Source organism: Scomber scombrus, chromosome 15 (genome assembly GCF_963691925.1).
Source record: "Scomber scombrus chromosome 15, fScoSco1.1, whole genome shotgun sequence".
NCBI lineage: Eukaryota > Metazoa > Chordata > Actinopteri > Scombriformes > Scombridae > Scomber > Scomber scombrus.
This window is the reverse complement of record NC_084984.1, coordinates 28,886,518-29,030,696: the sequence shown is the minus strand read 5'-3', so window position 1 is coordinate 29,030,696 and position 144,179 is coordinate 28,886,518. Positions and strand designations below refer to the sequence as shown.

At 39.7% G+C, this 144,179-nt stretch overlaps 5 protein-coding genes across 7 annotated transcripts in view; 1 reads left to right on the top strand and 4 right to left on the bottom strand.

Annotated features, from left to right (window-relative positions):
• Positions 1-57,150, bottom strand: part of tln1 (talin 1) — a 75,968-nt gene extending 18,818 nt beyond the window's left edge. The window contains exons 1-47 of one of the 2 annotated variants that reach the window (XM_062434058.1): positions 56,955-57,150; positions 40,242-40,304; positions 31,440-31,602; positions 29,488-29,585; positions 28,809-28,938; positions 28,545-28,697; positions 27,841-27,983; positions 27,110-27,237; positions 26,920-26,980; positions 26,686-26,790; positions 25,351-25,506; positions 24,175-24,276; positions 22,308-22,384; positions 22,006-22,186; positions 20,868-20,981; positions 20,652-20,760; positions 19,829-20,037; positions 19,646-19,744; positions 19,018-19,080; positions 17,665-17,832; positions 15,536-15,830; positions 14,531-14,697; positions 14,278-14,406; positions 13,822-13,935; positions 13,291-13,404; positions 12,714-12,848; positions 12,315-12,443; positions 11,239-11,341; positions 10,572-10,780; positions 10,306-10,425; positions 9,810-10,007; positions 8,710-8,849; positions 8,528-8,621; positions 8,102-8,191; positions 7,193-7,315; positions 6,906-7,049; positions 6,634-6,795; positions 5,747-5,887; positions 5,163-5,344; positions 4,135-4,267; positions 3,368-3,469; positions 3,059-3,229; positions 1,764-2,012; positions 1,397-1,516; positions 1,122-1,268; positions 475-641; positions 174-357 (exon numbers count right to left, since the gene is read on the bottom strand). In XM_062434058.1, coding sequence (XP_062290042.1) covers positions 174-357; positions 475-641; positions 1,122-1,268; positions 1,397-1,516; positions 1,764-2,012; positions 3,059-3,229; positions 3,368-3,469; positions 4,135-4,267; positions 5,163-5,344; positions 5,747-5,887; positions 6,634-6,795; positions 6,906-7,049; positions 7,193-7,315; positions 8,102-8,191; positions 8,528-8,621; positions 8,710-8,849; positions 9,810-10,007; positions 10,306-10,425; positions 10,572-10,780; positions 11,239-11,341; positions 12,315-12,443; positions 12,714-12,848; positions 13,291-13,404; positions 13,822-13,935; positions 14,278-14,406; positions 14,531-14,697; positions 15,536-15,830; positions 17,665-17,832; positions 19,018-19,080; positions 19,646-19,744; positions 19,829-20,037; positions 20,652-20,760; positions 20,868-20,981; positions 22,006-22,186; positions 22,308-22,384; positions 24,175-24,276; positions 25,351-25,506; positions 26,686-26,790; positions 26,920-26,980; positions 27,110-27,237; positions 27,841-27,983; positions 28,545-28,697; positions 28,809-28,938; positions 29,488-29,585; positions 31,440-31,569 — 6,288 coding nt within the window. In that variant the 5' untranslated portion in view covers positions 31,570-31,602; positions 40,242-40,304; positions 56,955-57,150. The remainder of the gene's footprint in view (positions 1-173; positions 358-474; positions 642-1,121; positions 1,269-1,396; positions 1,517-1,763; positions 2,013-3,058; positions 3,230-3,367; positions 3,470-4,134; positions 4,268-5,162; positions 5,345-5,746; positions 5,888-6,633; positions 6,796-6,905; positions 7,050-7,192; positions 7,316-8,101; positions 8,192-8,527; positions 8,622-8,709; positions 8,850-9,809; positions 10,008-10,305; positions 10,426-10,571; positions 10,781-11,238; positions 11,342-12,314; positions 12,444-12,713; positions 12,849-13,290; positions 13,405-13,821; positions 13,936-14,277; positions 14,407-14,530; positions 14,698-15,535; positions 15,831-17,664; positions 17,833-19,017; positions 19,081-19,645; positions 19,745-19,828; positions 20,038-20,651; positions 20,761-20,867; positions 20,982-22,005; positions 22,187-22,307; positions 22,385-24,174; positions 24,277-25,350; positions 25,507-26,685; positions 26,791-26,919; positions 26,981-27,109; positions 27,238-27,840; positions 27,984-28,544; positions 28,698-28,808; positions 28,939-29,487; positions 29,586-31,439; positions 31,603-40,241; positions 40,305-56,954) is intronic. The other variant, XM_062434059.1, reaches the window with a different exon arrangement.
• Positions 57,151-60,021: 2,871 nt separating this feature from the next.
• Positions 60,022-71,970, bottom strand: hmgcs1 (3-hydroxy-3-methylglutaryl-CoA synthase 1 (soluble)). The gene is made up of 10 exons (XM_062434571.1): positions 71,882-71,970; positions 69,738-70,186; positions 69,112-69,237; positions 67,928-68,092; positions 66,938-67,106; positions 65,809-65,979; positions 64,671-64,777; positions 64,452-64,577; positions 63,459-63,616; positions 60,022-62,680 (listed from the first exon to the last, which is right to left on the bottom strand). Exons 2-10 carry the CDS (start codon positions 70,183-70,185, stop codon positions 62,603-62,605), a joined length of 1,548 nt encoding a protein of 515 aa, XP_062290555.1. The 5' UTR covers position 70,186; positions 71,882-71,970; the 3' UTR covers positions 60,022-62,602.
• Positions 71,971-73,658: 1,688 nt separating this feature from the next.
• On the bottom strand, positions 73,659-111,550 carry ythdc2 (YTH domain containing 2). Of its 2 annotated transcripts, none has more exons than XM_062434411.1 (32): positions 111,456-111,550; positions 110,734-110,794; positions 108,844-109,003; positions 108,637-108,727; positions 108,145-108,341; positions 105,449-105,651; positions 105,006-105,172; positions 103,686-103,788; positions 103,444-103,600; positions 102,441-102,548; positions 102,181-102,329; positions 101,784-101,919; positions 100,607-100,733; positions 100,290-100,355; positions 98,741-98,919; positions 97,808-97,904; positions 95,573-95,660; positions 95,041-95,121; positions 94,868-94,950; positions 94,058-94,163; positions 93,165-93,284; positions 90,937-91,209; positions 90,022-90,148; positions 89,675-89,880; positions 88,170-88,353; positions 87,074-87,165; positions 85,851-85,970; positions 83,464-83,615; positions 82,809-82,983; positions 79,988-80,191; positions 79,593-79,775; positions 73,659-74,590 (listed from the first exon to the last, which is right to left on the bottom strand). In XM_062434411.1, the coding sequence occupies exons 3-32, from the start codon at positions 108,995-108,997 to the stop codon at positions 74,528-74,530; spliced, it is 4,191 nt and encodes a 1,396-aa protein (XP_062290395.1). In that variant the 5' UTR covers positions 108,998-109,003; positions 110,734-110,794; positions 111,456-111,550; the 3' UTR covers positions 73,659-74,527. The 2 variants fall into 2 exon arrangements, with proteins under 2 accessions (XP_062290395.1, XP_062290393.1); XM_062434409.1 differs by having other exon boundaries at positions 110,734-110,797; positions 111,456-111,536.
• A 1,775-nt stretch (positions 111,551-113,325) lies between these two features.
• Positions 113,326-125,038, bottom strand: dcp2 (decapping mRNA 2). Its single transcript, XM_062434412.1, has 11 exons — positions 124,819-125,038; positions 121,701-121,852; positions 121,388-121,515; positions 119,593-119,691; positions 119,335-119,487; positions 119,124-119,236; positions 118,526-118,630; positions 117,860-117,959; positions 116,370-116,459; positions 116,126-116,177; positions 113,326-115,061 (listed from the first exon to the last, which is right to left on the bottom strand). Exons 1-11 carry the CDS (start codon positions 124,884-124,886, stop codon positions 114,931-114,933), a joined length of 1,191 nt encoding a protein of 396 aa, XP_062290396.1. The 5' UTR covers positions 124,887-125,038; the 3' UTR covers positions 113,326-114,930.
• Positions 125,039-128,716: 3,678 nt separating this feature from the next.
• Positions 128,717-141,455, top strand: reep5 (receptor accessory protein 5). The gene is made up of 5 exons (XM_062434618.1): positions 128,717-128,922; positions 129,183-129,276; positions 136,049-136,187; positions 139,186-139,354; positions 141,152-141,455. The coding sequence occupies exons 1-5, from the start codon at positions 128,805-128,807 to the stop codon at positions 141,199-141,201; spliced, it is 570 nt and encodes a 189-aa protein (XP_062290602.1). The 5' UTR covers positions 128,717-128,804; the 3' UTR covers positions 141,202-141,455.
• Positions 141,456-144,179: the final 2,724 nt, after the last annotated feature.

Sequence of the window (144,179 nt, the reverse complement as noted above, 5' to 3'; positions counted from 1 at the left end):
GGACACAGAGCTTTACGGTGTAACTTGAGGTCTTCACACAGGAAGTTTCCCAGTTTGGGGTCTGGATATGTTTATGAAGCTAGATGTCTGTGTCCCTGCAGATGGGATAGTTTACAGAACTCTCCAGAGAAGACACACAAAGCTGAAAAAGATGCAAGTTCTGCTGTCCATACCTGGGTCTCTGGGTCTTCAGATCCCAGACTGGCGGCTCCCAGTTTGACCACATCAGCCAGTTTGGTGATGGTGAACACAGAGGACTGGGCAGCCTGGGCCAGCTTCTCCTGACTGGCTCCAGCACCAGATACCAGCAGCTTGGTGTCCTCCACCAGAGCCTTGGCTGTCTTCAGGATGTATTCTCTGCACACAGGAAGATTACATTCACCAACTATATGTGAGGAGTTTTAATAAAACCAAACTCTGCTTTATTGAATATGATACTACTATCTCTTTACTACTATCTGCAGTTAAGAGTACCTGTGGTCAGCAAAGGTCTCTGAGTTCTCTCTGTTCAGAGTACCAGCAGTGGCAAACATGATGGTGGTGTCAAGGTCTGCAATGATTCCAGACACAGCGCTGGCTGCTGTGATGCAGGCCTGGGTACCACGGTTACCGGCCTGCAGGGACGCCAGCACATGGGAGACCTGCAAGAAGACCAATCTCTCATCACCACTGTCAAATACAATATTCAAATACAAAATGTATATTTTAACAAACCTGGTGCTGAAAACTATTTTAAATATATTTTTGAATTGCTCATCTTGCCAACCCTTATTTGTCACTAACCCATATATATATTACATAATATTCAAGGGTAGGACACCATAGCTTTTTCTTTAATGAGATGATTCATGAGATAAAACAACCTTTCTTCAATATTAAATTGAGGAGGTGATTGATCTCTACAGAGGTCAATAACTTGTTTAGAGGAGTTGAGTTAGCTTTCCCTTAGCATTCCCTGTTGCCATATGTTTTCTATACTTTTCCACTATTTCTATACAAATATCTTTATTATTTTAATTGTATTACCATTTAAACTTTTCCTTATTTAATGCTTTAATATTTATTTCCCTTCCTTTGTTACATCTCTCTCTTACTTAATAGGTGATAGGTAGTGGTCTGACCTTCTCAGAGACTTTGCGGGCGCTTTCAATCAGCTCTTTCTTGGTGAACGAGTCGTTGGGGCTGCACTGCAGGGCTCCAGCTTTGGTCACCAGACCTGTGCAGCTGAAACCCAACTCACCCACTTGCTTCTTAATGTGAGAACCAATCTGTGGCAAAACAAAAAGACAAATCTGAGTAACAGCATGAATAAGATGAAAAATGAGACAAGAGCTGAAGGGGCCTGTGAAGTAACTCTCAAACGACAACATGCTGAAGTGTGGCTGGTTTTATTTACTTCATCATTCTCTGCTGTCACGGCTGCATATTTGGCCTCATCTGCTAGATTTCCAAACTCGTTTGTCAGCTGGTTGGCCAATCCTCCGAGGTCATCAGGGTTGGTGTTAGATTTGGTCACCTGAAGAAAGATGAGAAACCTTAACTGGTAGTCATCTATGGTATAAGCAACATAGGGTGCATAGACAAGGACAACAAAATAGGCTATAATTCATCACATATTAGAATCCTGCCACCCACACACATACACCTCTTCAAAATCGCATTCACTTGCTCTGCAAATTCTACCCTATTACAGACTAAAATGTCCATCACATCATGATTGTGATAGTACTTAAGCCTACTAGGGAATTATGAAAATGCCTTACCATTTCCTGCACAGTGACAGCAATAGCCTTTGCTGTCTTAACCATGGTAGTCTGGTAGTCAACAAAGGTGCCTTCAGGTTCCAATGCAGGCGAGTCTTCCATTTTATTGATAGCATCATTGATGGAGTCCACCATGCCACCCACAGCACCAGCAGCACCAGCAGCTTCAGCCAGAGTGGCACCCAGGTCATCTACTGCCTCTTTCATCATCTGCACTGACTCCTCCAGGGCCTCCTGCATATGTGCTGCCTGGAGAAATGAGCACATGTCACTCAGTAACGCAGGAATATTGTTTGTTAGATACATCATCAATGAAATCACTTGTTAAAACTGTTTTTACTGACATGCTTTAACATAACTTTCACAGTTCTTAGCTTGCTTTTACAATTTTACTTCAGCTTTTTCTGTGAGTCTGGAGCTGAGTTTAGATGTAGCAGCTATAGTGTCAAGTTGTCAACAGTATCATTTATACAGTACGTCGGCAGTCAGATACATGATTGGATATCATCAAGCTCACTTTAACATTGTCAGATGTAATTTACCAGCAGTTTGTGTTTACCACATACTGCTCAAACAATGGAACTGTCATGCTCAACTCAAATGTCTTCAGAGTATAATGGATGACAAACCAAAAGCACAAAAATAGCAAATGAAGTCAAGGCACTCCAAAAAAGCAACACTTAAAATAGTGCTCAGCTGCTGTGCATTAATGGACATATATGTAGCTGGTAACAATAAGCATCATTCCATATCATTTATTACCAAAGATTTTATAAGTAAGACGGGTTAAATCTATTTAGAAGAGAATCAGTCTCAACCTGAAGAAGCCAGTGTTTGACTCTTTTGATGTAGAAACAAGATACGTTTGTATTATGCTTGATACATTTTTGATGCAGTGTGGTCCCTAAATAAATGGACTTGGTTCTGATTCACCAATTTTGCAACATGAGATCATTATATCTTGCATTAATTGCTATAGATTTAACAAATGAAAGGACACATCATACTTGTGATCCATGCATGAGCATGCAAGAGGATGTTAAGATGTATACATTTATCCCAATTTCTGAGTGACAGCCATTTGTGAAATGGGCATCTGCAGTGTAATTTTTAATTTAAACCACAAATCAATATACATAGGTCAGAACAATTACAATCACATATTTTAGCAAGAGGATTGTTTTGAAGGTCAGTAAAAACACAATACATTTGATAATTACTAGACTGCATTTGAGACTTCATTATATTATTAAGTTGTCCTGAGGACTGTGTATGATGAGTGGCAGTGTTAGTACCTTGGGGTTTCCTCCAGCCTCTTTGGCAGTGTAGAGCATCTGCAGGGCTGACTCTGTCAGGGTCTTGGTCTGGTCTAAGACAGCCATCTGCTGTTGACTGCTGACAATCTTGGACGCTGTGCCAATGGCTGCCATGATCAGAGGTTCAAAGTAACGGGCCATCTGAGATACCTGTTCAAATGTATAGGGAACAATTATATGAATTAACACTGAGATTCTGGAATAAAAGAAACATGTCAGGTTTGAAGAGTTAGAGCTAGTTCCCCTTCAGAAGGACCACCAGCAGAGCAACAGAATCCAGAATGTTACCTTGTGACCCAGCTGGGAAGCCTCAGAGCGAGCAGCAACAGCTACTGGCTCAATCAGATTACTGATCTCATGGACTGAGACAGCCATCTGCTCATGGAGAGCCTGCAAAACACACAAAGGTGAATTAATACACTCGCGCACAAATGTACCTTTCCTCTCTTTGGTTGCAAGTACAGTTCTCAGATTTCAGGAACAGTGTTCTCTGACATGAGTTTTGCTCCATCATTTCTTTGCCTGAATACACTTGAAGGCTAAGTGAATTCCCACACATCGTCTTTTACATGGGAAAAGTGAGTGATAGACATTAGAAACGCCTCTAAAAACACTTTCTATCTAGATTGGCATAATGACACACAATGATAGGAGCACTTATACAACATACAACATTCAAGCACAATACATAATAACCTAAACACAATAAATAATACCTTTATGAAGATTTCATTTTTTATTTTGGGTACAATTGCATCAGAAAGGTGTTGATTTCTTTAAGCTTTGCAAATGCATTTCACATTTTCTTCAGTCAGTGGAACTTTGAGCTAATATGCTACATCATAATATTTTAGATATTTACAAAGGAGGAAAAGAAAAAGTATCATTTTAAATGAAGAAAATTTAAGATGAAAAACTGAAAATAAATAAAATAGATGTTCAACCTCACACAGAGAACATCACTTTCAACTTCTGACAGTTTACTGGACAGAGCTGTATGACTGGGTCCTCACAATGCTGTGTATGTGTGTGTATGTGTGCGTGTGTGTGTTTACCTCCATGGAGATGTCCTCTCGGGGTGTTAGCTGCTGGCTGATGGCAGCCAAAGAGGCCTGGTCGACGTCACGGATGCAGCCGTTCAGCACCTCAATAGCATCATCACATTCTCTCTGGCCAGGAGCCTTTTCTCTGCACAAGTACACAAGGCAGAAGGAGATATTATTCATAAGCAATCTGGGTTCTCTACTCTTTTTCACTTTGATTCAATTTTATTTATAAAGTGCTAAATCACAACAGGAGTGATCTCAGGGCACTTTTCACGTAGAGCAGGTTGAGACAATATTCTTTAATTTAATTTAATTTAATTTAAAGAGATCCAACATTCTCTCATGATAGACAGCAGCAAGGAAAAACTCCTTTATTAGGATGAAACCTCGAGCAGAAGTAGGTTCTTCAATCATTATTTTAATTCATTAATATTAGTTTAATAAAATGCTGACCTTAGTTTGAACTGTCATTGTGCATTTTATTTGTCCATTAATCATTAAAATGTCTATTGCTCTATCATTATATTGGTTGATGAGTTGTTTTCCATCCATATAAAGCTGTTACAGACGAGTGTCAAAATAACCAAAGACAACTGACACTTAGATAGTTTCCACCAGCATGATTCTATCCCTGACCATCCTGTCAGCTGACAACAGAGAACTAATTTTAACTTAAATAGCTTGAGTGGATGTCTACCTTTGGAGTACTATAGTTCACACAACGTTAACATCAATTCTGAATTACTACAGCTGTCCAGTGGGCCATTTTAGTGTGTATTTTATTGCTCTTTGTTTTAAAAATACATCCATTGGTAGAAATGGTAAGGCTTGGCCAGGCAGGGTAGTGCCTCATTAAGCTGAATTTTTATTTAAAGTGTGTCTCTCCTTTCTGTTTACAAAACCACTAAAGATGCAATAAATGTAGAGTTGGAACCAACTCTGCTAAATCCACAAGTACCAATCTAACATGACTGAAAAGGAGGGGGTTATGACTGTATCAATAGGAGATAACAGGAGTAGTGGTAGCAGCAGTGTACCTCATGTTGGTGATGAGTTTCTTGATGGAGTCAGACACAGTCCTGGAGTGTCCGGCCAGCACTGACCACTTGGGAGGGTCTTTGGGATTGACAGCCAGAGAGCGGGCAGTCTGGATCAGGCCGGTTGAGCTCTCCAACATTGTCTTTGCTGCCGCCACGATGGGCTCCATGGCTGCATGACCCTGAGGAAGGTGAGTCGATGAGAGTGATTTGCTTAAGTGTGAAAAACTGAATGCCACTGTCTCCAGAAGTAGAGATTAGAGACATAGGACCTACAGGTACACACTCTTACTAGTGCTTTCCTTGTACTTACAGACTTAACTGCATACAGTGAACACACAGCTGAGAAACAAGTCAGCACAAATGAACAAACTGATCCAGACAGTGAACTATGATTGTCAGATCATGCTCTCATTTAATTTCTGATTAAACCTATAATACCTACATGACTGAATGTTTGGAGCAGAGGTTGGGGCCGGGGACTACAAATGTAAACTAGCCTCTTGGATAACTCTGTCACATTTACATTGTGGTGTGAACTAAACTGTTGATTGATGTGTACTGTCCCTGCCAAATACACGTACCTCAGGGCTGATCTGTGCAGGAATGCTGGCAAACTCTGGGTTGGAGGCGAAGGCTGTCAGGTTGTCCACAGCTTCTATCAGAGGTCCAGTAGCAGCCTTACACTTCTCTCTGTTCTCCTGGTTAAAGGCTCCATCCAAAGCCTGCACAGGGGACATAGTCCTGAACCACAACTTCCCAATAGACCATGCTACTAGAGCAGTTAGTGACATACGTCCTTGAGCTGTGATATATGTGAAAGACAAAGCTGAGCCCCTGTTTACCCCTCTTGCAAAGTGTAAAGTCTCTTTAGGCTGTAACTGAACAATGGTATTTGGATTAAACACAAACACATTTAGCTAAATGAAACATATAGGCACAAAACTGTGTGTCATGTGAATCAGCACAAAATAAACCTGGAACCTGCTTGGTTGCCCAGTTTAGTTCTGGATTAGGCCTAGAACCAAATAGGCTAGGAGTGACAGCAGTAAAAATACAGCAACATTTTAACACCAAAAACCTGGGTATGGTGGTCTGTGATCTTTCAGGGTTATTGCCAAAATCACAATATCAGTGAATAAGTGCAGGGAAAAAACTATCTTGGCTGTTCACTAACTGTAAGGGGTCAGTTTGCTATCCCTCTCTCTCTCCACACCATTCCAATGATTGTTCAGGTGTGTGGGGGTATTATTTTTCTCTCTTTCTCTGTTATCTCTGTTTGTATGTTTCGACATGTCAGTAGCAGAATTGTCACCACTTAGAACAGCCATAAAGACATGCATAACTGCATAAACTACTGTAGTGTATTTTGAGAATGACTCAGCCTTGATGGTAAGCATGGTTAAGATAGATTATTTGTTTGAAATTAATTTGCTGTTGATGATGAATTAGAAAGGACTCTAGTACAAACCTTAATGGACTTGACCAGGTTGGCAGTAGTGTTGGCCACCTCTTTGGCTGACTGGACAAACTGCCTCTTTGCAACAGGGTTGGGAGTTTTGGAGGAGGCCAGACGGCAGGCGTTACACAGTGCTGAGGTGTGTTTGGCAACAATGGTGGCTGCAGAGAGTACCTGGGCAGTGAAACAGTGCACTGGGATAAATCAATCAGTCTCACTAAGACAAAGACTACTGATGATAGAGTAGGTCATTAGTGTGATGTTGCAGTGAGGGCGGCATGTACTTGTGACTGGGTGCAGGCTGGGTCCACCAGGTTCTGACAAGCCATCTGTATAGACTGGTTAGCCCGGGCAAACTGAGCAGGGTCCACCAGGCCTTTTTGACCTGCTGAACTGTTGGGGTCCGATACTCCTACCAAATAGGCAGCCTAGGAACATCAGCGGATCATTGGTCAGTTTACACTCACTTTCAGAGGTGAAGAGCACATATTATAAACACAACTAAAACACACACCTTGCCGACATTCTCCTTATTATCTCTGATATACAATAATAATAATGATGATTTTACCTGAGCAGCTGCTTCAGTCAGACCACAAAGGGCTTTAGAGCCACCACTGACTGAATCACCAAACTCTGGCAGGTTTGAGTTCTTGGCATTGTGGGAAATACCAGCCATGGACTCACCAAGGACCTGTCAACAGGAAGCATATGCTTTATGCAAACTGGGATATACACAAAGTCAAACCACTGAAATGTGTCTGGAGCTCAGGGTCCAAAAAACGATCAAGCACCATGCACCAAATGTGTGGTCAGGTTCATTATGGTCTTGATTACAAAACAAAAAGAAACACACATTTATTTGAAGAAGTTCTTGTTCAGCTGTTTGTGTTGGGGACTAATGTAGGAACTAGTATTAATATCATACATTCAATTGTCCTCTTATAGTAGTGAAAAACCACACAGTACAAGTTTGCTTTACAGCACAGTGACTGGAGAGGCAAAGAAACATGGACAGAATGGGTTTGAAGTTTAAAAGATCGGCAAAGAAAATGCAATTTCTATTCATTTTACAGGTCCAGAAATTCTTTGTCTCCTGGAAACCGCTGTGTAATTTATCACTAATAATGGCTGAATAGTGTGTTTAATTGGTACACTGCCAGTTCATTAAGTCCTATTGAATGCCAAGTTAGTACAACTTTTAGTTAGTGCACAGCTGTCAGGCAAACATACAAAGCTGTGAAGAATTTAACATATGTAAAGAATAAAGTTTCCAATAAAAATGGAAAACGGATGAATATTTACTTGGGTTGAATTGGTGCCCTTTTTTCAAGAAAGTCTCTCTGGAAATTGACAATTACTGATAAACTCAACATAACTGAACACTGACCTAAAACCACAGTCTCAAAATGTCATTGCTATGTTCCCTTTAATTAATACCACATGAAATAGTTACTTCCAGAAGACATGTGTGTCCTACCTTGGAGTTTTCCATGACACTGTCAATGCAGTCAAAGTAGGACAGGTCAGTAACAGCTTCTGTCGGGTTCTCCAGCATCCCCCTTACAGACTACACACACACACACACACACACACACACAGTGACAACATACACAACAATACACACACTGTATCTGCATATCTCTCACACATAACCTCTGCACTGTCTAAATGCTCTATTCAATTCTTGTTTCTAATTTTCTTTTTACATTTTTTTCAAACGGTATCCATGACCTGAGGAAAACGTTGTGCAAGTAAGGATCAATCATTGCAAGTCAAGTGACATTAAAATGGACACACATGTGGTTATCAAAGAAACCACAATAAACAGCGAATCAGTTGCCTGCTCACTGACACAGGATTGGTGGATTAATAGATGGATGGATAGTGTTAATATTGTAGTTACCTCAAGCTCTCTGAGAGCATTGTCACACTCCTTCTGACCTGGAGCCTGCTGAGTGCACATGGTGATGAGCTGGTTGATACTGTCTGTAACTGCCCTGTGGACACAAGCTCAGAGATGTAAGAGACACATAAGCAGTAAATAAAAGACTCGCAAACAAAGACAAAAAGAGAAATGTTAGTTACCGAGCAGCGGCTGCCAGCTGGTTCTTGAGGTTGGGGGAGCTGGGGTCAGTGGACAGGGCTTTGGCTGCCAGCAGCAGCTTGCTGGATGACATGGAGATTGTCTTCAGGTTTGACACCACCTGTGTCTGGTCCTCTTTAGACTGGATGAGAGGAGGAAGAAGGTGTGCAGAATATTTCAGAAACTTTACAACTGCTGTTTACAAAAATTAGCTGAGATGAAATGATGTCTGAAGACCTTATGACTCATGACTCCTTATCCTGATAGATAGAATCCAAGGACAAAGAATTACAATATGCTGGCAGCAAAGGTGCCAAGTCACTAATTCTATTTGTTAACTGAATGCTAACGTTACATTGTTTGTGATTGAATAAGGAAACAGAGTCTGTAGAACTGTACTGTAGTTACTGAAATAGAATTAGGGATGATCACATTTAGATGAATCACTGAAACACAATGCCTGGTTGTGCACTTCTGCTTATGATGCATACAGAGCTGCAACAGTTAGTCAATTCATTCATTTGTCAATCCACAGAGATTTAATTGCTCACTAAATATTTTTTTTAAAGTGATAATTAATTAATAATTTTGAGTTATTGAGTCTTATGAAAACAATGGTAACATAAAGGACTCTTTATTCAGGACTCATCTCCAATTATATGGCAATGTACGAAATAGTTTTGTAAATGTATCATGAGGTAGTGAGTATATACGCTCATTGCTAGAATTCTCATTTATGCTGTTACATTTTGAAGCTGGCTCCAATTCACTGTAAGAATCAATAAGTTTTCATTTTATCCAATCAAATGATTCAGTTGCCTCCCTCGCTGAGTGGAGCACATTTCACTGCAATTAAATAGTAACTTTACACCAGGTTGAAATGTAGTGTTTCTCTATCATCCCTAGTTAAATGTTTCAAGCGTGTTTCACTTCTGATGTAAAAACACCCAACAAGTCATATTGTAGTATTCTGGAGTACACCGGTGTGTTACTACAGCAGAGTGAAAAGAAAACCACTGGAGGTCAGCAAAAATACAATAGTGAGCAGGTGTTAAGTTACTCTTTAAACCATCATGTGTAAGTATTCTTTCATCTTACTGACCTGGGATGTTCCAGCCATGTCCACACCAGCCTCCAGGAAGTTGCTGAAGTCTTGTCCAAATTTGCTGGTGGACCTGGCCAGGTCCTGAGTGGTTCCTCTGGATGCCTGGACCACCTCATTGGCTGACTGATTCAGACCGGCTGCCACCTCGTTGAGGTGAGCCTGAACCTCTGGGAAGCTCCTTCCACTGGATGGGAACTACAGAGGGAAGAACAATGAGAGCTGCTAATAGCAACACAGCAGACACAGTCCAGTGCAGCAGAGGAAAAAACTAAATTGAAAAGAAAATGCTGATGGTTTCTACTGCACCAACATCTGGGAAATGGTTAACAGAATTGTGAATGCATCAGTTGGGATGACATTTGTTCATTCTCTAAAGTTTGATTCAATGTCATTCATGGATGATAAGGGTGTTTGACAAAAGAATATAATACATTAAAAAATAAAGATATTTATCATAAAATCACAAGTGCAGGTACAGGTAACCAGTACTAACAGAGTCAGCCAGGAGAGTCTTGCTGGCTTCGCCCACAGTGCGGATGGCATTGTCCACATCCCTCTGACCAGGAAGGCAGTTCACACATCTGTTCAGGGCCTGGGACACTGCCTTAGCCACCTACACACACACACAGATATGAATGTAACTATCAGAGCTGTAATGATCAGTCAGGAGTCTGTTCTGGCTTTATGTCACCTGACAGCCTCTGCATTACTGACACTTCAATGCTTATATCTGCCCCTCTGTGTCCCTATATGCCTGACCTGGGCCAGCCTCTGCTGACTCTCTGGATCTCCTGGCTTTGCGATGGCTCTCTTGGTTTCTTCAATCAAGTTGGCCGACTTATCCATGACGGCACCGGCACAGTCCAACATGGCATTGCGTGCTGCTGGGTCATCTGTGGTGGCAGCGACTCCTCTGGCAGCTGAGGCCAGGGACTTCAGAGCCTGGGCCACGTCTCTGGCTGCCATACCTGGATCCACCAGAGAGAGGAGGGGAACTCATGAGTGTGTGACATGAAGCAATAACGATTTGTTACAATGAAGACCCAAATTGTTCAAAATGAAGTAAGTAAGAGGTTAAGAAATAAACAAACAAAAAAACCTTCATGTAAAATGAAGCAGGATGATTATTTATTTATATGATAATCTGTTTCATAATGTCGTAGTTATGTATTGTGTTTTGAATCTGGTCACACACTTGAGTATTCTTGGTTCTCTGTGTGGGCCATTTCATGTTAAATGGACAAATAAGTTCAAATGTATTTCATTGTTTTTGAAAAAACAATGTATATTGTTTAATTTGTAGGTTTCTGTCATACTAATATTTGCAGTACTTTTACAGCACAGCACATTCTAAAGTGTTCTGATATAATGGGATAGTTAAAGCAAAGGACTGATATAGAATTAAGTGAATTAAAGTTAAACCCACCTGTGTAGTTCTCATTTCCTTGAGTTGCCTCACTCAGCAGCTGGGCTATGGCTGAGCTCACAGCCTTGGTGCTGGTACCCAGATCCTGGGAACATTTCTCAAGCTGAACAACAGCAAAGACACAAGAGAGGAGAGACACTGTTATTCATACTGTTCTCAATACATTGATCCCATGTGGCAACCAGGCAAATGAAGCTTCTTCTGTTGGTGACATCTAGTTAATGTCATCGCACAACCCGATTGTTGCAGGTTGCAGGTTCAGTAAATCCAGATTTCTTCAGTTCTGCCTTTCTCTGTCTGAAATCAGTGCAGTTCACATCCATCTAGCTGCTAGAAAAAACTATGAAGCAGTACGTAAAGCAGTAGGACTGATTGATATGTTTGCAAATGTATAAATGTATTTTATATATGTTATATGTTTTCTTGGTATAAGCTGAGTCACAAACAGCAGGATGAAGTAACTGCAGCTGGAGCTACAGAAACAGCAGGTACCTGCTCAGCCCTCTCATTATCACCTCTGACCCTCAGCAGTGGCCTTCACTCAGGCCTCTAATCCTGCAGGTTTGATGGCTCCAGGATGAGGAGAGCACACTGGGTGAGTACATAGTTTCAGTTCAACATCATACCTTCCCGAGGTTCTGCCTGAGGTTTCTTCCTGTTAAAAGGGAGTTTTTTCTTGCCATTGTCGCTAAGTGTTTGCTCATGTGGGAATGTTGGGTCTCTTTAAAATTAAAACCTGAAGAGTTCGGTTTAGAACCTGCTCTATGTGTAAAGTGCCTTGAGATAACTTTGTTGTGATTTGGCGCTTTATAAATAAAGATTGATTGATTGATTGATTCCCCACTTTGGGAGTTGAAGGGAGTCACATTTCATCTTTAACCCCTGTTGTGTGTGTGTGTGTGTGTGTGTGTGTGTGTGTGTGTGTGTGTGTGTGTGTGTGTGTGATTGTGAGTGTATGTGTGTGCGTGTGTGTGTGATTGTGTGTGTATGTGTGTGCGTGTGTGTGTGACTGTGAGTGTATGTGTGTGCGTGTGTGTGTGTGTGTCTGTGTGTGTGTGTGTGTTGCTGTGTCTTACAGTCTCTCCTGGCAGTGGTTTGAGTTTGCCCGCCTCAGCTGAAGCCTTGGCCTCCTGGATGTCCTTCTCTAGACCTCTCACCATTGACAGAGCATTGTCTATCTCCAACGGACCACACGCTTCCTGAGCCTAGAATATAATCATTATATGACAATATTTAATGATCACCAAACCTTTATTCCCTCTACACAATTTATATTAGCAATGCAACAGAAAACGTTAAAGTTAAAACAACCTATTGGAGCTCTATCATTCAAATCTTGATGCCTTATGATCTAACTAGACTTCATGGTATCACTGTCATTATGGCATTTGAAAAACATTTTTGTTGTAAAATTGTGACAGATACAATTCTGGAGCTTCAGCTGTGTAATTAAAAGGAGAGTAGAATAGCAGTACCTTCTGTGAGGCAGTGCGAAGCTCAGCCAAAGCACTGGCCAGGTTCTTAGCACACTGGCTGAGCTGCATAGCTGAGGCCTGGTCACTGATGGTGGGAACTGTGGCCTTGGATGCTGTAACCATCTTGGCCCCAGGCTGGATGAGACAAACTGTTAGTACTGACTTTCATTTAAAAAACTTGAACTCATTATATTACAATGCTGGATGGACAAAGAACTTATTGAGCTATTCTTAGAGTCTACGTTTGTCTTGAAGGTAGAATTAGAGATAACATGTAAGGATCATTCAAATCAAATGGGTTTAAAAAGGTACCACATGTAAGAACTGGCCACATGTCAAACCAAAACAACCCTCCAAACCAGTTGGGGTAGCATATCACCAGAAACTTGGGGTGTCTGTTCCATAACGCACTACTGAACTGTACTGTTGTGTCAAATGTACTGTATGTTCTGTTCTACTAGAAGTCTGTTATTGTACTCATTCCCAATATAGACCAATATAGTTTGGCAGTACTGGAAAGTTTTACATGTGTTGCCCCTGTTCACTGAGTGGAGCTTGCTGTGTGAGCCTGTGTTACCTGCAGAAAGTTCTGGCTGGCACTGATGAGGGCCAGCTGAGCACTGGGACTGTCAGGCTGAGACTGGCTGCCTCTGACTCCCTGAACCAGCTGAGGGATCTGCTCTGCCACCACCTGATGTCACACACACACACACACACACACACACACACACACACACACACACACACACAGACACACAATTAAATTGCATGCTTTGCTGGTACAACATACAGGTCTGTTAAGTACTGTGCTATATTTAAAAAAGGGAAAACATTGTAATCAAAGGGGAGATTTTTAATTCTATGTACCAGTAAGAATGCAATTTTCTGTCTGTTCAGTAGTTATTTGACAATTAGTTTGACTTCGAAATGCATGATGTTTTAAATTTCAGTTGGACTTAGAAGGATGCAAACAATGATACGATACAAAAGGATAATACAGAGAGTGAAGTGAGCAAGGAAACAGACAAAAGAGTGGCAATGAGAAAAGAGAGAGCCACTCTGTCTATAAGCACCATGTGTGCAGTGCATGCAGGCAGGTCGTGTTCACCTTGCAGCTCTGGACGAGCTGCTGCTGGGCAGCCTGGTTCTTGTTGGATGAGGCAGCGTGCTGAGCTGCAGCTATTGTCTGAGTGGCTGCTGCTGCTGCCTGTTTGGCTGCATTCTGACAGGAAAAAGGAAACAGACATCTGTTAGCTTATATATGACTATGAAACTAGCAATAAATACAATTTAGAGTTGTATAACTGACTGAAATGTTACTGTGCATGGGATCTGTTGACAATCTGTTCAAGAACTATAGATATAACTTTCATTCATGGTTGGATATAGAATGGTTATATCCACTGGGACCAAGATACTCTCACTTAAAAAGCTTTGTTTGTCTTTTATTACCTGATGAGGACGAAGCTAGTTTGCACTAGTCAGGCAGATAATTCTGTGTAGGCAACATAAAATACAGTCAGGGTTTTTTTGTAGCTCTTTGTTCCACCTCCCTCCATTTTACCTCCAGCTTGTTGACCAGACGTTTCTTGATAGCATTCTGGGCAGCAGCATTTGTGGCCATGCGTAGACCTTCAGCAGCCTCTCGCAACTTCTGCTGCTGCTCCTCACTGTCAGGGTTTGCTGCTGCACCCTGGAGTGACATGCACATGGACCATTATAACATTATATGGATTTTTACACAGACTAATTGAAATAAAGCAATCTATTCTATGCGTTAAGCATGGACATATTGAAAAAGAAAAACAAAGGCAGACCTTTGCTGCCTCCACCATCTTGGCAGTGGCGTCAGCCAGCAGCTTGGCAGCTGACAAAAGCTTGCGGGAGTTCTCGAGGTCTGACTCTCCCTCTGCATCCATCTTGATGGCGTTGACCAGATCAGATGTGGCCTGGGCAAGAATTCGAGCCTGACGGACCATCTCACCTGGTGGATTAAACGAGGGGGATAGGAAGAAAAAAGGAGCGGTTGAGGAAAAGTTCCATCCTTGGGACTGCTATCACTGTAATCAGTCTGTAACATTCAATGTGATTGTATTATGATCAAGTGTATATAGTTACATGGGACTATATAGCCTATCCAATAGCAGTCTGAGAATGATGGGATGATGATTCAGTTTTCAGTATAGAGAGGGTTTAATAGTGTACAGTATATCTAAGCTGTGATGACTCTCTCTTGACAGGATACCTTGACCTCTCTCTGCAGAAGCCTGATGGACAGAGATGGGTCATCAGCCCACCTGGACTGACTGAGTGGATGCTTCAGTTTATGTAGCAGGATGAAATAACCCCTCCGTCTGCCCTGGATTCCACACTGTTTGGTTGGTTTTTAGTTTAATTTGTCTGTTTGTTATCTAAAATAAAACTTTTTATAGTCATAACTCATTAGTGGTCTTCTCTCATTTGTCTGGCCTGTGTTACAACCTGGTAGCAGTCCACAATACACAAGCTTTAGAAAGAGCCAATAACATACTGACCACTTTGCTATATTTTTAGCCTTGCCTCTAGAGGAGGCAAGAGATCAGTTCATTGAATCACAAAATATTCAGCCATTATATTATGCAATATCCTGCCAAAGTCTCCATCTTTACTTAAGAGTCTAATATCCAACACACACAGATCATGAATATCTACAACACATTTTCATTTCATTCAAGCCTAGATCTACTTATCTACTGACCAGTCTGATGCCCAGCTGTTGATATGAAAAAACCCATGTGGTCAATGTGAGCCCTGTGGTCATGATTTCAGCTCTCTGCACCTACCAGCATCTCCCATTGAGCTGAAGATGTTTTCAGTGACATCCAGAATGCGGTCGGTGGCCTCTCCATGGCGTCCAATAGGATGGCCTCCACTGGCATACTGTTTGATGTGTTGAAGCAGCTCATTGAGGGCCTGAGTGACACCAGTGGCAGCCGCGCCCACCTGTTTCAGGAGGACCTCGTCATTGGTGGCCCCCTGCGATGCCTCTACACAGCCTTCCACTGACTTGGCCACCAGCTTGCCTGCTTCAATCAGCTGCTCCTGGCACACTGGGGAGCTGATGGTTGGAGCTACCACCTAGACAAGCAAAGGAAGACCTCAGGCTATTTTCACATACAATAGGAAAATCAAAGCTCTAAAATTCCTTCAAAAAAGCTATTCTCTTCAGCTGTCAGATGGTAAATACTGCAGTCATACAGTAGATATACAGTCATGTGAAAAAATTAGGACACCCTATGAAAGCCTGTGTGTTTTTTTTAACATATTTGGACATATGGATATTTAATATCAATTTTAACAATACTGACACATTCAAGTAATATAACTAAACAATTAAAACTGAAGAAAATACTTTTTAAAACTTTCTGTAAAATGTAATTTAAAAAAAATGCAATTTCTGGTGAGGAATAAATTAGGACACCCCCATATTTATTCCCACTTAAAATAGCTAAAATCACACAGAGGTGTATCACATCAGGTGAAAATGATCAGAACATTGTTATTCAGTATTTCGAAAGAGGCTTGCCCTATTTAAACCTCAGACATTTAGTTTTGTGTGCCCCTGACTGTTGAAATGAGAGTGAGCCCCATGGTGAGATCGAAAAAACTGTCTGAGGCCTTCAGAAAGAAGATTGTAGCAGCTTATGAGTCTGGTAAGGGATTTAAAAAGATCTAAAAAGAATTTGAAATCAGCCATTCCACTGTCCGGAAAATAGTCTACAAGTGGAGGACATTCAAAACAACGTCCAACATGCCCATGTCTGGCCGTCCAAGCAAGTTCACCCTGAGAGCAGACCGCAAGATGCTAAAAGAAATCACCAAAAACCCTAAAATGTCATCAAGGGAGCTACAGCAGACTCTTGCTACTGTTGATGTGAAAGTGCATGCCTTTACAATCAGAAAGAGACCACACAAGTTTCATTTTCATGGGAGGTGTGCAAGGAGGGGAAACCTTTGCTCTCTAAGAAAAACGTGAAGGCCAGACTGAAGTTTGCCAGAGAGAACATAGACAAAGACCAGGACTCCTGGAATAATGTTCTTTGGACAGATGAGTTTAAAATTGAATTATTTGGACACCAGAACAGAGGACATGTTTGGCGTAAACCAAATACAGCATTCCAGGAAAATAACCTCATACCAACTGTGAAGCACGGAGGTGGAAGTGTCATGGTTTGGGGATGCTTTGCTGCAGCAGGACCTGGCCAGCTCACCATCATAGAATCCACCATGAATTCTACTGTGTATCAGAGATGGCTTGAGGAACATGTGAGACCATCTGTAAAAAAATTAAAGCTGAAGCGGAACTGGTCCCTGAAACATGACAATGTTGGCGAGTCGAGGCGAGTCGTGCTGGAACTGTGTAGTGGAAAAGCGCCAAATGACCCAAAACATACCAGTAAATCCACCAAGGAATGGCTGAAAACTAAGAAATGGAGAGTCCTGGAATGGCCGAGTCAAAGCCCAGATCTTAATCCCATTGAGATGCTGTGGGGTGTGGGGAACGGGCTGTACATGCAAGAAACCCCTCAAACATCTCACAGCTGAAAGAATTCTGCGTTGAGCGGGACAAAACTTCCTCAGATCGATGTCAGAGACTGGTAGATGGCTACAAGAAGCGTCTAACTGAAGTTATTTCAGCCAAAGGGGGTAACACTAGCTATTAGGGGGTAGGGTGTCCTAACTTTTTCCTCAATTAAAATATACATTTTTGTTGATATCTTTTGTTTAATAAGTAAAACAAAGGTTCATTTTTGTTGTTTACCTGCAATTGAATCACTTTCTTTTCCAGAGATAAATAACAATGAGATTAGACGTTGATATGTGAACATTTTTTAATAAAGAACTGAATATTTAATGGGGTGTCCTAATTTTTTCACATGACTGTATGTCAGGTTACTGACAGGTTACTCACCCTGGTGCAGGCCACCAGCTGAGATGTGGACAGAGCACACTGAGTGGCTGCAGCGATGACCCGGTTCTGCTGGGCTGAGTCCTCTGTCTTCTGGGCCACGTTCTTAGCTTTGAGCACCAGAGCTGCTGCAGCATTAGCCACAGCCTTAGCCAGCTGCATCAGCATGTCCTGTCAATGGCAAACACACAGCAGCATTATTTAACAATGACCAACACATTAGTCATGGGTGAAGATGGGGAAGTGAAAATAGAAGTGAAAATTTGAATGTTTGAAATTGTATTTATGAAATTATTCACAGTACATAATTAAATCCAGAATTGAATAATAGGAAAAGATAGCCTGATGACTTCAAATCAAACGTGATTGGGCTTTATTTCTTCAAAGCAGATTTGTTTAAGTCATTTTAATCCCCTACTAATGTGGTCATGCTATGCACATGCACATACTACACTGAATGAGTTACTGATGGCTGTAATCTTTCCTCCTGTCCATACTGGTCGGTAAGAGATGCAACAACTATATATACTGAACAAAAATATAAACGCAACACTTTTTTCCCCCCCCCATTTTTCATGAGCTCAACTCAAAGATGTAAAACATTGTCTATATACACTAAAGATCTATTTCTCTCAAATATTGTTCACAAATCTGTCTAAATGTGTGTTAGTGAGCACGAGATAATCCATCCCACCTCACAGGTGTGCCTTAGGCTGGCCACAATAAAAGCTCCACCTGTGTGGTGGGATGGATTATCTCGTGCTCACTAACACACATTTAGACAGATTTGTGAACAATATTTGAGAGAAATAGATCTTTAGTGTATATGTTTTACATCTTTGAGTTCAGCTCATGAAAAATGGAGCAAAAAAAAAAAAGTGTTGCGTTTATATTTTTGTTCAGTATATACTATATTCAATGCAAGAACTTTTTTGCTGAGCAGCAGTGGAGAGACAGTAGCAGGGCAATGTCCAAATACAGACTGTAACTTTGAGAAATACCCACTGGACTGATTTCACTCAGACTGCTTCATATTAGCTGCTGTTGAACTTACATTTTTAAACAGAAGGAGTTGGATTTTAATTCACAACTCAAACTGGGCCATGTTAGGAAGGGTCACTTCAGGGCCAGTATATAGCGGAGGAAGGATTAAATAATTCATATACATCATACACATTAGATAGAATATCCTAAATATCCTCTCTGGAGTCACCTGATAGCGATTTGATTTATGATTGGCAGAATGAATTATGATTACGTCACACACTAAATTACTTACTATTACCTTGTGGACTGAGAGATTGTTTTGATTGACCTTTTAGAATGAGGCGTTTGTCTTAAAGACATGTTTGTTACCAGCGTTTGACAATAAGTGGAGACTCTCCATCTGGCAACCCTTAAAGATCCTTTAGCTCGAAACTGTTAAATATAGACATGAAACAGATGAACACAGGATACACTTTTATAACACAGCCAAAGGCAACAGTCCTAATGTGTCTTCTTATATCAACTTTCTAATTCTTTTGGGGTTAAGAACTGACTGAGAAGCTTCTGCAGAAACAAAACCACTCAGGCATTAGTGTATTTGTTCATTCAGGAAGGTTCATTTTACTTGACCTGCTCTTGTGGAGCCAAATGTGGTTACTCAAAGGCCATTTTAAATCAAAGGCCTAATCATTTAGAATTAGCCATGAACTCGAATAGCAAGTGTAACATTTGACAGAATTATATATAATGAAGTTTCTTAATTTATTTGTTGTTGTTGTTATTGATGTGTTGTTTTCACAAAACTCTTCTCACACACAGATGTTTGTACGATTGGTTCTTGAATGAGACGGTCACAGCCAATAGACACAACTCATACACTACAGTATTTTCCATAAAGGTGCTTCTCTGTAATATAACACAGAAAGAATGATGTACCACCAAAAATACTTTAAAACCAGAAGTAAAACTGCTTTCATTAAAGTTAAGATGGACACACCTGGAACTGTGGATCAGTGTCTGACTCTCCGATGTGAGACAGCAGCTCTCCGCTGGCCTGGCCCACGTTTCCTGCAGCCTGCAGCAGAATCTGACGAGGCTGAAACCAAATGTTTAGTTAGACAGCTCACTGGACACAAATTAGGGACACAAGCTAAAACACACATCAGCATCTATGGTGTACCTCTGTGTTTGCAGGCTGGGCAGTCTTCAACATGTCAGAGACAGCACTGGCCAGGTTCTTAGCAGCACACAGTAGCTGCTGCCCATTTCCTCCTTCATCATCCATGAGTGCTGCCAGCAGTTTAACACCCTTCGACATCTCAGTCAGGTTGGAGGAGATCGTGGTAACAGCACAGCCCACCGCTGTGTAGTCTGTCTCTGCTGGGTCACCTGAGTGCAGTTACAAAGACAGATGACTATATTCTTTTTTTGAGAAGAAACTAGTTTGGTCACACAGGCCAAACACGAGTGACAAACATATGATCAGCTACATATATACATATATATAAATACATATATATAAATACATATATATATACATATATATAAATACATATATATATACATATATATAAATACATATATATATACATATATATATACATATATATATATACATATATATATACATATATATACATATATATAAATAGACGTGTGTATTACTGTTATTATACATGCTGGAAGACATAAGGAGAAGCGATAGATGGCCCCTATCAGGACCAACTTTCTTGTTTGTTCACCTTGCTGAAGGTAAACTTCATCAATAGTGACAGTAATGGCATGTATTATCAGGGTTTCTCTGTCACTCTCAGCAAAAAAGTCAGGCTCATTAAAACTGGTAAAACAAATGAACAAATGTAAAGGATATGTTGGCCTCATTAGGAGCCCCTAGATGTAATTTGGTAATTAACTGTCAAAATGCATGTTCAATTTCAAATTGGCCCAGAGAGGGTTCTATATGTTTGAACAAATATTATGAATATATGTTGCTGTGTTTCTACCTGCAGTGAGGTTGACCATGGAGGCAGTGCCTGCTGTGATGGCATCCACCTGGGAATGGATCTCATGTTTGGACTCATCCATCTTGTTTTTGCGCCAGGCTTGGGATGCCTTAAACAAAGACGAAAAAACTATATTCCTCTGGTCGCGTATACACTGCTCAGCACTTATATCGGTAATTAAATCAATTCAAAGAATAAAGGAGAATTTTATCTCACAGCATCTGTTCCCAGAGGAGGCAGGGCATCAAATTCATCCAGAGAGGCCTGGGCAGCCTGGACAGCTTGCATACTGGAGTTGATGGTTCCAGTCAGGGCTTGCTGGGCTGAAGTCTGTAGACACACAAAAGAACTGTCAATACTATTAACTACTGTAAAGTTATATTTAACACCGTTCTTTAAATATGTCTTGATGTCAACTTTACCAATATATTTTATATTTTGTATATTCTAGTTGAGAGAGTTATTACTATAGTTATATGTAGTGTATTTTTCTTGTCAACAAATCCCATGAAAAGACCCAAACCAACATGATAAGACTTTCTGACTTCTCCAATCTGTCTGTGACTCTCAGCTCCAAATCCATTGGTTCATCATTTGTTCTTGAGTTCAATGTCATAATTCAGAGAAAATTCAGAACTCTTTAAAGCTGGAGTGTGAGACTTGTATCTCCCCCTTCTGGCAGTGAGAGTAAAGAAGTGCACTGAGCTGTGAATGCTTGACACTGACATGTATCACTCTCTCATGAGTACCCCAAACATCAGGCACACCAGGCCAGTGGTGCACTGTTCATCAGGCATACTGGGATAACACTATGCCTGATGAACAGTGCACCACTGGCCATAACCTACTATTGCAGCTGTAAAACAGTGGATACATTGTTTGGGGCACCAGCGTGGCAAATATATATGTAAAAGATCCACACTCCAGGTTTAACATTCTAATTTTATTGTCAGAATTAATTTACAGTGCAGAATGTAGACTGTCATACCCTCAGAAATGTGACTTAAGTCTAAAATGTATAAGCCCTTTCTAAATCATCAGTATATTTACATGCCATCATTACTAATATAAAATATATATACATATATCAACTGTCAACTGATTGGAGTGATTCTGTTTATGATTACATTTTGTTCAGCCATCCTTGAAAAACAACAACAACAAAAAACTAATTAGGGTTTGTAAAGAAAATGTTCCTGATAAATCAAAGCAAGTTAGGTATTTGGCACATTGTATTGTGTTATATTTGTTTCAAACTACAGATCAGAAGCAGAAAGCCAAGATGGCAGTTTATATTATCAGTATCAATCACATCCTGCCTGTCAGTTGAACCTGTCAGTGTTATTGGTTTTACCAGTGGAGGCATGTGTCCTCGGTGCATCTGTCCACTGGTGATGTGCTGCTTAGCCTGAGGCATGGAGCCCATCTGGTAGTTCTCTGGACCTCCGGCTCCTGAGCGCATGATTGCTGGCAGGGCCACTGAGCCTGTCTCCACTCTGCCCACTTTATTGAATTGCTGCTGAAGCACTGTGGACCTAGAGTGATGGTGGTTTGGAATGAATATGTCTTACTGGAAACTACTAAATGCACAATGTCTGTAAATTACTACAATCATAGTACTTTCTATCAGTGAAACACACACACAGACACACTTACTTTTTGGGTGACACAGAGTCTTCCAGCATGGTTGATTCTTCATCTCCCTCTAGGCCAAAGTGGTCTTTGCTCTTTTTCTGTTGAAAGGCATTAATGACAGCTGTGGTGACCACGCTGGACCATACCAAATGTCATTTTAAAGGTGTTCCTAGTTTAAGGAAGGCTGGCCAACAAGCACACAAGAAACCCTGTATGGCTTATCTGAGACACTATGCAGGTTTCATCTCTTCAAATAAAAAGCATCTTTTTAAAGACAGTTGAAAATAAATAAATAAATATGACATTTTTATCTAGGTAAATAATAGGTAAAATACATAGAAAAGAACTGTATGCAGTTCTTACTAGTGCCATTTTCAGCCTCAAGACATCATTGCAATATAATGAGCAGAACATTCATGAGACAAGAGCTGGTGTCATCCTCATTTACAGCCACAACCCAGGAGTCTACATTAATTACATTTAGAAGCAAAACTCATGTCCATTGGTTGGAGTCAGTCCAGCAGACTTATCTAGACATGTGACAGTGGTACTGGACATCAAGAACACTGTGAGAGGAAGTGGGAATGGCGAGGTTGTGTGAACATTAACTAAGTAAGTTCCACTGTGTAGAAATATTTATAAAAACAGAGAACAGAGAGTGAGAAAACAGCTAAGGGCGTACTCACACTAGTCAAACGTACCGTGCCAAAGCACGTTTGTCCTCTAAAATCTGGATTATTTGGCTAGTGTGAGTGCAAGTGTACCATGCTTGAGTACGGTACACTTCCCTGGTACAGTACGGTTGAGGTGGAAGAGGTGTGCTTAGCACGGTACACTTGGTCACGCATGCGCACTAGGGATTCATATTTTTACCGAAAATAAAACATTTTAAATCCCGGGAAAAGAAGCTAATTTTCCAGGAATCCCGGGAAATCTACGGTTTTTAAAAGGCAACACTAGCTGAGCCCTGGTCATTTAACAAGCAACACTCAATGCAACGTGGAGACATTATGTATGTATGGGTTCCCAATACAACCATTTTTTGTGTATTATTTTATCATTATTAAGGCAAAAGAACTCAGTTTATGTCCATGGACATTATAATGAAAAGGCTAAAGGCTTAATATTAGTTTGCATCCAGCGTGCTGCGTGGACTTCATTACATCTGCTGCACCGCTGCTACCACAATTATGAAATGCTAAGTTTATTGTCTGTGACTGTGACCTTCATAAAAGTCATATTTTACAAATCTGCATTATATAAACTAACGAAATTCATTAAAGTCATTTGGTGACTTCTAAGTCATTAAACTAAGTCTTACTTTTACTGGAGTAAAGAGTTGAATCAGGACGTCTGCTTTTACACAAGTATGTACTACTGCATACTACACAGGCATGACTCAGAAGAACAAGCTTGTACTTTTTAATCATAGTGCGTTGTGTTAACTGATCGGCTGTGTTGTGTTTTACCGGCACACAGCACACAAACACACACCTGTGCATGTTTTATGAGAGTAAACTGTCTATATGTTTTTGCGAAATGTGTCGGAGGCAACCGTGCTTGAGTACACTTGGGTTTGAGGTAATGTGAGTGCGGGCCAGCGGGGGACAGGGGAGGGGAGACATCCTTCAGCATGGTACGGAACAACTGGCCCTAGTGTGAGTGCGCCCTTATATTCACAACTCACAAAGCTTCTACATAGACTTGGACCAACTATTTTTCTACAATAAAGAATCCACCTCATGCCACCTGCAGCAGAGAATGGATATTTTAATATCTGTGACAGGGGACTGAAGATGAGGAAACTGAAGAAAAACAGTTTACCTTAAACTAAAACATTTTACTATTGGAATGTATAATGTTAGTGTCATATTAATGTTGGCTGTACCTTCTTGAGGATGATGTCGATGTAACCGGCAATGAGCTGAGCTATCTGCTCTCCTTCAGTGGTCTGCACGGAGTAATAACCATCCTGGTAGTCTCCAAAGTCCTGACAGCAGAAAAAATAACCTTTGATTAAAAGATGAATACATGAAGGGGATGCACATAAAATGTAAGGGGTTAAAACTCTGGCCTCTGGAGCGCCCTGGTGGACGAGTGGTTAGAGAGCATGCCACATTATCGCAGGGTCCCTGGTTAGAATCCGGCCAGGGATCTATGCTGCAGGTCTTTCCCCTCTCTCTCTCTCCCTGTTTCCTGTTGGCCTCTCTGCCAGTTACCGTTAAAAACTCTGACCACAAACCACAAGATCCTGCTGGGGACTATTTTTTGTGTCTTTCCCCCTGAATTCAGAGGGTTAATCGTGCAATCAAATGAATTATTAACTCTGTTTGGCTACAAGAAGCCAATATGTTCATGCATTTAAAATATGTATATTTTGGATACTGTCAAAAAAACTGTGGTAAAATAATACCAAACCATCCTTCTGTTCTCCTACGCTGTTTGTTCTTTTGAGGGTAGTGAGATGAGAGGCAGGTTACAACCTGAACACATTTTTTTACATCTCATTTAAACACAAAGCCTTTAATACTTCAGAAATTTTAATCTGTTTTGAAATTGTCTGAGTTACAATTTCTATATTAGTGAAAGGATGTGAGCACCAACTTACATATAATCTATTTAGGAGCATGCCAGAAAGTCTGAGCCACTTTCAAGAATATGGTTCAGTGCACGTTGAATGCACCAAAACTGATATTCAACGGCTACAAAAATATGAGCGCTGAACACAACACAGACTTTAAAAACGGTACTTCCTCTCTAGGCAGATGCATGATTGCACATGTTGAGCTATTTAAAAGTTACGACAGTGATCACATGCAACCACAGCATATCACGCCTCAACACAGCTAAAGGGTGCTGCACTGGGACAATGGAAAGCAGCATAAGACTGAGTCCAGACAACGCTGCAAAGGAAATTCATTTCATCAATTCACTCGATATAAATGTTGTTACATTGTGTGAGGGTTGGAGAGTAATCTGAGTAATGAATCAACAGCTAACCTCCCTTTGGGGCAGCAGCTCAGGGTTAATGACATGTTCTGCCTTCCCATGATGAAGAACTCACCAGGGTGAAGCTCTTTGGTGAGGCAGCCCAGCGTTTGATGTTGGTCAGGTTCCACTCCTGGATCACCTCCTTCGTCTTCTCATCCACCCTCATCACACTCTCCTTGGTGATACCCAGCAGGCGAGGCACCAGTTTGTTCTTGCCTTTCATCTTCTCCTGCAGGAGGTGTAAGGGAACGGTTAGAATTGTTCTTACTGGAATTAAAAAATCAAGAGTGTCAAGTCATAAAAGAGGAAAAGTGAAGAAACCGAGGTCTGGCAGAAGAGAATTACATTCTCATCCCTGAAAATCAACCTTAAATAAAAAGGCTGTGTTTCATCTCTAGTCTGAGCCATAAAGATGGCAATTGTGATGTTTTTGCCCAAGTTTAAAAGCAGAAAAGCATCCTTGTGTTTAATATTTCAGAGTACGTCCACATTATGCCAGCTAAAGCTATGTCACTCCTCCATACAGAGAGAGACAGAGAGAGCAGTGGTGGTTGAGATCTAGAGAGTGAAAGAAGAGAGGGAACAGTGCTAGGGAGAACAAACCCCTGAATCACTGAAATAATATCAAATAATAAGTATTTTCTGATAGTTAAGAGCAGTTACGTTCTAAAGCACAAATAAACAACCCGCACTTATGCACAACTTTGTAGGTGAATTTTTGTGTGAATGCAGACAATGCGCACACTTCATCAGGTCTGCTGTGGCCTGTGCTGTGTATGTATGTGTGTGTGTGTGTGTGTGTGTGTGTGTGTGTCAAGCAGACAAAGTCTTAGAACAGAAAAAACATAGACAGCGATGTAACCCGGTCTCTATGCTACAAGTCCTAACCTCACACTCTGCATGCTGTGATTGGCTGGAGGCTACACACACTGGCCAAAGCCTGATGCCTAGAAACATCCCAAAAAGTGGATCTAGTCTAGTTGGTCACAAGTGATGATTGAGAGGGATTATTTTTGTATGATGCAAAACATTTTTTCGTTTTTTTCGTTTTTTTCATATAATGTCTTTCATTTACTATTCATTATTTCATTTCCCATTGAATGTACTGAAGCACAGAACCTGAAGAACAAAAAATGAGCAGCTGTCTACTGTCTGGACTGTATGTAAACATACAGTTCAAAACTTATTACATTTAACCAAGGCAACAATTTTTGTAACAGCTAATATTTAATCTAAGTAGTTAACAAACCAAGCAGAGTTCAGTTCATACATCTAGTTTACTATAATCAGTTCCACAAAGCCATGGGTTTTCACATTTGTACTAACAGAGTCTTCATTTGTCCACCACATGAAGCCACAGTTTAACAATCCATCAAACAGAAATGTTGAGTGATGTCCTTCTTCTCACCTTGACCAGGAAAAATGACACTCCATAGGTCTTCAGGGACCTGGCCAGCTTTACATAGCTCACTTTGGCCTCGATCTCTGTCATGTTCTGGCAGTTTTTGTGTGCCTGTAGAGAAAAAAGAAACATCCAGTGCAGTATAGCAACTCATCAAATAATCTGTAGGTACTCTTCTTCACCTCGCAGATTGATAAATAATCAGATGAGTAATGAGGACAGGCTGAGTTCAGCTCTTACCAGGAAGATCTTTCTCTCTCCTTTGTTTTTGATGTATTCTTTGGGCAGGAACTCCTTTAAACTGAGGAGAACACAGATGTTACTACAATTAAACAAAGCTCAGGAATATTTCATTGAATAATAAATGACATAAACACAAGTCAAACTAACTGATGGACAGTTGATAAGTTAATATGAAGGCAGCACTCACTCTAAGAATCCAGGCTTGTGTTTGGCCTCGTTGTGGTCACCAAACTGGATCTGACACTGATAGCCTGCAAACTCACAGGCCTTATCAAAGGAGACTGGATGAGATCCATTCAGAATGTCATCACGGGCCTGTCCACACACACACATATGTACGAACGCACACACGCACACACACATACACATCAATGCTTGGACTATAATTCAACATCATGAAAAACAATTCAAAAGCACGTTTAATGTCCAGTAAGATCTTACTAAGGACAGTGACAGTGACTATACCACAGCCAGAGTGTATAGCTTCCTCATCAGTGTTCTGATTTAATACTCAGAGAACAGGCTGTTGGTTTCAGCTGTAATGGACCTCTGGCTTCTTCAATTAAAGTCAATTAAAAAATATGAATAAAATTCTGCTTTTCTGCACTTTTGCAGCGATTACTCTCAAGATTTTCATATTGAGACTTTTTGTGAGGTTTCCTGACACAAGTTCTGAAACTGGAGTGGTGGTAAGGTTATTTATTTATTTTAATTGTTAAAAAATTGACGAAAATTGATAGTCACACACGTAATGAGTTTGATTCTTTATTTAGTTAGTTTAGGTTTTAAATGATTAAAATCTGTTATACACAGACTGATTGATTGATAAAGGTTGATTTGAATTCCTTTGAGAACTGGAGAAACTAAAGAACCTTCTCAGGAGAAACAGGGAAACCAGGAGAGCTGCGGTTTGTGTACCTGTACATAGAGCAGGTTGAGCTGGACGGGGTCTCTGGAGTCCACATTCTGGTCTGAGTAGAAGAACTTCCTCCTCAGCAGCAACATCTCTGTCTCCTCCACACCCTGTTCTCTCAGTGTCCGGCCATGGTCCAACCAGTTCACTGAGGAACAAAAACAACTTCAGCCAAACAAACTAACACTGTGTTTATCACACACCACTGGCTTCAGTTAGTTCAACATATGTTCTATTTGAGCCTAAAGAAGGAGTTTCACTTGTCCTCTGAGAACATGAAGTGAGCATGGTTCTGAGTCACTCTCAAACAGAGATGTATGTCTAGTAAAACATTATGTCACATACAACTTTCATTCATATTGTAACTATAAATTAAGATTATTAACTGGACCTTTAATGTTTGGACCAAGAAGCTTGTGAATGACAAGCTTAGTTAACACCCATCATCTCATTGTGCTAGATGGCTTACATATCTGATCAACATTTAGGTGAATGTAAGTATCAGATCATACTCAATATCAGCAGATAGTCAATCATCCTGTCCAGAGGCCTAATAGAAGGAAATAGATGAGCCAGTTGGCTGTCACAGTTGGTGATGCACAACCCAACTGGGAGACTCATGACTTTGCACATTTCAGTTTAACCAGTGTGAAACTGCAGGCCATGAAGTGAGTGTGTTCAAGACAGTGAAAGAGCGTTTGTGTCATACATTCATCATCTGTGTGGAGCTTCTGTTTCAGCTTCTCCATCTTCTTGTCATCCCTCAGCAGAGTCTTATCTCTTTTCAGAGTGCCTGTGGTCTCCTCCTTCTTCTCCTCGCCAATGTCCCGAACCAATGAGTACTCATCATAGTTTGTAATGCCTAACAAACAGATTGAGGTTAATACATTTACTTTAAAATTCATTATCCATAAGTATTAATATATTGTGGAGGTGATGTATTGATAGACAGACAAGCTGTGACAGAGCTAACCTATTCTAGCACAGATGGTCATGAGCATGTCACTGACAATCTTGGAGTCATCCACCATTACGGTCTTCACTGTGCCATCCAACATGCGGATCTTCAGAGGTCTCTGTTTCTTCTTGTACTCCAGAGTGTCCTGAGAGACAGATGAGGCAGGTCAGGAGGTCTGTATTATTAAACTGGATATCAGAAAGCCAAACATATCTACCCTGAACAAAGCAGAGCTGATTCATTCTACTGTCCTTAAAGGTGACATTTTTAAAGCTGCTAGAAAAAAAGTCTTAAAGAGTGTAGGGGAAGAAAACTGTCAACAGATGACTGGGGATGGATTTCTTCTTTAATAACTGAACTTAAATTGAATGTTCTTTAGTTAGAAATGATATATACCCAGACAAATGTCAAAATGCCAAATGTCTTCATAGGTCCTCAGTGTTTGTTTGTTTTTTTTTAGATCCCAACACAATAGAAAAAGACTTCAAGTAAGGCTGAATTGCCAACTGGGCAACATGGGAAACTTCATCAGGGCCTTGGAGCCCCTCATATGTTTGCCATTTGAGTTGACTGTAATGTGGACCCAGGAAGACTAGCTGTGTTTTAGGGCATAGCTAATGCACATCCTAGCAAATAAACAAATAAAAGTGATTTGTATCATGAATTGTTGCTTCAGTATCAGACTGTGACTCACCCCATTCCTCAGCATGTAGTAGTCCAAGGCCTTTCCTGCCTCCAGCCAGATACCTTTTTTTGGGTCTTCATCAGACAGAAAGAGCCCATAGTCATTGGCTACAGAGGGGAACAGAAATAGTGAGTGAATCACTGTAAGTGTGTTTCTTGGCATGCATGCACATCTGGATATGCAGCCACTGTGAAGCAATTGTCTGAAGTGCTTGTGCTGGATGTAACTTTTAAAATGTGTGACCCGCTTCTCGGTCCATGTTAACTAGGCCAGTGGGTGTGTGGATGATCGATACCCATTTCAACAGAAACATATGCTCCAAACATATCAGGTTACACATTGCAATTGGTGGACCAAGACAATTGAACTATGTAATACACTGGAGAGTAAAAACAAGCTATTGATTTAGACAAAGTCAGAGACACTGGCTTCTTACTCTGCCTTTCCCAGAGTAAAATGACTTACAGGTTGGGACAAGTAACACAGAGAAATGTTGAAAGAGCATGGGGGGAAAAGCCATAACTCTGCAATCACGCCAGCTGATACATATGTGGAGGTTTTCTCAGCTAACGTTTTCAACTGAAACTCTACAGAGCCTGTAATAAACTAGACAAAGGTAGCAAGGCCATAGTGCATCTGCTTCTGTAAAATGCAAAACATTTATTTAATTCATTTCTCACATCAGTATTGTACATGTATTTAATGGTAAAATCGTCACGATTGATCTGGACGTGACTTTTAACAAACCCAGCATGCTCATTTATTTCAATAGGATGTGCCAGTGCCGAGGGCACTGTCAAAAAAAAGTGCTTCACATTTTGCCCACAATGCAACGTTATCAGGCAAAATATTCACATTAAATGTACCGGACTGTACCAGCCTCCTTTAATCTGGGTATTTCAGTACAAAAACAACCAAAAACTAAATGTATACAAAAAGCACTGAAATAACACAGCATATCTGCCTAATCTGAGTGTGCCAACAATTCTAAACAACACCATTACCACCATTACACTGTAAAAAACATTTAAGTGGCCAAGCTCTGGGGTGTGGTTTCCCATAGATTGTGATCTGGTGAATGAAAGCAGGAGTACATTACAACCAACATCAAATGGGGAAACACTATTATATTGTTATATAGAAGAGGTGGTCAGAAAAGTGTCTTTAAGAAAAGCGAAAAACTGATGGACAGACCAACAGAAATATTGTCATTGCTTCCGGTTTATTCATCCAGCTTGTTCTCTATCTGTGTGATACACATACATACATACATACATACTGTACATACATACATACATACATACATACATACATACATACATACATACATACATACATACATACATACATACATACATACATACATACATACATACATACATACATACATACATACATACATACATACATTCCTGTTACATTATGCCATCTTGTGATTTGAATTAAAAGTAAGTTGCCATGACCACTGTTCTGCTCATCTGACAGAGATCATAAAATTCAGCCACAGGTTAGAACTAAACAATGGACAGATGCTGCAGTTGTGCCACGAATCATATTTAATTGATGTTGCTGTGAAATGACAACTTCAAAGCAAGAATGTCATTTCATTAAATGCCTGATGCCTCGACTCTTCCCAATGATGTTCAAACTGAGAAATAAGAAGAGGGACAGCACTGACACTTTCAACCAGAGGGCAACAAATACCGCTTTTCAGCCTGGCACTGAGTTACTCATTCAGGTATACAGTCAATGTGCCCATCCTATCCAACATTTAATGTCATAGAGGACTAAAGAAACCAGAATTGTGAGAAGCTTCTTCTTCATCATCTGACCTCTACTACAACTGACCTCTACCATCAACTGTGTCTGAGTGTGTGTGTGTGTGTGTGTGTGTGTGTGTGTGTGTGTGTGTGTGTGTGTGTGTGTGTGTGTGTGTGTGTGTGTGTGTGTGTAAAACTCACGCTGGCCAAGCTGTGCCTCAGGAACTCTCTCCCTGATCATACGGCAGGCGTCGTATACCATTGTGGAGGGCTCAAACTGCATGGTCTTCACCACGTTCCCCACACCAATCTTTAGAGACAGGGCCACCATGATTGCTGCTCTGCACCTCCACCCAATTCACACCTGCAGGATGACAAATAAAGTAGTTAAGATAATATTATATATATACACACACACACACACACACACAGACATATATATATATAAATATATGTTGAGAGAGAGAGAGAGAGAGAGAGAGAGAGAGACAGAGAGAGAGAGAGAGACCAGTATCACACAGAATGTGTCAGCAACATCAACAGTTGTGACTGAACCTTTTTTAAAGCAAGAAACCACTCTGAAATCAACCCTCTGAATAAATGAATGGGAGTATGATTACTGTGTTTTCAGATGTTGTTTGACAAAATAATCTCTAGCTTTGAACTGAATATGTCTGAGTTGGATCGATCTCACCCGGCACTGTGTCCTGTGATATACTGACTCCATACCACTGAAATATGACAAGGATATTATCAAAGACTTTTTCTGATTTCTTAAATTATGCCAAGTTGTGACAGGGTTCTAATCATCTGAGATGTCATATCCATGTCTTCTATCTTGATAAACTGTTGGCCCTATATACATTCAGCAGCGCGAATTCTCAGCGCCGCTGCAAAAATGACTGTGCTTGAAGTACCGTGACGTTAACTAAGTTGATTACTTGCTCGTTTTCATTAGAAGTTGCTAGCAGCTAGTTAACCATATAACTTTGCTTTTGGCTTCGGTGTAGGCTAGGCTTCATAACACAACCTGCCCCCTCCCTTCATAAGCTACTGGAGTAGGGGGAGGACAAAAGCAGACAACCCAACTCTCCTGAACGTTCCGGAAGTCTCCTGCATATTAATAGCGGCTCCTTGATGCCCGCAAATGAGACACAATGGCTGTGTTCGAAACCGCATACTGTCCTACTACTCGTACTAACTCTGACGTCATTTGAAGTATGTAGTTTATTTCAACTGCGTAGTATGTGATTTAGAGTATGCGAGAAGTTGCCGGATGGTTTACTAGATTCGCCAGAAATGCGGAGTATGCATCAAAAGCTGACTACTCATACTCAAATTACCCAAGATGCAACGTAACTTCTGAAAAACCCCAAAATACAAATGTCACAGATCACCACCTCAATGGTTTCAAGTTTCAAACTAAAAGCACCAATTCTATCGTTATGGTTTTCTTAATAATAAAAGGCAACGGGTGTTTTATTTTGTGAAAATGACCGGAAGTGCGTTACTTGCTACGGCTAACTCTGAATTCGCAAGAACAAAACTTTAAACAGGTGTTATTTGGACAAATTAGCGTCACATTGTGGATCTAAAGAGCTACTTTCTCTCCTAAAAAGGTTAGAAATGTGGATAAAGTGGTATATTTACAGAGTTAAAGCTAAAATGAAAATCAGCTTCAGCCTGCTGATTTCAGCTCGGGTAGGGACGAAATGCATTATGGGTTATCGTGTAGTTTACTACAGTGTAAACGGTCTGCTTACTATCTGGTCGTTTAGTGTGTAGTGTGTAGTATAGAAGTATGTAGTATAGAAGTATGTAGTATGTAGTAAGCGGTTTTGAACACAGCCAATCTCCCGGAATCTGGAGAAAGCAAGCAAGAGTGCGCACTAGAGAGTGTCTGAGCGCGTGCACAAAAAACGATGGGTTTTCTATCGCTTTTGCGTCATATCAATGATATAATGTCACTGTGTGGATCATTAACCTTGTTGCAGTGTGCTCCCTGGTTATAGTTAGTGAACTATCAGCTTCTACCTGCTCAGATCTCACAGTCAGCAGCAGTAGGAGAGGAAGAGAGCAGCAGGGGAAGCTAGCGCACATAGTATGTATGGAAGCCTAATATGGAAAAAGTAAAACTGGTTACTACAAAAATAAACCATTATTATTATTTATCTTTTATTTGTGTAGCATACATTTGTATGTTATTTTGTTAAAGCTATCAGACATTAACATTTAGTTGTTTTGTTTAAATTATTATTTATAATTTAATATTACTTTAACAGCTCAGGGACGTCCAAGCAGCAACTTTTTTGCATTGTCAATTAGAAATAATGTTTTTGTTTTTGAATGAAGGGGTTGAAATTTAAAAAATATTTTTTTATCCGATTTATCAAAATAATCGACAGATTAATCGATTATCAAAATAATCGTTAGTTGCAGCCTTATTATTTTGAAAAATGTTCTTCCGGGGGAGCATACTCTGAGACAACATTGAGCTGCCCCCCCCCCCCCCCCCCGCCCCCCCCCCCCACACACACACACACACACGGACATGTAGACTGGAGGAGCCGGGAATCGAACTGCCAATCTTGGTGAACAACCACTCTACCTCCTGAGCCACAGCCGCCCTTTGTCTTTTTGTGCTCTGCTTTGCACCATTAATACAGTTCTTAACACTTCCCAATCTGGTGGTGTTGATGTTTCCTCAGAATCATGTGAAAAATTCCTCCACTTTTTTGTTAACAAGATTGTGACTATAAAGCATACATAATAATCCCTTCTTATGACCAGGCCATCATCGTCACTATCGCTGCTCCTTTTAGACCAGTTTGTCTTTTTCTCTTCTAAAGGAAATTATTGGTCATATGAAAACTTCAACTTTTTAAATAGATTTGTGAGACTATTGGCCCAAACATCCAAACAATTATGAAAAGTAGTCAACAAGGTTGAAGCATGCAGTAGTGCAACTACTGATCAAATCCAATCTGGACATTTCAGCGCTCTCAAATCTTAAACCATTTTCCAAACTCTTGTTTCTTACAAAAGTCTTGGAGAAAATTGTAACTCGTACAACCGGAATCTTTTGTAGGCATTTCTGAGGTGTTCCATTCTGCTTTTAAAGCCCTTCGCAGCACTGATGCTGCACAATCTCAACCTTGCTGGACCAGCAATGGCTTTAATTTAGAGAGAACCTGGCAGAGAGGCCGACAGGAACCAGAGAGAGAGGGAGAGAGAGAGAGAGAGAGACAGAGAGAGAAATGACCTGCAGTATAGGTCCCTGGCCGGATTCGAACCAGGGACACCGCGACCATGTGGGATGTGCTCCAACCACTCGACCACCAGGGCACTCAAGCAAACGCTTTCTTTGTTTTCAACTGAGCACATTACTGGATCTGAAGGAGGAGACCACTGTGCAACATAGAGCTCCTCCATCTTTACTGCAGAGGAAAGAAGGATAACCCCTATGCCCTGCTTGTCTTAAACTAAGATTGACTTCACCGTTTCCCCCACAACACCATCGAGGATCAACTGCTGTGAAATCTGCTTACAGAGCACAAGGATGGCCCTCTCATCATCCGAGCCGGGGAACTGACTCGGACCCAAAAGACAGCCTGAAAACACACCCTACTGGCTTCCTTAAGTAAGAGGCGAAAACCCCACTGACAGGAACTCTCATGTGACGTACCCCCCCACGTTTCACTTCCGCATTCTTGTTCCTCCTCCTTCCTCCCTGACTTTGAGGAACTAGAGCCCTGTGTGATAATAGCTGTGCCGTACTGTCTGGCTGATGGGTATGCATTGTGCTGGTCTGGGCGCTAGCTTGCATGTGCCATCCATGGACATCATTTTATTATTATCCTATTCCAGGTTGCCTTTTTAAGAACTTACTAGTGAAGCAGATGAAAATTAGGACACACAGCTAACTCATTGTCCTTATCAAATAAACAAATAAAAAAATGTATTGTCAACTGCTTCACATTTACTCTATAGACATGAGAAAGGTATCACTCTTTTTTGTCTAACTGCCTGCTTAAATGCAAATAAAACTTTTCATTAACATTTAAGCATGATGGGTGGACTGATGATACAGTAAAAGCCGGTGTATAAGATGCACCTTAAACGTGTTTTTTTTTTAATTGAAAAGTGGGGTGCGTCTTATACACCAGTGTGTCCTATTCACCGTAAAATACAGAGAGAGGTTGGATCTGGATATGATAGGTATGTAAAAGGCTTTCCACACTAAGAACGATAATGTGAGCATCCACAAGTATGACCTATAAACAGCGGTGTCAAGCACGCCAGCTGTGTTTGCAGCTGATAAAAATAGACAGGCTATTGATGACCCGTTAATGCTGTATGCTGTACATAAAAATAAAAAATAAAACCAGGTGGGTTCTCTGGCGGGTGCTGATTCAGTGTGTTGATCAGAAGTATTTCAGACGCTAGTTCAGGACAGCAGCAGATGTTGAATTGCAATATGCAAAAGCGCACAGACGATCAGCTATTGCGCTGTGGCAATGACACATAGTATGAGCACAGATCTGAAGAATAAGAGATTCACTAACTTTGGTGTTTTTCCACTGGATGGAACAGAGGATGATGCTTTGTTCTACTCTGGGACTGACACAGAGTCTGAGGACAGTGAGCTTGGTGAGGTTTACTGCGACTCAGGTGCAATATTTGCGCACAGTGACAGCTCTGATGAAGAGATTTTGGGACTCGAGTAAGCACACAGGTACACACTGTATTAAATATGTAAAGTTACTGTGTAACAGTACAGCTTTTAAAAGCTTTAATTGAAACTCGTAGCCTAACCCGAACCCGGTCAGAGTTAATATACCGGTAATTTTTCTTAACATAAACATGTATCTATAAATGAATAACTACTGGCGCATTCAAATAAACCAGTCTTTAATGGAAAAGCATGAACATGAAGGTGAGGTTAGTTTCTCTTTTTTTAAAAATCAACAAAAATAAACCTTATCTTTTTGCTTAGATTCACTGTTAGTCTGGCACTCTGTTAACTGAACTTAAAGGGAAGTAGATCACAACATTTCATCTTTTCATAGGGGATTTCTGACTATACTATTAAATGTTCTCAATATAGAGTATAAAGCTGAGTGGAGGAGGAACTATAAGGATATATTCATGCACACAAGAAACCAAAAGACTGTGAGAAAGTCCGTTCACACAGGAAGTTGAGTTACTGTATGTCTATAAATCCTGCAACCATTTACTATTAAAACCAGTAAACACATTCTCCCATACCTTATGTCATATTTTAAGAGGGTAGTAGTTTATACATTAGAGACTACAGCTAACCCCTAAACATCCATGATCTGTGAAGGAGTTCCTCGTTTTGAACTTGATGTTTTCTGCTGACGCATCATGCTTCTTTATCTTACAGAGAGCAGCAAGACAACAGCATGACAACAGCTAAAACACTTTTATAGGTTGAGGAAGTTTGAAGTTCATCTCAAAATGTCCAAATTAGAAATAGAAATGGTGATAGAAAAGGAAGGCAGCCCCAGTTAGTGCTTTTTATGTATCAGCATACATTCTACTCAGAGAGGTAACCTCAGGTTTCTCTCAAAGATTATTCATCTGCAGTGTCGGAAAAACCAGGTCATTTAAAAACACTTACTGCTGTTCTGTGCAATAAAAATGATTTTTAACCACTCTGCTAAATTTCCTTTCAGGTAGCCAGTGGGCTTCCATCTTTGTTTTGATTCAGAAACAGAGGTGAGGCTTAGGAAACAGCTCAAAAATCTTTTTCATAGTATAGAAGACAGAACCTTTTTGCACAACAGCTGACCAAAAATCCACACATAGTGGGGAAAAGTAACTAAATATATTTATGCAAGTAGACTGTACTTAAATACAATTACAGAAACGTGTTATTTTCCTCTGTTTCATGCTACTTTATTCTTCTACTTCATTTACAAGAGGGAAACATTAGGCCTCATGCAGCAACATTCTCTAAAATGTCTTATATTTTCTCCTAAATCATTTCTGTCTCCAGGTGCAGCAAATGTTCTTAACTGCCCTGCTCTTACCCAGACGTGCTGAATGATGAATCCCACAGATCTTAAACTGGAGGCATGTGGCTGATTGTTATTAGCACAGGTGACACCACATACACACTTAATAAGGGCAGATGTTGTGCTGTGTGCAAATACTCTGCAAATGTCCTAGAATCACAGAGATGCCATCACAGAAAAAAAGAGCAAGAAAAAGATCAACTTTAGCAGTACTGTTAATTAAACTTAAACTTATTATAGTCCTAATTGAGATAAGTTGACCAATAGTATTTCTTTAGCCCACTGATTTAATAATCCAGTTACTATAATTATTCTGAAAAATGACATTTATGTGTTTTTTGTGTTCCTCATTTACAACTATGTGTCTCTGCGTTGGACAAACAATTTGTGAACTGTGAGAGCTTATCTTGGTATGACTGCTTGGTACGAGTGCCATTCATAAAGGTTTCTCTTACATAAGAGAACAGCAAAACTAAGGAAACACTGGTGAATCCCAGGAATCAGTAGGTACTATCAAAACAAGAACACATTGTAGATACCAAAAAAAAGACAGGGAATAGTTTGTATGACTTATTGCATGAGGCCTGTTGTACTTATTGCAACTTTTACTAAAACCAGCTCTTTTTAAACCACTATCTAAACCTGAACCTGACCAAACTGAACTACTTTCTGTTGACATGCAGTGTCACTTCTTCTGTCAGTCATCAAATTTAAAAGTCTGCTAAAAACTTCTCAGCTCTGATGACTTCCGGTGGTGAGATGTGTGGGTAAGGCTGAACATTTTGGAGCTCCCTGCCAATTGTCCAATCATTCGACAAATAATGGTGCTTTTGTTTTTTACATCGACAATTTTTGTTAACTAAGTACAGGCAATCGTTCTGGCAATGGCTCAATGTTCATGGCTCTTTCTTTCCTTTTAAAAAAAAAAATCCACTTTACGAATTTTGTTATGGGTTCATTTGATGTCTTGAATAACTTGCCGAATAGGGTGGGAATAGAAAGGGGGGTGAGTTTTGGAACGATTTGGGTGGTGGGTGGGTTGGAATCTATAGTCCAGTGCCTACTTCAGAAATTGTACTGATTATTTGGAAAATGGAAAATAAAAATAAACCTTGTTTAAAAACTTCTCAGCTCTGTAACCACTGACTCAACGTTGTATGTGATGTGTTATTGTGTGTAGCTTTGTATTTTGTATGTGTCTTGTGTTTGACATTGTGTAGTTACATGTTTTAATACTGACCTACTGAAGGGACTGCAGATGAAAATTAGCTATAAGCTAACTATATCAATTCATTCTATACCCATCATGTGAATAGAAGCATTAAATTGCACTAAAAATGCACAGACAGGTTGTAGCTGCTGTGTCAGTGGACCAATCACATGTCGAATTAAATCAAAGAACTTTAGTGTTGATTGGCTGTGAGCAAGGTCATATATTCTAGCTCAGGGTGCAAAAAGGATGGATAGCTGGTATCATTTAACGGGAGACCAAACTACTTGGTATCAATTTATTTTGGTTGATACAGTAAAAGGTACAGAGTACCGATACCCAGCCCTAATTACTGCACACATTTAGTCTTTAGTTTCATTATTACTTATTAGAAAAGCAACTGCAAGTGGAAATATTTAGTGCTGCAGTAAGACTGATAGTAAGGTAATGAGTTGTAGGGATATTTTGAGGAGAAGGAGGCAGAGAGTAAGCAGCTTTCTTTTTAAAGCAAAGTGACAGCATGGATAGAGACAGCAGCGTGGCATGTGTTGACATCAGAGCTGAGCAGGATTGAAAGTCACAACACACTCTGACACCCTCAGACTCACATCCTGCTCTCACTGTATCACTATCAGTTCCTCCTGCTTTTTCTGGCTGCCTCCTTGATGACAGGAGGGTTTAGCTGGGCTTGTAGCAGAGAGGGGATCACAACTCAGGGACGACATCTGTGACCCAGTTTCTTATTGGACTTTATTTTTTTAAATCATTTTCCACATTGCTGTGAAAGATGATTTGTAATATGTGACTCACAGTTGATCATACTTTGTAATTTCATTCAGAGAATTCAAAGATAATGCTTAGAGTAAATTAGAGCAAGCAGCAACTGTCACAATGTGAGGCTGAAGCCAGTGTAGCTGATGGACCTTAAAGGCTCCATGAAATAAAAAAGACTTTTTCCCAGTTTGAATCCTGTGTCTTTGTGTTCATTGTTCATTTCTGTCAAATACATGTTAAACCTAACCCTGTACCAGAGTATTTTTACATCAAAATTCCTGTTTTTCCTCTTCTTGTAAAACAGTTTCGAATGCTTGATGACTCATCCTGCACTCAGGGGTGTTTACAAATTCATCCAATCAAACGTAATTTTGGGCGAGTAGCTGGCCACACCCATCATATAAAACCACACTTAACTATTTGTGGGTTGTAGTAGCTAACAGAGCAGTATGGACAGAGACAGGAACAGATGTGTGTATAGATATCAGAGGGAAAAAACTCTGTTTTCATTTCCAAAACAATGTGACTGAAGTTTAATTCATCATGTCTTTTTTTTATTTCAGTCATTTTGGTCTGTTGGTGATCATTTTAGGAAATGATTGCTTCATTAATAGGATTAGAAGACTTATAGTGGCTTTGAAAGCTACTTGATTATATTAACTGCCTGATTAGCATAATTTAGCTAAAGTAGCTAATCTTAGTGTGCAGCACCTGGTGTTCCCAGTAAGCTAGCGTTAGCTTGGGTCTGAGGCAGCAGTAACACTCTACATTACTTATTGGTATGATTCTGGTTTCAAGCAGAAAAGATAAAAAATGCAGTTCTGGGCTCCAATGCAAACAAATGACATCAGACTGTGCTATGTACAACTTTATATACAGTCTCTGGTTTGGGATCATCTCAGATCAACTGCTCATTTAAATTCATTAATATCCATGGTAGTGTATGTAATGTAGAGAGAAGGTGAGTAAAGTACATACCTGAACTGTAAACTGTGACAGCCGGCCCAGTCAGATGATCAACTCTGAGTTTCTTCTGTCTGGCTGCAGAAAAGAAAAGACACATACCAGGATACAAATGACTGTATTCATCCAATAGTTTCTACTTATAAGACATTTAAACCTACACTTATACTTTCTTTATTTTCTTTATTCATTCACACTTTAATCATCATCACTATACATATGCCAGTGTTGGCCAAATGGCTCATCTTTAATTATTTTGGCCAGACATTAGATTAGCCTTTAAATGTCTCTATGACCCAGAGAAAGACAATGATCAGACCACTCCAGCAGTTTGTGATCTTGCTCTGGATCTCTCAATCCCCACAGTCAAGAGTTCGCAACTGTGATACACAGTATCACTGCAACAAAAATGACCACTAATCTTATTAAAACACTGTAGGAGACCATCATAGATTCTAGAACTGCAATTCAAAAATCTCTATCATCACTCAAAGGAATAGTCAAACATTATTAACTTTCTTTGCAAGACTTCGATGAGAAGATCTATACCACTCTACCATCTCTCACATCTCTGTGTTAAATATGAAGCTACAACCAGAGGATACTTGGCCTAGCTCAACAGAACAACAGATGGAAACAGCTAGCCTGTCTAAAAATATCACAATCCAACTACCAGCTCAATAACTACACATTATACACAGATAAAACAAAGTGTAAAAACAACAAGTTGTGGCTCTGACATGTAACTTAAGCAGCGGCAGACATTCATGCCAGGATTCCACCAAGCAGTCAAGCCATCCACCTTTTTAGTTCAGCTGGACTGCTACTACAGGAATTATTGCAGCATGGGCTAAGCTCTATGAGTGTCTTTACAATACCATAATTACTAGAGTAGGAGTGCACACTAAACTGTGTGTATGTAGGCTACCAAGTTAAATGGTTTCGTTTGAAATCAAAATCTATAATGCAACGCATAATCAATGCAAAGTGACACTTCTTTCTCTCATCTGTTCTGTTGCACTGAAGCTTGTGATGCCTTTAATTCTCTATTTGAAAATATAATTAATAAAGTCGCTCAACCAAGACAAATTGAATGATATTCACTAACTTGTCCAAAGACCATCTTCCACTGCAGACAATGCTCCGGTTCAGAACCTCTACTACAAACCAAAGTAATTAGCAGTCAGTTATTTGAAATATGTGCAGCAACATGTTACAGCAACATGTTGCAGCAACTTGAGGACCTCTGGCTGTATCTTACACATCTCTCAGGCTGCTGTCATTCAGCTCAACATGCTGATACTCAGTTGTGCTACTAGCTTCTCTCTGCTGGTGATTTTGTTTAATGGCTCTCATCAGTCTGTCACACACCAAATAACATCATTATTCAGTCTGCTATTTTAGTTGGGGGTGGGGGTCCAGTGTCAGTGGCTTCATTTCCAGACAAACTTGGATCATCCTCTACTCTGGAATGACAGGGTTCTTGCAAGATCCTACTCAGATGTCCTGATGTCATTTCCTGTTTTAAAAGCCCTGCACTGCCATAAAAGGGCATTTCAGCCATCTGCATGCTTCCAGCTATGATTCAGCTGGGAGCAGTGTATCCTGTCTGCACTGAATGTAAGGACAGTTTGTTTGGCTCGAGGAATGATAAGAAATGACTCATCATCCAGCTCTCTACATTACAGGTGCCTCAAAAGCGTCCCACTCGATGTTCTTCAACAGTTGTCCACAATTTTATTATTAAAAACTATTAGAAGTATTAAAGCACAAAGGCCAGAAAGGTTACTGAGACCTTCCACTCTTCCAGTTTGATTAGTATCAAGTCAAAGACTGAGAGAAAACACAAAGTGTGCATATATCAGAAAAAGTATTGTGAATGCCTCCCACTCCACCCCGACTGAAAGAGGAAGTGCTGAGTCACAACAGTAATTACTGCATTTACTGAGAAATGAGGAAGAGTGCACAGGAGTCCATCACAGACAGGAATACACTCAACAACAATACAGAATGGCAATACAGGCTGACTAAACATGAAGAACATTGTGATGTTATTTGATATTCTGTTGATCAGAAGAATTAAATAAGCATGTTGTATAACAGGTTTATGACTTTGGGACATACTGTGTTCCATATACTGCAGCCTGACTGAGGCCAACACTTACAATATTTGAAAGTGTAATCAGAACATTACAAATCAACCTATATTACGTTGTTGTTGTTTTTTACATACATAATTCAATTCACTCAAATGGCAACAAAGCCAAGCTGGTAACAGTGTAACAGGCCACTTCAGCTCTGAGAGCACAGAGGGAGCTCCCAAAGGTTTATGTGAAAATGACCAAATACAAACAGTACGTTCCATTTATTTTTATCAAACATATCCTATCATAACAAATATCTATAACATTATCACTCAGTGAAAAGCTTTCATCATGGGGTCATGGAGCTGCAAGTCATTCAGGTGTTCCACTGCTGCTGACACACAGGGACACCTGAATGAACCCAGTAGAGCATGACTGATACCAGATTGTGGTCTCTAATAAATGTGCTTGTGATCATTTAGGAAATGATTGCTTTATTAATAAGGTTTGAAAACTTACAGTAGCGTTGGTGTCTGCTGTGTGGGCATTGTACATCATATTCTATGAAAGTATTCCTTTAGTTTGGATATTTGTATATCTGCAGTCAGAAACTACTGTAGCAATATTTCATGAAGTTTAATGTCAGGACACTGTTATGTAAGAGTTACAAAGTCAGATAATATGTCAGTAAATATTCATTGGTGAACATTTGGATCCTTCACATAATAATTAATGAACTAAACATGCTATGGCTCCTTTTACACATGCACTGCAACCCTGAAGTTATTGAAACATTAGCTGGAGGAGCTGTATGTATGTATGTGTGAATGCAAATGTCCAAATCAGTTGGACTGGACATTAAACAGAGTTTACCCTGCCAGCTCACGGGTACAGTCTGTGTTTAGTTTATTTGGATCCACAATTCCACTAAAACCAGCTAACATCATTGGTATCCACACACACACACACACACAGATGACTGTACACAATAACCTACACTATAGAAACAACAAACAAACAAAAAAAAACAATGATACATATTAAATCATTTGCCGGCCTCTACCCAAGAATAACCTTTTTAGATGCTTTTTACAACTTTCTTTACGTGCAGCTTGAATAATAAAGTATGGCAACTTATTCCGCTGAAAAATGACTCTATACATAACAGTTTTTTTCAAGGCATTTGTTCTAGGTTTAGGAATTGTGACATGACCCCTCATCACCTGTCTTGTTTCATGATCATGTCTGTTCCCAGAAAACATCATTCTTGAGTACAGGCAGGTTGGTTGTTTAAAAAACACATATATTCTAGAATAATGTTAAAAGACTGCGTCTTAATCTATCTTCACCTTCAACCAGGCAAGATCAGCATGCATTTGGTCTGTACTCTTTCTTATTGAACACCGGCTGCTCTATTTTGTACTAACTGAAGCTTATACAGCTCTTTATTAGCTGCACTAGACCAGATAGCTGAGCAATAATCTAGATGAGACTGTATTAAAGCTTGAATAACCTGCAATGTGGTACTTGGCGTAAGAAAAAGCATCTTCTCATGACAGATATTCCTCTCCCCATTTTCCCAACAATTTTATCTATGTGATTCTGCCATGATAGTTTACTATCAAGGGTGACCCCTAGAAGTTTAGCCTCATTGACCTGTTCTTTACAGCTGCCCTTGATAGAGATGAATAACTGCTTCTTCTCCCTTAGTGCATACATTGATCCAAAAACAATACATTAGGTCTTAGACACATTCAAAACTAAATTGTTATTATCTACCCAATCTGAAATAAGTTTCATTTCATTTTGAAGGAGAACATTTAACTCTTCCACACTGCTTGATGACATATAGACTGTAGAATCATCAGCAAACATAGCTAAACTGGCTTTACTCAGAACAAGAGGCATGTCATTGGTAAAAATAGAATAGAGCAAAGGACCCAAGCAACTCCCCTGGGGAACTCCACACTGTGTAATGTCCAGTTAAGATCATGAGTGAATTTTACCAGAGCAGGTAGGCGTGTTGATGATGTGTCTATCATGTTGATGGTGCTGGATAAAAGCAGCAGACCAGCTAAGCTGCACTGTCGGACAGGGCCTAAATGCTGCACTGTGAAGCTAGCGAAGCAGGACTTCCTGTGGTTTCTCGCAAAAAATAAGCTGTTTTATTTGTTAAAAACACCAAAAGACAACTGCAGCATACTTTTTGCAGACACCATCCCTTGTTTAAGGCAAACAGAATATTTCCAGTCGGTGAGAACGCATCTGACATGTGCTACATGTGTGACAGGGCAATGAATCAGGTCTGAACATTGTCTGGAGTTCACATGTGAAAACAGCTTATGCAGTGTTTCTAATGACCTTAATATCTTCGACACTTCTGTTTCTTGTTACTTATCACATGACACAGTGCAATAATACAGGGATTAAAGCAAAAAAAAATCTTTTGACTGAAATGTATTTTCCAGCCAAGTCATAAGCTGTTCACCATCTACCTTTTCATAGACACCCTTTTATGGTCCCTTCCTAGGATTGAAGGTAAAACAAGGTGGAAACAGCTGAGAAAACTTGCTGCTGTTTTCTAAATGAAATGGAAAAGCTTACAGGCAATAATAAGGCATACTGCGGTCTGTTTTAATTTAGCACCTTATGGGCTTCAGAAAATAGTTATTAACATTATAAAAACTCAAACGGTCCATCATAGTTGCAGTGACAGGGAGAGGATTTTTTTATTTATTTATATTTATTGAGCTCTTGCCTTGATGACAACCTCTAGTCTCAGAATATGGTAAAACTGGTCATTTTTTGTTTCTGTTTGCCAGTGATTTTATCTTTTATTATTCTAAATATGAAAAGAAAATCAAACCATTTTAAAATTTCTGCTCATCACCATTTGACCAGGAAAATGAAAAACGGCTTGAATTTCAATTTAAAATCTTGTATTTTAAATAGAAAATCAAATAACCACTTGTTTTTTGGGTGGATTTAATTAACTTACTCTCTAATACAGAGATCATCATCATAGCCATAAAGAAGATCTCTCATTAAGACTTTGCTTTCTTACATTGATTGAACCAACCAAAACCAGAATAATGTCACTGCCATGTACATTTAAATAGCACATACTCATTGGATCTGCATTGATCTCATATCTGGCCTTTTTGCAGTCCAATTGACGGAAATCTGTCGTAGCGATGGAGAACTTTAATCCCTGTTAATATAGGATATATCAAAATATCAATACCCACATCAACCCATATGACAGGGCTCCAACTTCAGTCTCTCAGAAATCATCTTCCACGCTGTCTGCATATTAGACAAGAACACGGGGGGTCAGAACCTGGAGGCTGACACAGTCTGGCCTCTGTGTCCATTTGTGTGACTTTCCGAAACTGACACTCGCTTCACACAATGATATTAGTGTTGCACTCAGCTCACACTATGATTGCCTTCCAGTAGACACTTTTTAAAAATATGCGCCATTATCCCCATATTTAAACAATATCACATCTCTTTATGTAACCTTAGTGAGTGCAATGTACTGACAAAGAGACAAAAAGAAAATCTTAGTTGTAATAAATTGGAGCATTCCTTTAAATGGACCAGCATCATCATGAAAGTGTTCCTGAGCTGTTCCTGCTATATGGCAAGTCAGAACATCCTAACGTACATATATACGTTAGGCATCAAATACTGGCTTCTAGCAGCTTTCTTAACTGACTTCCTGTGTAAAATTTCCATTCCACTTTCATGTCAGTCATGTCAACTGTCGCCCTAGAGCCAGACATTCTATCTTCAGCAGTCAGATACATCTCAGCCTTTATCTCATGTCCTTAAGGCCTGAGCAGATTCTGTTTTTCTAGTGTCAGCTGAACTGTCCAACAACCAGAGGAATAGAACAATAACTTATCTTAATGTGCCAGAACAACACATTTTACTTCCAGAGTGGCTCTCCAGCACTGATAAGTACTGCATGTCATACTCTAGACCCATAACAGTGTATATGTTGAGTACACTGCCATCTGGTCACCATGAAAAATATTATTTATTTATTTTGCTCAAGGAAATAACATATGATGAAACTCTGAAATACTGCATAGAAGACATTATGAGCTGGTAGAGATGTTCAGCTCATGTCAGGTACAGTAGGTCTACATGCAGCATGGAGCAAACAGGAATTACAGAAAAGTCAGAACATTTGAACTGTGCTTTGTGCCAAAACACAATATTTCATACAAAATAAATGATATATTGATTAGAAAAATGTATTAACTTGTAGTTTAAACTGCAATACAACCTACAGCCACTGCATGCACCAACTGACTCCCATTAAACAAAATTCTCTCTAGAAATACTAAGTCCATGTCTTGATGACAGCTGTGATTGGCAGTTGCTGCTCTCCCTTGCTCCAGGACTCTTACTGTTTTAGCTTGGTACCAAGGCATAGACTGTAAAAAATAATGGATGCAACCACTGTGACATCACCCACTGGTTTGTGGACTCCCATTCTGAAGCCTCAAGTATGCATTTTGTCTGTTGCCATCTTGGATTTTTGGAGCCAGAAGTGACCATATTTGGACGAGAGGGTGGAGCTGATCCAAATGCTAGCAGCAGCTACTCAACAGTGAAATAGGTAGCAAATCAAAGCAGTATTTATCATGCCAGCATTTATTCAGTGTGTGTCATGAACTTCATCCACAATCTGAATCAGTTTGTTGACACAGTTTAACTGCATGTTTTCAATATAAAACATAGCAAGTTACTAGAAGAAATCCTTGGCTCAAGTATTAAAACCACTAAACCATAAAATGTTGCATCCAGCATTACTCTAAAAGAGTAATAACCTTTATTCTGCATCATGGAGAAATATGACTAAAGATGACAGCTGCTGGAGGGATACATTTATTTTCGGTTTAGTATGATCAGATGATGAGTAAAAGAAGAGCTCTCTGATCGGTAGTAGAAGTATTGAGGTGTTGACAGTGAAGCAGAGTGGCACAACTAAAATAAGCAGTGGCAAAGAATAGTTCACCACAAGTTCACAGTGTTGCAGAATAACAGACAGCTCTGAATCATATGTGACCAACCCTCACTCACATCCTGTGTGACAGTTCACAGACAGCCCTACTGCAGCAGCAGGCTGCAGCCTCACTGCCTGCACACCCTGCACCATGTTCACCTCAGATAAACCAGACGGTATCAGCTCCATTGTCATATCTGCTGTCATGTAGAGAAGGATCTCTACATGACAGCAGATTCACTAAAACACTACAGCTGTCATTTTTTACTTTCCTAGTTGAGCATGTTCATGGAAAAAGGAAGCATGCTTTGCTCAGCCTTATCATGAAATGTTGCTGATGTAATACATGTAGTTATAACACGTCTTACATACTGTATGAAAGTAACATTTGGTGACCTGCCGCCAGAGTCTTTTCACACATGTGAGTATTCCCACAGCAGAGTAGACACAGCTGCAGCTCGTCAGAATAAATACAGACTCCCTGATGAAGGTGGGACAATGACAACATACTGATGGTACTTCATTATTACACTGCTCACTACCTGTCATGTTTGTTAATGTTATTAGATGCAGCTGTGTTTACCTTGCTATGACACTGTGAAAAGGACCTGATGGGGTCGTCACACTGACATCATAATCTGACAGATGGAAGTGTCCAAAGGGAGTTAAACTACATACCCAGATGGAACAAAAACATGAAAAATAAAGGTTTATTCTGTAGGGATGGTTTGCTTATCTCCCAATTCAATACCATCACAATCCCTGAGTGTTGATTTGATTCAGAATCAATTCAAAACTGAATGTCAATGAAATGAATAGAAAAGGAGGCTCTATTTTCAGTCTCTTACTTCAGTTCACTGTGTGCCAAACCATTCACTGGTGTCCTTAGTACACTGAGAACAATATGAAACATAAGGCAATTAAGATAAATAGTCTGCAGTCATTTTACTTTAAAAAGTTAACTGCATTATTTAATAAATTGATTTGACAGCATTTTACAGCCTCCGTCGCAAAATTCAGCCAGAGTAGGTGGTGTTGTCACTAACATCATGGAGAGGAGAGGATCCTCTCCGCTGCAAAATCCATCTAATAAGCGGCAAACAGAGCTTTGCTCTCGCACGCGCTGCATTTATAGTCACACAAACACACACGCACTGTCACTCTAGTGCGCGCTCTTGCTCGTTCACTCCAGATTCCGGGAGAATACGTCTAATTTGCGAGCGTCATAGAGACGCTATCAATATGCGGGAGACTGCCGCGCAGGCTGGGGGGGGGCGGCGGCACATCGCCAGCACATCGGCGATGGACACCACATCGGCGATGGACACCACATCGGCGATGTGCCGGCGATGTGTCGCCGATGGACGATGGCATCGTCCATCGGACCAACCCTACTTTGCACAGCTCCTCTACATCACTGCTAACAAACAGCAGCAGTGTGTGATCTGGATAGAAAGTTAAAGTCTAATGGCTGAAGTCTAATGTTAGCATACAAAGTCCTGGTTCATAATGTCCTCTGAAAAGCACAATAATCACAGTAATGACTGTAATAGAAATGGTTGGTGGTATTGATACAATCTAGATGTTTAATTACAGTATGCAGCAAAAACAGTGCTGGCAAATCTCTACAACATAACCACAACTTTTCAACCACATCTCTTCTTTGCATGTAATCCATCCCATATATCCTGTTTATTGTCTACTGTAAGATCAATCGAATAAAGAGGTGAAGTGATGTCACTGTGAGTGTGCATAGTTCATTTTGGTATTACTACTTATACTACCTTGAGTGAAGAAGATGAACACTTCATCCACCATGGATGACACACGCTACTACACACATATTCACAGCTGGGTCCAGGTCTGTATACTTTAAATGAGGTAGTGGTCTGTATTTAGCAGGGCAACACGAGCCCCACACTGTATAGCTGCTGTGTTGCCTCCAGCCCTGCAGAGGAATTCAACTCTGCATTCCTTCTGGAATACCAGCATCAGAGCAGAGAGACAGAGGGAGAGAAAAAAAAGAAGAGAGGCTTTATTCAGCCTTATGTCACTGGCAGCCAGTGCAAGAACTAAATGCAGCCAGTCCCAGCAGAGTACAGGAATGTGGAGACATAGAAATTCTGTGGCAGAGGGAAGATAACATCTCATCTACAATTTGAGACTTTTTTGAACTACAAGGAAGTGAACCAAAAACAAGGCAGGTGAGAACACACTATATAGATTTCACATATGTGAAATCAACAGAGGCCTCCAGACAGACCCTAACCCTAACCCTAACCCATCCTCCATCTGCTTCATACTTGATGTAAATAATGTCACTGTAGTCTGTACACTAGTGTGCTAAACTTAAGCTGGATCTTATCTTCTTTACTTTCTGAGATATGGAGGCATGTCCTGCCAAAAAATAGTGTTGCTAAAATATCACAAAGTTGCATAAGTCATTACTTTTGTACTGTTTTTACTGAATGCTTGAAATTTTCAGGGACAGTTTTACACTATTAAATGTCTTTAACTTATAAAATAGTTGGTCCACAGTCGCATATTTGCCAAGTAATGGTTATAGTACTTTTTTTGCCGACTAGGTGCATGCCTGAAAGAAATCTACATTTCTCTTTTCTCATTTTTTTTAAATAAGGAAATCTGAACTGATAAGCATTACATAGACCATACATACACTGTATTTGTAAATCTCATGCAATGTTTACCTTTTCATCAGACTGAGGGTATACAGATCAGAGGTCTGTCAGTCATTATATCATTAATAATTTGCTGTTCTTCTTAGTCTTCTCCATGGAAAACCAGACTCTGAAACACTTATTATTTATTCATTAATTCATTATTTTCTCAGTTAATGGATAAATCACCTGTACTATACCACATACCACATCAGAACTTTTAAACATGCCCAATACAAATGTCTAGTAGTGTTATGTTAATAGATAAACCGTCAGTCAAAACATGAAGATATTCAATTGACTGTAAAGACAACTAGGTGTCAAATTTGAGGAGCGGAAACCATCATGTTTGGTATTTTCACTTGAAAGCTGAGACGACTAATGGATGAAAATAGTTGCCAAAATCAGACTAATGGTTGCAGCTCCTGATTACACACTGCTGGTACAGAAGCTTGGCTAGAGGGCAAGTCCCCCCATTCCCACTAAATTACACCCTTGTTTGACACGTCTCTACACATTCTTTGCTCAGCCCACATGTTATTACGTTGTCAAAATGCCTGTCCTTGTCCTTTCCAAGTTTAGTAATATTAGAGTTAAAACAGCCCAGAGTTTGATAAATGAACATTGGAGTATGACATGCTATGTTGTATATGCAGTGTGGACTAAAACAGTTGAAGAACATTCTTGGTGATCGGTTGATAAGAGAGACTTAAAAGAATGGTGGAGCAACTCTATCCCCTCCTCAGACCTTCTGAAGCACATACTGTACTGCATGTCTCTGCTGACTGTCTGAAAGTGACTACTCAGCAGTTCCATTTTACTATCAAGTGGTGCTATTCTCTTAGCTTTGTGTCCTACAAAAGACAGGGAGGAAATCACTGCTGTAGCACTGTGGCCCTGCTTGTGTGCAGACAAACAGCTGCTGTCTACAAGTCATCAAAGAAATCCCACTTGGTACTTAAAGACAATGCACTGCAGTGTGTTTTCAAAAGGAAATACACCACAAGTCTTTTCTGTGTGAACAAATAAACCCAGAACACTGAGAACAAGTCCAGAACAGCTGAGCTGCAGCTCTTCACATCATACATCAGACACATCCATATTATATTCTCATGCACAAAGTCAGGTATTCTGGAGGAGACAAGAATAAAAGTGTAAAACCCTGCAGGCCCTGACAGCCTCATAATATGACAAAATGGGATATCAACACTGATGATGAACCTATTCTTACAGCCTTGCTGCCATAGGAGTGAAAGTGTAATTTTTGACTTTGGTTGGTTTTCCTGTGGTAAGCATGTGTGCCCAACATGTCAGACCTGGGCTGGGCAATATGGCCTATAAACAATACTGACACATTTTTAGGCTATATTGTGATACACGATATATATCTCAATATTTCAAAGTCTCCTCTACGCTAATGTAAAGTATTAAAATACTAAACTACACAGACCAGGCACCCGCAGCAATACAACACGACCCGTGTGATGTCACCCACAGTTTGAAGCCCTGTTTGAGTGTAGCATGGATGCATTATATGAAATGGATACTGGACTCAAAGATGGTGCCTATTCAATCATATGAGAATTGCTCGTTTGGCACATGAACCAAAAAAGTGTATTGCTTTTTGGTGGTTTGGAATGTCCACTGGGCAAACCTGGCAGCAAGTCTGTGCAGTGGCACCATATTCAGTTATAATTTACATCCACGATTTGAAGCCCAGAGTTGCAGGTGATGGTTGGCACCATCTTTTTCATTTGGAGCCAGGACCTTCCAAATAAGGAGTACAGGGTGAAGTCTTTCACACTTTATATACACATCCCGCTACCTCAGACCCAACGCTAGCTTACCGGGAATACCGAGCACTTTGCTAATAGGATAGGTATCATACTCATAATTCAGTTGAGGCATAGTTACTGAGTGAAATGCAATTAAAAATTAATGTTTTTTTTTCCTTTTGATCTAATTCATTATTATTTATACATTTTATATGTGCATTGTTTTTGGAAAATTGTTAATAAGGATCAAAATAAATCACTACCACTACTACTACTACTACTAATTTTTTGCAGTGCAGTAAAATTCAATTCTTCTGGGTGCTCTGGGCTTAACCCTAGATCTTGTCATTTCCGTTGATTGCAATCTGCAACCTCCTGCTAGATACCACCAAAATCTCACACACTGGTCATTTAAAGTACTTCCACATTGTCTTCAGCATCAAGCTGTTGGTAGTTGGTACTTGACCTGGACCCAGTGGGGTGATTGACCTAAGAAGTATTTGGCCTAAGACAGCTCACATATTGAACACCATAGATACAGATGGTCTGGAGAGTGTGTGATCATGAGTTCATAAACATTTTGAGAGAAGATCTTGGTCCTCTCACATGAGAGGAAAGGAAAGCGGGTCACCAAAGTCAGTAGCAATGTTCCTCTGGGGACCATAAATATAAACAGCACATTTCTGAGATAATGTAGATAATGTGTGTGCAAAACCAACACCGTCCTGAGAATGGCACTACTACAAGGTTCACACAGAGTCCAAAATGAAAAAGCAAGAATGTGACTATTAGATTCTACTATTAGGTTTCAAAGAGCACATATTCTCTAACAGCTTCAGCTAGTCTCAGTTCAAACTTTACTTTGGAAATGAATAACACTTTAAATCTACCAATGAGTAAAATAATCAGTGCAAACATCAAAACCTATTTAATCTCTACAAACTGTCCTCACAGCTCAGTATGATGTTTAAAATGAACCAGCAACTGCTTTTATCTGTGGAGGGCCCTCACTGGCCTGACTGAACTCCCCAGGCATTTGACACAGGCTAGGGAATTGGCTCGAGTCTAAAACAAATGATTTCTTGTGCTGGAGGAGTGGCAGCACATGTTGCCTTGACCAAATATGGCTGAGTGAAAACACTACAGTCCAATCTGTGCAGCACACTGGAATGAGAAGCAGGTCTCCTTAACTGGTGTGAGCGTGGGCCATGATACAACGCACTGACACCTATCCAATAGAGCCTTTACTCCATACGCTGCTAGTTCAGGTTACTGTCCAAGTCCAGCTGTATGACAGAGCTGTCTCCTGTTGATGACTCAAAATCCAAACTTAAGATTGTGACTGTGGAAAAGTCCACATTAGGGTATAATGACACAGCTCTACTATTCTATGACTGACTACATAATTATCCCACAAAGTCAAATGTGTTTGTTGATGAGACAATGTGCGATTAGTGAGGTTTCAATGATTTTGAGGTCATTCACATCCCCTCATGAATGTGCTCTGCAAACCTCACCTACATAACCAAACTAATGTGGTGGGTATATGGTATAATAAAGTACAAATATTCATCATAATCTTATAATTATATTATAATATAATTATACTCGGGCTGGGTGATATGGGCAGAATCAAATACCTTGATATGGATATTTGACAATATTGTAAGGATGACTACGGTGCGTTCACAAAATATTAACGCAATGAATTTTTTGATAAATAATCACCAGTAATGTTGATATAATGACTAAGTGGATAAAGGCAGATGACAGAACAGTCTGTTAAGCTCAGAAAGTACATTTTACTGTAATACAGCCTTTAAAAACAAGAAAGGACACTTATTCCATATCACTATATTATCATATTCAAAATCCAAGACATTAACTATAAAATATCGATATAATATTGATTTATTGCTGAGCCTTATTATATACTTTATTTGGTGCCAGTATTCTCAGCCAGTTTAAACTCATTTCATGCTGTTTATATTTGAACCACTAGAGGGCACAAAGCCTTATCTTTGACAACTAACACCATTAACTTTTATTTTATTTTTAGATTTATTTTTGGACTTTTTAAAATGTTTTTGCCTTTATTCGTAAGTACATGGGGAACAACCATAGAATGTATATAAGAAATGGACGTAACATCCGTGACGTCACCCATTGGTTTGTGGACTGCTGCTCGGAGGCCAATAGTTTCAGATCTGAGCAGCGGCATTTTGAACATTTCAAGTGCATGCCGGGAAAAATAAAAACACGGATTCTACTTATGTGAGCATCAGGAGTAACAAGATGACGGAGCGGGGAAGGTTGCGAGGGCTGGATCTACCACAGTCTACACCGGCAACCTGGTGATGCTAACCAAGTTAGCTGTTACGACTATAACCACAAAACTCCAGAGAAAACTGTCAGTGTGAAACAAGTTCACAGCTATTTCCTGCAGTCTATCTGTCCGCGCTCCTGAACCTGTGAACCAATCAACCTGTCAATCACCACGTAGCCACGCCCTAATGCATACCCTGCTTTATCGTCACATATAAAATCAGGGAGGCCAAAATTTCACAAATGAACATCATACTGCATTGAAGAAGGCTTTAAACTAGCGATTGAGACCATAAACACATTTCGAAAACGTTTACTGAGGTTAGAAATCAAGTGAGAAGTTGGTGAATTCTCCATTGACTTGTATAGAGACGGAAGTCCTTTTGACACCAAAACGGTCGCCCCCTGGTGGCCTTTTGATAGAATGCAGTTTTAAGTTAATTCCGCGTTGGCCTCATTTCAGAGGACCGGAACTCCCCGCCTGGGAACAACGCGCAGCAAAGGTCCTCAAACACCCTTAACTTTTTAAAGTGGAAGCCCATATAAACAGATTTGATATGGATCTCTTAAATGTCATTATTTAAGAACTGTGAGCAAGATCAGTAGTGAGCAGGACATGACAAAGTGTAAAATTAACTTGTCAGCACCCTCTGGTGGAGAAACTATGTAATTGGAGTTGGAGACACTAGCCAGCACTCGCACACATTTTAACTGAATTTCTAAACAATTTTGCAAAAGAAAACACAAATGAAAACATGATGGAAATATGACGTTTGTTTACTGTTGTCAAAGTTTTTGTCTGCTGCCGTATTTAATCTCTTCATTGTAGTGAGGTTACATGCTTCATGTATTTATGCAGGAAGTCTGTTTCCAGACGTTTATGCGATCTTTCAACCTTTTTCCTTCAAAGTTTCTGCATTTACCCTCTAGTTTTTGTTTATGTGCAACTTGATGTTCATAAAAAAAGGTGGATGGAAACACGATAATCAACATATTTGGGCATTTCTGTAATGACATGTCCTGGAACTTTCTCTGTATACTCTGCTTACATCATTTCTGATATATCTGCTATAAGCTAATATCAGCCAGACTTAGACTCAGCCTTTAAAAGGTTCCCTGAGAAACACCAAATATAATTACAACTGTTAACATCACATACTGACATACCCTGGAGAATGAGTCTAATATACTGCTGTAACATGAGGAGGTAAATCTGTACAGGTCAGCATAAACTACATTTTCAAGCTGCGTTAAGATGTTCTTTATGTTTCAGTCAGGTTCAGGTGTTCAGCTTCAATTGCTTTGACTTTTTTCCCCATATCATCTTATTTACAACACCAGACCAGCATGCAGAATGTTTACTCCATGAGTTAAACATTCATTTTAAATTGCGATATTTTAGATTTACTGTACAAAACAGTGGGTGTAGAAAGAGTTTAACCTCAGGGACGCATGAATGTGCTCTACCTATGACTTGATTTGATCTGAAAATCTTGTTTTTGCTGACCACCTGTGGTTGAACCTTTTTGAATGACTCAAATTCCTCAGAAAAGTGATGAATATAGTGTGGGTGTAGATGGTTAATGCCATACACAGGTCCTTGTATAGTACATTCTAATCATTTACGATACATATGTGCTGCTTTACTGTACATAATGACTGCAGGAGATGCAAAGCTGCCTACAACCTCCACAGGGCAGACTTACCTCTGTGCATCTGACCAGGAGAGAATTCAGTAAACCCATCAGTCCACACTTAAGCTCACTGTACTGAAACTTAATTACTATTAGCATATTAGGCCTGCTGTGATCTATACTTAACATTCTCCAAGAACTGTATCAACATATCATTTTCCCATCATTCATGTGTGGCTGCAGAACCAGAGGACATGGAAACTATAGGGACGAGCTCTAGATCGTCTCCATCTTCCATTGTGACTACAGCGTTATAGCAGGATGGATGAGCTGTAGTCACAACAATGTGCAGACAAAATGTAACACTAAGGACTAAACCATCATTTGCCAGTAGTACCCTGCCCTGCTGTGCTGACTGCAGACTGCTATTAGGCCTCACAGAATCCTTCCATACGAGCTTTACTGTAGTTGTTGGCATGTTTTCAAATACAAACCTTCTGACAACAGTTTACTGCACAAAGTAAACATGTCTCCAAGCAAATTCCTCCACTGTGTCGCACGCCACATCACAGTGGTGTGAGAAATGACACCCGGAGGCTATAGTTTCTACTGGCCTGTCTGCTCAACACGCCCAACGTTCAGCTTTGTTAAAGTAGAACTAACACTGATAGAAAGTCATGAGCCAGTGTGGGCAGATTACTCAAGATGTACAATTAAAGCGAAGCTGACTAAAGGTAACTGCTCTCAATAAAATACGGAACAATCAATCAAAAGCTCGCGCACACGCACACACACGCGCGCGCGCGCACACACACACACTCACACACACACACGGACACACACACACACACACACACACACCCGTCATCTCATCAAAATGCCAGACGGCCTAACTTCTCCTGCGGAGGTCTTGATGACTCTCAGGATCAGTGAGCATGTAGCTACAGTTGGTTGGGTATGAGGGGAAAAGGGAAATGCAGGTTTAGCTGTCCGCTTGTTACTTAACAGCAAGTCACTTCCAATCTATACTAAACATCAGACAAATGACTTGATCACATACACGCTAGTATGAAGTGTTTCCCTCTATCATCAGTCCTGAGTCTCAGTCCTTTTACTAACTTTTCTTGTTTCCACATCGAGTCTGTGGTGACGTCAAGGACGTCTTGCTACTACGGTGGAAACTTCTCAAAGTTAGAAAACCTTCAATCTGACCTGAGTGCGTGAATCCACTTCCGCCGGCGGCCTCTCGGACTTTGATCACCAAAAATGTTGTGGGTATTTCAATTATTCCCCGATAGAGAGCAAAGTTTGAACTAGGGGAAAAGGCCAAATAGCGACTTTTTTCTAGTTCCCCTCCCTATCCGCTCTCAGCAGTGCTTCTGCTTTAACTCCACCCTGGCAGGCTGCGTTGCCGTGCAGCGGGGCGGTGTCGTGCTGTGTGGAGGTGCACTGCTCAATGTTCATATGGCCCAGACTCCTAGTGCTACATGGATGATTGCACCAGGAAGACAAACTGCAAGTTAGAGAACAAAAGATAGAAAGGATTATTATGAAGAAATTCAAAGTAAGAATTATGCACACAGCACACTCTATGTTATGATATTGGTTACTTTGACTAGTGGGGGGTGGACATATGTATACTATAGCTTAGAAATATCAATAGCCTATCATAATCTAAAAGAAAAAACATTAGTAGATGTATTAAATTAAATCTTTAGTATCAAAACTAAATCAATGACTATCAAGCTAAATATGGGTAGGATTTAAAAGTGAATCACTTTTGCGCCATCTGGTGGTAAAGTCGGGTAAGAGTTTACAGCAGCACAGCCACAGCTCTCATTAACGCTGCGTGCTCTGCGTTGGTCGGTGACGTATTTACGTCCTCTAATGGTCACTGAATTGAAGCGCAACTTTTACCTCCACTCTAACTCCCACTTTAACTGTATGCCTGAATGACCTACTAGATGTATAGAAAGTAACGTCATGTTTTAGCCATTTAATATTTATCTCAACACTCTTTCCTTGTGTGTGCTATTTGTATCCTGTTTACAGTTAATATAAACTGTTTCATCTGTAGATAATCATTCCTTGAGGATCTTTTTGAAATGTTTTGAGAACTTTGAGAGTCACTAAACCTAAGTGAAATTCGTTGTATTGGTAAACATAGTTTGGCCAATAAAGATGATTCTGATTCTGAGAACTGGTGGTATAAACAGCAGCACTCATAATCCCATAGGGGGCTCCTGGATCACTTCAACCATCAAATCTGAAGGTTACTGATTCTGTAAAAGTAAGGTCCATCTTTGACAAACAGAGCAACTTGGAAAAACACTTCAGCCATTGCAAGTTAGAAAGGAAAGCACACTAAAGCTGGACACAAATGTTAGCATTAATCTTTAATTTTCTAATTCAATCACATTTTTAAAGAATATTGATATAAGTATGAATGTGTATTCATAATTCTGAAATAAATAAGGATAGATATACCTAGACATTTTTTATTAGGATTGTTAAATGCTTTGCCTTTTTGCTGTTGTTAAGTTAAAGGACAGGTTCACAATTTTCATGTCAGTCTTAAAGCAGCAGTCATGTGTCCATATGAACAGTAAAGAGGTTTTCCTCTCTGTAATCATTCCTCCTGTTCATACTGACTATTAAAAGATCTCCTTCAAATGTGCTTTCAATGGAAGTGATGGAGGACTAAATCCACAGTGTGTCCACACAGTCATTTAAAAGTAGATGATCAGCTTCTATTGAGCTTCATCAGTGTGAGTTAGTCATATCAAGTGATATCTGACACATTTACAGTCTGTTTAGCATCAAATTCCCTCTTAGTGTTTCCCTGTTGAGCTGTGGTGGAAGTATAGTAACAAAAAGAGGAACTTTGGTACTAAAAACACTGTAACGTTGAAACATAGAAGATGAAGATTTGACTCATTTTGACGGCTGAAGCTTCATATTAGCTTCACATCAACTTTTAAATACATTTTTACGCAGGAGGAGGACTGGATTTTGTGTTAAGAGTGATTTACTTGGTTCATGGAAGATCCTGAATGTGGATCCATCAGTCTTTTAGTGGTTACATTACAGTATCAGGACTGGAACAGTATTTTGTTATACCATGGGGCTCATATTCCATATGAGCTTCAATAAAAGTGGAGTTGATAAATTGAAATCTCTTCTGCAAAATATCTCAAGTAATACTACTACTACTACTACTACTACAACTACTACTATCTTACCTGTTTGTGTTTGGCATGATGGAGAGACCAGCGTTAGAAGATCTCAGGCCTTTTTGTGGTTGATGGGATATTATGAATGTCCTATACCATTAATAGCTTTGTAGGTAAATAAAGTGATAAAAGCATGAATGAATTTCTCAAAATCCTGTTGTGTTAAAAATGGACATACTTTGGCAACATTTCTCAGGGGGAAGAAAGCTCTCTGTCTCACTTTACTAATATGGGTATAAAACTGACGCCTAGACTTTTAACTTGACCTGGTCTAGTAAGCCAAGCTCCCGAGCTCACTAAAAAGGGTCTCTCTTTGATTTTGGACCAAGAAAAGTAAATCTGTTATATTCTTATTCAACTTGAAAAAGTTGTCACTCATCCACTGATTAATGGAGGCCAAACAGGCTTTCATGAAACAAAGGCTGGCTAGGTTAGCTGGCTCAACAGAAATGTATAGTTAGGTATCATCTGGGTAACTGTGGAAATTAACATTATGTTGACTGATGATACCTAATGGAAGCATATACACCAAAAGGTAATATCCCAGTAATATAGGTTTGAAAACAATTATAAACACTTTCAGAGAGCCCAACCAACTTCTCATGGCAGTGAATTAAAATGTTAGGATCAATGGTGTCAAATGCTGCATTCAAATCTAAAAGAATAAGAATGAACACTTGGTTTAAGTCAGTAGCAACCTAACCTCACTAACCTTAGACATAATGTCTGTTTATTTTCAGTAAGTCTATGTACCTGCTATACAGTGAGAGGATTCAGAGCTATATATGGTTGTTAATTGAATATACTGTATAACCATGTAGCTATATGACTATGCTGCAGCTGTATTATGTATGTTTACAGGTTGTGGAAAAAACAATCAATATCTAATCACAAAAAACACGATCTGGTGGCCTCCTGCTGGGGCTGAGGCTCTTATTGTTCATATTTAGAAGCTGAATTTCTTTGAATGTTTGGAAACATGACGTGGCAAAAACATGGATCATTTTTGAATAATTATGATTAATGATGACAAAGTGATGACAGCACATTTTGAATGTCCATTTATTCTTGATCACTACATGTTTATACAAACTGTCTGGATACATCCATTCGCTCATATCTACAAAGCATAAATAATCTTACAGTTGTACTGTACATTACCATCAAAATTGGTAAAGATCATGTGACCTCTGAGACAGGCCCTACAATCACACAGCACAGATATTACTGTATAATGTGATGCTAATGTGAGAAGGGCTTGGTTGCAGAGGAACCAACTCTGACTGTACAATTAAAAAGAATATCTGTACATTATTAGGAGAAAAGCTTTGTCTGTTTACAGTTTATACATGCTTATTGTAAGGCTGGTCAAGAACGTCGTCACCTGACATCAACTGTCCTGACTCCTCTGAACCCTGCGTACAAGTCTACCAGTCTGTCCATCAACAGGAACACACCAACACTGTGAAGTTTAAGGCTGATGTTCGCCACGTTTTCTGCCTGAGCTCCATCTCTTTCAACATCTGGTTTTGTGTTGCTGACTGCAGCAGTTGTCAGATCAGTGTCAGTGTTAAACAGGAGAAACAATCATTTCACACAAAACACACAGAGGACAAACATTAACTCACAGAATAAGACATGAAGCTGTTTCAGTTCTGTATGTTGCAACTCATTCTCCTGACGTGTACCTGCATTAAGCCCTTTGACATTAAGGCTTCAGTATGAGAAAATGGTACCAGTGAGAGACTGTGAGACACTGGTTGTTATGAATGTGTAGCTCTTCTTATGTTGGCTGTTTCCTGTAATGAAGAGCTACACTGAATCTGTTGCAATCGTTGTCTGATAAGGTGTTTCCACTACTTATCTGATATTGCATATACCTTAAAAAGGTGCAATAACTAATATATTTTTTGACTTTTTCTGCAAAATAAACACCACCACCAACATTGGACTGGGTATGGCTACAGTCTGTGGCCACTGTCTGTACTGCAGAGTGAAGCAGGGTGAACACAAGTGCAAAGCTGGCATTCCATCTGTAGGACAGGTAAGGAACCTTATACAGATACATCATATTTACACTCAATTCTCTAAAACTTTACACTCATGTTGTATTATACTATCTGTATACTTACAAAATGTATTCTACTTGTTAATTATGTGAGAGTCAAATCACAACATAATCATTTTAAAGAAAGCTGACAATGTTGCGCTGTCTGTATTAACCAGTCATATTCTGCTGACTGCACCTTTTAAAAAGAAGAATACTGGTGTAATGTTTTTCAACTCTGCATTGGTTTACTAAAGCCTAACCCACTGATGTCTGCCACTCTGTTTAACCTGACAATAAGAGGAGCTCACAGACACACTGGAGAATGACTGCTGCAGGAGATTATGTCAACGACAATTCTTTTACTTTATGGGTTTGTTCTCTCTTCTCATTATGATGAGCTGTTATTTGCTGTGTATGTGGTGGCAGTAAAAAGGCAAAGACACAACTAGTACTTTGACTGTGGCATTGCAAAGTGCTTTGGAAGAAAATGAGGGCTTGCCACTGATAATTATATCAATCATATCAAACACAGAGTGAAAATGTTCCCAGAGTGTGAAGTGGCATCTGGTTTCACTGTGGCAGATCCATCAATGGGTCTAAACATTTCATGAGATAAAAGGCAGAAAAACTGAAAAACTAAAATGACACAGATGTTTAACAAAATACTTTTAGTTCTACATAGATCTACGTAACAGAAGTGTTGGAGGGTAACCACCAAGCACCAGTTCTTCTTTTCTGTGGTTGAATGTTTGTTGCCAGGCTGACATGTTGACTACATTAGCTCATCTACAGCAGTGTGAAGTGAGACTGTCTGCAGGCTTCTGGGTGGAGCTACATTTTGAGTCTGGAGTCCCACTGTTCCTGATGTTTGGTTACATGTCCTGTATAAAACTGACCATGGCTCTTCATAGAAAACTGAGGTATTGAACAGTTCAAGCTCCATCTCATGGTGAGGGTCATCATGACAGGTTGCCAAGGCGGCAGCAGCAGCAGCAGCGCTAGTTTGATGAATAAACACATTTTGAGGCCCACTTCCCTTTGTTCTTTTAAATCAGCAGGTGGCCTGAGGCGACATTAATTATCTCCATTTCCTCTTCCTGTCACTGGCTGCCAGCTGCCAGGAAGAAGTCTGCTTGTTTAAACCGATATCAGCAACACTCTCACAAATGTCTGCCTGTGCTCCTCCCAAATATAGAGATGTCCATTTAGCACAAATGCAAAAGGAAAATATGTAAAAATGTAAACTTTGAAATAAAGAATTAATAAAACAAATAATTATCACATTCAATATGGAATCTATCATCAGACATTAAGTTTACTGTCCAACCGTAATGGACGTGGACACCAGGTGGATGATGGGATGGGTACAGGCAGGTCCGGAGTGTCTACAGCTGTCCACAGGCCTCCACTGGCACACTTAAATGACACACAACTCCAACCTAATTAAGTTTATGTATGATGATTTTAGAGGTGTTCTGTCCTCTCTTGCTAGCCTTCTGACCTCTAGTGTTGTCTAGTTATAGTACAGTTTCCAAATTCTTGGACATTGATACCTCTCAGAGGTAAACTGAGCACTCTCAGTTGCTGACAGCAGCCTCTGGGCCAGAGGTGGCTGCAGGGATGCGAGGCATCTTCTTGGCTGGACTGGGGATATGCTGGAGGAGGAAAACAGACCCCAAACATTATCAACACACATGAGGAAACACTGTCAGTCAGAGGCATTTAGACATACAGCACTGAGAATTGTGGAGGGCAGACATGCTCACTTCAGCTGCCAACAAGGGCTGGATATGCTTTGAAATGTAACAGTAATTGTGCAAATGTATATTCTAAAAATGTCCTTTGTTTTCTCAAGTGTAAAGAGAAAGAGTCTGTATTTGCCTTACATTAAATACATTTTATCATATTGTACTAAGAAGCCTCCCTGACTCCACAGCATTATTCCATCAGCACAACAGCCGTGTCACACTCATCACTCTGCTGTTAGTGGTGCATAAAAACTACATTTCTCTCAGAGTAGAGAAACTAGTAAATAAGTATTTCCCGTCACTTAAACATTGCTGTTTTTTGATTGCTGATAATGACATATTTCCTGCACACGTTTCACATTAAAAGCCTTCCAGCACCTCAAAGGGCATAACTCTTCGATGGGAAGTGGGACCTATCTTCACTGTTTATGAGTAATTTAAACACTGGCCTTCATTTGAAAACATGCAGTATTTAAATGTCATTACTTATACTAAAACCATATTTTCATTTCATACAAGATGAAGCAGAATATGCATAATTTCTTTTAGTAATTTACCTCTTTATTATTGTTAATTATTGTTCATTTTTATGCCTTTAAATCTCCTTTTATGCCTTATATAAAGGACCATGAGTTGCTGCAATAATAATGTACTGAGAACATGTCTAGAGAAGGAAGTGTAGTACCTCGGTGCCAGTGCTGGAGCGAACAAGCTCCGGCTCTGCAGGCAAGTCATCATCCAGAGGTGTCCTGGCGTATTCTCTGCGGTGTTTCTCATCCACACGTGTCAGGTACCATGTTCCTGGGAACAGATCCTCCACTGGGCTTCGAGGGATATAACTGGCTGTATGGACAGATTAGAAATGTGTTACCACAGTGTTAAGGCAAGCAATGAGACACATAGGACTAATAATCAAATCAAGTCCTGTTTGTGGGATTAGCTCAGGAAGTGCAAACACTTTCTCAAAGCTTCAGTTGACAGAGGTTTGGCTCGTACTCAGTGTAGTTTATGTGTTATTATGCTTCCCACTGCTTTTCTTAGCAAGACACGCCCTGTGTAGCATTCAAGTGCTATAATTGGCCAGCTGTCCTGTGGGATCCATAATTTACAGAGGTGGGACTCTGTAGGAAGTTTGATTGAACAAAGCTTTTATCATTTTATGTTTTCTTTTTGTCAAAAAAAACATACTATCAATCAATAATAATACCTGAGATCAGCAGGAGTGGCCTCTGTTATGTCTACATAAACTAAACTCCTTTGGAGTAGATTGTAGAATTTGTTCTAAAATGATTAGCAACACAGAGATCTATTTTATAACATGAGGCTGAACAAGTTCTCAAAAAAAAGATGAATGACCCCACACATACACCCTTTGACCTTCAGGCCAAACAACTGCACTCAACAACGTGTTTAGACTGCCTGTGTGATCAATAAATATAATGTTGATTCCAGAGGCCATGAGAGAGGTGGTCTGTTTGATCAATTCATTACTTAACATAATGCCACTGCTAGTGTTATGATGAGGATTAGTATAAGTAAGCTTTGTGTCTTTGAACTGAATACCAACTATAAAAAACAGATTATTGGGCTTGTGAGTCGCAAATGTTTAAATGTCCAATTAGAGTCTGATAGCTGTGAAAAGTGAACACACAGTTGAGCAGTGACAGCAGGGTCGTACCAAGGTGGTGTGTCTCCTCTCTGAGCTTCATGCTCTCAGAGAAGACAGCAGGAGAAACCTTTTGCCTCGAGTCCAGTCTTGCCTTCAGGTCACTCATACTGGACACAAGTTTGTCCAGAGCAGAGCCTGCAATAAACAAGTCCACATATCACATGATAGAACAGAACTACTGTCTGATGGCTGTGCATTGTGATCTGAAGTGAAGTGTGGTTGACTCACCAGGTGTGTGATCCTGTGTGACTCTCAGAGAATACAAAGTGGCAGCAAACCCTGATCCATAGGAGAACACTCCAACCCTCTGACCTGCTATCTCTGCAGCTGTGTGTCTGCAGCACAGACAAAACAAACACTGACAGTCAGTTAAGTTGCAATAAACTGCAGTAATGTAGTTACAGGACATAAATGGTTGCTGAGCATTCTTGTATCAGATGGTAGTTTGTAGGAAGTCAGCCAGCATGTTCATGTACTTCAGTGACTTGTGTTGCTGTATGAAGCCCTTCACTTGTGAAGATAAGATAGTGATCATCATGTGAACATGTGACGCTGTTGTGGTTCGGATCTGCCAGAAACAAACAGACTTTCATTCAGTTTTAAGCTACGTTATTATTATAAACTTTTCTTGGTTGTTTCTAAGTATATCTTCAAACCCGATAAAATATGTTAGTCATCAGGCATCTGGATCTTAAATTGTCAGAGAAACAGGCTGAGAAAACATTAGTGGCAGCATGGCTTGTAGTCCCCCCCCCCCCCGAGACATCCTGTGTCCTCTGAACAAACACTGAATTATGTAGTTTCACATTAAATCTCCATATATGTTGGTTTCTGAGAGGAGGAGACATATGTGGTTAATTCAGCTGCCAGTAAAAACCTCCTGAACGTCTGGATCTTAAGTTTTTAGCCACAGCTTGGCTCCAAGCCCCACTGGACATCCTGTGTCCACTTTTGTTTGTACCTGTTTGAATGAATGGGTCTGTTTGTTTTGGTTAAGAGGAGACCTCTGCTGATAATGTAGCTTCCGTATACACCTCCTGAATGATGAACACTGAGGGAATTCTAACTGGGAGAAGCTGACTACAGTGATGTTGTATAACATTGAAGACAACTCCCATAATCACACACTACTTTACCACGTCACTGAACTGACATAGTGTGTGTTTAACCATGCGGCTGCCAGGATGCCTCATTTAGGATTACTTGCAACACAAACATGTTTTAGGTGAATTGCAAGTTCATAAAAAATGAATTGAGTGTTCATTCAGAAACTGATGGAGGGACTGTTATTAACTTCCTGTCTCTTGCCCACGTGGTTGTAACAGCCACTTGAACAGAGCAGATGACCATGAAAAGTCAGACATACTGTGCAATGAGTGATGCCAGGCAGCCGTAGACAGAGGGGGTGTACATATTCCCGTTCTGGTTGGAGATGAGCAGGGAAGGCTTGGTCTTCCTCTCAAACAGGTCTGCACTGGCCTTCATGAAGGCCTTCTCAACATCCCGGTCAAAGTAGGTATCTTCTGGCTTCACGTCTCTGCCGAGCAAACACACAAACATCATCAGTCAAACTAATCATCACAAAGTGGTTATTGCAATGGTGCATGTTAACACTTTACAGGCTATCTGCACATTCTTTAAGAACACACTTAATGACTTCACTAATTAGTATTATTATAGTTCCAACTACTGATTATTTTTTACTTGAATTAATAAGTTAATAAAAAAATAATCAGAAAAAATGATAATAATAATAAATAACATAAAGTGAATTAATATAATTACACTCATTCATTTTGCCCCATCTCAAATCTAATTTATTGCCTTAACTCCTACAATTCCACACATTTAAAGACATTTTTAGACCTTGAATATCTAAATTTAAGACTTTAAGGATCTGCAGGATGCTTTAGAAATGAGATCAGATAGTTAGTGGGGGGTGTAGTGCTGGATTGAAGTCATGTATTTATAATAAGTATAAAGCTACAGAGGCTTCTGAACTTCAAAATGAAGTCTTAGGATTTGGAAGATGAAGAAGAACCGGGCTGGGTATAGATTCCAATTTCACATATTGATTCTTTTCAAGTTCCCAATTCGATTGATTCAATTAGGAATATTTCAGTTTCAATACCAAATTCACTTGGATTCATCTGGGTGTCATCCTGCTCCAATTTACAGCATGTCAAGCCATGGTGAGAGAGGAGCAAAGCTGCATTAAAATAAATAATCAGTCATAGGAAGGATTTTGATTGGCTGTCAGCGTTTTTATCGTTCATCAAATCACTCTGAAAGTGAACCATCGTTTTCCTCTATCGTTATTATTATAGTTGTGGTGTGGAATCAGAGAAGTGATTTTTTAAACCCAGCCCCAAAGGACACACTGTCAGGATTTTGGTCATTTTCTAAGTTTAGTCACTGGGTATTATAGAATTTGGTCCAATGTTGGTTAAGATTTATATAAAATGAACTTCCTCCTGTCTGTGGTCCAGCTGTACCTGAAGGCGTCAAGGCCTGTGAAGGGTCCCGTCTCCGTGTTGGGGTTGGGTTGGTTCAAAAAGTCATTGAGCATCAGTCTAGCCAGCGACTTCTGCACCAGCTTGCAATATGGAGAGTGGAAGACTAGATAACCAAAGTCCTCCAGGCTGAAGCACTTCTCGGAACCCTCTGTCAAAAAAACCAAAACAAACAAACATGTATGACCAGGAAACACACTTGTAGAATTTCTAACACACTGACAGTGAAGTATACAGCAGTGAAACCAGTTTGACCAAGACCTGGCCTTGCACTACTTTATCTGCATCTGTACCCTCCCACCTTTACCAGTGTGCTGTGTGCACTGAGCTGGGTATAAAAATGTGAAAAGTGACAACACTCATTTTAAAGTCAGGAACACACCAACATGTCAAATAGCTGATGTGCTGTGTCTTTGTGCTGCCATGGAAACAGAGCTTACTATGTAAAACCTAGAAGGCAGTGCAGTAATGGCTGTATTGTGAATGGATAATAATGCATCTTAGACATCCTCACTTCCACAGATGTGTACATGCTGACACATCAGGTTAAAGGCTAATTTCATAACACCTACTTTATGGTCAATGAACTTGAGTAAACTTCTTAGCACAGCAAGCCACATAAATCCTAGTGCAGCTAACATCCTTAGTCCTCTTAACTAATCAAGCTGCTGTGCATCCAGGTCCTCTGCTCCACATGCTGGACAGCCACAGCAGCTATCTCACACAAAGCTGCTGTGGCTGCAAATATAACGAATGCATTACACTTGTATTGCTCTTATTATGTAATATGGACATTTTTAGTGGAACCCGTAGTTTAATAGATGTAAAAAGGTCTTCAGATATATAGCAGCTGAGATAACAAATATTTTCACTTTTTAACACAATGAACCCCATTTTTAATATGACAAATAACCAAATAATGTGAAACCATCAGACTGTAACTGAGCTTACATTAAACATTGTGATATGTACCTCTTTGCCACTGTGCGTGGATCTTGTTGCGGTACACAGAGTAGCAGCGGTCCAAGGCACTCAGGTAGCACTCTATAGACAGCTTGCCGTCCACCACAGGGTACTCTGACACCAGGTCAGGCTTGTAGAAGTCATATGCATGCTGCATGTGGGTTCCTCGCAGACCTGCATCGAAGCCACAGCAGTTGTGTTAGCACTGAATACACACAGCACAAGTGAGCACCTGTAAATGTACCACTGCACTGTCCACACTTATCTACATCTGCATCTGAGAAGACAGCTTGTTCTCCCTCTTCATGTTAAACTGGAGTTTTTGACCCATGAACATGAAGCCTTTCAATTAAAAAAATGCAAACATTTTGAACCTGTTTGGAATTGTATCAAAGTACATCTGACGTTTGTTAAACTAAAGCTTCTCGACACTTCATCTGTCATTTCAGTACACAATTCTTTGTGTCTTCCCTACATGAATCTGATGATGGACTATTTAGATTTTGTAGAATGTTTCACCATCTTTATCAAAAAGCCTTGATAATGCTTGTTTAAATGTTTTAAATTAGGCAACTTAGTGTAGAAATAAGGCAAACCTGACTTTTAAAACCCTGAACTGATAAACAGCTGTGTAATATCAGGAGTATTTCATGAAATAAAAATACTGGGAATTAAAACAAATCTAAGACACAATGTAAGTCAGTCAGATTTTCATCTGTCTGACTATCAAAACCACCAAATGAGGATTTAGCTCACTGATTAAATTTGGGTTTTATGCTCACCTTCAAGTATTGGTGTTAATAAACTTTCACTGAGATACTTCATGGTATTTAGAACACATATTGTCTCGTATGTTGTTTTATGTTTATTGTCTGTTGCTGTTGTTATGTGTATAAGCCACAGGGGGCACACAATTTCATTGTACTGCTGTGCAATGACAATAAAGGCATTGAATTGAATTAAATTGAATGTACTATAACTTACTGAATCAACGCACAGTCTTTCAAAAAATAGATGGTCAAAAATCGTGAATGAACAGAAGAAAACAAAGAGCCCGGTTCTTCCCAATCAAAAAATATTAAACTCAGTGCTGAATAGTTGAGATGGTTCAATCAAAACTTGTGTGACTGATAAATCATTGAAGAGCACTGCCGAACAAACTGAGCACATCAAACAGTTATCAGTGGACTGACCTCGTTCAAAGGCCAGAGGAGCATTAGGTCCAACCAGCATGGCCACTGCACCAGCACCACCTGTAGGCCTGGCATTCCCTGAGGCGTAGACAGCAATGTCCCCTGCTACCACCAGAGCATAACGTCCTGCCCACAGAAAACATGAGGAGGAGGGAAACAGAGAGACACACACACACAGGTCTCAGTGACATTTAACACAGTGACATTTAATCTATTAAACACTGTTGCAGCAACACACTGTGTAGAGCGGAACTAGTCATTCATTGCATGAATCAATGCATCTATCAGCTGTGATTTAATCTAATCAGTCAGAATATAGACGTAATCAACATGAAACACAATGGGTCTCCCTACACTGATACTGTTACTACTACTACTGCAGCTCCAACAGGCTGCATGTCTGTTACTGTTTTCATTCAGTATGGAACATTTCACTTTTAAATGTCTAAAGGGTCATTACTACTGACTGACAGAAAGGCAGATCATTTAATTTCAGATTACTGCATGTTCATTAAATACACATTTTGAAAGTGTTCACCACTTTGTGATATTTTACAGACTAAGCAATTATGCAACTGAGTGGAAATCTCCAACTTATTATGAAATACATATAAGTGATCACTCACCATCCCAAGAGCTGGACTCCACCCAGTTGACAGCATTGAACAGTGCAGCGGTACCACCATAGCAGGCGTTTGTGGTGTCAATGCCCTCCACATCTGTATTGCCAGAATCCTCAAACAGCTGCATAAGAACTGTCTTCACAGACTTGGACTTGTCAATAATGCTCTCAGTGCCAACCTCTAGTCGACCTATGCTGTCATAGGACAGGCCATTCTTCACCATCAGCCTCTGCACCACTGTCAGGCACAGGGAGTTGATGTCCTCACGATCTGAGCAGAAGCCCATACGAGCTTGCCCCAGGCCCACAGTATATTTACCAGCTGCTACACCATCAAACTGCTCTAGCTCTGTCTGGTCCACATACTGAGACGGGAAGTACAGTTCCATGGCAACAACACCCACATCTTTGGGCCATGGTCCCAAGCAATTAATTGGAGCTGATCCAGGCATCCTGTACAAATTGAGAGGGTTTCACATTCAGCATTATATTATTTGACAAGTGTGTTGTGTGTTGTGAGTGTTGGAGTACAACAAATGATTGAATGAATATTAACCTGGTGCCTGCAATGTCCTGACTGCTAATGTTGGAATGGATGCAATGAGTTAAAAGGGTGAAGGACGGACACACCAACACTGACAGCTACACATGCACAGCCAACTATTCCCAAAACCTGATTAACTAGTCCATAAACAATTCAATAACTAAGCGATGTGTAGTCACACAGCACCAGCTATATGACAGGAACAAACAAACAAACTAGATTTATCTTTCATTGTACAGGTTTACAGCCCTGCAGCTTGTTTGTTTTTTTAATAAACATAGAAACAAACTATTAACACTGGATATTCAAAGTAATGTCAGACGTTAGGCAACATTAGACATGATACAGTTTTGCCACTGTTCCAGTGTCAGGCTTGTTACAGCTACGGTAAGGTTAGGTTTACGTTAGCTGAGTTAAATGACAAGGTGACCAGCTAACATGTTAGCTAACATCGTTTGTTAGCAATGTGACGCTTATTGCGGTAGCATTCTACATATGAACACATAAAACACCTGCATCCATTCACATGCTACTCACGTTTAGCTAACACGGCTAACAAACCACATACACATCTATTAACTACTACTTACTAACGCTTGTTGCGCTCAACGTTTAAAGGATGAGAAGTTGAAAACTAACGCTTACGTTAGCTCGATTCATGCGCAACTTGTTTCGTGTCGTTTAGTGTCAGCCAGCTGTTAGCGCTTCTGATGGTTATAACACGGACCTAACAGCTACAAACAGCTTGTGTTCAGCACTCAGACGCCAGATAAGGATTGAGGAGAGAAAAAGTAGGTGAAAGGGTAACGGGATTTCCTGGAATTTAACGTAAGTCGTTTATAACCACTGGTACCGACATCTGTAACCCGTTATGTTCTGACACTAAATGGTCTATTGGGTAAAAAAAGTTGATTTTTTAACTTAAAGAGCATGTGGCTGTGATTAAACAAAACCCCATAGTTGGATAAAATACATATTTGGAACCCCAAATTTGATGGGCCACAGAGAACAGAGTTACTGCAAGATTTCAGCCTGTCAGGAAACAACCCGGACTGAATAGCTGACGGACCGGCTTCCCATAAGGCTGTATATATATATAGATATGTACATATATAGAGATAGATAGATAGATAGATAGATAGATAGATAGATAGATAGATAGATAGATAGATAGATAGATAGATAGATAGATAGATAGATAGATAGATAGATAGATAGATAGATAGATAGATAGAAGAGGTGTAATTATTTAAACCGTAACGTATCATATAAGACCATGTCAGATTATTCTGCAATATTATATACAGGTAGGTAGTAAACTTTATTGATCCCCCTCGCTATATGTATATGCTATATATATATATATAAATATGAATTTGCGCAGAGCAGCAGCTTAATTTAACGTTACTTTGCTCATTTGTATCTTGTGGCTTTATATGTAAACAATTATGATGCAATGTCAAACATTCCACACTAACAACACTCGAGATAACAGGCTTATGTTGTGTTATTTTCTATTAAAAACTAAGACGAATAGGTTTTAAGTTCTGTGCTTTCGTCAGAGTTACAAATATCAAGCTACTATGTTACAGAAAGCTCCTCACCTGTGTGCGAAGTTAACTCCACTGATGGGAAAAGTCAGCACGCCGTTGTTGTGCGTCCAGCAGCAGCACAGTATTTATGTCTGATGATGACAGGGAAGTGGACACCCTACACTCAGCACCTGGCTTCCTGACCAATCACAGCTCACCGATACATTTGTCAACATGCGGCGCTACCAAGCCCCGCAGATTTCTGACCAATCAGAGATTAAGAATCACAACCACGCGCCAGAGCTCTATCAGCGGCCCAATGGTTTGACGTGCACGATGTATGGTGAGAGAGAATGAACCAATCAGAGGGCTCAAGCAATTCCTGGCGCGGTACACACGGCAGTGGCCAGCGCTTCAAATACATAGGGTATCCATGGTAACCGGGATCCATTCATACAATTGTCACAAGGTTTCCGGTAATGACAGTTCTGAACTCTATTATAAAGAGATGTACCTTCACATTTCAAGTAAGGCCTTCCCAAATTATTCTGCAGGTACTTTGTGGATAACATATGGAAGTCCTGACTTTCAACAGTTTTACTCCTAATGAAATGATATTAGCGTAATTTAAACCTGTTTATACATTTAACACGTCACATACAGGTCGAACTTTGTAGTAGTCCCACTGTTATCTCAGTTCTGTCCCACCAGTGGTGGAAGAAGAAAACTTTAAAAAATACCTTAAGTTAGACATTTGAAATTTTACACAACTACATTTAATCTATAAAATAGAATTTCATGACCATGGAGAATGACCTCTTCAAGAGTGTTGTAGGCTATTATATAGTTAAACACAGAATTATATTATTGGGTTCTAATTTGTGATGCATGTTTGTGAGCAGCATTAATGTTGTAGCTGGATAGTTTGATCAATTAATGTGTTCAGTATGCATCATATGTAAAATGTAAACTTGTTCTCACGTTCACTGTCAATGCAGCAGCAGGAGAGGATATTCAAAATTGACATAACAGTATTTGTAAGTCTTAATTTAATTAAATAAACAATAAAACCATCTCAAAGTACAATATGCAATAAATATATGGTGGATGAGCCTGTGGCTGCATTATAAATTCTAAAACACAGCAAAATATTTTATATATATATATATATATATATATATATATATAACACACACAACGACACAAACAACGCAAAGACGCATACAAACAGAATTTAGTTAAGTTACAACTAGTGTGAAGCTAATTGCGGTCCAGTATTCAATTTACACAAGTATAATAAAAGTTGAAGCCTTCAGTACACATACATTGACAATGGACCTTACACTGTAGAGGAGATATCTTGTACCCTGCAACTTTTGTCATAAAAAATGCAACAACAAAAAAGTGACCTTTGCACTACAGTAAATCAACATGTCATTGGGGATGAAACAATGGTGAATAGAGCATTTCTACATACATGAAGTTTTGGAACTTAACAGATATCCAAGATCATAACAGTATATAAAAAACAAAACAAGAAAAAGCAAATATCTCCTTTTTAAAAAGGTATATTCACAGACTGGATTTTTCAGTGAGGAAGAAGGAGTTGATGTCTCTTTAAGAACTTAATTGAACGTAAAAAGTAATTGAAAAACCACATGCAGAGGTGGTGCAGTAGTTTTTATTCAGGCCCAAGTGGTGTCTGCTAAACTTTCTATCTGACAAGCTTCACAACCATGACAACCATGACAACCATGACAACCATGACAACCATGACAACCCCCCCCCCCCCCCCCCCCAAAAAAAAAAGAAGGAGATCAGCAAAGAGCTCAATCAGTTTATTGCAAAGTAAAAAAGTAAAAAGTAAACATTCCTTTGCTCTTACAGCTGAAAAATATGTGATGATTTTAACACTTTAAGGTTCACATGTTAACTACATATATTAAATTCTTTTCTGTCTTCATTGCAGAATTTTTTGCAGCGTTCACAATGTGAGTCACATACTTTATACAGTATACACTCTGATTCTGTAGTCATGCTCCAAAGGCACCATCATCAGAATGTAGCTTTAACATATATAACATAACATAACACAAACAATTGTGACAAATGTTCACTTTTGCTTTCTGCTGAACTACTGGTGAGTAGCGTGTGCAGAGAAACATTGTTTATGTCAATAATGCACCCGTAACAACAGTAACTATTATTTAAAACATTTCCTCTGCCAAAACATTACCATAAAAAATAACTGTACAAAATGATAATAATCTTAACTGTAATATGCTGCAACAATGTGAATGAACTGTAAGAGCTTCTGAAGCTATGAACAGTGACACAATTATGATAAAAACCTACAGACATTTTTCATCATTCTAATTCATGTTAAGTGTCAGAACATTTCAGCTTTTCAGGATCCAATTTTATGGTCAACATATTGATAAGAATAAGAACATATGACTTTGTGCATATAAAGAATACAAAACGAATGAAAAGTTGCTTATTAAATAGACAAAACAGAGATGAGAAGACGTTGAAAATTCATCATTGTCTCTTACATTGTTCTGCTGACTTGCTAAAGCTTGCAATCCTTGTACCGTTTAAAGTAATTAGTAGTAGGTAGTTTGATCCAGTAGTGCAAGAAAGACAACTTTTTGGGTAATCTCAGTGTGTAGTGCAGAGAGATGTACTGATGGTGGTGAGGCTAAACCTCTGTTAAACTTAATTGCCAGAGTTCCTTTCCCACAGTAACAGCAGCTGGCTGCCTGCCTGAGGTTCCAACTCCTACAGAAGAAACAGAGTGATTTTATACAAGACATTCTCTACTGATTAGCTGAAGCTTAATGTGATGTGAACATATTGGAATGAAAAGTCTTTATGACTAAATGACTGACAAAGCAAACCTGTTTTTATACAGTTTGATGAAGACAAGTGTTACAGGTACTGCACTGAACCTCTTATAGAAAGCATAAAAACTCATTTAGAAATCTTGGAATACAGGATTGACTGGAACAAAAATAATAAGAAACTATGAAATATAATGGAGAAAAACATAGGAGAAGCTTGTAGAAACAGTTAGAAGGGGCCCTGTGGAGTTGTGTTGTCAATAAACAAAAGTTATATGAACACTGGGTGTTACTCACCACATCTCACTGTTCTTAAACATGTTAAATACATTTCCTTACTCATAAAACATTTACAAATCTGTAAATATGATAAATCCTTCAATGTTTACTAGCTTGCAGTCTTCTTTTTAACCGCCTTTTCTGGTACATAGCTGTTTTATGGTTCATTAAAACCTGTAGATCTGTTGAATAGTTTGAAACTACTGGCATGACTGTGTATTGTATGCATGTGCATCATCGTGCAGATGCACCAGACAAACAAAAAAGGGACCCAATCATAAAATAAACTGTTCCCTAGCATTACTGGTCAGAGACGCCACAGGATACTTTTAAAGATCTCTCATCATCCTTTTTATAAATACCGAGTCTTTTTTAAACATATCTGACATTTTAGTCACCAAAAGTTATTTAGAATTGACTCAGTTCAGATCCCTCTGTCCTCCATCTGCTGGAACCACAGTGCATTCAAAACATATTCATGAGGGGCTTTCAGAGTGTAAATTACAATACATCGATATACATTGATACATCCATTAAATGATCAATGAGCCAATAGCATCGATGCAAAATGAAAACATCAATGCATATCATCATCTTTAAGATGTGCATTTATTTAGAAATTCCCCTGGTGTGCAAACCTCTAAACAAAATGTGAGCGGCCTCACAGCAATGGCCAGGAAAAGACTGTGAAGATATCCTGACCAGAACTAAACCACAACTCTAAGGGGCCGTTTACACGAAGCCAGATTTCGAAAACGACCCCCCCGTTTCGGTATCTCACTATGGGACACACTCCCTGCGCTTGTCCCCAGAAGCTATTTTTCATTACGCCAGTCCTGACTGGCAGACAGACGTGACGTCCGCTCCTTGGAGGAGGAACTTCCTCCTCCATATAAAAACCGGGCGTAACGTCATCCATTCAGTCTTAAACCTCTTCTCGCTCCCAGAAGCAACCTCTCAGACAGCAGGTGTAGCTGAACTAGCAATACAGTTCACAGAGCGAGCTAACCACTCGGTCGCTGAACGCTACGTTATCCTGAAGCTGCAAAGCTATCTGAGTACAACTGCTAGACTGTCTCCAAACAGTAGCTGCTACGGAGCTAACAGAATGACGGAGCCTGTACCTTCCCTCACCATGGAAAAGGTCAGACCACCGCCTAGGACGTGTATGTGCGGCAACAAGATCGCGGGAGCAGACACCCACTCTGTTTGTGCTGCGTGCCTCGGGCTGCAACATGCCCAGGCTGCACTAGCATTCCCTGTTTCTTGCGAGCACTGTGCATGCCTGTCTGATAAGACCCGCCGACGCAGGCTAGCGCGCCAAGCTAGCGCGCCAAGCTAGCTTGTCGACAGCGGACCCCCGTCACAGGAGTTAGCGGAGAGCCCCGAGGGAAATGCCATCCCTACGAGTGCCGGCTGGGGCGAACAGCTCGATGCCATTGCTCCGCTAACCGACCTAGATGAGCCCGGAGCTTGCCTGATGGCGGAGCACGGGGACATCGTGGTCGACGGTTCTGACTCAGGGGACGAGTCCATTAGCCTCGGGTCTGACTATGACTACGAGGACCTGGAGGACCCCTTTACTCCCTCGCCGGCTGCAAAGCCGGTGCCCGGGGGTGATGTGGGCGGCGGGTCTCCAAACCCGCATGCTGGCACCGACCTGCACGATGTCTGTAAGAGAGCGGCTGCAAAGCTTGGCATCGCGTGGCCAGAAGCCCCCACTGAGGCCTCCAGGTCTCGCTATGAAGGGAGAAGGCTGCCCACGGTCAAAGCCTCTGCTAGACAGCGGCATGGAAGAGAAGGGGTTCTCACACCTCCCTCCGGTCGAACTACTGCTGGCGTCCCACCTCCATCCCTCGCAGAAGTCCACCATGACGGTGGCGGGCCCCACGCTACCATCAAAAGCTGAGTGTTTTCAGTCCTCACTGACTGACAAGGGCTACAAAGCGGTGGCCATGTCAGTGAGAGCCCTGAACGCGTCGTCGTTGCTAATGGCCTACCAGGCGGAACTGCAGGATGACATGACGGCCTCACCCAGCCCAGCCCTGTGGAACAAAGTGTGCGTGGTAACGGACCTCTGCCTGCGTCTACACAGGTGCGCCGTCCAAGCCTCTGGTAGAGCCATGGCCCTGATGGTCGCTCAAGAGAGGGCTAGGTGGCTGAACCTCTCCAGCCTCTCTCAGAAGGAGAAGGCTCAGCTCCTCGATGTCCCCGTAGACCCGAAGGGCCTATTTGGTCCAGCGGTTGCCACCACGCAGAGACGATGCGAGGAGAAGAAGAAGGAGGGTGAAGCGCTTCAACTATGCCTCCCCAGGAAGGTGCCATCCCCTCCCCCTGCAGCACCCCGGCAGACGTTTGCCCATGCTGTGAACTGGCCAGGTTACCGCATCCCAAAACGCCAGCCCCAAGCCCGTGGTGCAGCGGGTCAGTCTGTCTGCTGGACAGCACAGGCTGACCGCTGCGGCTGCACGACCCAGTGCAGAGAGACCACCGTTAGGTCCGCTGGCGCAGCGAGCTCAGCAGTGAGGTTCATGCGTGGCATCAAACTGGGTGTTAAAGACAGTAACCAGAGGTTACAGGCTCCAGTTTGCGTCCACTCCGCCCAGATTCAACATGGTTTTACAATCACAGGCGCAGGGAGAAAAAGCGCATATTTTGCAGGAGGAAATCAACTCTCTGCTAAACAAAGGAGCTATCCGGATAGTGCCATAGTGTTCATATCCATAGACCTGAAGGACGCATACTTTCACATCCCTATTTATCCCCCGCACAGGAAATATCTCCGATTTGCCTTCCAGGGCATAACATACGAGTATTTGGTGCTCCCGTTCGGCCTTTCATTAAGTCCATGGGTGTTTGTAAAATGCACCGAGGCTGCCATTGTCCCTCTAAGAGAGGGAGGAATGCGCTTGGCTACATACATGGACGATTGGCTTCTAGCCGCACAATCCCCCCAGCAAATGCAGGCTCACACCAGACTGCTCACGTCACATCTGGCCGCCCTGGGTTTCACGGTGAACTGGGAAAAGAGTGTTTTGATCCCCACTCAGAACATCACTTTCATCGGTCTGTCTCTGGACTCGGCCGCATTCAGAGCGCGTCTGTCAGCGGAGAGGGTGGGAGCCTTTCAGGCATGTCTGGCACTTTTCCGCAGAGGGACGAGGCTAAAGTTCAGAGTGTGTCTGAGACTGCTGGAGCTAATGGCATCGACCCTGACGGTCATTCCGTTTGGCCGTTTACACATGAGATCTTTTCAGCGGTGGGTGGTGTCACTCAATCTGAACCCGATGCGCCACGGACATCGCCAGGTCTCAGTCCCCACGCCGTGCATCCTGGCTTTGCGCCCTTGGAGACGCACGGCTTTCCTGACGACATGAGTTACCATGGGAACGATCCTAGTCCGGAGGGTTATTACTACGGATGCCTCTCGAGCGGGCTGGGGAGCCACTTACGAGGGCAGAATAGTAAATGGCACGTGGAGCTCACAGATGCAGTTGTTTCACATAAACTGCTTGGAACTTCAGGCTGTGTCACTGGCACTGAAACATTTTCTGCCCTTTTTGAGAGGACAGCATGTTCTGGTCAGAACTGACAATACCACAGTGGTGGCATATATCAACAGACAGGGAGGGCTGCGCTCACGTCAGCTGCACATGTTGACACACAGACTGATAATGTGGAGCGGCTCCCACCTACTATCGCTGAGAGCCACTCACGTACCGGGCATATTGAACCTGGTGGCGGACTTACTGTCCAGGGGCAACCCTCGCTACAAGGATTGGAAACTCCACAGCGAGGTGGTGGCTCAGATATGGGAGAGAGATGACACGACCATTGTGGGACTGATCAGCAACAATGATGAGGCACCATACAGAGAGGAGGTCCAGACGCTGGCCACCTGGTGCAGTGATAACCACCTCAACCTCAACACCAGGTAGACTAAAAAAATCATTATTGATTTCCGGAAGTCAAGGACCACACTGCACTCAGGCCTGAGCATCAACAGGGAGGAGGTGGAGTGTGTCACGGATTTCAAGTTCCTCGGCCTGCACATCTCGAAGGACCTGGGCTGGACTGTGAACACCACCCACATCATCAAAAAAAGCCCAGCAGCGTCTCTTCTTCCTGAGAACGCTGAGGAGGAGCAAACTCCCTCCACCTTTGCTGAGGAACTTCTACCACTGCACAATAGACAGAGTGTCCTTACTTTCGGATGCACGGTGTGGTACGCCAGCTGCACTGAAGCAGAGAGGAGACGGCTGAATAGAGTCATCAAGACAGCTCAGTGGATCGTTGGCTCCCCACTCCCACGCCTAGATGAGATCTACTCGAGACGTTTCCTCCGACGGGCCAAAAAGATACAGAATGATCCCACTCACCCAGGTCTTTCTCTGTTCGCCAGACGGTAGTGAACTTTTTTATCTTTATCTTTAAATGCAAATTATATTTGAGTTGCTTTTTGTGATTTGATAGGAATGAAAGTGAATGTGATATTGTCTCATATTGATCGCTGGCTCCATAGACTTTGTGATATCAGTAAACATCGAATCGTTGTTCATTGAAACGATATGATATCGTATCGTGAAGAAACTTGTGATTTACACCCCATGACTTAAACTGTGATGAACAGTGATGTGTTGTGTTGTTTTCTAACTTCTCACCTGCCCGTCTCTGCTGATCTGGACCCTCTTGTGGTCGTTCCATGGGTTGAGGATGTGTTGGGTGCACTGGAAGGGAACACTCTCCTTGCAGATCCACTCCACACTGAAAACCCCTCCCAGTCCCATGAACCCCCAGTCCTGGCAGCTCTCCCGACTGATGGCCGACACCATACGAGCGTAGCCCTGTAAAAAAGACAAAAATCCTTATTTATACTGCACCTTTGCAGTAAGGTCAAATTCTAGCATGTTGTCTAAGTTATGATGATAGATTACATATAACATGATACAGTTTAGACTACAGTCAGAACAATATCAGAAATATGATCCAGGAAGTCCAGTAGGAACTGCAGATGAATGCATTTAAAAGCTGTTCTGAATGTCACCTCATACTGTACCTGGAAGTGTCCAGAGCCCTGAACAGAGAAGATGAGGACGATGAGGTTATTCTCCAGGAAGGCCTTGCTGAGTTTGGTCTCATTACTCGGTGTGGTGGACCAGATCCCTTTCTGCTGAGAAATCTCTATGTTCCTGACATTGCTGCTCTTCATGATGAAGTAGCGCACTGATGAAAAGGCCAGCTGAGGAAACATCGAGCAGTGCTGTGAACAAGAGGAGGACAACATCAGCATAACTAAACTGTCAATAAGATCCTTTCATTGAATATCACTAATTCTTTCTCTGTGGGTAAAGATTGGTTAGTATCAAGTCAATTTAAACATCTCAATCCAAACAACAACAAAGGCTACCAGGGAGACATGAGACACAACATCATCATGAGCTCTTGCCTCTAGCCTCTGAGACCCAAACTAATGTTCTCCTGCTGATTCAATCTGAAATTCCACTGAAGGAAAAATAATACTTGTACTGTTATTGCATTGCTGCTCTTCTGACATCTTTACAGCTGCTTCCTAAACGTTCTCACAAATCCTCTGCTACAGTGGTCAGTTGGCAATGCTACATCATCTGCAGAGGCTCTTTGTATGAGTTTCACTTCTTCTAAATTTGTCATTGCAACTTACATTATTACATCATTTATGATTGTCTGCTTAGGTTTCTTTATCTCTGTGTCTATGTGTAGTTCTAGGTTCTACGACGGAGTATTAGGGCCACATGAGAAAAAAAAAAAAAAAAGATTTCTGCGACGAGATTAAACTCGACATGATGACTGTAAAGTCAGCACTTCGACATTAAACTCGAAATGTCGACAATAAAGTTGAAATATCATGCCGACTTTAATCTCAACGTGTCGACATTTAAATCGACATGTCGAGATTAAAGTCTACAATATAACCCCTCTGTACTGCACGCAGGTGTAACCATCGATATCCTGGCATCTGCCTTCAAAGTCGTCATGTTGAGTTTAAACTCGTCGTGGAAAAACATTTTTTTCCTCATGTGGCCCTAATACTCCGTCATAAGGTTCTGTGCTGTAGGCCCTCCAGCTAAAATATTTCAAGAAAAAGTATGTGAACCCTTTGGGACTACTTGGATTTCTGCATAAATTGGGCATAAAATGTGTTCTGATCTTCATCTAAGTCACAACAATAGACAAACACAGTTTTCACAGGTAATTGGAACCAGGAGTCAGCCAACCTTGAGTCCAATCAATGTGATGAGATTGCAGGTGTTGGTTAAAGCTGCCCTGCCCTATAAAAACCCACACCAGTTTTGAGTTAGCTGTTCTCAAGAAGCATTGCCTGATGTGAACCATGCCTCGCACAAAAGAGCTCTCAGAACACCTACGATCAAGAATTGTTGACTTACATGAAGCTGGAAAGGGTTACAAAAGTATCTCTAAAAGCCTTGATGTTCATGTGTCTACGGTAAGACAGATTGTCTACAAATGGAGAAAGTTCAGCACTGTTGCTACTCTCCCTAGGCGTGGTCGTCCTGTAAAGATGACCGCAAGAGCACAGCGCAGAATGCTCAATGAGGTGAAAAAGAATCCTAGAGTGTCAGCTTAAGACTTACAAAGATCTCTGGCACATGCTAACATTTTTGTTGACAAATCTACAATAAGGAAAACATTAAACAAGAATGGAGTTCATGGGAGGACACCACGGAGGAAGCCTCTGCTGTCAAAGAAAAACATTGCTGCACGTTTGAAGTTTGCAAAAGAGCACCTGGATGTTCCACAGAACTACTGGCAAAATATTCTGTGGACAGATGAATCCAAAATTGAGTTGTTTGGAAGGAACACACAACGCTATGTGTGGAGAAAAAAAGGCACAGCACACCAACATCAAAACCTCATCCCAACTGTGAAATATGGTGGAGGGGGCATCATGGTTTGGGGCTGCTTTGCTGCCTCAGGGCCTGGACGGATTGCTGTCATCGATGGAAAAATGAATTCCCAATTGTATCAAAATATTTTGCAGGAAAACTTAAGACCATCTGTCCGCCAACTGAAGCTAAACAGAGGATGGGTGATGCAACAGGACAACGACCCAAAGCATAAAAGTAAATCAACAACAGAATGGCTTAAACAGAAGAAAATCCGCCTTCTGGAGTGGCTCAGTCAGAGTCCTGACCTCAACCCGATTGAGATGCTGTGGCATGACCTCAAGAGAGCAATTCACACCAGACATCCCAAGAATATTGCTGAACTGAAACAGTTTTGTAAAGAGGAATGGTCCAAAATTCCTCCTGACCGTTGTGCAGGTCTGATCTGCAACTACAGGAAACGTTTGGTTGAGGTTATTGCTGCCAAAGGAGGGTCAACCAGTTATTAAATCCAAAGGTTCACATACTTTTTCCACCCTGCACTGTGAATGTTTACATGTTGTGTTCAATAAAAAATGAAAACATATAATTTTTTGTGCAGTATTAGATTAAGCAGACTGTGTTTGTCTATTGTTGTGACTTAGATGAAGATCAGAACACATTTTATGCCCAATTTATGCAGAAATCCAAGTAATCCCAAAGGGTTCACATACTTTTTCTTGCAACTGTATTCTAACCAAAGATAAAATTTCAGTCCTGTGATCCTCTGACATGTGAAAATGTGTTGGCTGACTCTGCAGCCAAACAAGCTGCCATTTCCTTTTCCTCCATGATATGTCAACCTGCATATCTCATTTATGTACACTTGTGTCTGGATTCCATTGCTGCCTACATCTCTTCTGCTAGAGGGTCAAAAGGCTATGTAAGAGCAGTGGATCAGGTGTGTTTACATGTGCGACTGTATGTCATCACTGCATTGCAGACACTGAGTACCTTTCCTGAAGAGGAGGGACAGGGGCTGTCAGAGGGACTGTCCATGCTCACAGAGCAGGAAGAATTGCTGGAGGAGAGAAGGTCATCGGACAGATGATTTATGGGCAGTGAAGACTCATCTCTGCTGTGGGCTTTCTTTTGATGCAGGCCTGAAGCTGCTGACGTTCTAGACAACCTACAGGGAAGATATTGAAATGGTTTAATTTGCTGTTAATACGACCTAAACACTTACTCCTTCCTCAACACTTTACTTGTTGTCTTCATAAATGTAGTATCATGTGTATTTTCCCAGTGGTAATTTCCATCAGTATAACAACACTCAGTCAGTTTTTATATGAAAACTTAAGATAGATTATGACAGAAATCTCAGTAAGATGAGAACATGTTAACTTGTGTTATGGAGCTTTGGGTTGTATTTTTCCATATAGCCTTGGTTTACAGTTTACTGTATTAATTACAGATACTGTTTTGTAGAGTCTTTATTAATCTACAGACATAACACTATAAAGAGCTGCAATGTAAATATGTTCCCTGTAGTTTAAGCAGAATGTAACAGCACTACCAGCAGCCAAAGGACAAGCTTTTTGTTCTTTGATATGGACTTTTACTGCACTACCATCAATGCAATGTAAATGTTATTGAGATTACTATATACTTGTCATCGGTGGTGTCAGGGAGTGGTTGGGGGTTACTCTTGGAATTCTTCACAAAAGTCTGGGGCCCATCCTCTGAGAACATGGGCCGGGGCCGCTGGCCGATCCCTGTGGGCTGCTGTAGGCCTGCTCCCTGCTCCTCTGCTGCAAGCACCTGTGGGAAGAGAGTTTGATGGAGTTGTACACATGAACACAGTGTCAATGCAGAATCATACATCATATAAGTATGGTGTGAATGTAAATTAACTTAAGCATATGGATCTAATAAGGCAAACCACAGCAGTGACAGACAGCTCAGCAGGCAACACAGATGTTAAAAATACATTCTCATGTCAAGTCTTCTGTGAGGACACTAGAGGCTCTAAAAAAAACTGCTTCTCACTGAGAGAAAATGATGTGTTGGCTTTGTATGGTATGGTATAGATGAGCTGCAACAATTTATCAGTTAGTTAATTGACAGAAACACCTACTTCTTTGATAGCTGATTCATTGTTTTGAGTTGTTTTTGTAGAATAAAGTACTTCCAGCTCAAATGTGAATATTTTCAGGTCTCTTTAGCACCTACTAGCACCTAGCCTGCTTTTCCCTCCACACCTGCCTTCCATCAGCCTCACCAGCCCTGCCCTGTTCCCAGTGTTTCCCCCAGCCAATAAGCTCCCTGTTCTCCTGTCCAGTCACCTGTTCCCTCGTTAGTTCAGTTTGTATTCAAGTCCTGTGTTAAGTTAAGTCTTTGTTAGAACTTCTGTTCAGTTTTGCTTTGGCTGCACTTCTGAGTCCAGAAATACAGATCAGTTGTTCAGTCTCCTACATATGGGTCCACCTGCTCTGTTCCTTCTAACAAATTACAGCCTGGTAGGACAACCAACATGTTTCTATGAAGTGAAATAAACAATGTGAAGAGCGCTAGGCGACACAGTCAGACACAAGTACTTCTCAATCATTGTGTGTCCAGCCCAAGCAAGTGTCAATTGCTAATGCATTTATTTTAATATTTAATGTATTTATTTTAATGCAGCCATTAATTTTCACTGTTGTTACATTTAAATATTGTTAAAGCATTATTGCAGGAAAATGTTTATTTTTTTATTTCAATGCAGCTAAAGACAGTTACTGGTCTGTTGTGATTAGGGGTGTGACGATACACTCAGCTCACGAGACGAGACGAGATTCTAACTATATTTTTAAGAAAACTTCAATGAGGAAATACATGACTGTTCTTTTATTTAAAATTCACAAAATGGAAATTGATTGAAATGTTTGAACTAATCATCTTGTAATGAATCACTTGTTTCTACTTTCTAAATATATAATTATCATATGCAGTATGCAGCACTGTAAAAGGTTTCCCCATATAGATATTTTATAGATGGATCATTTTGGTATTTATGGAAATAACAACCATAAATACAAAAGTTACATACAATCACAAATACTAAAAAGTAAATTGTAAGGAGTAGAAACAATTCTAATATATAAATATAAATTAAATAAAGAATCCAATTATCACAAATTATAACATATTGCTAATAAAAAACACAGAAATAAAAGTAAATTGCACAAATCCTGTATCACATAAATACACAAGTAGAACAACATATAAATTGTGATATAATTTGGTAGTGTGACTCATTTGACTTTTTGCATCATTAGGCTTCCATAGCTGCACTAGATTCCCTGCTCCTCCTACCTCAGGCTCTCAGTGTAGAGACCTGAGGTTAACCTGCTCCTCTCCTCATCTCATACTGCTGACTGAGATCTTCTCAGCAGGTAGGAGCTGTAACAAGGTTAATGATCCACACGTGACATTATAAAGAGAAGACATGACGTGCAAATGATCAATAGAAAAAACGATCGTCTTTTTATATATAATTATAGCTTCGCTATTCACGTCGACGAGAAATATCGTCTCGCGAGATCTCGTCACACCCCTAGTTGTGATTAATAAACTATTTTGTTGATTAACTGCACTGTCCATTTGGTATTATTATGCTGTTTTGTTAAAGAATGCTTAATTTTCACTGTTGCGTCACTTTACATTTCAAACAAGTGTGAAATCATAGTTATATCATATCGATAAAGATATTTGGCTTCAATATCAGGATGCAATCATTTGTCCATATCATGCAACCCTACTGTGAATACATAAAGGTCACTAATTATAGATACATTTTAATGCATGGCTTCATTTTAATATTTAACATCAACAAAATCATCAGTCATATTGTAAAAAAAAAAAAAAAAAAAAAAAAAGTGATAGTATTGACTGTGAAGACAACTTGTCTGAAGGTGCTCATCCTTAATGTGACACTTAACAGTGCTGTGACTCACATTAATCTTATCATATACTACTGATAAAAATGACGCTTGATGAAAAGTGAGAGTGACTTACAGAAACCAGGGTTCGGATGATGGCCTCGTCTTGTTGAGACCAAGGCTTTGAAGGACAGCGGATCCTCTTGATGAACAGATTCTGCCACTTCTGCCTCAGTTCAAACACCAGTCCTGCTGCCTAACAACACAATACACAACATGAGATGAAAGTGCATGTGCTGTAAGTTCTAAAAGATTTAGCACAAATGAATCAATGAGAAAGAGAGAGAGAGAGGCTGACACTGGAGTAATGTGCTCTCATCTAACCATCTCCTTGGTTGAGGTAAATGGATACTGAAATACATAAAAGCATGGATTCATTACTCAGCCCTTTCAACTGAGAACATATGTGTGATCTTAAAATAGTTCCTGATTGGAAAATCAAAAGATTGTTTGAGATATCCAGACAAGATTCAAATGTGACCCCCTAAATTCTCAGCTTATGATGACAAGTCTCTCTCAGAGAGCAGTAAAAAGAGAACAGACTCTTGAGGCACATGTTCTGCTAGATAAACAGTTTAAACATCATCTACAGTCAATCCAATGAGGAACAAATGAGTAAAGGCTGAGCTGAACTGAAGCAAACCCAAACTGGTATATCCTGAAATGAGTGAATCTGTCATAGACACAGTAGAATTAAATGGGGCAGCAGTTTTGGAATACACATGTAGACTGTTTACTAGTACACAATGATGTTTTTTAGTTAACAAGCTAAAAGATTTTGGAAATACTGGCATGGAACACAGGAGGTTTCATCAAACATTTTGTTAAAGGAAACCCAAAACCTACCAGTTCTAATGAAGAACTGAATTTCTTTTAATTATCATTTTTATAATCTTATTTTATTTCTTCAGTCTTTTAATCTCTTTTTTAGACTAGTTTTAGTCCAGCTTTTATTTTGTCTTTTTAATCTACTTTAACCTTTTACCCTACTTTTTAATAAACCCTCTCTTTTCTCTCTTATCTTACTTATTTATTGAATTATTTATTTACTAATTTTTTACTTACATTTTCTAAACATTGTCATTATTATTTTCTCTTGCGTGCATTGGTCTCAATTGTTTGTCTTTTAAATTGTTATTAGTTTTTTATTCCTCTTATTGTTATTCTTTCTACACTAGCCTGTATAAAAGGTGTTATATAAATAAAGTTTGATTGATTGATCATATGAGGAAAATATATTAAAATTCATAAACATATAAAAGGTTGAAAGATGGGTATTGATAGTTGTTGTTCCCTTACCTCTCTGTCCAACTGGAAAACAAGCCAGTCATCAATCCTCATCTCAGCCAGGTCCTCTGTGTCACTGTCACTGAGCTCATCTAGTGGACTGTCTGAAGATAACAACAAAGAGGGACACTTACTGAATCTGCACACACACACACACACAGACACTTCTTAATCCTACTGTAGAAAAGATACACTTCTATCAAAAAACACTCATCAGGAAAAACAATTCAAAAGATTAAACATATTAAAAATATAGAGAACAAGTAAAATATCACATGAGTATGTTGTGACCAGTAATTTTAACAATAGTCAAGAAAAATGTGTGCCTGCTTTCTGTTAGCCTTCAGACTGGAGAGGTGGAAAACAGACATTGTCATAGGAGGAGCCGGTGGTGGAAGACTACCCATCTCTGATAGTGTTGGGATGTCTTGTTTTAAACACAAGTCTGTTATCAGCATATGTTCAGGCTCCCTGCAAAGATTTACTCCACAGTGCTGGAAATGAGAGCCTGGCTGATTGTTGAGCCTCAGATTCATATTAGAGGTCCCCTGGTCATGGTAGAGAGGAGCAGCTTCACTCTAGCAAATACTGTGCAGAGGAGTTGGAGAAGGCCTGTGACCGAGGTCCCTCAGGGTATTTTGTTGGGAGTACAGAGGGACCATGGTTGGGACTATGAGCCATCATTCTTTGTATAACCACAATGACTGTGTGTGTATTCTGGGTAGAAAGTTAATCATGTTCACTACGGCTGTTTGACTCTGCAGGGCTGTATGGTGTCACCAGTTGGTATTTGGACAGAATGCCTATGCAGAGCGGCTGGATGGAGAGCTTTCTGGAGAGAATCATCAGTGTCTAGCTATATTAGACTCAAGGTGTCAGAAACATAATTAGGAGTCACACTGAATTTGTGTCAATCTGGCCAATAGTCTTGGTGTGGACAGGCTTCCAGGCTGACTGACAGACAGACATTACCATACTTGGTCATGCTGCTATCATGAGATTTTTCTTACACCACGCAGATGCACTACAGAGAATGAAATGTTCACTGATAACTGACTGAGCTCACACTCACTGAACATTTAACATGACAAACACAGGTTAGCAGTACCTTTCTGAGGAGCAGGCTCCTGCAGGGCAGAGCTGGGAAGTTTGGCACAGCCTCCAAATATGGACACAGTGATGGGAGTCACCATGGAGCAACAGCGGACACTGGCCATCCTGTGACCTCGGCTCATCTCATCATAGATCAACCAGTCTGTGGGAAGGGCCTGGACTGACCTGGCTGAGTTGTTCTGAACAGCAACAACACACATAATCACATAAGTAAAAAGCTTTCATTGACACTGCTGTGTATTCACACTCATATATAACTGAAAAGATACAAGTTAAATAAGGTAGTTAGTTTAGTCTATGTCAGTGGGTTTAAATTTATGTCATTAACACTGTGACATTCTCATAAAATACTGTGACAAGTCATGTTATTTTCATTTAAATTATTTAAAATGACACAATTAGGACAGAAAAATAGAGCCTCTGTCACTTTATGACCACTTCAGCTACCTTATTTTGTCTCATCAGCCCATAAACCAGCTCCTCTGAAAATGACTGCAAATCAAGTCTTAAAATCAATCAATCAACGAGTTTTAAAATAAATCCTCCCTACTTATTTATATATTGCCACATTTAGATTAAGCTTACCTCATTTACCTTTAAATAAAGATAGAACAGGCTCTTATTATGAGTCCCTATTATATACTGATGTCATTTCTGGTCACATTATTGTAAGATTGCTCAGTTTGATGTGCTCCATTCAACACTGATGATGTCTGTTGCTGCTAATACCAACTTAACACTTCCTCCATCTGTTTCACATTAAAAGCTTTCCAGCGGCTCAATGAGAAGAATCCCATTTTCTCCTGAGAGTTTATTTTACTGCACCCAGCTATTATCTTAGAGTATGATTTCAGTGCCAGCTCTTGCTTTGGTATATATGGAATGTTTCAGGTAGTGGTTGTTAATCATATGATTTCTGAACCTGGCTGTTGCATTGTGGAAACATTATGACTAGAGCTGAGTAACAGGGGGCGGGACCAAAACACAGAAGCTGCAGGTAAGATAAGACAAAGCTCTATTAAAATTCTGACCACCATTTTGGATATAAATCAATCAATCAATAAAGATTGATTAGTCATTTATTTCTTTACAAAAAAAGATTTGACAGTAAATGTGCAGTATCATGTTTAACGATATATGGGTTCATAATGTATTAACATTTGATGGCTGCAGAAACTGATGCTGCACTGTTGTATGGGTTTGACGTGATAGGACCACACTGTAGAGAGACAATTCAATTCAATTCAATTCAGATCACTTTATTTGTCCCCGAGGGGCAATTTAAAAGGGGCATGACAGTAGCTAAAAAGAAACACAATCAACAGACACAAGCAGCACACACACCGCAACACACACCATTCAACACATGAATAATAATTTATAAAGTGTTTCGATTATAAAGTGCATTTAGATTTTGTGATCCAATATCTTAAAGGTTTATGTCAAAAAAGAAATCATAAAAACAGCATTACATATCCATAAAAAGACACGTTTGCTTACCTCCTTGGAGTGGGACTGACTGAGGATGGATGTGGGATGGAAGTGGACTTTCTTCTCTGTGTTACTGGAGGGCAGGGACGTCTCCTGGTTAATATGGACCAGGTTTGGATACATACCGGCCACCAGGGCTGCTTTCACCACAGCCCAGTTCTCAGAGTTCAGGTTCACATCACGGATGTCACTGCCCCCCCGAGCCCGCACAAACCCTGCAGGACAAACACATTTAAAATTTAAATAAAATAAGGTCATCATTCATTGAACAAAAGCTATTACATTTAAGATTGTTCTGGTCAAGTCTACTCGGTGGAGTCAGATTAGGATATAAAGAAAATGGAAGTGGAACTGACCGATGGCACGAAGCTGTCCAAGCAGCTGTGTCCTCATGCCAAGTATCATGTCCATGGTGGCTTGAGACAGAAAGTTCTTCTCACAGAAAGATCTCTCCCAACCATCACTGCGGGCTTTCTGCCATGCCTGACAACACACAGGACAAACATGAAGGAAGACTTATTACCAAGCTGTCAATGAGGACTGTGTAACATCACCTGATAAAACATCTGTATCATCATAAACTGTCACTTTTACATCAATAACAAGAAATGTTTATAATTTATCACAACATATTTTTAATTTGTTTTCTATTTTTGGTCTATATGACCTTCTAGATATTCTCTTTGAGCTTCTTCGGTGTAGCAGGACTGATACAGTATGTCTCAGCCTCTGAGAAGTGTCATCAGGGCACACTGCCATCACACACAGCTGTTCACTGTGTTCAACTTCATTAAATCACTTGGAAATGAGGCCAGGCTGCTACAGGATAACCACACACACCTTTACACACACACCAGACTGGTCAATTATAACTCAATATTCTACCTGTTGATGATGTCAGATTATCACAGCTTTTCAATTTTCTTTTAAGCTGAAGTATTGTCTTATGTTTTGTCTTATATTATTGAAATACATTGCAGTGCAAATGCAGCTGTGTAAGATGAGCCTAATTAGCAAACTATGAGACCATTTACAAGGTGAGATACATTAGAATTACAGCTGAAATACTGTCAGTTCAATGCAATCCTATAAAAGGCTTCTCTAGATATATACTGTATATACAGTATATATCTAGAGGCTCCACCCTTTTACACTTAAAATAGAGCCCAGCGTTAATTTCAAAGATTTAAGAAAGGTCAACATTAGGTGACACAGGTTTGGTTCACCTCCCTTCTGAAATCAAGCAGATCTTATACAGACCCCCATCCTACCTGGAAGGCTCTCAGCAGGGCCATGTGATCACTGAAGGTGCTGGAAGTGAAGCGTTTGCGGCAGTGTAGAGCAGCTCTTTTCTGAGAGCCTTGGGCAGGAAGAATGAAGGGGTCACGATACCCTAGAGTACAGGCAATGGTTAGAATGGGGTCCAGACACTTGAGCACCACCGCACACAGCACCATCTTGCCCAGGTGGGGCTCCACAGGTAGATCAGCCAGATGGTAGCCCAGATCAGTCAGGTCTTCATACTGGTCCATAGCATCTATTGTCTGAAGTGAAAGAAGGAGGCAGTCAATAGAAACTCAATGGACCTCATTCACAAATATGTTCATGTAATGTTCTTACTCTGTGCATAAAATGAGTGTGCATGCAAAACTTACTGTTGGATTCATGACACATGTGCACCAGCAAACTTTGTTCTTACCACATGAATATGTTTGTGATGCATCATTTATGATGATGATTTATGGAATACAACATATTAGTTATTCATTTTATAATTATCACTGAATATTGTGGTACTAATACATGGTTTACATTGAATAAATATTGTCGATATATCATATATATTTTAAGACCACCCATGCATCTTTTGTGCGTAGGTATGTTGTATGTACAGTGGGGCAAAAAAGTATTTAGTCAGCCACCATTGGTGCAAGTTCTCCCACTTAAAAAGATGAGAGAGGCCTGTAATTTTCATCATAGGTAAACCTCAACTATTCAACTACTTATTTGCAAATTATGGTGGAAAATAAGTATTTGGTCAATAACAAAAGTTTATCTCAATACTTTGTTATATACCCTTTATTGGCAATGACGGAGGTCAAACGTTTTCTGTAAGTCTTCACAAGGTTTTCACACACTGTTGCTGGTATTTTGGCCCATTCCTCCATGCAGATCTCCTGTAGAGCAGTGATGTTTTGGGGCTGTCGCTGGACAACACGGACTTTCAACTCCCTCCAAAGATTTTCTATGGGGTTGAGATCTGGAGACTGGCTAGGCCACTCCAGGACCTTGAAATGCTTCTTACGAAGCCACTCCTTCGTTGCCCGGACGGTGTGTTTGGGATCATTGTCATGCTGAAAGACCCAGTCACGTTTCATCTTCAATGCCTTTGCTGATGGAAGGAGGTTTTCACTCAAAATCTCACGATACATGGCCCCATTCATTCTTTCCTTTACACGGATCAGTTGTCCTGGTCCCCTTGCAGAAAAACAGCCCCAAAGCATGATGTTTCCACCCCCATGCTTCACAGTAGGTATGGTGTTCTTTGGATGCAACGCAGCATTCTTTCTCCTCCAAACACGACAAGTTGAGTTTTTACCAAAAAGTTCTATTTTGGTTTCATCTGAACATATGACATTCTCCCAATCCTCTTCTGGATCATCCAAATGCTCTCTAGCAAACTTCAGACGGGTCTGGACATGTACTGGCTTAAGCAGGGGGACACTGCAGGACTGGCACTGCAGGATTTGAGTCCCTGGTGGCGTAGTGTGTTACTGATGGTAGCCTTTGTTACTTTGGTCCCAGCTCTCTGCAGGTCATTCACTAGGTCCCCCCGTGTGGTTCTGGGGTTTTTGTTCACCGTTCTTGTGATCATTTTGACCCCACGGGGTGAGATCTTGCGTGGAGCCCCAGATCGAGGGAGATTATCAGTGGTCTTGTATGTTTTCCATTTTCTAATAATTGCTCCCACAGTTGATTTCTTCACACCAAGCTGCTTACCTATTGCAGATTCAGTCTTCCCAGCCTGGTGCAGGTCTACAATTTTGTTTCTGGGGTCCTTTGACAGCTCTTTGGTCTTGGCCATAGTGGAGTTTGGAGTGTGACTGTTTGAGGTTGTGGACAGGTGACTATTATACTATTATTACATACCATTAATACAGGTAACGAGTGGAGGACAGAGGAGCCTCTTAAAGAAGATGTTACAGGTCTGTGAGAGCCAGAAATCTTGCTTGTTTTTAGGTGACCAAATACTTATTTTACAGAGGAATTTACCAATTAATTAATTAAAAATCCTACAATGGGATTTCCTGGATTCTTTCCCCCCATTCTGTCTCTCATAGTTGAAGTGTGTACCTATGATGAAAATTACAGACATATCTCATCTTTTAAGTGGGAGAACTTGCACAATTGGTGGCTGACTAAATACTTTTTGGCACCACTGTATGCATATGTGTAGTTTCTGGTGAGTTATATAATAGTATTTGTTAGTACTTGTTACCTTAAGCATCTGCACAGCATTCCTTATGGCATGTGCAGACGGAGGCTGTGGAGCTTTGGATAAGAATTCAGCCACTAGAGAGGAGGTGGGAGCCAGCAGTTTGGTCTGCAGACACAGTTCCTAACACACACAACATGACATATCATCAGTATTACAGACCAATACAAAGTGTCCTGCATTTTTAAGGAACGCAGCACTGTTTTGGTTCTTCAAGAGAACTGGAGCCAACCTCAGTTGACATTAGGTGAGAGGCGGGGTACTCCCTGGAGAGGTTACTAGACAATCACAGGGCTAACATATGGTATAAACACTTGCCTGCAAATTTAAAATGAGGAACTTTACAGAAACATCCGTAGAACCTCTCAAACCCCTCCAGCTGCATAATTCACCACTCCACTGTTGATCCCTTTGCTCCAAACAATCACTGCATCTCCAGCAAGTTGTTAAATAAGTAACACTGAGAAGTGCATTTACGCTATAATATGGAATATTTGGTATGAATCTTCAAGGCATGCTGTGAGAAATGTCTAAAATAATTTCAAATGAAAAGCAAGTAATTTAACATGTACCAGGTTATGTGTATATGTAAATGTGTGTAAACCATTTAATTACCTTTACTTTTAGAGAAAGGTCTTACTAAGAAGTCTTTCAGTTGCACAAAAACCTGTTTGTGAACCTGTTACTTCATTTGTAATATACTGTATATAACCCATGCATGAGTGTTATTTTTATTGTATTAAGTTAATACTCATTTTCTTGTAAATTTCTTTGTAAAATATATACAGTATTTATTGTACTTATACACATACATACAGTGATTATAATTTAAGTTAATGTTGAAGTATTTTGCTTCATGTACAGTAAGGTTAAAGTTGAAATGTGTGTGTGTTTACCTGCAGAGGCATCCGCAGCAGCTGTGGAACCTGAAACTCCAGCATGTTGTTGAACCTGAGTCGACTGAAGAGGTGAAAGCAAATCCCTGGTCTGCAGCGCCCAGCTCTGAGGACACCACACACATTCAGTAGATTATTCAAATGATATCAAACATACATTAGTTTCATATCAGTGGGTAAAAACTCATATTAACAGGTCAACAGAGGCATTCATATTTAATGACAAACAACATAAAATCTTTCTTCATCCTGATCTAAATCCTCACAGCACTCAATCACAAGCAGCATTCAATTAAATGATCAAACTGAATACAACATATCATTTCATTATTTATCTTAAATTATTATATTGAATAAAATAATGTATAAAATAAACAAAAAATAAATCAAATACTTTCAGTAACACTCAAACATTTGGACACACTTTCTCATTTAAATGAATGGCAAGGTGTGTCCAAACTTTTGAATGCTACTGTACACTGAATAAAATGACCTTCAGCCATAGCTCAAACCACAGCCAGGCAAAGCAGCTACAGCTGTGGTCACTGGCCTTTCAGATCAGCCCTCCTTTAAGAGTTACTCTAAACTGCCAGTGTATACTGTAACTGTATACACTGGCCCAACAAATTAACTGTTCTGACGGATCAGGGGGAATGAAAAAAGTATTGCAAGATGATGCAAAAGTGATAGCAAGGTAAAACAATATCTACTTCTGATGAAATAAACCAGAAACATCCCCAACACTAATATTGAGGATCATCTCTAGTTGAAGAAATTACAAACTGTGAACATAGATATAACTGATATTACCTTCCTTTCCTTTGTAGAGCACTGGCTTTAGAGATCCAAACTGTCTTTAACATAGATACATGACTGAGGGTGTCAAAGGATTTCTACAACAGAAAAAAAACTTGTATTAGTTCATTATTGTCCACATGAGTGAAACTGTATCTACTGTTAAACATCATCAGCAGTGATTGTACCTCTTTGACCTTTCCTGAATCAATGACGAAAACAACATCGTTGATGGTGATGCTCGTCTCAGCAATGTTAGTAGAAAGAATCTGAAAGGAATGAACAGTTCAAATCTGGTTTGACAGTGAATTTCTCATATTCTCATATTATACTGAACTTATAGTACAATATAATATAAGAAGTCAGAATGTTCTCTCTATATTAAGCGATAATTTATAAATGCAAAATATATAATGAAAGTATTACAGTGATGTCAACACCAATTTAGATAAGTATATTAAATGTGATGGAAACTCATTTGTTTTACGTGTGTTTTTTCTTGTATATCCATATTTTTCATAAGGCTGGTTAAGTTAACCAGTTGGAATGCACATCAAGACGCTGCTGATGTGTGTAGTCCTTAAATGATATGAGAGTGTAAGAGTGCCCTTAAACAAAAAATGTTTGACTTATAAAGATGGAAAACTCTGTATCATCTAATGGTCCAAGTAAAGCTTTAGTGAAAGAAGGTCAATGACATAAGTGACATCAGGGACTCACTATCTTCCTAACACCAGGCGGAGAGGTCTTCATGGCTTTCTTCTGGTCCAGGGTTTGCATGTCTGAATGTAGAGTGAACACCTGGTACCTGAGAGACATACACCTCTGTCAGAGCCACACTATAATACAGTTGCAAGAAAAAGTATGTGAACCCTTTGGGATTACTTGGATTTCTGCATAAATTGGGCATAAAATGTGTTTTAATCTTCATCTAAGTCAAAACAATAGACAAACACAGTCTGCTTAAACTAATACTGCACAGAAAATTGTATGTTTTAATTTTTTATTGAACACAACATGTAAATATTCACAGTGCAGGGTGGAAAAAGTATGTGAACCTTTGGATTTAATAACTGGTTGACCCTCCTTTGGCAGCAATAACCTCAACCAAACGTTTCCTGTAGTTGCAGATCAGACCTGCACAACGGTCAGGAGGAATTTTGAACCATTTCTCTTTACAAAACTGTTTCAGTTCAGCAATATTCTTGGGATGTCTGGTGTGAATTGCTCTCTTGAGGTCATGCCACAGCATCTCAATCGGGTTGAGGTAAGGACTCTGACTGGGCCACTCCAGAAGGCGGATTTTCTTCTGTTTAAGCCATTCTGTTGTTGATTTACTTTTATGCTTTGGGTCGTTGTCCTGTTGCATCACCCATCCTCTGTTTAGCTTCAGTTGGCGGACAGATGGTCTTAAGTTTTCCTGCAAAATGTTTTGATACAATTGGGAATTCATTTTTCCATCGATGACAGCAATCCGTCCAGGCCCTGAGGCAGCAAAGCAGCCCCAAACCATGATGCCCCCTCCACCATATTTCACAGTTGGGATGAGGTTTTGATGTTGGTGTGCTGTGCCTTTTTTTCTCCACACATAGCGTTGTGTGTTCCTTCCAAACAACTCAATTTTGGATTCATCTGTCCACAGAATATTTGGCCAGTAGTTCTGTGGAACATCCAGGTGCTCTTTTGCAAACTTCAAACGTGCAGCAATGTTCTTTGACAGCAGTGGCTTCCTCCGTGGTGTCCTCCCATGAACTCCATTCTTGTTTAATGTTTTCCTTATTGTAGATTCGTCAACAAAAATGTTAGCATGTGCCAGAGATCTTTGTAAGTCTTTAGCTGACACTCTAGGATTCTTTTTCACCTCATTGAGCATTCTGCGCTGTGCTCTTGCGGTCATCTTTACAGGACGACCACGCCTAGGGAGAGTAGCAACAGTGCTGAACTTTCTCCATTTGTAGACAATCTGTCTTACCGTAGACACATGAACATCAAGGCTTTTAGAGATACTTTTGTAACCCTTCCCAGCTTCATGTAAGTCAACAATTCTTGTTCGTAGGTCTTCTGAGAGCTCTTTTGTGCGAGGCATGGTTCACATCAGGCAATGCTTCTTGAGAACAGCTAACCCAAAACTGGTGTGTGTTTTTATAGGGCAGGGCAGCTTTAACCAACACCTGCAATCTCATCACATTGATTGGACTCCAGGTTGGCTGACTCCTGGCTCCAATTACCTCTTGGAGAAGTCATTAGAGTAGGGGTTCACATACTTTTTCCACCCTGCACTGTGAATGTTTACATGTTGTGTTCAATAAAAAAATTAAAACATATAATTTTTTGTGCAGTATTAGTTTAAGCAGACTGTGTTTGTCTATTGTTGTGACTTAGATGAAGATCAGAACACATTTTATGCCAAATTTATGCAGAAATCCAAGTAATCCCAAAGGGTTCACATACTTTTTCTTGCAACTGTATATGCTATTCTGCCACCCACACACATTTTAATGGGGTGCACAAAAGATTAGGTAACACTTTTTAATATAATCCAGTACACCAGCACACCACAACCCACTACAACCTCAATAATAAACATAAAGTAGTATTATCACCTTTCTGACAATGTCAACAAAAACTGCAATAGTCTAGTTTATGGCAGAGTTGTTACATTAGACTGTGTACGTTGTCACAGTCACACAGGCAAGTGGACTCAAATGCAGAAAGAACAGGAAGGCGACATGAACTGCAGAAAATAATGACTTATTAACAGACTCTGTTTACTGGCAGACGAGGAGTGTAATAAGTACATATGTTGTTACCATGGTAATAGCAGGTGTTGCCAAATCAATCAGAACAGAAATTGTCAAGATCGACTGTAAGTAAATATAACCTTCTCTTGCTGTGGTAAGATCACGCCAAAACATACTGTTTTATATCCATACATACATACTGTATACACCTTACCTTTCAGAGTGTGTGGAGAATCTCTTATCGTCGTAGAGGATGCGGTCCCTGAGTGACACAATCTCATCATATCCAGGAAGAAAAATGAGACAAGCACCTGAAGACCATCAGACAAAAGATTACAATATTGTTATTCTGAAACATGATCCATAATCTGTGAAATCTAGCTGTAATCAATAGTCATGTTGATGAAGCAACAGGTCTTGGTAGTGTGAACCTCCTTCATTTGATTCATTATATCATTAGGAAATATTGTGATATCCTGCTGGGAAATAATATAATAAAATCATAATAACAAAATGTGACATGATAATAAATCACTCCAGGCTATATTGTTCATAGTGGATTTCAATTATACTTTCATTCTTTAGCCAGTGTGATGGTGAAACAGGTTTCAAATTGCTTTCTATGGTATTAAAATGGTCTGAAAAGGTGTCAATTCAACACAGTGAAACTTGCAGAAACCCTGTAAGGAAATGTGCTCCAAATCCTCAAATGCTACAAACTGTACTGTAAACTGTAAACCAAAATATATATACAAAAATAAAAGCACACACATTAGGAACAATGCTTTTAAACCTGAAATGCTACAAATACTAAAACATACAGAAGTGATAATACATAAAATAGTAAAAAAGTGAAAAAGTGAAATAATCCAGTAATACAATAATTACCCAGATAAGTGGCATTCAATGGATGGGTAGTGCATTGTGAGTGAATGAACCTCTTGGCTACTATAGCTGCAGTGGGGGAAGTGTTTGCTGCAGGTCTGATAGTGACTGAAACAACAGCCTGCAAACTTTTAACACCTTTCTATTGTTGTTTGTTGAAGATACTTAATTCATTGCTTTTCAAGAAGATGCTTTAATGTTTGTGCTTTTATTCTAAGGTTTGTCCTTAGGGGCCACAGTACATATGAGTGCTGAGCCTCACCCTCAGTGGAGGTAGAGCAGATGTTGTTCAGCAGGTCCATGATGAGGTCAAGGTTAACCCACTCATCATCAAAGGTGTGGTGGTAGAGTTTGAGCAGCTCCTGGTCTTCAGCACTCAGCTCTGCACTGCCACACTGTGCCAGAGTGGACTCATCCATGCTGCTCACCTCTCCTAGAGGACTATACAGGAACAGAGTGTAGGTGACACATTTCTGTACTGTTGTAGTAGGTTTATAAAGAGTCGTCATCATCTGGACAAGTATATTGTTTGTTTACAGCCTGAGTGTGGATAAAGGACAAACATTATGTTTCACCTTTGCAAAATGAAATGCCCTTTTCATCATTCTTAATAATTTCTTTGGATCCTTCCAGTAATATCAAAAGAAGCAATATCCTTCCTCCTTTCATGTCAAAACGATGTGCATTTTACCATTATTAACTAAAAGAGTTAAAGCATAAAGACTTTAAAATGTTGTACCCCAATTTAAATCTTCTTAATGAAACAATAATTTACGTACAACCACCAGTGAGCAAAACAGAAAAAGTTAAAATATTAATTACAAATGTATGGTAATATATTTATGGTAACAAAACAGAGCATCCTTTCACTAACACTGCACACACATTTTGAACCTAAGGCTATAGCACTGCTTCTCTTCAGCAAGAATTTTAAAAATTGCTGAAGGAGATGAACGCAGTCCCTCAAAATCAATGTTTGAGTTGATAATTCATTTGGATTTGAAGTCCTCTTCCACACTTCTTTTTTTTCTTCCTGTTCCTTCAGTTTGATGTTTGAGCTTCTCTGTGCAAAATAGTGTATTTGAAGGGTTTGATTTCACATTCATCTGCTGAAAAAGTTTCTCTGTGCTCACCTTAAATCTGAGTTTAAGGCATATACCTATGATTTGTGACATCACAATTTGTGTGGAGCCAGTTGTGGTCCAGTACACAGTAGGTTACCACTATTACAACATGCAAGTGTCATGTGGAAACAGAGACATCCTGTGTCCAGCAGTAAAACTTGTGAAATTAAAATATGTTTTACATGACGGAGGAGAAGACGTTTTAAGGTTTATATTTTCTATATTGTTGAAAAAAAACAACATCAGGCATAAATTATTATTCAAGGCAGAGTATGTTTATATATCTCAATACATGTGAGGAGGGAAGTAATTCTCTTCCAGAAAAAGTCCAATTTCAGCTGAGTGACTTCTTTTATTTTGTTATTAAGAGTTAAAAGTGCTTGGATTACACATGTCTATGGCCTGTTTAAACCTGTGTCTTTCCTCCTCCCCTGTCTTCTGTGTTTAAATAAAGTTCTCTACAAAATGTAAGTATCACCAGGGGCCACCTTGTTTTTGCATTTCGTACATGCTTTATTATAATCCATTCTATTTTGTAAATGACCAGAGCTGCCATTCAGATGCAAAAGTCAAATATGTTGTAGCTACTAAGTGAAAGTTTTTAGCTAAATATGAGAAGTTTTATAGATGTGGTTGTTTCAGTTTACATTACGCAGTCATGTTTTGTGCATTGAGGTTTATACTCACATGGAGGATTTGAGTAGATCCACAGCCTCTGCCTGCTGGAAGTGTTGGGCAAAGTCTAAAGCTGTCCTGTAATGAGATGAAAGTTACACTGTTGTTAACTTGGTTTTACATGTTAGACAGATGAAAGGATAAATGACAGCTACAACTTGTGTTTACATTTTGCAAAGTCTGTAAAATTACATTTCCATGGACAATGTAAGTAAAACTGACAATTAAATGTGGTGACAGTGATTGAGACTGTAATATGACTTCATCATACATATAGATACATTTATCATGCATATCAACTTGGTACTACAACATCACAGATGTCCTACCATCCATTGGATGCCTTCTTATTGATGTCGGCCCCCATGTTGAGCAGCTGCTCCATCTGTGAGAGGAACCCTCGACCTGCTGTTACCATCAGAGCTGTGGCTCCTGTCTCACTGTGTGTGTAGTCCACTGAGTGAGAGCAGGCAAGTATGAGGAAACAACTGGAAGCCTTCACATTTTAATGGATCATTTCATTTTATACACCCACTTGTTATGTTGGAGATGGCACAAGACCACCATTAAAATATTTATATGTTTTTGTATCATTATTATTATTATATTAATTGTAAAATGAATAGTTTGCCGTTTTGGGAAATGTGGTTATTTGCTTTCTTGCTGAGATATATATAAGAATATTACTCTCAGGCCTCTGATATAAATATGAAACAAAACCTTGGAGACAATTTGCCTATCTAAGCATAAAGACTGGAAGCAGGTGGAAGCAAATAGACTGGCTCTGTCGCTCTGTCGCTCTTTTGCTCTGTCTCTCTGTCTGTCTGTCTCTCTGTCTGTCTGTCTGTCTGTCTGTCTGTCTGTCTGTCTCTCTGTCTCTCTGTCTCTCTGTCTGTCTGTCTCTCTGTTTGTCTGTCTGTCTCTCTGTCTCTCTGTCTCTCTCATCAAACCAATGTGTTGAGGTTTTAGAGGGAAGTTCATGCTGAAACTACTTCTTATTCTAAGCCTAAGATCCTGGAGTCTTGTCATCCCCATGCAGCTGCCTGGAAACAAGTGGAGACTTAAAGTCACTGTGCCTGGCCAAGAAATACAGTTGTTCCATCGCCTAACAAGTGTGCAATAAGAAAAACCCTTGTTTTCAAGACTAATTTTTGGGGAAAAAGACTTACAACTTGGATTAAATTACTCTTATTTGCTTCTTACTCACAACATTTCTATTGCACAAAAACATAACAAATGCAATTAACTAAAGGTACACCATCACAATGAGGATGCTGATTATTAAATAGCCATTAGGAAACATTGACCACATAATAAACCTAGTGATACTAAAGGTTAACTGTGACAGTTCATATGTCTATTATCATATCATTAACCCAGTAGTAACCTGAGAGAAAACAACAGATACTAACCTACAGATAAAAAGACATTCTGTACCACGTTCCTACACATGACCCACTGGAAGTGTAAGAGAATACAAGCAGAGATCAGCTGTGATAGTCATACCGTTAACATTCTCATAGAGGATGAGGTTGAAGAGCTGAATGAAGGTATCCTGGTCTTCATTGAGGAAAATGTTGGAAATGCAGGCGTCCATCTCCTTCAGCAGCCACGGTTCCAGCTGGTCTGTACCATTTATACTCTGCAACACAACATCACACAGTGACTCAAACTGTCTGTAAACATCAACACATCACACAGCATAACTTGTCTGGTTGAAACAAATACAATACATCTGATGGCTCCATATAAAACCATGCTGTTCATTTCAGTTCTGTGTGTGTGTGTGTGTATGTGTGTGTGTGTGTGTGTGTGTGTGTGTGTGTGTGTGTGTGTGTGTGTGTGTGTGTGTGTGTGTGTGTGTGTGTGTGTGTGTGTGTGTGTGTGTGTAGGGGGGGCTTACTGGTTTGTTGAAGGTGCTGTCCCCTCTGTCCATGGAACTGCTGCCCTGGAGGAAGTCTGGAGCAGACACTGATCTTCTCTGCTTCTCTTCCACAGAACTGTTCTCCACTGCCTTGCACCACTCTGTCAAAACCTGCTGCTTCTTCTCCTCTGATAGCCAAAGCATGTGATGCACAGAGAGGACAATAAAACAAGGCCAAGGTGAAATATTTAATTCATATTTCTATTTTATGTCATTGATTCAGAATAAAAGATTCATACTTCTCTGTGTCTCTTCATTGTATTTCCTCATGTCTTTATTGTTAAAGCCCGTCAGCTTCAGAATGTCCTCCAGAAAGACTTCCTTCACCTCAAACTGTCTTCCTTTAACTAAAACCAAAAATCATATTAATATATCTAACAAAAAGAACAGTGTTATGTTTGGATTTAGGTCTCAGGTTTAAAGCCTTTATCAGCCAGTACCAATGACATGCTAATATTATAATGCATCCCTATTGAAAATGACAAAGGTCTATTGTGAATAGGCTTCTTGTTATGCAGGTTCCACATGGGAATGTTCAAAAGATACTCAAACATGGTAGCCACACACTGCCATGTCTCTTGAATGCATGATTTATGTGCAGCTAATCTAGGGTGCTACATGGAAAGCCACATCAGTTCTGTGAAATGAGATGCTCTTTCATCTGTACAAATACTAAAAACTTTAAGTGACTATGAGAGATTTATCAGCACAGAATACCATTTACAGGTCTCAGGTTGTATACTTAAATAAACACACACAATATTTCCCATGAGTTGGCATCTCTAACCAAAGTGTATTTAGTAAGAAAAAATGGTGAAGCCGAATACAGAATACAAACTAATTTTTTGCATGATTACATACAAAGTCAATGGCAAAAATGTACTTTGCGTTCTGTCTGAACACAGCTTAACAGCTACAGTAGTGGCCTGTGTGAGTGGCTGTGGTAGTCAGGAGACCAGACATAAAGCTTGAAGGCAGGTGTGATGATTGGTGAGATTGATGGCTTCAATCAGGCAAGCTGAGTGGTGGATTTTGAAAGAGAAAATGGCATAAAAGTAGATCAAAACAGTTCAGTTGTATCAGCTTCTAATCAGCACCTCACGTTTTTCTTATCAACCTTGTCAGAGTCAGCTCACTAAAGAGATGCTGATGAGATCCTGTACAGACTAGAGGTGTTTTCTGAAACCTGGCCAGCTGTCCTAGAGAACACAACTAGCTGACAGACAGGCAGGGAGAACTTACGGTGGATAATAGGACAGGAGCCAAAGTACTGGAGGAACAGGTCTACATCCAGAGCAGCACTAGACAAGATCACTTTTAGTGTGGGGATCTTCTGTAGCACATCCCGCATCTTAGTGAGCAGGAAGTCAGTCAGACCATCACGCTCATGTACCTCATCCTGTTAAAACACAGAAAATCATCTTTAACATGATGTGTGATTTTAGAGACTGTATGGCCTGTGTATTTGTAGCCTTGATGCTCACCACAATGACATGTGTGACAGTTGTCAGACTGGCATCTCCAGCCATCAGTGTCCTGAGGAAAACTCCACTGGTGCAGAAGGTCAGCAGTGTCTTAGGAGAGACCCTGAGGTTTCAAAGTCAACAGTTACAAGAGCATGATCATATATTGCATTTCAAATTCAGTTCATATCCTAATTCTACTTTTTATAACACTGAGGTAGTAGTAGTAAATACTGCTTTCTTCTCCCTGCTCCAACTAAATCACATCTGTAACTTCTTCACCTCTGACACTATCCACATACATGAGAGTGACACACAGGATGCTGTGTGTGAAAGAGGAGGACAATATCTGATAAACACACTCATGTATGTTAATTGGCTGGACAAAATATTATGAACACTTACGCAGTATAATGCAGTCCAGTACACCACCACCACACACTACACAATTACATCGGTAAGAAAATAGGAAGCACAGCATTCTTTAATTATGCTCCAAAATGATGGAATAGTCTAAGCTATAAGAGATGTGAGTTCTGTCAACACTTTTAAACAGCTGAAAACATATCTATTTAATTTGGCTTTTAATTGGTGTTATTTTAACTTATTTTTACTGAATGTCTTTTTTTTTTTTTTTTTTTTTTTACAAATTGTCTAATTTTATTTTTTTTTTAATTCTATTTATTTGCTTTTGTTTTATTGTGTTTTTATCTGTAAAGCACTTTGAGCTACATGCCTTGTATGACAGGTGCTCTATAAATAAAGTTTATCATTATTATCATCGTTATTATTATTACTATGAGCTAAATAATAGACATAAATTAGAATTATTATCTCTCTGAGAATGTAAACTAAAGCTTTATAAAAGTAGCATTTATGGCAGAGCTGTTGTATTGGATTACATTCGATTGCACAGGTGTACTTAAATAAAATAAAGTACTCACTGAACATATACTGTAGTTTTTTCAACTGTAAATCATGCACACATTCCAGCAGTCTCAGAATAAACATGTGGACTCATCAAAGTAGTATGCTTATGCAATTTGAACTTCAATTTTTCTAATCAGAATTTAATTTAGTTAGCTGAAATACATTCAGTTTCCAAATCATACATAAAGATTTAGAAAGTTTCCACATTCAGAACACTGATTAAAAGCTCTTTGGAAGCAGATGTTTTATGTAACTTATATATAAATCATGTTGGCTTAACTAGCTGCCAGAGAGATAATGTAACTGGCTCATCTTTGAGAGGAACTAGTTGCTTTTAGTGTAGATCATTAACCTAGGAAGTGTTAGTGTGTGTTGTTCTACCATGAATAAACAGGCTGTTGTCTAATGTACCTGCTCTCCAGTCTGATGTGATAACCGACAGTTTGGCCCACACTCTCTCCTCGCTCAGCTGCCACTCTCTCAGCCACAGCGATGGCAGCCAGGCGTCTGGGCTGAGTGCAGAAAATCCTGCAGGGTTCTCCATTCCTGCTGCAGTCATCCAGCAGGAACTGTGGAATCTGAATACATGGTGACACTGGATTACTCCACAACATGTCTCTCTCTGCATGTTTCCTGTCTGTGTGATTGCTTTCTACTCTTTCTTCTCCAAGAAACTCGCTCACTTTGACCTACTATGTGAACTACTACAGAGCAGCTGTGCAAGTCTATTGTGAATAATCTGAATATATGAGAAAAAACGTTCGTCTTTTTTGACTTAGCTTTGAAACTCTGATGTCCCAGACAGCACAACACCAAACACAACATCTTGTTATTGATTTCAAGCATTTTCACACCTGCGTGGTTTTTCCGGAGCCGGTCTCTCCCACCACCAGCACCACCCTGCTCTCTTTGATCAGCTGAACGATCTCCTCTTGGCGCTCATGCACAGGCAGGGAGCATCTGAAACTGTCCAGGTCAGATGGACTCCTCCTTCGCGGCACCATGGGAATGCCATTGTTCAGGCGCCCACTTGCTCTGTTCTTGTCATAGCTGTTGTCTGAGGGAAGACAAGAAGACTCAAACCTGTTGACTTTACAGTGAGGAGGGAAAGCTACATTTCCAGATGATGGCAGATTGATCTTGGTGGTAATTACATATGGGGAATATCAATTTATATACACAGTTGTTGGAGGTGAGTTATGTATGTACCACTGATCATTTTAACCCTGATATAAATCACTTTTATACAAGGAAAGTCTATCCTACCAGGTGCTTTGACAATTTAACACCCTCATCAAATAACATTCTAAACTTGCTACAAAACACATTTAACACAAAGATATATATTATTATATATATTTCTGATCATTTGGTCTCTTTGGCTCTAATTCATTATTATTACTCCGGCTACTTTCACAACATCTCTCTCTCTCAAATTGGTAGTTATTTAAATGTTAATGACACATTTTAATTTCAAAATGGGAAGCAGAAATGAAAAGATCAAAGCAAAGCTTATGTTGACACAAGAACTGGATATCTTATATACCTATTCAAAGCATCATTCAAGATAAAAACCAAAGAGCATGTAGAAAGAAATTATTCTTTTTCAAACTGGAAAAGAAATGTTGATAACACTCTCTAAGAATGAAAAATCCATCTCCTCATTTATATACACTTTTTGTTTTGACCCTCATACTAGTTGAATCTTTCTGACAAAGTAAACCCATTTATCACAAAAATGTCCTAAAGAACAACAGCAAAAAACATGAAAGTCCAATGTCACAAGAAGAACTACAATCTAGTATTAAAAGATGTCATTGAATGAAAGCCCTGGCCCATATGGATTTCCTTTTGGATTCTATATTACCTTTTGGGATGATTTAAAAAACATAATTTTGGAAATCTTTATGTATTGTGCCTAAAACAAAGAATGTACCGTCTCTAAGAAGCAATGCCTAATATCTCTCATCCATAAACAGACCACAAATTACTTGCTAAAAGATTTAAATGATGTTAAGTGGATATTATTTCTATTAGTCAAGTTTTTTGAAAGGTCAGCATGTCTCTAATAAAATTCAACTTGAATAAATCACTGACATTGTTCTGATGCACTGCAATGTGTTGCCAGAGGAGTAACATTTAAATACAGACAGAGTTAATGCAAGTGTGAACGTGGCCTAAGTTACAGTGACACTGGACTTAAGAGCCATCCACACCAAAAACCATAACTATAACAATAACAATGTGAACATCCACACTTATGAGCGATAATGTCCTGTAAACAGCATTGTGCGTTCCAGCTGTGTCTGCAGCTAATGAAAATGGAGACTGAAGACTTGTTAATGCTCTACGTTGTACAGAGAAAAGCAGAAGAGTTCAGAGGTGTGTGCTGATTCAGTGTGTTGATCAGAAGTATTTCAGACACTAGTTGCTGTGATGTTTCAGTGTTTACAGACCAAACTGCACTGACCAATGTTGAAGCGCAATGTGCAGAAGTGCACGCTTTTATTGCACTGTATGTGCAAAGATCTGAAGCCTAAAAGATTCATTAACTTTACTGTTTTTCAAGTTATAATGCATCACAGTAGACTATAATAAAGAGAGACAAACCTAGTACTCAAAGAAATCACCTCTGGGTGTCATTCTGCTCCAATTAACAGTGCATCAGTCAGTCAAAGGTGATGAGCTCGGGGAAAGCCACATTTAAAAAAATAAAGTCATCAGTCATTTTCCATCATTAAAATGATATTTGCAGCTTTTGAGGTCTTACTGGAAATGTCAGGCTGGATGCAGATTTTGCTGTGCGAGTTTGGGGAAGGATTTTGATTGGCTGTCAGCATTTCTATGGTTCATCACATCACACTAAAAGTGATCTCAATGATATTGTTCTCCACTGTCAATGTCATTATAGTTGTGGTTTGGACTCAGGGTTTAAAATTAGCACCCGCCACTCACCAAATGCATGTAAAAATAGGTTTTGGCAAATAAAATAATTTGGTCACTCGAAATTGGCAGGCTGCTGAAATATGTCTGTTATATAGATATGTTATAAAGTTATATAGTGATATAACTTTCATCATTAATGCCATACACAGTAAAACACACAGACTACAGCTACAGCAGGTCTACTGATTGCGTTATGAATTTCTGAAGTTGTCCCTGGCTGTCCATCATCACTCAGCATTTGAAAATGTATCAAGCTATCTGCAATAAGGAAATGAGGAAAGCTGTGGAAGTACCGCTACACCAAAGAGAACATTTAATGAGTGTGTGATGTGATGTTTCACTGACAAAGGAGTGAGGAGAGATTGGCTTTTATACAACAGCAGTTCTATTGTTGCTACAGTGTTTGTGTAACTGTGTGTGTGTAACTATGTGTGTGGGAGTGTGTCTGAGATAAGATGATGACATTTAAGCCATCAGAGAATGTATATGAATGAATGCACTTAAGTGCACATGCTGATGTATGTATGATATATCAGTTAACCTTTTAAAATAAAAGTTAGGATTCTTTAAACAGCATCTGACATTTTCATTAATACAAACTCACCAGACTCTGCAGACACAGACATGCCGCTGCTGCTGCTGGGCTGCAAGTCAGTGCGTTCCTTACTGGTGATTGGAAACCTCTGCAGCAGGCTGCGGATGAAATATGAGGAATTGTGGGAGAGTATGAGGGGCATGGCGGGCCGAGGTTTGTCTGAACCGCTCTTCTTCCTGATGGTGAGGAAGCGATTCAGTCCTTTCCTGAAAGACGAGGAGAGAGAATTTATTTCCATTAACATATTCACAAACACTGACACAAGCTTGTATTCACTGAGTGCCTTACAACTGTACTGTGGTCTTACTTTTACATGATTTCTCATCCTATAGACAAAAAGTCCCACCGGAGCTTAGTGGGGACTGACCACAAATCCAGCTTTACTGTCAAAGATTTTCTACACTTTACTGAGAGTGACTGCTTGTAACTTTGTAAATGACTTGTGTTCTAGGAGTATTTTCAGTCTGTTATTCTTTCAGCACAACAGCACAGGGTGCTTACCCTTTGCTCTTAGAAATGTAACCCAGGGATTGTGCCATACGATGAATGAACGCTCTCTCGGTGCTGGACAAGGAGGAGGGAAATTCCATCTCTGTTCAGTCAGGGGGAGGAAGAGTAAATATTAGCACACTTTACAGTATTCATACTGGGACTGGTGGTGAGTATGACAGTTTTATTTGGATATAAATCAATAAAAATGTGTGATACCTTTCTGGTCACTGTAGCGGAATTTCTCCAGAGAGAGGTTCACTGCTATCTTCACTTCTTCATCTATGTGAATTTCTTTGAGACTGTTGGAGGACCGGGCAGCTGAGTTGTGGCTCCTGGCCCCTTTCTGTGAGGCTTTACTGACATTCGACATGATGCACTGCAACACAACATTTATCTAAGCACAGGCACTGCGGGAATTCATGTGCTCACCAAGTGTGAGCTAAACACACATACAGTTGCCTCTTTTTTTCTTCAACTTAAACTGTATACTGGACACATTCAGAAGGTCTTATCATAGAGGCACCAGTATGTTTTGGCACTTTAATGTCTCCTCAATGGAGCCAGAATTCAACTAATCGTAGCAGTGGAAAAACTAAATAAAACACACCTTTAATTGTGTATCATGTGAAAGGTTCCTACTGTTAAAGCTGGCAGTTAAAGGTATGTTGGGAAATGTTCTGTTCTATTTCTAACACAAAGAGGGGACTGAAAAAAAATCAGCAGCTATAAAATATAATGCATTATTACAGGTGTTGATATATTCATTCTTCTGGCATGTCATCATTTACTGTAGGTGTACAAAATGACAATAATAGTTCACAATACAATGTCAGGTGTTGTTATTCTTTCATCAAATATTTCTTGACTGAAGTCATAACTTTTCCAAACTTCATACGATTTCATTTCAGTAAATTCATGTATGGCTGCTTGTGTTGAGACAGCGTTAAATGCTGCTGTGTCTCTGAGGTCACAGTTAGGGTTATTATATCACATTATCTTTCACAGTGATGCTTTTCATCACATCGTCAATGTGTCTGAATTTAACAGTCAAACATTCAGTGGTGGAAACCTTATTAAGACATCTACAAGCAACTGTGTCTTAGTTTCAGTCAAACTCTGGATGCTGTTATTTTAGATATGTGTACAAGTAAATGTTTCTGTCAAACATTCTCATCTTAACTCTTTGGTCACATTCATTTTTATTGATTAGTTTTATATATTATATGTTTAGTAGTTTTCAGTAGGTTGTGGAAGTGCACTACAGCATAAGTGATCAAATCTCTTTTTTTCTAATGTATATTATTTATCGAAACATAATTAGATTCTTATATTATTTAATATATTTATCTCCTTTTTTTGAGTTTTTTTGTTGAATTATAAACTATAAGTTCAAAGAAATTCACTGTTACAAAGATATATATGTTTGGGTTTTTTAAGTTTAATAAATGCAAGATGTTTCCAAAGTCAGTAAGTAATAATGTTAAATAATCATCTACATATCTAAATACTGACCACAATAATCTTGATAATGATAACACTGTGTCTGTAATTGTATATGGTGATATCCATATATATAATGATACTGGAAAATACATTTATAAACTTTTGATAAATGAAACAACCAAACACGAATGTTTGTTTTTGATAACTCCAGCAAATCAAATGCCTGTCAAGCCATTTCCTTACATCAGTGCAAAAATGATTATGTTTTTCTATAATTCACTCGTGGTCATTGATTTACAATGTTGCCCACAATGGCTATCATTAATTAAAAGTATGGTAATATCTCTGACAGTTGACAGAGTCTCCATGTATATTGTCATATTACAATTTTACACATTAAGGTCAGTTTATTAGTCATACGCTTCAATGGTGCTTGCACCTTGGCACCATAAACTCCTTCTGTTACCTACATCTGACTCACCAGATGTGGATCATGTGATAGAACTACTATAGGCTCTCACTTAGAGGCCCTTCAAATCTCTTAACAATCAAGTGGTTAAAAGATAATAATGAGAATTTTCTACATATGGGTGATAATTAGACGAAGTGAAGTATGTTTCACTATGATTCCATGTACTGTTCTCTGTGTATTGTGTAACTTACCGAACTGTACAGTGTTTAGCTTGACTCTGAGCTGATGAAGGTCAGGGGATAAAGACCACAACTGCTGTGTGAAAACAGACGGAGAGAAGGTCATGGATTATGAAGTTATTTAAGTGTCCTTTCACTGGATGTTTTTGGTAGTTGACTGCTGATGTTTTGTTGTTGTTAGTGAATTTGAATTAAGTTTTGACCAGGTAAAATCCCAGAGGATTACATTTTTTTTAGAAACTGATAACTTAAATGGTGAGATGACCCAAAGGCTGAGTGATAAGTCAGTATTTCAGTCACTGCACTCACTTAGGGAGAGACAGCAGGTTCAATTTGACAGCTATCTGTCACAGCTTGAGAGGGATTTTGTTCTCATCAAATACACAAAAAACAATCATATTCAAACCGAAACATTTCTTAATCTTGTGTTATTGTTATAATAGCTGGTGCCACGTGTGAGACTAGGCTTACACTATACATGCTTACTATTTATAATATAAAGTCAGTGTCATTTCATTTCCATTTTTAATGTAAATTAGCGACTAGCAGAGACACTGTTATGTTGGAACGTTAGCTTGTTAGCTTTTAAGAAGTCTCTCCACAAGTGGCTGGTGTTTCATTTCACCAGTATCGAAACACACAACTAACGTTACCTTCACGCTAGCTAAGTTAGCTGAGCAGCAGAGAAACACATCATGATTAAAAAAGTGAAGCTAGCTATATATCCAACCTACTCAATGAACGGTTTAACGTAGTCACTGTGCCTTGGTTAAAGAAAAGCTGACAGCACCAGTCACTGCTGTGAGACGTGATCCATGGAAATCTCCCCAGTGATGCGCCACCAGTACCGGCAGCGCCAACAGAAAAACGACTTCCGGTCTAACTCCTTCAGAATGAAAGAGTGCAAACCGAATATGGACCTGAAAACCTCATTTTACTCAAAAGTAACTACATAAATGATTGTTCGACTGTCAATAAGTGTTCAATAGCATATTTTAATCTCATTCAAACTCATTTCAAACTCAGATATGGCAGAACTGGATAACCTTCTTGTACAAGGCACTGTACATTGACTATACAGGTAGTCCTAACATAGTAACAATACATCATAATACGTTTATATTCCTCAAAGTTAGGAAGACCGACTGTACACCTTTTATATTGCGGGAAAGTTGTTTTTTAAAGACATTGGTACAACCTTTTCATACTTATTTCAGAAAGTTTGATTTCCGATTTCATTCAGCCTTCAAAATAAAAGTATAGTCCAAACTAAATGTGTACTGCCAACATGTTACTCACAGATGTAGCTGATGTTACGTACTTTGTTAAACATTCTTAATATTCTCTGTAGATATTCAGTGTTAATGATGAAAAAGGGGTCACAACCATCATAAGGAGTCATCCTCTGGGGACCTTTAATGTCCCCTGCAAACTTAACTTATAATATGTTGTATGTTAAATATACAGAGCATATAAATAGCAGGGAAATACAATATCCAACTCTATATCCATCTCCCCTCACCCCCACTGACCCCATCTACAAGTCAGAGTGGCATATGTAAATACTTGTTGTTTTAATTCTTCTTCTTGTTGGAATCTGATCCTCCAATCTTGTTGGAGCTCAGTCCGCGTGTTCGTTTAATGAAAAAATAGGAGAAGATATTTGGTCTCAACACGCTATTTTATTTAGCAGTAAATGAATAAGGCATACAGAGCTCTGGGTCATCTCTTCTCCCTGACGAACAACATAGTGTCAGTCAGTTCACTTAAGTCTGACTCCCCCTGCTTCTCCCTGACCCAGTCTTATATACAATACAGAATGTTTATTGAATGCGTGAGATGTCGTCTCCTGGTTGGCTGTTGATCCGACTCCATCCTTCATCTTCTCACTCCAGGATATGTGACCTCCCTGTGAAATCCTTACACAGGTGTAATAATGTGTGATTCCCGTGTAACCCCTGTTCATATGGGGGTTTTTAAGGGTTAGTTCTGCATTGTCTAACAAAGGTTAAAAGTTAGCCATAAAAAACAGGCCAGATGTTATCTGACCATTTGTTACCATTTATCATAGATGAAAGCTCAGGGCTATGCTAACTCAGACTGAATGTTTGACCCCGATCCCTGTCAATCATAAACCTTTTCATCACACCTCAAAGTAAAACTGCCTCCTGTACTTTTCCCCTGTCTCCTGGGGTGCATTCCTCTCACATGACACGCTTTCAAACTATCATACATTGTACCACATTATCAAATGAAACAAACAATAAAGTAATAAATCCCATTATCTGATATTTTAGCATTTGCCAATTCATAGCATATATCTACATTCTATAGAGCCTTTCTTGGAAACATACTAAATAAGACACACTTAGTTAAGATTCTGTTCATTTCAGTGGTGTCCTCATTTCTGTTTGGTAACATTGCAACATAAAATGTTGAAATACATTACATTCATTATAGAAAACACATTTACAAATCTGATTAAACCAAGGATTTAATAGATATACAAGTATCCTCAAAATGAGCCTTTCTTTAGGAAAAACTGATCAACTAATATATGTGGAGATTTTAATCTAAATCTAAAAGCATAACAAGGCAACAGCCGAAAGTGAAAAAACAGACTTTATTAATATTCACATTTAAAGTTACACCACTGAGGCCAAAGGGCAACTTGAGTTCACCATCTGTACCATCAATAACAAAGAAGCCCCAGTGACAAACACCACAAGGAGAGATCTCATGAAGATTTAGTCATCTCACATGTATGCATGTATAGAATATTCCTTTGAGAAAATATAGATTGCTATACTGTGGGTTAAACTTAAAAGACTTGAAACTGTTACTCATTCTATAAAACTGCATCAGCTCTAGTGGCTAAAAGTCCTCTAGTACTCTCGCCCTTTGCGAGAGTCATTTGTAAAGTCTTTGACAGTAAGTTGTAATGTTCACAGTAGTCTATCACAATGGTCCTCCATCATGGTCCATAGCACAAGAGTCTGCAGGGTTTCAGCAGCTAACCTGTGGTCCATGAAGACTATGACTGAGAACTTCTGGTGTAAGAAATCTCAACAGAAACTTAAACCTGTAAACCTTGCAGTCTGCAAGACAGAACAGCCTTGATTTACCTAACAAACTGGGATATTGGTCATTTTGGGGGAAATAATACATGAAAGTCTGTGGCTACCAATATTAATGTGACTTTATCAAATTGAAATACCTTTTTACATTTCTGTGTGCATGATGTATGACAACATTAAAAATTTCAATCAAATTTTCACATGGAAATCGCAAAATTCATAGCTAACAGAGCACAATTAAAATTCACATAAAAGTCCAGTTATTATCAATGTGCGTTGACATCCTTTGGAATACAAACTTATTTGTTCATGGAGTTTTCATTTCAACTTTTCTGTCCTTAATCATACATTTTCAAATATCAACTTGATTTAATGATCTTATTTTAACATTGGCAGCCACAGACTTCCATATGACACAGTAACATGAATTTGACATGACATTCAAATTGTGAAGACCAATTCTTCCTTTCTCACGTCAGTATTCCATCACATTCTACATTCCTGGATAAAATCTTAAGTAATTTGGTAATAAAACCAATAACACTATCAATACCCACTTTTTTGAAGCATTTTGGACTCAATTAGAAGAATGGAGGTAATACCCAACATCCAGATTATTACATTTTAAAATCAATATAGAAGACACATTTTAACACTGGTTTACCAGTCAAATTCACTGAGATGTAGCAGATTAATTTTTTACTTGTCCATTCATAATGTTCTAAAAAGTTTTTGTTATCATTGCTTTTGTAAGACTAATGGTTCAGCAGAGCAGACCTCTCCTTATGCTCTATGTGTCGTGTCCTCCAGATTTAATCATGATTTTAGGTATCCAATGATGAAGTGACAACTGAAGTTATGACTGAGCCTTGGACACACTGAAATCTGCTGTTAGGTTACCACCTGTATTAAAGGGTCTGAAAACTTGGGCCAAACAGGTAACCCCAGTGAGGCTTGATGAATATGATCAATAGGAAATGGCCAACTCCCTTATGTAAACGAGTGTTCATGTAAAATTGACAATAAAGGCAAGAAGGAAAGGGCGTGTTCAGTGACATCGTTGCTTGGACTGTCAGGCAAAATGTCTCACAGTTTGATGTCACAGGAGAGGCACAGAGCTCCATCAGCCATGTCAGTAGTCAAAACATTTCATGATGGCATCTTTGTCAAATTTGAAATTGAGGAAAGTCTTGGAAGACGGCAGCTGGTCACAGTCTCTGTGGACTGTCCGGTTACCATTGGTAGAGCTGCATGGAGCCACATCTGTGGAAAGACAAAGACGTTTTATTCCACATTAGGTTTGCTGTCCCTGCATTCAGCTCTGGACCACTACAGGTGTTTCTCCATTTAGTCACCTGCACATATGCAACACATTACAAAGCAGCTTTTGAGGGTTGGTTGGTGATAAAGCCTTAACCCCCAATATAGGCAACTGCCCTTGAAGCCCCAGACAGCCCCAGGTGCCTCTTATAGGTGTCAAAATATAGTTTTACATGTACATAGTGTTCCAGTGTAGAATTAATTATTAGTCAAGTATTCAAGCATACAGAGAATGTATCTTGGCATTGCTGGTTGGTTTCTGGGTCTCTGGCCAAAATGAGATTGGGAAACATCATAGGAGCTCAGTAGGGCCCCCTAGTGGGATATCCCAACTCTGATGTTGGTCATTCTAAGTGCACAGATTCTTTATCTGAGAACTAAGGGGGAATATTCTTTGGAGGAGCGTTCAGTCAAAATATATTCAAGGGAAGGACATAGCTCAAATAAATGACATTGTGCATATCCTATCTGATCATTAATGCATCATTTATATAGTAGGAGAAGATCAATTGCAGGCCAGAGGATGTATTGTGAGATATAATATGTTATTCAGTAAAAACTACAGAACAGGTAAGACACCAAGTCACTCATTTTTCAGCACAGTAAGTGCAGAATAATCTATTGTCACAGTTTTTCCAATACCAGTTTAGTTTGAGCTTTCATTTAGAATGAAATAAAATTCATTACTGTAGTACATTATGTACACTTTTTTTTCTCAAACAGAATTGTAACTCATTATTATTTTGAGCCTCATACCTTTCCCATAAGAACATTCTTCAAGGGGAAGTGTTCAAGTGGTACATTTCATTTATTGCTAGAGTTATAGCAGGTCAGGTGAAACTGAACTGTGCCCTCAATTTAGGAATTTCCACACAAATATTTTTTTTGTAACATATGACCCCCAGTATTTCACTCTGTAAATGTTCTGTTAACTCTACATGTCGGTCCGTCGATTGAAAAGGAGCCAGAGTGAGTGTGTGGCCTCAAAATAACTGTACAAAGCATACCTCTCTCAAAACTGTCTTGCAGTCTTCTGGGTTGAAGCTTTTTATCTTCTTTCTGTAGAAATAGTATAAGAGTGCTGGTGATGAAACAATCATTTACAGAGTAGTTTCCTGCCAGTGGTGGCATTTAACTGGTGTAAGATAAACGGGAACAAAATCAGATCAGACATTAGAACATGCAGTAAGATTTTATTTCCATATTCATTCTGAAATAAAAATGACTTTCACTTATTAATATGGTTTTCACCTGCTGGTTGCTCACTCCATTGTCATTGGCTCCTTTCTTCACATAAGGCGAGTCCTGAAATTTCTTCCCATTGCCTTTCAAATTTGGGTTCTACAGAGCAAAGAACAGAAGTTATGAGCTAACTGTAGTTGTAGTTTGTAAAACCTGTTAAGACACTGACAGATGCTGTGTGTGTAATTTGTGCATTTTTGCACAGCTGTTTTTACCTCCTGTTTTTCTGTTTGTTTGTTTCTTTTATTTTACAGGCATGGTGGAAAAGTAGCAACAACTCACAGTAACATTCACACAATCCTTAACTGACAGAAAACATCAGATGTCAGACTTAAGTGTTGAAAACCTTATTATTTGGCTAGTGTGAGTGCAAGTGTACCGTGCTTGAGTACACATTTTTTGTGTATTATTTTATCATTATTAAGGCAAAAGAACTCAGTTTATGTCCATCAACATTATAATGAAAAGGCTAAAGGCTTAATATTAGTTTGCATCCAGCGTGCTGCGTGGACTTCATTACATCTGCTGCACCGCTGCTACCACAATTATGAAATGCTAAGTTTATTATCTGTGACTGTGACCCTCATAAAAGTCATATTTTACAAATCTGCATTATATAAACTAACGAAATTCATTAAAGTCATTTGGCGACTTCTAAGTCATTAAACTAAGTCTTACTTTTACTGGAGTAAAGAGTTGAATCAGGACGTCTGCTTTTACACTAGTATCTAGTACTGCATACTACACAGGCATGACTCAGAAGAACAAGCTTGCACTTTTTAATCATAGTGCGTTGTGTTAACTGATCGGCTATGTTGTGTTTTACCGGCACACAGCACGCCAACACACACCTGTGCATGTTTTATGAGAGTAAACTGTCTATATGTTTTTGCGAAATGTGTCGGAGGCAACCGTGCTTGAGTACACTTGGGTTTGAGGTAATGTGAGTGCGGGCCAGCGGGGGACAGGGGAGGGGGGACATCCGTGCTGGCCCTAGTGTGAGTGCGCCCTAAAAGTGCTTTGAAAGGTTGAAAGACTAGATAAGAGCTATATAAGTACAGTCCATTTACCATTTAAACAACAGACTTTTAAGGTGTAGGACCAGGAGTTCAGTGAGAACACAGTTTGTGACACTACACATCATGTTGTTGGGTGTAGGTATTCTGGATTGCAGTAGTCAAACAACACAGTTCACTCTGACTAAACAACATGGTCAACACTCATGTGGAAACAGAAGGGCTGTGTTCAACACAAATTCATGCTCACAGTATTTATGAGGAATGGACAGACTTCATTGTGAAGTCCATTAGAATAAGCTGATCTGGCTAGTTATTTTTGTGAATGGTGCTGCTTGTCCATTGGCCCATGTTTGTACCATTGCAGTTTCAAACTATGATGACAATTCAATTCAGTCATTTTTCTTCAGTCTAGCAAACATTATTAACTAGTAAGTGTTGGTAACTATGAGATGCTTCAGTTAGTAGAACATCTTGTCTAACCTGGTTCAGCTCATACTGGCTCAGGGCTTTCTGCTGCTTGTGTCTGGCCCAGTCGTCTCCTGGAAAAGCTTCAGTCCCCGTGAGGCGTCGGGATTTTGACCTAAGAGATTGACAGGAAAAAAACAAGTAGTGTATATTTTGTATTATAAAAGGTGGATGGTAAACGGTTGGTGGCCCAGAAGGTATTGCCTTAAACTAACTCCTGAAATATCACTTCCACCCAGTTCATCAGACACTACTATGTTATTTTTTATAAATAACAAAATAGAATAATATGTGGTACTTCTCTAAATAATGATTGCAACAAATACTTAAAACTTTCATTCTTTTTTTTTTGTTAGCAACAAATATTTGAATGTTGAGAAGACAGTTAGGCTACATCAGGTGACGCAATTTTCAAATAACAATTTATAAATAGGTTCTCGACGCTAAATTTAAAATAGAGGCTAACAATAAGTTGCCAGACACTGATATTACTTACTCACTTAGGGAAGTGAGAGCATGACAAGTTTCATTGTTTGGTACAACAGGAATTAAAGCTCAATATTTATAGACCAGTCTGAGACTGCAGAAAGCTGAAAACACAATATTGACACATTACCACCTTACGACCTTTTTGTTCACCAATCATCAGTCTTTATTGGATTCAACATCAGATATATTTACCGAGCATTGTCTGAAGGTTTGGAAGGAGTGTTGCCATTGTTTGCGAAGTCCTCATCACTGTCAGTAGACTCGCCTTTCAGCCTACTGATCCATTCTCGCAGCGGTCTGCTCAAGTGGAGCGGAAAGAGTGCAATCAATATCTGTCAATCACTATGATGAAACTAAATCACATTTCTCAAGATGAAACATACAAAAGTTCCACAACACTGAGGTCATATCATAATATCATGTCTAGATACAGATAAACAAATGAGATATAGCATGTTACTTATTAAGATTTAGAGATGCTTTTGAACTTTAGACCATGACTCCAGCTCTACTTTTTCTTTACTACTTTTTTATATAAAAGATCACCAGCCTTTAACACACATTATTACCAGTCTTCTCGTCTTCTCTCGTATATTTCATTAATAGAAACATATTAATAGATAACTCAATAATGAAAATAACAACCTTCTAGACACACACACACACACACACACACACACACACACACACACACACACACACACACACACACACACACACACACACACACACACACACACACACACACACACACACACACACACACACACACACACACACACACACACACCTTATGAATGGAATGGCCATGAAAAATCTGTTGGGGGCAAGTCCAAGTTTAGACTTTGGAGTCATGTCGTTCCTGTGACATGGCAGCTTCTCAATAGGGAACCACTCAATGTTCTACAAGAGGAAGAAGAGCAACATAGTCACATATTTGTGTTAGAGGCAAAAAGCTAGAAATCAACCTGAGGGAAAACAAGTGAGAGAAGGATTCCTACCCTGATCTCTTTCCTCGTTTTGGGGTTGAATTTGGTATCCTTTGACACTCCTGGTATGATGTAGAGCCGCACCACCTGGTCGGTGATTTTCTGCTCTATGTAGCGGTCTTTGCAGATGCGATTCTTGATGTCGAAGCCTGTCTCCTCCATTACCTGGAAAACACAAAGTTTTATGAACTTCAAACTATAAACATGGATTATTCATGTCTCTTAATGCTTTCAGTTGGTCAAAGTTGTAGAGCAGGGAATGGAACTCACTTCACGGACTGCACAATCATGAGGAGCTTCATCCTCGTTCACCTTCCCCTTTGGAAAGCCCCACCCTGACTTCGCAAGGTAGCCCTGAACAAGCAACGCCTGAAGACAAATCATATAACAGTTAGCTGCTGCCGCTGTCATGTTTTTTTAAGTTAAGTGTGTCATGTCATGCTACATATTTAAAAAGTTCAGCATTTCAAGTACAGAACAGTGCATGATCACTAATGTAAAAAGACAGAGCTGATGACGTTATATATTTGCTATTATCGGCAAATCCCAAACAAACCGTGTGTGTATCAAAGCGTTCTTCTCTTCTTCCTCTGTGCCATAGAGCTCTATTGTTGTCTAAATCTATTAAAAACACATTACTGCTGCACTGAGTGTGCTATTCCGCAGAAGAAAATAGTTCCCAACAAATGCATTTTTCCCTGCTAAACACTATACTGAGCAGCTGTTTAAGGGCAATAAAAAAAAAACAGAAACTATATATTTGGAGACATTCAGAGACATTCAGTAGTCCTCACTGGGCTTGGAGTTGGAGGACAGGGTGTGTCAGGAACTATTGAGAGATGCACTAAAGCTGGAATTATTAAAGAGCTGACATGCACATTGGAGTGACAGGACATGCAAACCCACCCGTCAAACAAGTTGTTTAATTGACTTAACCCTGATCAGGAGGAAGAGTCCAACAAACTGTACATACATGTATAAAAGACACAGCCAAGAAGACGTCTCTCAGCCAGGAGGAGCTGAACACCTTATTGGTTTTACATGCAGTAACTGACATTAGAAATAAAGGCCTGTCTTTAAGAGGCTACATAAATGAGTCATGGCTAACACTATCCTGCTAAATCACATGTTCATGGGATTGGTCTGAATGTTGTTTGAAGATTGATTTATTAACAATGGATACAATTATCTTGAATGACAATGCCCTCTTATTTTGACATAGAAAGCTGAAATCATGATCAGCATTCATATTATTGGCTGAGTGCTGATCTTTGATTGAAGTTACATGAGGTAAGGTGTGTAGGGAAGCCTCTCAGCATGTACTTGGGCAATAGATTCATGACTTAAGCTTCATTTTTTTTTATTAGTGTTACTTTAACAGGTTTCTTCATGTTAAAAGGGAGTTTTTTCTTGCCATTGTCGCTAAGTGCTTGCTCATGTGGGAATGTTGGGTCTCTTTAAAATTAAAACCTGAAGAGTACGGTTTAGACCTGCTCTATGTGTAAAGTGCCTTGAGATAACTTTGTTGTGATTTGGCGCTATACAAATAAAGATTGATTGATTGATTGATTGATTTTGTTCTACATTTTACTCCTAAATGTTTCTGCAATTACATCACTGTTTAAAAACATATTTAGTGTTTAAATGACAAATGACCATTTTAATGGTAAAATAAATGCTATATGCTGCTGCACTGTTACACTTTCAACATTCTGAATCTTAGTATTTCAATACTACATTTGTTCTTCTTTGGTGCTCTTTTCATGGGATTTGTTGAAAATAACAAAAATATATAATAACACCAGCCTCAGAAGAACTATTATGCTTTATTACAACTTAGGTCTTATTTCTGTAGTTTGTCTGTCATTTCTATCAGTTACTCTGTAAATGAACTCACTAAACCACCTGCTGAGATATGGAAAGAAGATCTCAGCATTGTCTCCTCCCATCTGGCTTCTTTTTAGCGATGTCATTGTTTCCAGATCAGAGCAATTACTGCAACTTATTGAGAAAAATCTTAATACTGAGAGAAAACTTCAGTCACATAGTGTGAAAAAAAACTCACATTTTCTAGGGATTCATCTAGAATGATGGCTCCATAAGTAGGTACACCCATCTTGTACTCCTTCCACTGTTCTAGGACTTTCTGCACATCTTCTCCATGAGGCAACAGAAAAGGACAGTGATGGAATAGTTTGCAGCCGTCAAGAAAAATAACATGATCAATAGTTTAGGCTTCAGGTGGATGAAGATGCATGCAAAGGTTGAAAAACATTGCACACTGTGCTCTAGAGTGTGTACAGTTTAGTATAATATAGTAGACGTCGTCATGTAAAACATGAATTTCATTTAACATCATCATTCACATGTAAGGATATCAGCTTTGGCAAAGTCTCTTATCCCACAGTGAGGAGCTCCTGGAGTGTTCTGCATGCAGAAGTCCAGGTAGAACCAGTGGGCCAGCTCGATCTGGAAGCACACTCTGATAGCGTTGTCCCTCTCCTCACTGGGGATGTGCAGGATGAATCGGCTGGAGAAGCACAGGAGACGGGGGGGGGGGGGGGGTCACACATCTGTTCACACATACAGACTCAAACACTGGACATGCAGCAGGATAACACTCACTGTGAACGGAGGTCACTATTAGAGACTGAAAGGTGAATCAGCATCCCATAACATGCTGCATCCATACAAATGTCTCCTGACATGTGGGAATGTTAACCAACCATGCTTGTTCTGATGTGCTTGTGAAACAGAGACACAGAGTTCTTTTAACTAAAAGAGCTTCAAGCTAAACAAAGGAAACATCACTGCGGTCAACAGCTTCACTAATCTCTGCAATATAAATGTAAAGACACATATTAACACATCACTATGTCATATACCAATATAATGTCATCATAGTGTGACATAATAGCAGCTAACATGGAGATGAATATTTAATTGACCACCTGAGTGATGCACTCGGGCCTGTGAGAGGAAATAGAGTGTGTGGCTGCAGATGTGCTGTGGTCACCTTCAGAAGTGAAGTTACACACACATGCATTAACCAAACCAACCACTTAGTCTTTATTCTTATAAGACCTAAACATTCATCCCTGTGTGACATGGCAGAGTTTTCAGTACAGTGTTTATTTGACTGATTGAGCACCAAGCTGTAATGTGGCTGGAAAACAGAGAACAGCCTCTGTAACATCAGTTAGTGAGAGGTACAGTACAATGTTTTTACCCACATCAACGAGTTCATTCCCTACTGAGAACACACCAGCCATCAGTTTCCTCAGGGTTTTTCAAACACTGACAGGTACCAGTCTTCTAAGCAAACTGATGGTTTCCTCTGTCAGCTGAATGTATACTGACAGATGAAAGGGACAAACTGAGCATTTGTGAGATTTCTGCTTTATCAGAATGTTTCAGTTTTAGAGGAGAAACGATTTGTCTGATTAACTAGTTGTTGGGCAAATATGACTGTTTCATCTACTGTGTGTGAGACAGTCCTGAATACAGCTGCAACAGTTTTTCCTGCATTCTGTATTCTCATTTCAAACTTTGCTTTAATCAGTGTTTTCAACATTACTCTACAACAATCCCACAGGTTAATGTTCTAACCTTCAGTTTGAACAATATCAACTGCATCGTGTTAGTTGCAGTGTTCACTCCAATGTGACCCAGATATTAGATAGATAGATAGATAGATAGATAGATAGATAGATAGATAGATAGATAGATAGATAGATAGATAGATAGATAGATAGATAGATAGATAGATAGATAGATAGATTAGACAGAAAGTCCAAACCACTACTTTTACTGTAATACTGCATACTACATCACTCATAATACTGCAGTACTTTTACTGTAATACTGCATACTACATCACTCATAATACTGCAGTACTTTTACTGAAAGGTAATGGTTATGGTTATGGTTAGGTGTAGCAGAGATAAATGGTTGGGGTCAGGTAAAGAATCTCAGACGAATCTCAATGTACTTGTATTTTGAATTTGTTTCAACTCTAATTTTATTTTCTGTACAAATGATAACATCAACTTAATCTTTGAAATATGCCCATGAATTTCAGATTATTTTATAGTAATCTTGTAGTATTTGTTATGTTCTGCTTTTACTTTAATGACATAATGCACTTGAGCTAGCATGGACTCCACAAGTTGACCGACGTTATTCCAGCATGATCTACAAAGATGCAAACCACAGGGAGCAGCATGTCACTGAAGAATGGAGGGGTACCTCCATTCTTCAGTGACATGCTGCTGCTGGTCAGAGTGGAGTCAGTTCTGTGCAGGTGCACAACACACCCAGACCTCAATATTCCACCACCATGTTACACTGCAGTATCATTCTCTCTCCTGTCCATCTCCTTAAATTTACCCTGATGCTCCTGCCACCTCAAGCATTTGAACATATTGGAGTCTTACATTCTTTAATTAACTGTTTAAGTAATGTATCTGTGATGAAATGGCTTGAAGTTTTCTATCTCTCAGGGAACTACGCTGATCAGTGTTTTAGAGCTCCATGCACTGATGCATCTTAATGTGATGCTGAGAAAGCCCCTCTTTTGCTTAGAATAACAATCTGACTTCTGACACTTACACTTAGTAAGTAACATTGTTATAGTGAAAAACATGGCACCAGCACTAAGTACTGATCTGCTGGAAACTTGAGGCGCGCCATATTTATAACGGATGAACACTGGCTGCAAGTTGAGAGACTTTAACGAGCCTCTGATGAGGCCATCAAACACACCAAAGGGTCTGAACACATGGTTGAATGGAAAGGACAAAACTGCAGGTAGTCTGACCTTTGGTACAGGGGCCAATGCCACAAATTTGCTTAAATCTGATAGCGGACCTAGAAATAGCACAGAATCGTCAATATTTCTGTTTCATCTTACATATCATGACTTCTTATTTTTACATGTTTCTGAATCCTCAAACTTTCTGATTATTTCCAGGTTTGTATCGAAATATTAAGACATTTTCAGTGTGACTTTTGGATCACTGTGTCTACAGTGGTGTCAGACTTTTAGGACAGCTCTGATATGTGCAGTAGCAGTGATGGGTTGAAGTTTGATCACTCTCATTCTATATTCATATGATGTTGTTGTTGTTGATGTAGTTGGGGGCGGGGGCGCTACAGAACACTATAAAACACTGCTAGCCCCAGTTTCCCCCTTGCTAGCCTCTAATAAACTGAGGCAGTAAGTATCTAATGTAAACACCTTTACAGTGAGAGCTTAAACAGTTCATGTTGTGTTAAATGCTTTAATATGACAGCATCATGTAGAAACCAGCAGCAACACGGTTCAAAAGCAGCCGAACGGAAAACAACTAGAAACGCGCCATACGTCGCAGGGAGTCCTCGTTGTTTAACTTTTACCTTCCACAACATATCGCAGTTTATAATAATATTTGAAATTACATCTAAACCTCGACGGTAACGATGGTAAATGTAAGTATAGTGCCCAGTTGTAGTTACCTGCAGAGGTCGTCCAGTACGCCGGAGGGAATCTCCACTCTTTTTGTTTCCATGTTAGCTGAAAACATCCCGACTGTCTCTGAGAGCGAGCAGCCACTAAAGCTCCATCCGCTGTGCTGCGCTCATGTTCCCGTGTCCAGCTCAGAGCAACCAGCGTTACATTAGCCACTGAAAAGCTGCTAATATCAACTAATTACTCTTCTTCCCCCTCCACTGTATGTTGTTTAGTTTGCAACCGGAAGTTAATCATCCAATCAATGGCGTAGGATGAGTGCGCGAGTTAACTAGACGAACGACTATTGGTTTATATTTATGTCTGTCAAATGACCGAGAGAAACAATGTAGCAAGTTTGTTTGAAACGTCTGAGACTGTGGCATCACAGCTTCTCTACACATCCTGATCATGGCGGGATGCTGCGGCTGTATTCTGTAATAGAACATTTAATAATCATAAATATATATATATCTTCTAGTTCACTTAAACATATCAAATATTTCTCTTTAATCTGACTGTGTATCAAAACGGAAGTTGTTTTCAACTGCTGGTCCAAACTTTATTTGTTGCTTCATTAAGCAAAATGAAATAACTACACATGGCTTTTTAATATAACAATTGATGGCAGTATAACAATAAACATCATATCCATAGATCATCAACGTCTAATTTGAGACTTTCTTAATATTAGATGTAAGGAACTTTTCTTAACCCCTTAATCATATTCTGACCCAGTTTAAGTATTCCTTTATAATTAATACCATTTTTTGAACTACAAATGTATTTTGTGTTCATGGTTTCTTTAGATTTGGCACTATTATAGTGAAAATATATATATTTTAGATTTTCTGTTATCTAAAATGAGAACATAACAGCCACAATTAATTATTTATTTACTGAAAGGGAAGGATGGTAGGCTTCACAACACCCTTTATTAGCAAAAAATGTATATCAGCCGGAAAAAAAATGTATTACTTTTATAGTATTTTTTAACATTTTAGGCCATTGTAGGAAAAGTCATCACATTTCGGGCTTAAATCATATAACTTTGTAATTGCTTTCAAATGTCAAAATGGGTCGAATTTGACCAGAACAGTTTGTAAGGGTTAAACTGTCTCTATAACACCATGAAAAGCTGCCTCTCTCCTGGAAGACCATGTCAAGAATTTTTTGATGCATTTTTGTTATTTATTTATTATGTCTGTTTTTATTATTAATGTATAAGCGTATAGCTGCTGTGTTATAACTGTGTATACATGCAGTCTTTTGTTTACTGATATTGCATATACTGTATTGGGGGTCTCTGCTGGCCTGCATTTGGTCTCATTCATACATCACTTGGGATAAAAGCCAGATGAATACCTGTAAATGTAAACTATGAGACAATATGCTGACATCACTGTAATGGCCTCAGTAGAGGAATCTATCTTGTGGAAACACTTAGTAAGTTTGCATTTTATAATATGTTTGAAATGGCAGTAAATTATGGGCATTATTTTAGAGTAATGATTACAAGTTGGTGCAAGTCATTCAGTTTTTAATAACAATGCCCACATGATACAAGATGACCCTCGTGGCAAATTATTACAAAATAATTATCAATCAACAGCAATGACAAAACAGGCTACAAACACTGCTAAAACACTGTAGACTGGTTTAAATGTCTTAAAATCAAAATTGCATGTGAGATGGAAGTGGTTACAGTTTAATTGAAGCAGTTGAAGTATCAGTTGAAGCACTGACAGGGTTTGAATTCAAAGAAACTGAGATGTCATGTGAAGTTTATGAGTTGAACATTTCAAGCTGAAGTCTGCAGTTCAATTATCTGTTTTCAGGCATTTGAACTTACAGTTGAAGTATGAGATGAAGGAACGTTGTGCTCTGAAGAAAAACACTGTCATGCCTTATGAGTAGAGCTAGCACTGATTCTGGTAGTGATGTGCCCTTCATAGACTCCTCTGACCTTTGAGATTTCAGACAGTCTGACAGTAACATCACTCTCATTACCTCAAAGAGCTAATTCTCTAGCTGACCAATCAACACAACAACAGTGATAGACATTAAGCAGTGTAATGTAATGTAATGCATGTTAGTGCTACTATATTCAAGTCAATACATGTATTTAGTGCTGCTGCTGCTACTGCTGCTGGTCTCTGCAGATCTCTTCAGGATCTCTCACTAAAAAATATTTGCGACCAGACATTAAATGTCTTATTTTATTTAATTGCATTATTTTCTGTCCCTTTTCCTGGACATTAAAATATATTTATATTCTACACTGTGGGTAATCTGATCTGGATGTAAACACCATCTACATTATTGGATGCTGAGAGTCAGAATTTAAATCCATTACGATGGATGAAACATAGTCTATATGTTAAGAATACTTACTGAACAGAGAAAACAAACAAGCAAAGCCTAAACACTCCATAAATGATAAAAGGGACATTACTTAACCAAGTTAACATCCACTGTCATTAACATTCCTCTCCTTTAAAGATGTCAGAGCAGGAGATGAAGCCATACAACTGCTGGCTGGATGCTTAAATAAATACCACTTTATGCCAGCAGTTATTGTGCAATGTCATCAAAGCAGGGAAGGGTGTGGCTGCAGAGGGCTCACTGTGACCTCACCGAGTACTGTGCCCTGATCTTGGCCTCTCAGGAGATTTGTAGATTTATTTGTAGATGTATTTATTTAAAAGACAGGGACAATGCATATTAATCAAAAAACATTAACATGTAAATACACAAGGTTATAGCCAGTGGCTAATTTCCATCTTTAGTCCCTGGAGGCAGGTTGATGTTAAAAAACAACGACATGTAAAATAACATTCTTTAAAGGTAGCCAGTCAGTTATCTAGCAGCTCTTACCTGGTCATGACCTGTGTGTCACTTCAACAACCCACAATCTAAAAGATGTGATAGGCAGAGTACACAGAGGAGTAGGTAGTGCCTGAAAGACCAAAGTCAGGGAAATATGAAGCATGGGCTATATCAAGCTAGACACAGTTATTGTTGCTGTTTGATGCTTCATTTATTTCCATTTGTCTTCAAAATAAAGCAAAATAGGAACAACTAAAACATACAACTGTCATCTGTAAGGAGGATGGATTTACTTATCTCAATAGGAAGTACTAAAAATAGATGTAACAATGAATGGTCATGCTGGATTCTTGTTACCTTTACAAGCAATAATATTGCCTCTTCACCTTTTATTAACACTGGTGTTCCCATGGAAACTAATGGAAATACACATTTGATCAGTGATGTATAATCATTACAACAACAACAACCCCCAAACGACCTGTAATGCAGCCTGCTGTGGATATTGTGAAATCAAGCACAGTTCACCTTCATTTTAGGAAGCATCAACAGTGACATTGCAAATAATCTAACCACCACACAATGAGGACATGTACATATAAGGTCAATGGAATTCATGAGTAAAAACGTGAGATCTATGACAATGTGAGAGCACAGACTGCCTCCTGTCTAATAATAATGGCTGTTATTTTTAGATGATCTCCTCTTTAAACAATACGTAATAACAATGGATTAAGAAAATGAGAGACTTTGAACAAAACTGGACACTGAGGCTGGCTGTTTTAAAGTTGCCACTTGCTATAGAACTGGATGATTGTTTCAAAAATGATTGTTTTATTAATGAATTGTAATATTCGGCCATTTATTAATGCAAGTAATTTCTGAAGTAATATTACATGCCAAAATATTTGCTGGTATGGAACCAGGTATAACGAAATTAGTCATCTCCATGATTTCTGATATTTTATTGAATAAATAATAATGACGCTTGCAACGTTTAATAGACCCATGCTTTTATTTTGAAGGGTATAAACGCAAGCGGTACGCTCCATCCCGTCTAGCTTGACGCCTGTGTGAACAGTCAAGTACAGGGTTGCAGGGGTGTCGCAGTTTGAGGCTGGACAACTTCATAATCATCAGCATCGTTGAAGAAGGAAGTGCAACCATGGCGCAGGGCCTCAAAGAAAGATTTGAACAGTTTCTCCATGAAAAGAATCTTCTTACAGATGTTCTGGCAAAGATCGAAGCAAAAACAGGAGTGAGCAGGACGTACATCGCTCTCGGTGAGTGTTGATAGAGGGACGGGGACGGAAGAAGAGATTTAACAGAATGACTGCATCAGAGAGGAAATGATGGAGAAAGAACGGAGTCAGCGCGTGGCAGACGCAGCTGAGCTCACCTCCAGCCTTTGTCTAAGAAAACAAATACTGCTGATGTGTTCACTAGTTACTAGTAGAATGAATCCATTACAATAAGCATAGGATAACATGTGTGGTATATTTGTGAAAATAGCGTAACAAACATCTGCTGTCATTTGTTCCAGCTGTCATCGGTTTCATCGCAGTTTACTTGGTCATCGGTTACGGAGCCTCCCTACTGTGTAACCTCATTGGATTCCTTTATCCAGCCTACATATCGTAAGTGTGTTATTCTTATAGCTTTTCTATCAAGGAGGGGCCTGCCCCCCCGCCCCCACCTCTACCCATCGCCACAACAACACACGCACACGCACACGCACACTCGAACAACATTGATGCAATCATTTAAACCACCTCATTTACACAAGTTCAAAATATTGTAACGTATTTTTGGTGATACATTGTTTAAAACATGCATATAATAATATATATATATATTATATTAATATATAATATAAGTCTTATAGTTCCACCTAACGGATCATACTGTGTGTGTTTTTCCATTCATCACTGCGTGCTATAACTCTTTGCTTTTTTTAAAGTCACGTGACACATTTCCTGGTATAGCAGTGTAAGTAAAGACGACACCAGCAGTAAAATTAGCTGCTAATCAAAATAACACAAATGTATTTCTGTTGGTTTGATGTTCAGTGTGACAGACAGGTTTACACCACTGACATCTGAAATGAATGGAAGCCAGTGGCTGCCTGGAGCACTAGAATCATGACTCTAAAACAGGAAGTGCTGATGTAACAAATACATGATTTGTTGTAAATAATACATGCAAATGCAATCTTTGGCCCTTTTTAAATTGCAACTCATGCTGTGTAGTATTGCACTTCTGTAAAGTTGGGGGACTTACAATCGACGGAGTGCTACAACTGTGCAGCAGAGGTCAAAATATCCAATAAAAAAACTAGATTCTACATTTCCTGTAAAACAACCTATAGGATCTTTGTTAGATTCTCTCTGCATCATACACACACGTCTTCCAAGAAGTCTCCAAACTGAGATAGCCTATGGCATCACTGTGACATCATTTGGGTTATTTCTCAGACTCGACAAAGGATGTTACACAACAGCTTTCACAAGTTGAGTATTCCCCTCATGACCAATAAACTGATTCTCATCTTTAAAATCAGTGGAGCTTCCCTCTGAAAGTCTTGTGATCATGACTTAATTATGTTTTTTTCTATACAGAAAAAAAAACTGTTCTCTCTTATTTTGTTGTGAAGCAGTTCTCAAGATGTAATTATCTCATCATCTCAACACATCATGTACAAATCTATTTCCTGTCTGTTCTGGATTCCTCTGTGTCACTCTCTGTGACTCCATGATCAGACAGATAGAAACTGACCAAGTTCATCCTCAACTAATACAACTTTGTGATTACAGAAATAGAATGCTTGATATCTTAAGTTAATAAAAGGATCAAATCATTATTTTGGGAAGTGGAATTCAAAGTTTTGTTATGAGCAGACTTTGTTAATAATTGAGTTATGATCTCAAATGGGTAAAATGGCTCTGCTTCCTTCCATGAATGCTCTGATGTTATTTGAATGTCAGAAATGATACAATGTGTCAGTGACATAATGAAAGTATTTAATGTGGTTTCATTTCATATACCTTTTAAATATTTGTGACAAAATGAACAATAATCAAAGTTAGAATTTAAAAATACATACAGAGTTAGCAATTAAATATCATGGATTAGTTTCATTTGATTAACAGTGCGTCTCCCTGGCAACCAAAGCAAACAATCCAACAATTCAGTTTGACAAGAGCTTATAACTGTATTGTTTATCAGTGTGGGCCAGTCGTACCCTGAACAAATCCTTCCAGGAAAATCAATTTTGACTCTCCTACCTTTACAATGATTGCCGTTTTAATGATGGAGTCCTGTTATGCATGCTGTTGCTGTGAAGTCCCCATGAGGCTTTAGACAGAAGGAGACAGAGTCCACAGGCCAACCTCTAACAATCACTACTGCTGTCATCAGGACATGATCCTTCACTAACAGTCGAATAGCCATAGTTAATATTATGATCTATGGAATCATGCAGAATGAGCTCATATTCTTCCCAGATAAAGTAAAAAGTGATTAGTAAACAGCAAACTGTGCTAAACCATGTACAAGATTTCTCATACCAGTGGAAACAGCAGAGTCATATATTTTACTGCTTCTCCTTCAATCACAGACACTCTCATTTACATTCATTTACATTCACATGTCCCCTAGTTTGAAGGTCTACATTGGATTGCTCTAAAACACCAGGGGTCTTTTTAACCTACACACCATATTTAGGTGTCTTCTTTATGTGACTCAGTCCTGACTCAGTAATGCTCTGATTTAGATTTGTTTAAACAGCTGATGTTATATCACTACAGCCTATGAGGTAAAGTCAGACCTGTGTGTGTGTGTGTGTGTGTGTGTGTGTGTGTGTGTGTGTGTGTGTGTGTGTGTGTGTGTGTGTGTGTGTGTGTAACAAACAGCATTTTATTTTATCAGCGAGTCACGTGACTGAATTTCAGAACATGTTTCATTGCTCTCAAATTTTCCCTACTGTAAAAAATGAGAATTGATGAACATGTCAATCAATCATCAACAAGCTCGGGCATGGTTATGAAAAAGTGAAAGGACTTCGCCCAAACAGAGGTTACACCCAGGTTGTACCAGCTTCATCAGTTTAGGGAACGGCTCTGATAGGATTTACATTATCAGCTGTGCTTCTCTTATCATCTCCTGCTGCAGTGTTTGAGAAATGGTGTGGTTGAAAGATTACAAACTGGTTTTATACTATACATGTTGTTTTATTGCTTGATCTCTGCTGAGAAAAAGCTTGAAGCAGTTCTAATCAATATTTTATATTATAGCAGTTGATCCGATTTTAGTGTGTAATGTGTTGTGAGGCACATAGTGATGAACTCAGTGACTCTGCAGCTCCTCTGAGCTTTATGGAGAGTTCCAGCTCATTGTTTAAGGAGGGGACTTTGTAGCAGAAGGGTGGAGGAAGTAGGATAATCTCCTTCAGGGAGGGGCTGCTTCTGAGGATGTCCTAATTAGACCGAATGATCTACCTGATTTGCTGAGCCTGTTTGCTTAAAATGTGTGATGAAATGTAGACCTGAAGTGTCTTTCCTCTGTTTGTGCAGATGTTGTAGGAGGTGATGAGGTCTGATGACAGCTGGCTTTGTCTGAGCTGAGCTGACAGTAGTGTTTAGCTGGTTTACTAATTACTATGAACACTATGAAGTAATAACAGGTTGTGTGATTCTCCAGCACTGGTTACCATGGTGATCTACCTGATAAAATGAGGTATGCAAATTTGGCCCTCTGATAACATTTCTGACTTTCATAGTTTACGTCAAAACTTTAACATAATTTTTCACAAATCTTCAAACAACATAATAAACACAATGTCATATGTTTCAGAGCAGGTGGACCCAAATCCAGACTGCAGGCTGACAGAGTCTGGATAATGCATTTTATTGCCAACAAAAGAGAAACTTACAAATAACCACAGGGTGAATGAACACAGAGATTTGAACAGTCACTAAACTGAAAACCAAAGCCTATATACACACACAAGGAGTCATTAACAAACAGGACACAGGTGGGTGAAACAAGACACAGATGAAACACATGAGGAAATTAACTAAGGGAAAACACAGGAAGTAAAACTAACGGCACAGGCAAGGAGAAAATGTCTTTCAAAATAAGAGATGAACTAAAACACAACAGAAACAGACAGGATGTGACACACAAGGCTCCTTTAAATCCCAGTTATTGTCCTATATGCTTGTTACAGCTAATCCTGAGCTAGATACTGATCTAACTCATTTGTAGTAGAAATGTGTATCTCACACACAGTGTGTCAAATTTCAGGTCAATCAGAATATGGCCATTGGCCTCATATTTAATGTGCAGCACTTGCACATCATTTCCAGTTTTTAAGCCAAGTTTCATGGTTTCAGCTCATAGTCATTGAGACACAGTAGAAGACAGCAAATAATGATAATGATAATAATAACAAGCTGGCAAAAAAATAGGCGGGTTCAAACCCTGAAGGAGTTAGAACCCAAAACTCAAAAATATACAATACCATAAAATGTTCTCTTGGTGCACCACAAGACAAGAAGAAGACCGTAACATTTAATCAGTGACATTTCCTTTCTCTTAATTTTGAAACAGCTGTTCACAGCGGAGTAGAAGAAGAACATCATTGCCTAATAGATGGAAACAATCATGTGGCTTGTTTGGAAGACCGGAGGTGTGGTTGGAAGGCCTGTAACAACATGATGATGCCACATCTAATCTTACAACACAGTGATGACATCGTCAACTGTCACATGCACCTCCTGTCTTTGCAATAAATGCAATAACCACAGGAACAATACTAGCAGTCATATTTCAACAGAGTTGGTCATAACTCTGATATATCACATCATATAAAAATGTGTTTCAAGAATTCAGTATGAAATCACATTTGCCAGACAGCCATGACGATGAGAGACTGAGAGACTAGTATTTCACTGTGACCTCCATGTGTTCAAGGTGTCCCTATGCTAACTGGTGGAGCGATAACGACTCAGTGTGTGTGCAGGAGTAGGTGTGGTCCTTGCCTGCCGGGTGTCATTTACTCATGATGTAATCAAGGTAAACAGTGTGAAGCAGCTCTGTACTGCAGCATGACACTGTTCAGACTGGAGACTGCACATTTATTACATAGAACTGCTCTGCTGCCTTCAGGATTAAAGGTGCACTCCACCAATTTAACAAATACAATTAAGTGAACTGGTCATGGTAAGAAGAACTGAGCTGGTGAAAAACTGGTGTATAATGTCATGTGTGGCTCTGGTGGAGCTGTGAGTTTAATTTTCGAAAGATGCTATCAAGTAGCATTATAGGGAATGCTTTGGACTTTGATTCATTATTGGTACTAAAAGTCAGCATATCTCAGCCTCTGCTGCATAAATTTAGATTCTTTTTGAATCTGTCTCTTGTGTGTCCCATAACTTTACATATGTGCAATACTAAATCTCTGTAGTTGTACTTTAGTTAAGTGAAGGAGATTTTCCTGCTACAGAAGCAAGAAACTTTGACTTTTGATGCTGCTCTAAATGTGTTTACTGTTTGAAGACATTTGGATGATTTGCTTTTTACATAATTGTTGCACATTTTTCTATAAGTTTGTACTTTGCTCTTGTTGCCAGCACACTTATCTGATCATGATGAGCAGATAAGTGATGTCTTAGTCAGGAACATACCAACTGTCCAGATCATGCAAGACATGCACAGAAGTAGAGCATTATTTATTTAGCACTGTAATGCTGTGGCTAATGTATCTGCTAATGGTGGCATGAAAGTGGCCGTTTGAATGTTGTTTATTGTGAGCATATATGTAATATTGTGTTTGTATAGCCATAGTAGAAGCAGTGGGACATTTCTTTGAACACATGCACACACACTGAAACTGTGTCAGTGTGTGTAACTCGAGACCTTCACAATACATAAAGAGAGAAGACTGTCAGGACTGCAGTGAGTGAACAGCTGCTATGAAACATTAGTTTGTGAGTGTGGACAAACAGCTGATTGTTCCAGCCTGTTAGACACAACAGAAAACAGAAGCCTCTCATTTGGTATTCAAAACACAGACATATTGACATTGACATTTTCAACATTAGAGGAAGTCCCATGTTAGTCCCATACTGTAGCTATTGTACAGTCATGTCTATTCTTGGTAGCTTAGGGAACGATACTGAAAGTGTATTTAAGAAGTTTAGGGAACAAGACAGTGTTTGGTCAATGTGAGGAAATGTGAGCAGTTTGTTACAGGAACAGTCAGTGAAATGTCTATAATGTGAATTCCTGAACGTTCCTCTAGTAGTCCTAGTAACATTTGTTGTTAAAGTGTACTGAAGTTAATATCACATAACATGGTTAAGCAATGTTTGAATCAAAACTAGATTCCACTCATATTTTAGAATGTTTGATTTGAAAGAGAAGTTATTTTTTAATTTTAATTATAACTATTCTAATGATCTGTTAACTCTCCTTCTGCCATCTGTGTCTATGTGCAGATGTCTGTAAACATATGTTTACCTAGGATTAGCATGTTAGGCTAACAGCTGTGTGACTTTATATCTGCAGCATGGCATCTTTCAGAGCACACACACACCACAAACACACCAGGGTTCTGCTGGAAATACACTCTGAAGACCCAGATTAATTTTGAAAGAGCAATGGCCAATGAGGAAACGCTGCTAGCACTGGGCTGGCCGACCAATAGTGTAACTTCATCACTCAGTGAATCAGTCAGTCAGTGACAGACAGACATTCAGGGTTACAGGGCTGGTCTGTGAAGGGTTATTATAGGTTTAACATTTAAAAAAAAAAAGTTTTTCAGTTTGCTTTTTTATTTCAGTTTAGTTTTAGTTAGTTTAACAAGTGATGAAGTAGTTTAAGTTGAATTTTTATTTAGAGGAATTGAATAGTTTTAGTTGAGTTTATAATTAGTTTTATTTTTTCAGGTATTAGGAGGAAAGCCTTGATTAGTAGAAGCTGAAAAGGTCAAATGAGCTGTGTTTGTGTTCTCTCTACTGGTACTAGCCAGTTATCTCAATGATTGTTTCACTGCTAGTTTTAGTGAACTATAACAACCCTGGGTCTGTGGACAGTCCAATTCAAAATCATATTGTAAAACATAATAAAGTTGCAAATGTAAAAACAATCAGTATTTAACTTTTATAGAAAAAAATGTTTTATGTCCAGAATGATGAGAGTAATGGTTCCATCTAATATCATGAACATCAAAGTACACCACTGGGCCCCTGGGACTGAAAAAAAGAGAAGTAAATGGAAAGAAGGAAGCAGAGAAATGAAAACAGAGAAACAAAAAAAATGGAATGTGAGGACACATGAGCTCATATATAAATAGTTAATCAGTCTCTCCTTCTCTCCCTCTCTCCCTCTCTCCCTCCTTATCTCCAGGATCAAGGCCATTGAAAGTGCCACCAAAGATGATGATACTAAATGGCTGACCTACTGGGTGGTGTATGGAGTCTTCAGTGTGGCAGAGTTTTTTGCTGATCTCTTCCTCTCCTGGTTCCCACTCTACTACACCGGAAAGGTAATGTAGCTTTTGTGTTGTTGGTGTTTCCTCACAGACCCCAGGCAAGGAGGAGTAACACAATACATGTAACAGCGTTATGGAATTAGGATTAGGATACAAAAAAAAGGTAACTGTATTCTAATACAGTTACAGAACAAAAGAAGTATTCAGATTACAGGTACATTTAGTAAAAATGGGGATTAATTAGCAGACTTACAATTTTAAAACACATTTTACAATAAAGAAGGATATACTACCATGTACTGTAAAAGTCCCAAACATGAGCAGAGCAGGAACATGAGGGGAAAATAACTCACTGATCCATGAAGGTCTGAGCAGAGGATAATACCACATCTTAGAAGTTAAGAGAGCACCATGAATTGAACTGCTCTGTTTTAACATCCTATCCTCAAAAACTTTTGCTCAAATGATATGTCTGCTTTGCATGTGTAAGTGGAGCGGTTTCCACTGTTTCTGGCTTCACTCCATATTTCAGACTGGTTCATAATGAAAACGTTGCATGTCTTTAATTATCAGAGATACACACACACACACACACACACACACACACACACACACACACACACACACACACACACACACACACACACACACACACACACACACACAGCTCGATCCCAAACCAACTTTCATATATTTAGCCTCTTTTACTATAAAATAAAAATGTGACTCAAGCAGATCTGAAACATCTCCACCCTAACTGTGTGTGGCAGTTTGTGCTGCTCTTTGTGAATTAAACAGGTTTTACAACAATGCTGATTTGTAACCATATTACATAACTCCCATACATGCAAATGGAACAGACATGATGACACTATTTGTTTGTTTGTAAAACACTAAACAAAGCAAAACTGTCTGTTTCAGTAGGCCTTACAGAATTCATACATTCATCTATACTTATTAGTAGTATAGAATGTATAACTAGACACAGACAGAAGTTTCAGGGTCATGTTAATAACTAGTCTCATACTGCAGACCAGTTATTGGACCTGCATGTTGGAGGGTTGTGTTGAAGGACAGTGAAGTTGTGGGTGAAGCGTTGATCTCTACCTGTGAGCCAGCACCTAACCCTAACCCACCTCACCAGAGTAGCCAGCACCTAACCCTGACCCACCTCACCAGAGTAGCCAGCACCTAACCCTGACCCACCTCACCAGAGTAGCCAGCACCTAACCCTAACCCACCTCACCAGAGTAGCCAACACCCAGCTCTTCTCAGGAGAGTCAGCTAATCAACATGTGGAGGGTGGAGACACAGCACTGATGATGATGAGTCTGTCAGCAGCTTTGTTTACTTTGAGGGGTGTGTGGTATGTGTGTGATCTTCTCCCTCACAACAGACTGACAGGCAAGGAAGGAAACACAAGGAGGCCCGGATGGAAAAGGTTGCATGAAAGATCCACTTATTATAAGAGTGTAGAAGTCTTTTTTTTGGTTCAAAATCATTCCTTCTGTAAAATAATGATAATAATGTGCACTATGTAGACTACTGTAAAGCAACTGTCTATTATAAAGACAAAGCAACACTATTATAGTGTCTGATGTAGTCGACTGTTGCTATAGTGTCACAATAGCAATACTGTAGGAATATCACAGAGATGTTTCATGTCAGTCTCAGTGTGATGAAGAAGAAAACAAACATGTGCTCAAATGAATCATTTCAGAACATAGCATTGAACATATTGTTGACATTTAACATGTTTAAGGGATGAGGAGATAATACAATACTGTTTCTATCCTCATTTCACTGTCCAAAATCAAGACAATAACATTAAATCCAAGCAGCTCATTGACATCAGATTGTGTGTGACTGTTTACACTGCATCAGTTTACACAGTGCAGTCAACCGATAACAGACAGAAGTGTTACTGAACCAACATCCAACGTAGCTTCACACCTGTATAAAAACACTGCTGACAAGGACAGATGGAAGAAATGTAATAAGTAAGTCAAATTAATAAATGTAATATTTGTAGGTACATCTACAGCAAAACATGTCCACCAGAGTGTTCCTCCCTAACTGGAGCAGAAACAACATCCTGTCATTTTGGTTCCTACAGCTGGAGTGCAGCTTTATCTACATGTTTTGCCTTCAATTGACAGCTGAAAGTGCTGAGAGACAGGACATGTGTAAGAGGGGTTTGTGACATGCATCATGCCTTTGTGATGAGACTACAAACTAGTTATTCCAGGTTATGTACAGTATAGCAGGTTTGAGGACCTCAACTCAAATACACTGGCAGTGAAGGTGACTGTAATGGAGTGGCTGGCAGCAGGTGAAACACAAATAGTCAGATGGACAGATAGCAGACAGGATGAAGTGCTATAAGAAGCTAGCAACATAGATAAGATGATGGTGTGGCATGGAGCTGGTGGAAGTGGGCTGGTAGAAATACTGAGGGGCGAGCAGGGAATGAGGAAAAGTGGAGCAGATGGATGTAGGAGTCAGGTGACTGGGGCAGCTGGGAAGGTTTGAGGGCATCTAGTTCTCAGAGGGAGAATGGTGATGACTGGGAAGCTTCGTAGAAATATAAGAGCCTCTGGGAGGTAAGGATGGCTGACAGAGGACAGACTGACATTATGACATGATTCCTCTGGCCCTCTAAAATCTACCACTGTGTCATCTTTTCCCTGAAATGAGCTTTTCCAATCAATAAAGTCATACTTGTGTGTTACTATAGCAGAGTTGTCTCATAATAAAGTCTTTTTGAACTGCAGTTATCATGCAGTTACGTTTTATTTTGCAAAATCATGGTGACAGCTACATTTCAAATTGAAATTTGGTAACAATGGCTCTTATAAACTGAATGTAAAATAAAAGAAACCTGACAATTGGACAATAAACTATTAGTTGTATGATAATGATTCAAAAGAACATGTCAGCATTGTTTTATTGTTTCAGTTATTGCTGTAGTGCTGTGTGCTGGTTTAGTTCCATTCTGTTCTCTGTATTTGTGGAACTAGTTTAATGAGAGAACTCTTGTCTTCTTTCCCAGTGTGCCTTCTTGGTGTGGTGCATGGCTCCAACTGCCGCCAACGGATCAGTCCAGATTTACAACCGCATCATTCGACCATTTTTCCTCAAGAATGAAGCCAAGATTGACGACGTGGTGAAGAACCTTAAGGACAAGGCATCAGAAGCTGCTGACAAGATCAAAGATGAGGGTGAGTAGTAGATATGTTAGAGTGTTCATTCTAAACAGGATGAACAATGCTGGAGCTCTCAAACCAATATTGATATTTTAGAGTACAAAGAAAAAATATGATGGGTGAATTATTGGGCCAATACTCTTTTTATTAGGTAAACTGTATAATCAGAGATGTCAGTAACTGTTTGAATATCTAGTTAATGGAAACTACATTATAAAAAATAATAAAGATAAAACACAGATGAACTTAAAGAGAAAAGAACATCCATCGAAGTTGAATGAAGACGTTCTGTGTGTGTGTGTTTGTGTGTGTGTGTGTGTGTGTGTGTGTGTGTGTGTGTGTGTGTGTGTGTGTAAGAAAATAGATTATGGAGAATTTTATAATAATAATAAATCACATTTATTTAGCGCTTTATGTCGTACTCAAAGTGGCTTTACATTTCCTTTTAAAACTATGCAAACAAATCTTTATTATTCGTGCGAGGGTTAAAAAAAAGAAGAAAATAACAGAGGTTAAAACGTGAAGAATACGGTGGGAGCTAGGTGGGGAAGGCTACTGTAAAAAGGTGTGTTTTGAGTGCAGATTTGAAAGTGCAGAAGGTTGGGGGGATTTTGATGTGAGGGGGGAATGAATTCTATAGGGTGGGGGCAGCAACTGAGAAGGCTTTGTCTAATTATGATTTTACTAATCATAACTGTCTAAACAAAGCTGCAGGGTTGGGTGTCATCATTACACTTCCCAGTTATTTACAGAACCTTAACTGCATAGAGGCCTTTATTTGAAACAGGCTTCAGTTGGAAACAGGACTTTGTTCCTAATGTTCAGAAGGAAGCTTCTGTTTTATCCCTTACACACTGTTTGGGTCAAATGTGACCTGTTTGACATGTGAGCTGTTTGAACACCCCAAATGTCTTTTAATCTGAAATTTGAGTCCAAAATACAAAACAATGAAAATATATTAAAATATTATACTTTTATATAGGTGCTACACATTTTTCTCCATTGAGGCTGTTCTGTGTCAGATTATCTCTGTATCTATTGCCATGTGTTTTAGTGAAATGAATAGTTCATAGTTTTAATAAGGATTTCTTTTTATGATGTAGCAGTGAAGACTGATGGCTCTAATGGTTATACAATAAACCCCACACTTCCATAAAGTTATAAAATACATTTACATCATTATTGCTATGTTATATTTTCATGTCTTAGGTCAAATAGGACATGATATTGTGTGATAGTAGATGTTTTGATGTAAAACCTAAAAAATACACTCTCTCTGCTCTCTGAAGGTTTAATCACATTTATTGATCAGATCCACTATTGATGCTTTCTAAACACATCTGTGGTTCAACATTTGGTCACTTGGACACTTTTTATGAGGGGATTCTTAGACCGGGTCAAAATTGATACTGTGAAGGTGTAGATTATGAACAGTGTGTAAGGGTTAGTTTTCTTTTAGTATGGACAAGTTTACTGGTCCAATCGAGCATCCTGTTACTGTTGATTACTGTCTGATACAGAATCACATGTAAGCACACAGTGAAGAAAATGGACAGAATTATCAGCGGAGCATCAAAGATGATGTAAACTCCTCACACTGGACTCAATATACACAACGCACCATCTCATGAGCTGTCAAGATCACAGATGAGCCTCTTTTGGCACTTATGTCCTTTATGGTTCCACTAGATTAGCCATGTGTTAATAAAAGAAACTTGATTGAACGTGTGTCTGCATCCTGTATAACTAATGTTTGTTTGGATCTCCTGCTTGTAGACTGAAATCTTACATTTGTGTGCGATTTGTCCACAGCCAAGAAAGCCACAGCCAACATCATGTTTGAAGAGAAGAAGAGCTCTTAAGAAGGAGGTTGTCCTGTCTACAGCGTCCTCCCTGGAGCGGACTCTGTTACAGAAGAAATGTTGCCTTGAAAATGTCTGTTTTTCACAGAGCCTCTGTTGAGTATGTAACTTAAGTCTGTGGTAGATGTTACACATGTATCAATTAAAGCCATTCCCCTGGTCAGTTTACTTAATTAACTTTGCCTTCTGGAGGGCCGTCACATAACTGTTAGCCCTGATCTACTTTATGAACCAAATAAAATCAAACTTGCTGAAGGTTCTCTGAGTTGTGTGCTTTAAGGTAAGCTGAGGAATAAAAATGGCAGAATGTGTAAAACTGCTGAAAAATACTCAAAATACTCTGATGCAGAGGGTGAGAGGTGTTGTCCATGATGGAGGACAGTTTGACCAAAACCCTCCTCTCTCCCACCACCTCTATGGAGTCCAGGGGGGCAGCCACAGACTGAGCTGGCTCTTTTAATTAGTCTGTTGAGTCTGTTCTTGTGCCGCTCAGAACATCCCCCTACCCAACACACCACTGCATATGAGACCACAGATGCCACCACAGAGTCAAAGAAGGATCTCAGCAGTGGTCTGCACACACCAAATGATGCAAGCCTCCTCAGCAGGTGTAAACCACACTGACCCTTCTTGTAAACAGAGTCAGTGTTATCTGACCAGTCCAAATTATTGTTAAAGTGGACACCCAGGTACTTGTATGTCCTCACTCTCTCCATGTCAAGTCCCTGGATGTTCACCGGTGCTGTGTTGGAGGGTTTTCGGTGGAAGTCAACCACCATCTCCCTTGTCTTGCTGGCGTTGACTTGTAGGTGGTTCTGCTCACACCAGTCGACAAAGTCCATGATGACCTTCCTGTACTGAGTCGTTCCCCTCTGACACACATCCCACAATGGCAGTGTCATCAGAGAACTTCTGGAGGTGACAACTGTCCATGGAGTAACAGAAGTCTGCTGTATACAGGGTGAAGAGGAAAGGTGAGAGTACTGTACCCTGAGGGGCCCCTGTGCTGCAGACCACCACATCAGACACGCAGTCCTGCAACCTCACATACTGGGGTCTGTCTGTGAGGTAGTCAAGGGTCCATGCAGCCATCTGGTCACTGACCCCCACTCTCTCCAGCTTCCTCCTGAGCAGTGTAGGTTGAATTGTAATGAAAGCACTGGAGAAATCAAAAAAGTGATCCTCACAGTACTTCCAGTGTCCTCCAAGTGAGACAGTGATCTCTGCAGCAGGTAGATGACATCATCATCCACCCCAATGCCAGGCTGGTATGCAAACTGCAGGGGATCCATGTAAGAGCTCACCAGGGGGCGGAGATGGTTCATAATGATCCTCTCAAGTGCTTTCATCAGGTGAGAGGTTAAGGCCACAGGTCTGAAGTGGTTTTTTCCAGACTCAGGCTCAGGTTAAAGATGTAGCAGACCACCTGACAGAGCTGGTCTGCACAGTCCCTGAGGAGTCTGGAGCCGATGCCATCAGGACCCGTGGCTTTCCTAGCCTTGATCTTCTTTAGCTGCACTCTCACCTGATCCCCTGTTGGTATGAAGAGAGATGGGGAAGGGGGGAGGGAGAGGAGAACCACAGAGATGGTGGTGGTGGTGGTGGGGAAAGTGAGAGCCGCATGGATGGTGGTGGTGAACGGGAGGGTGAGAGCCCCAGAGAAGGTGGTGGTGGAGGTGAGGAGGAGGGGGCGAGCAGGCAAAGGGAGCTGGAGGTAGGCTGGACTGTGCTCAGGCTGGAGGGGATGGAACCAGACTCAAATCTGTTGAAAAACAGGTTTAACTTGTTAGCCCAGTCTCTATCCCCAGGTTCAGGGTCCCTCTTCCTGCTTTTGCCCTGGCCTGATGTAGTTTGGAATCCTCTCAAGACCTCCCTTGAGTTGTTCTGCAGTTGGTCCTCTATTTTCCTCCTGTAGTTGGCAGGAAGTTGTGAAGGCCCAACAGTCATACAACACTAGACCTACAGGTAGTCACATGAGCCCAAAACAATAACATGCTGCTTACACACTGATAAAAACATAATATATCAGTCAGAGGACCAAACCACTACTTTTACTGTAATACTGCATACTACATCACTCATAATACTGCACTACTTTTACTGTAATACTGCATACTACATCACTCATAATACTGCAGTACTTTTACTGTAATACTGCATACTACATCACTCATAATACTGCAGTACTTTTACTGCAGTAGTATCTTTCAGCAGGTCTTTTACTTGTAATAATTACATTACTGCATTGTTACTTGTACTAAAATAAAGGATCTGAATAAGTTTATTATCTTCACACACTGTGTCATCCCCAGAGGTGAGAGCAGTAATGTATGTTACTGAGGCACATGGGTGATATTAGTCTGTATGTTATACAGTTGGTTTGACATCATTCACTCAAATGGTTGAAGCACATAATAGGTTTGTATTTTGAATGTCAAATGAATGTTGAATATTAAACTAACTTAATGTCGCTTGTAAATCTGTACCTTTCAGATAGTTTTAACCTCTCACGATCCTGCACCAGTGTGGACAGGATCTTCTATGATTGGGCCATTTTCCAAGAGAACTGATTGGTCAGGAGGTGGTGCTTTTATACTCGTTGATCTCTTATCCAGAACATAACCTGCTCCGGAGCAGGTTAGCCGTTCAGCATAAGTTACCATGGTGATTTACCCCGGTAAGAAGTGAACCAGCGTCGTAGGACGGAAAACCCAGAGTTAACCCTGAAGTTAACTCCATAAGAGAAAATCCAGCTTCGTAGTACAGGCCTCAGGATGTGGGTTGACTGAAGAGACAGATGACACAGACAGACAAACAGTATTCATATTTCTAAAACATTCATTTACAACAGGTCTTACTTTTGACCCAAAAGGTGACCTTTCACAGTACACAGACTCACTTTAGGTTTTGTTTATATCAAAATATTGATCATTGCAGCTGAGCTTTGGTGCCATCTGGTGATAGTATGACAAATTACA

Coding starts and splice junctions, on each gene's coding strand:
- hmgcs1 (XM_062434571.1), bottom strand. CDS start 70,185: ATGCCTGGATCAGCTCCAATTAATTGCTTGGGACCATGGCCCAAAGAT. Junction 69,238..69,737: donor GGAGTCCAGCTCTTGGGATG/GTGAGTGATCAC, acceptor TTCTGTGGGCAG/GACGTTATGCTCTGGTGGTA. Junction 64,778..65,808: donor CTGGCATCACTCATTGCACA/GTATGTCTGACT, acceptor TCTGTGCTGCAG/ACACACAGCTGCAGAGATAG.
- ythdc2 (XM_062434411.1), bottom strand. CDS start 108,997: ATGTCGAATGTCAGTAAAGCCTCACAGAAAGGGGCCAGGAGCCACAAC. Junction 94,951..95,040: donor ATTCAGGAAAGGTCAAAGAG/GTACAATCACTG, acceptor TTTCTGTTGTAG/AAATCCTTTGACACCCTCAG. Junction 83,616..85,850: donor TCATCCGAACCCTGGTTTCT/GTAAGTCACTCT, acceptor CTCTTCCCACAG/GTGCTTGCAGCAGAGGAGCA.
- dcp2 (XM_062434412.1), bottom strand. CDS start 124,886: ATGTTTTCAGCTAACATGGAAACAAAAAGAGTGGAGATTCCCTCCGGC. Junction 119,488..119,592: donor ATGATTGTGCAGTCCGTGAA/GTGAGTTCCATT, acceptor TGTGTTTTCCAG/GTAATGGAGGAGACAGGCTT. Junction 118,631..119,123: donor ATGGCCATTCCATTCATAAG/GTGTGTGTGTGT, acceptor CCACTTGAGCAG/ACCGCTGCGAGAATGGATCA.
- reep5 (XM_062434618.1), top strand. CDS start 128,805: ATGGCGCAGGGCCTCAAAGAAAGATTTGAACAGTTTCTCCATGAAAAG. Junction 129,277..136,048: donor CTTTATCCAGCCTACATATC/GTAAGTGTGTTA, acceptor CCTTATCTCCAG/GATCAAGGCCATTGAAAGTG. Junction 136,188..139,185: donor CACTCTACTACACCGGAAAG/GTAATGTAGCTT, acceptor CTTCTTTCCCAG/TGTGCCTTCTTGGTGTGGTG.